The following is a 144,179-nucleotide window of genomic DNA, read 5'->3' as shown; positions in this document are numbered from 1 at the left end:
ATAGTTTTTAAAGTCAAATAAATAGTTCACCCAAAATTTTAATTCTGTCATCATTTACTCACCGTTCTGTTGATCCAAACCCATATGACTTACTTTCTTCCACGAAACACAAAAGGAGATGCGAGGCAGAATGACATCCTCAGTCACCGTTCACTTTCATTGTATGGAAAAAAATAAAAATAAATCCTTTGTAGACCATTCCAGGGATGGAAACAGTAACAAAGGAATTAGAACACAGCTGGCCCTTAAGCATTTCTGGAATCGTTACAGGATCCTTTAAATAAGGCTTTGAGTTAACATGTTTTCTCAAAGAACATCAAACGTTTACCTGAAGTGACTTATCCAGACGTGTTGTTGATATTGAGCGTTAACGCATGAGAGGCGATGAAAGTATATCATAGTTTATTCTCACAATTATTTCCTCAGCGGAAAGATAAGGAAAATTTTATCACTCCTTTTACAATGAAGCCATTCATATAAGCTGTCCTGCATGACCTGCGGACAAGGTAGGGATTTCCTTTTTAGTTATCAAAATACTTTTCTTCTGCATTAGCTTTTATACTACTCCAGCTACTCTGAGAACTTAGCAGTTCTATATTGCAGATATTTTTGACTTTTTTGTGACAAATTGCTTATTATGTTCCTCATTTGTAAGTCATTTTGAAAAAAAAAAAGCATCTGCTAAACGAGTAAATGTAATAGTAAATGACTTGTGCAGATTCAATTATTATAATGGGAGCAATTTATAGTCACTTTTGGAGCTCTACCTATCAAAATTACAATTAGTTGGCATACATTTCGTTCACCTACAAGAGATAAGATGTGTGCTACAGTTGTTAGTACTGTGCATATCCAGCTGTCTCACTTCACTTCTGCATTTCATGCATCCATTTGTGGTTGCTTTATCGGAGATCAAAACACTTTAATTTCTGTTAGTTCCAGGCATCCAGGGAACATCCAGCCACTGAACAACATGATCCACATTTTAATAATGGCATTTTATGACAATCGTGTTAACGTTAGTAACGTTAATCATGATAGAGTCACTATGAATGAAGCGATTCCTATTTTTGTTTTGAATGAGTTTGACAACTAGCTGGAAATGTTCAAGGAACAAAGAAGTCACTTCCTTAAATGGACAAAGAGTCCTTGAAGTGATCTATAAGTGAAAAGTTATGGAGACTAGCATTCTGTCTAACATTTCCATTTGTGTTCCACTGAAGAAAGAAAGTCATATGGGTTTAGAACAAAATAAGGATGAGTATATGATGACAGAATTTAAATTTGTTGGTTGAATTATCCTCTTTAAGGATGGGTTTCAAAGTCAAGAGTTTTATTGGGTTAGTATAGGATAGGGTTAACTTGTAATGTTTAGTGCAAAATTAGGGGTTCTTTGCCTCTAGATAAAGTCACCATAGGAAGATTCAAGAGAATCTGAATAGAGCTGACAGCGCGTGTCTGAGCTAGCAGGCAATTTACAGGACCTCTGTGTGCAAAGATAACTGTATAGACTAAGCTAGCTATTCATGCTCTCCTGGACATTCAGGCTTCATTTTTGGTTGGGCAAGTCCAAGGGCCGCTCCACATTCTCTTGCTGGTACATGAACAGGTCTACTCTGCTGGAGCACTCAATAAATAGAGGGATGTGATTGTTTAAAAATGTCTGGAAAAAAGTATTGATATGAAAAGATTCAAACTTAGCTGTTTCCTGTTTGATCCAACTATAACCAGATCAAAATCCATTACTGAACTGCAACAACCTCTGATTGAATTTTAATTTGTCTTAGTATGGGTATGTCTTAGTGTTAAATCATTTGTTGCTTTTTTTCTCAAGTCCTTTTTGCTATGCTTTAAATGAGAGAAAGATTTTAGACCTCTGTGCTGTAACAATCTTTTCTACTAGCCAAGATTCAATGGATAAGAACAACTAAAAGAGCATTTTGCCCTTCTGTTTGCTTTGTAAAGAAGGCAAAGACTTGTCTTCTTTTTAGAAGGCTCTATAGAAGAAGGGGTTGCTTGGATGGAAGGTAAGAACTTAGAAGAAATCCTCATCTGTCTGTTCTCCATTGCTGTAAACTATTATGGGGCAACAGTCAGCTCTGGAATGTGCCCTTAATTGCCTGTCTTTTGCTGTGCTACAATAAAACTAAATGGGCTCCCAGACAAACTTAAATTTTAAGTAAGTTACGTGACCCTGATCTGACCATAGATGGAGGAAGCAAAGTAAAAATACAAGAATGCAGGTGTCCACACTCGCAAACAACAAAGTATGCATGTTTAGGTATGTAGACTGTTTCATATCAACAAATGTTTTAGATAATGATAATGCAGAAAAATTACTGTTTGCTGAATGTTAGTAAATAAAACAAAGAGAGGAGCCAGGCTTGCCTCTAGACAGTGTGCATTCAACTCAAGCACACTGTCTAGTGGCAAGTTTAAGTTTGTATTAATGCCTGACCGATTTATCGGAAGCTAATGTGTAAACATGTATTCACCAAACCGTTTTGTTCAGGATCCGCAGTTTGGTACCCCCTTCAACTGAGCAATTAAAGTTGTTGCATTTACAAAATGTAATATTTAAAAGTCTGGTTTTCCACCGTTGAAAGTTTCCCCTGAACTTGTATAGCAGAATACGGTGTAACACTGCTGCCGCTGTTTATCTCTTGACTCGGCAGGTGTAAATGCTTCTTGTTTTACAACCTGCCCCTAAATGACTGGCAGTATTAAAATAGTAAGCACTGCTATTAAAGAGTATTACTGATGTTTATTTAGCTATTTATTTTATTTTTATTTATTCTTTATTTAAATGGTCATCAATTGACTGACACTAAAAAGTACTGATGTTTATTTTGCCATTTATCTTATTTTTATTTATTCTTTATTTAAATGATCAGCAACTGACTGATACTAAACAGTACTGATGTTTATTTAGCTATTTATTTATTTTTATTTATTCTTTATTTAAATGGTCAGCAATTGACTGATACTAAACAGTGCTGATGTTTATTTAGCTATTTATTTTATTTTTATTTATTCTTTATTTAAATGATCAGCGATTGACTGATACTAAACAGTTCTGATGTTTATCTATTTATTTTATTTTTATTTATTCTTTATTTAAATGGTCAGCAACTGACTGATACTGAACATACAGAACTGATGTTTATTTAGATATTTATTGTATTTTTATTCTTTATTTTCTCAGTGTTCATTTCTAGAATTTGTTGACAATGTATAATAATAATGTCAAATATTCTTTGATAAAAATATTTGTTTAAGAAAGCAGCCTTCTGAGTACCTTTGCATAGTCATATTGGTGCAAAATCAGTACACAATCCACATAGAAAAGGTCTGTTTTCATTCCAGCTCAAAAATTAACTATATCGGCCACCATATCGGTAACCGGTGAATTTTCCCCCTCTAAAATCAGTATTGGTTTCGGTCTCAAAAATCCCATATCAGTCTAGCTCTAGTTTGTATATGTGCATGGGTAGGCTAAGTAACTGTCAATGTCGGAAAGGATCTTCATAGCAGAGCTAACACGGTGGATATAAAAGCAGTGAGATGAAGCAGGGGACAAATGAATTGGCGCAAATGAAAATGAGTCATCAGCCCATATTCCGGCAGTGTGCGGATAGTTTCTGTGTTAAGCCTATTTTTGCCACGCGGCTCAGGCAGAGCTCAGCGGCTTTGGGAGCAGTACAACACTAAAAAATCAGGAGATTATAGAAAAGACACAAAAGCAAATCAAAATTATTCAGACCGAACCTATAATACACTACAATGCATATGTCTGCATGCAAGTGAACTCAATAAAATAAATAATTAATAAATAAACTACCGAAGCAGCAATAACCTTAGCTTATTACGACCTTATTAAAGAAAAAAATTGGCATAGGACCCCATAGATAACTGTATTTCCTGCGCAGAGGCGCTGCTATTGCTCTGAAGAGACGCGGCCAATGTGAACGTCCAACGCGACCACCACGCTTACGCGCCGCTCACGCCACGCTCATGGAGGATGTGTGAACCCTGTGTAAAGCCTAAAATGTCTTGAAATATTCATACTTGTCTAAATATTAATGAGATGCTCGGAATATCTGCTGGAGTCGAGGCCTATATTTCCTGCATCTCTGCCACTTTGAATATCTAGTATCCTGGGATTTAATGAGAAAATGCTAATAAAAAAATTGTTGGCAACTTAAAAGGCTGTGAGGTAAATTTATATATATATATATAAAAAATTAGTTTGGACCTAGCTGCCACCCATCAGCTAGTATTGGGCATGCTACAGTATGTAAGGAATGAACCCAGAAGGTTGTAGCATGTGTAACACGACGAGTTGAATAATTTATGATAGCTGTTGGCTTGATTGATTTTCTTTGTGTTAATGAGACTCATTACTACCCCTATTACCATCAGGGCTTTGAGTATTTGCTATCTGATCAGTCGGCTTATGTGACCCACTTACTCAGGTTGGCAGGCACCTCTTGGTTGTAGATGCGTATTCATGCTGATCAAAGACCTGTTTTCCATCTAAAATAACTGCAGGTGAAAAACTCACTGGTTAGTCCTTCATTCTAGTTAGTGCACACAGCATGGCATACACTTAGGATGTGTCTAAAAATGTATGGATGCCAATGCTCCCTCTACATAGACGACTGGTTGCAGTATGGCACTGTGTGTGGATGGCTGAAGTTATAGGGTTAAAACATGGTTTTAAAGGAATATTCTGGGTTCAATAAAAGTTAAGCTCAATCGACAGCGTTTGTGGCATAATATTGATTACCACAAACATTTATTTTGACTTGCCCCTCCTTTCCTTTAAAAAAGAAAAAATCTGGGTTACAGTGTGACACATGAAAATACTCACTGTTTAAAAAGTATAGCTACAAGTCTATGTGATTTTAGTGTAATAAAATTGCTTTCTAAATTCAACCTTTCCGTGTTAAGTTATATCCAATTTTGCAACATCGTTGCCATGACGATGTAACACCATAAATAATAAAACAACAATTTAAACAACTTTACAGCTCAAATAATACATGAGTATTAACAGAAGAAGAAATGTACAGTAAGTACATTTATAAAAATTATAAGCTTCACATTTCTGCCTTTCAACCCTCCAAAAATTATCCCCTTTAACTTCCATTGTACATGCCATTGTAATAATTTTTATTACAACATCATGCCATGCTCCAAATCACTGAAATCAAATTTTTACCCCATTCTGATGGTTGATGTGAACATTAACTGAAGCTCTTGACCTGTATCTGCATGATTTTATGCACTGCACTGCTGCCACATGATTGGCTGATTAGATAATCGCATGGATGTTTGTTGGTGCCAGATGGGCTGGTTTGAGTATTTCTGTAACTGCTGATCTCCTGGGATTTTTACGCACAACAGTTTCTAGAATTTACTCCGAATGGTGCCAAAAACAAAAAAAGTCCAGTGAGGGGCAGTTCTGCAGATGGAAATGCCTTGTTGATGAGAGAGGTCAACAGAGAATGGTCAGACAGGTTCGAACTGACAAAGTCTACGGTAACTCAGATAACCGCTCTGTACAATTGTGGTGAGAAGAACGCTTGGCGCTGTTTTGGCGGCACAAGGGGGACCTACACAATATTAGGCAGGTGGTTTTAATGTTGTGGCTCATCGGTGTAGAGTGTTTTTTTTATTTTTTTTACAAAATCCAGGTCATAGTTTACTCGTTAGTATGAACCCTGCCAGTATTTATAATTTAAAATACTGGTTGGGGTTGTAAGGAAGGAGTTCTTGAGATGGGTCAATGTATTTGGTGTCCTCTGGCTGAGCAGTCACTTGCACAAATGTGTTCTCTGAGCCTGTGGTTATGTTCAGATTTAGTGTCTGCATTTTGGCAAAGGTGGAAATAAAAGAAAATGTTCAACAGGAGAGTCTGTTTAAAATGTACCCACAGTCAGCTGGAGCTGCATGGACAGCAGCTGGCATCTGGCCTCCCAGTAACCTGCTCAGATCTGCATAACAGTGACTTTCAGTGTGTTAACAAACAGCCCACCAGTCCATCAGGGCGGTCTGGCATATGAATAGGACTTTAAGAGGAGTCTCCTTTTCAGCCTGTTGGGAGGAGGAGAAAAGGAGAGGGAAACCCTGGTCCTCAGGCACATATAAAAAGGGCAAGAGAGCTTAACAACCACACCTTTTCTAGATTAGTATGGTTATGCAGAGCCACCAAAACACATTCACCTCTAATGGAATGGAATTGCTGTCTCCACTCCCAGTGCCCTTTGAAGTGGTAACCAGACGCATTTGTGTTGCCTACTAGTGTGTATTCCACTGATTAACTAAATTAACTGGGATTTAGTTGTTTACATGATCATTTGAGGTTATTTTGACTAAAGATTGATATTTTTGGGCCTGTGTAAATAGATGGGCTATACTAAAGCCTTATAGTTGAATCATGGGTTGACCATTCAGGTTTAATAAGCACACAGTGCTTTTACTGGTGGAGGGGACTGTGTATGTGTGTGTATGTGGTTGTCTTTGATTGGGTGTAATGATAGGGTCGTTTATTTGCCATTGTGATTATGGAAACAGTGGGGTGGGTCACATGCATGCATTAGACTGAGGCCCACTGGATACACAGCTCACTGATGAATTCTGAAATGTTGGCGAAAGTTAAGGAATCAGAACAGGTATCAAAATGCATTCAAGTTATAATATGTAAAATGAAGCCTGTTTCCAAACTTTTTTCCTGTCATTTATTTTACCCTTATAAATCATTTGAGAAACCGTAGACTATTAAACATAACCCAGTCACCACTTCTTATTTACCCCTACTCTTTTACATAAGTTATTTCCATCAAAATGTTAAAATGGTGAACTTGTAGGTTTTCAACATTTTCATTGTTAATAATTATGGCTGTATGTTGTAAGAGGGCAGCTCTCAACATCAATCAGTATGTTCACATGCACTTTAAAAGTTAGATTTCAGTCTGACCAAAACAATAATTCATCTTTTTTAAATGTCATGTAAATGCTTCAGTCTGACTGAAATTGTTCTTGTCTGAATTTTGCGATGTCTGACTAACAGACCTGCTTTAGATAATGCACACTGAAAAACAAATCATTTTTGGCTACATTTGCCAGAATAAAACTGTTATTCTACAGGGCACCTACTGTAATCTTCAACAACATTTTATTACTGTAAAAAGCATTACAATACTCTACTGTATAGAATAGAACCTTTACAGTATAATACTGTCAGCTGTTTGGTTACCATTATATTGTTATTTTAGTGTTCCTACTGTAATCTCCATAAACTGTTTATTACTGTAAATTGTATTAAAGCACTGTAGAATGTAATCTTTACAGTAAAACAATGCCAGAAGCTAACGATAAAAAAAAAAAAAAAAATTACATTCTAAATTTAAAACCCCTGAAAATTGCTTGCATAGAAATTAAAAAAAGAAGGTATTACAAAGTTAGGTTTTTATTAAAATCAATACAGTACCAAACACATTCAGTAACTGACAACTTTAAAGTAATTACATTTTTGTAACATACAATCCATAAAAGCACCATTCCTCATGCTGAACAGGTTCTCAATCTGCATGTCCATGTACCCTGAATTCAGTTTCCTGTTTTCTTGAACTATGACAAGAGATGGCAATAACATTACATTTTATATATTATTACATTTATACATAAGATCAGTTAATCATGTCAAACAAGTACTTAACCATCTGTTAACAACTTGCATACCATACTTAAAGGAATAGTTCACCCTAAAATGAAAATCTCTTATCACTTACTCACCCTCATGTTATGCCAGATGTGTATGACTTTCTTTCTTTTGCTGATCTCAAAGGAAGATTTTAGAAGATTATCTCAGCTCTGTAGGTACATACAAGGCAAGTGAATGCCAACACTCCAAAAGCTCCAGAAACACACAAAAACAGTTGAAACGTCATCCAAAGGACTCCAAATCTTAATCATGGCTTGATTACACATCCTAGCGCCATTTAGGTTCTGTGCATGCATCAAGCACTAGGATGTGTAATCGAGCCTAAAAACATGATCACCAGGAAAACTGTTGATTTGAAAATTTACATTGAAAAATAGTTATATCTTGGTCCAATTGGATTACTTCAGAATACATTTATTAAAGACATTTTGTATGTTTTTGGAGCTTCTGAAGTGTTGGCACCCTTTCACTTGCATTGTATGGACCTGCAGAGCTGAGATATTCTTCTAAAATCTTCATATGTGTTCAGCAGAGGAAAGAAAGTCATACACATCTGGTATGGCATGAGGGTGAGTAAACGATGAGAGAATTTTCATTATTGGGTGAATTATATGAAATAAATCATGATGGCGCCGTGGATGGCCGCCTCGGTGTGGAGCGCTCCTATTGTTTTGTTGTTTTTATTTGTTTGTCCTGTGTTTAGTAATCTTTTTCCAGTCAGTTTTACCAGAGACGAACTGCTGAACATTCAGCAGCTTATACCAGACAGTCTTTTCCCGGTTTTTGAATATTCAGACATTTTGCTAGACCTTTTAGTTGGAAGCGCGGCTTTGTTGTTCAGGAGACGCAGGCGAGGAAGACGAGCCGGTGCGCTGGTCAAACTCCGTCGGCAGGGCTTTCGAACAACGCTGCCGAGCATTCATCTTGCGAATCTCCACTCTCTTCCTAACAAAACAGACGAACTACATCTCCTCACCCGCACAAACAAGGACTTTTCTACCTCTGCTGCCTTGTGCTTCACAGAAACCTGGCTGAGTGAAGCCATTCTGGACAGCGCGTTACATCTGCCGGGCTTCCAGCTGTCCAGAGCAGATTGCATCGCGAGTTAATAGGGTAAACGAGAGGCGGTGGAACATGCTTTTACATCAAAGTTGGTGTACAGATGTAACAACGTTAAAGAGGATGTGCTGTCCTAATTTGGAAGCGCTCTTTATTAACTGTAAGCCTTTCTACTCGCTGCAGGAGTTTTCCTCGTTTATTCTGGTGAGTGTGTATATCGCACCAAACGCGTGTTTGAATGCGCCGCTGCAACAGCTGGTTGATCAAATCACAGACATGGAACAACATAACCCGGACTCAGTTATTATTGTTCTTGGGGATTTTAACAAATCAAATCTCACACGTGAACTGCCCAAATACAAACAGCACATTACATGCCCCACCAGAGACAGCAACATACTGGATCATTGCTACACAACAATAAAGGATGATTATCGCTCTGTCCCTAGAGCAGCTTTGGGACTCCCTGATCACTGTCTGGTTCATCTTCTTCCAACCGACAGGCAGAAATTTAAATCAACCAAGCCAGTAGTAAGGACTGTAAAGAGATGGACCAATGAAGCAGAGCGGGAACTACAAGCCTGCTTCGATTGCACGGATTGGAGTGTTTTTGAGACTGCAGCCACAGACCTGGACAAGCTCACAGATACTGTTACATCATATATCAGTTTCTGTGAGGATATGTGCATTCCTACTAGGACTTATTTAAAGTTCAACAATGACAAACCGTGGTTTACAGCAGAGCTCAGACAGCTTCATCAGGCCAAAGAGGATGCTTACAGGGGTGGGGATAAAGTCTTGTACAATCAGGCCAGGAACACACTGAACAAGGAAATCAGAGTGGCTAAAAGAAGATACTCTAAGAAGCTGAAAAACAAGTTTTCAGCTAGCGACCCTGCATCAGTTTGGAGTGGCATGAAACAACTCACAAATTACAGGACTCCTACCCCCAACCATGTGGTGGACCAACAACTGGCTGATGACCTGAATGTGTTCTACTGCAGATTTGAAAGGCCCAATCTCACACCCCACACCCACACTGACCTTCACTTCACACAAACACCAACACCTCCTGCAACCCCCCTCCTGCTACTCAACCTGCACTTAAGATTTATATTTACATTTATGAATTTGGCAGATGCTTTTATCCAAAGCAACTTACAGTGCACTTATTACAGGGACAGTTCCCCCAGAGCAACCTGGAGTTAAGTGCCTTGCTCAAAGACACAATGGTGGTGGCTGTGGGGATTGAACCAGCAACCTTCTGATTACCAGTTATGTGCTTTAGCCCACTACGCCATCACCACTCAAGATCTGTGAAGATGATGTGAGCCGCGTCTTTCGGAAACAAAAGATGAGGAAAGCTTCAGGCCCAGATGGCGTCTCACCAGAGGATTATTGGTTGCCCCCTGCCCCCCCCTTTCAAGAACTATACACTTCCAGAGTGAGGAAAAAGGCTGGAAAAATCACTCTGGACCCCACTCACCCTGCCCACTACCTTTTTGAACTGTTGCCTTCTGGCCGACGCTTCAGAGCTCTGAGCACCAGAACCGTCAGGCATAGGAACAGTTTTTTTCCCTCAGGCTATCCATCTCATGAACAGTTAAATTGCCATTGAGCAATAACTATGTGCAATACACAGTTTTATATTTATCCAACACATCCAACCTCTTCTTCCATTTCATTCCTCTGAAAAAAAAAAAAAAAAAAAACATTTGCACTGTACAAAACAGATTTGTATTTGCACTGTACATAACAGATTTGTATTTGCACTGTACATAACAGATAACAGATTTTTATTAGATTGCACTATGTGTATGTGTGTATGTATGTACGTATGTGTATAACTATTTTTTATCATTATCTATGTCTTGCTACTGTTTTTGTATTGTTTTTGTATTGTTGTACACTGGAAGCTCCTGTCACCAAGCCAAATTCCTTGTATGTGTAAGCATACATGGCAATAAATCTGATTCTGATTCTGATTCTGATTATTCCTTTAATGTGCCCTTTCTTCAATATCCGTCTTTCATGAGCAATAGTAAGCAAGTTAATGAACAAACCTGGAACTTCACAATTGAGACAACTGGACTGAACTACACTGAACTGAACAGAATACAATGCTGAGGCTTTTTACCTTAAAATGGCAACATGAACATCTGGTTGCAGTGTTGGCAATTCCTTTGTGAAAGTGAGGTCCTGTGTGGAGATGTGTTGTGGACTACATAAAGCCCCATTCAAAGTCCATGTTTTTTTTTATAAGGGTGGCCACATGGGGATTCATAGTTGCAGCCTTTTTCTGGACGAGCTTCCCCATCTTCTTGGACACCACCTTCACCTGACTGGCCTTTGATCCCCGGGGTTTATACCAATAAAGCGCCTAAAATGTAATAACAGAGAAAGCATATAAGATATTAGGTATGGTAAGTAAAGATTATTTGCACTTAAGACAGAACCTCATCGCATTCACCAAATCAAAATTCTATGATGTTTCTCAATACTAACGCAAATAGAGAAAATGTTGTATTTACCAATATACACCATAGTAGAGAAGTCACAAATAAAGCTTTACTTTTAGTTACTTTAGATAGCTCAAGACGTTTTGTTAGCCTGCATCATCACTATACTGTAGGTGTAGATGTGGGAAGGCATTCAAACACAAGGCAAAGAAAAATTTATAGGTGAAGGAAATGGGTCTGAAGTCCCATCCTTTGAGTCCCATCCTTTAGCATTGGCCCCGAAAGGAGGTGGGTTGTGCTTTGAGGTGCTTCTGTGTTTGATAGAAATAAAGAGGGAGAGAGGTGGGGTGGGTGGTAAAGAGAGAGAATTACTCTCAATTCAAATACATGTAAGGTGAATCTCAGTGTGCATTCTTTTGTGTTCTTCCTTTCTTGTGGACTCTTTTGAAGTCATCATCCACTGGCGAAGTTCGATTCCAGTCCTCAAGAACACAAGTACAGATGACACATGAAAGTATCCGGATGTGTTCTTGAAATCAAGGATGCATTGGATCCATCCTTGAGCGCACTGAACCTGTTTGAAGTCCCAGAAGTCATAGCGTGTGGCTCTACAATAGCTCTCTCAAAGAATAATAAAATTATTATGTAAAAACAGAGGCAGTCAGTTAACTAACTGTTAACTATATAACTTTAGTGCACATTTCAATCAAAATTTTGGCTCTTTTTTGCATCAACTGCATAACATGCAACTTTCCCCTACCTACAAACCCTTATACTTGAAATAGCCCCACAACAAAATAGAGTAAAATGGTAAAATAGAGCCTAGACCCTTACGTAGACTTTAAAACATATCAATGGAGTATCACATCTTATCTCTGACATTTGATTACTTTGCAAATTAACATAAGTTAGATGCGAATGGCCAAGCTAGCTAAATAAATGTTGTTTGTTGGGAGTGTTACTTCTGAAATGTATTCCACTACAGATTACAGAATACATACCGTAAAATGTCATTTGTAACGTATTCCGTTAGATTACTCAAGGTCAGTAACGTATTCTAAATACTTTGGATTACTTCTTCAGCACTGGTAGATTTTTTTCACTTGTTTTGACTATAAAAACTATAAAGACAAAATACACATGTTAAAAATACAATCTCTGAAAAACCTAAATATAATATGCAGTGATGTTTCTAAAACAAGATAAATCAAATTGATCTTGTTTTAAGGATTTTTAGATATTTTTTTACAGGAAAACAATACAAAAATTATCAAGAATAAGATTTTTGCCCTAATATCAAAGGTCTTACTAGAAAAAAAGAAATTATGATCTAACGTGAATTTTCTTGATAAAAAAATATGATCGTGCCTGGTAACATGTGTAGGTAAATAGCATTTTAGCTTAGCGTAAAGCTAACAATTTACACAAGGTTTATTTCTATTTCTTCTGCTCCAAACTTACTTAATAATTACTTATCTGTCTGCTCGTATGAATGTAACACATCATAAGAAAGTATTTCACCACTGCTCAAATGCACTTTGGATCGCATTTATATGTATAAATGTTTTCCATCTGAAAGGACTAAATATTAAATGAAACAAATGACAATAAATTGCAAAGTAATCTCTTCAGTAATCAAAATACTTTTTGAATGTAACTGTATTCTAATTACCAATGATTTAAATTGTAACTGTAGTGGAATACAGTTACTTATATTTTGTATTTTAAATACGTAATCCCATTACATGTATTCCGTTACTCCCCAACCCTGCTTGGCTATGAAAATCAAATAAATCGACACGTTACTGGTAACGTGGTTCAACAGAATGATAAAAAATGTTGTCCACTCAGAAGGGGAGTATGTGATTAACACCAAGTAACGTAAAGCAGTAATTTTGGCTTTGTTAGGCTAGTAATTTTAGACATTTCTCGAAAAGAGTTGGGGTATAACCCGGATCTCCTGGCCAAATTCCCCTCTTCGGCCCTTTTCAATCATAGCCTCCTAATAATCCCCTTCCATTAATTGGCTCTATAACTCTACTCTCTCCTCTTCACCAATAATAATAAAATAATAATACGTTTAATTTATATAGCGCCTTTCCAAAGCTCAAGGACGCTATACAATAGTAACACAATAATACACACAAAGAACAGTCACAAAAACACAGTTCGGATAGTACAGTCATTGAGAGTGAATACATAACACTGAGAAAACAAAAAAGTTTTAAGTTGAGATTTAACTCAGAGATAGAAGAGATGCTGCGAAGAGTCAGGGGGAGTGAATTCCATATATTGGGTGCTACTACGCTGAACGCCACCCATAGTAGAGAGGCGAGATCTAGGGACAGAAAAGAAGTCCAGACCCAGAAGACCTAAGCGAGCAGATCGGGTTGTAGGGGAGAAGCAATTCACTAAGATAGTGAGGTGCCAGACCATGAAGTGATTTAAATGTAAGCAGGATTAGTTTATATTTGATGCGAAAAACTGGTAACCAGTGAAGTTCAAACAGGAATGGAGTAATATGAGCTGAGCACTTGGTATGTGTAAGAATTCTAGCAGCAGAATTTTGAATATATTGCAACCTAGCAATAGAGTTAGCAGGTAAACCAATGAAGTGGGCATTGCAATAGTCAAGATGTGATATAAATGCATGAACCAGTGTTTCGGCATCTTTGAGACGCCAATAGCTGGTATGTGGTGAGCGTACTGGCACACTTTGGCTGCCGTTGCATCATTCAGATGGATGCTGCACACTGGTGGTGGTTGAGGAGAGTCTCCTGTTCACTGTCTAAAGCGCTTTGAGTGTAGTGTCAGAAAAGCGCTATATAAATGTAACGTAACGTAACTGTGTATTTAACACTTCTTCAGCAGACGTCTTTCCTTCAAGTATTCGATTATGTGTTGTGTCATGTGTACTTGGACAGACAGATGATACCGAAAGCCAAACAACATTGTATAGGTCTGGTTGAACATGCTTCCCATTGGAAAGATGCATTTGAACATGCATTTGTGTCACAGGAAAAAAAAACTCTCTATGGTTTGGTTTATCCTAGCTTCGTATTTGACACCTTCAAAGTAGCAGATGCTCAAAGGAGCTATAGTAGGCGTAATAGGAGATTTTTTATCCCTTTGTCTTTGAAGCTTTAGAGCTAATAATTACGGAGTTATTATTGTGCGTGTGCATGTGTGTGTGTGTCTGTGCCAACTCCAGTACATACTCTTTGGGTAGTTCATCCTTATCATAGTGAACTCGGTTTCAGGACCCCATTACAATGTGTGTGAAAGAGAGAGAATAGAGGATGAGAGGAGAGACAGTGCTGTTGAGACCTATTACAGGTGTATCACATTGCCTTCATGATCCGATCAGCTCTTTGTCTGACTGATACACACGGAAATAATTAGGTCTTCATACAAGTCTTTGTTAACTGAATTATATTAATGAATTATCCTGTACTATTTAATCAACATCGTGCAAAGCATTACCTCCATTGCACTTTCTGGTGAACCATTTAGTGTTGTGTTAAAGACCCAGTGAAACTGCTTGTTTACAGTGCATCTGGAAAGTATTCACAGCGCTTCACTTTTTCCACATTTTGTTATGTTACAGCCTTATTCCAAAATGGATTAAATTCATTATTTTCCTCAAAATTCTACAAACAATACCCCATAATGACAATGTGAAAGAAGTTTGTTTGAAATCTTTGCAAATTTATAAAAAAAAATAAATAAATAAAAAAAATCACATGTACATAAGTATTCACAGCCTTTGCTCAATACTTTGTTGAAGCACTTTTGGCACCAATTACCGCCTCAAGTCTTTTTGAGTATGATGCTACAAGCTTGGCACACCTATTTTTGGGCAGTTTCTCTCATTCTTCTTTGCAGGACCTCTCAAGCTCCATCAGGTTGGATGGGGAGCGTCGGTGCACAGCCATTTTCAGATCTCTTCAGAGATGTTCAATCGGGTTCAAGTCTGGGCTCTGGCTGGGCCACTCAAGACATTCACAGAGTTGTCCCGTAGCCACTCCTTTGTTATCTTGGCTGTGTGCTTAGGATCGTTGTCCTGTTGGAAGATGAACCTTCACCCCAGTCTGAGGTCCAGAGTGCTCTGGAGCAGGTTTTCATCAAGGATGTCTCTGTACATTGCTGCATTCATCTTTCCCTCGATCCTGTCTAGTCTCCCAGTTCCTGCTGCTGAAAAACATCCCCACAGCATGATGCTGCCACCACCATGCTTCACTGTAGGGATGGTATTGACCAGGTGATGAGCGGTGCCTGGTTTCCTCCAGACATGACGCTTGCCATTCAGGCCAAAGAGTTCAATCTTTGTTTCATCAGACCAGAGAATTTTGTTTCTCATGGTCTGAGAGTCCTTCAGGCGGGCTGTCATGTGCCTTTTACTGAGGAGTGGCTTCCGTCTGGCCACACTACCATACAGGCCTGATTGGTGGAGTGCTGCAGAGATGGTTGTTCTTCTGGAAGGTTCTCCTCTCTCAACAGAGAAATGCTGGAGCTCTGTCAGAGTGACCATCGTGTTCTTGGTCACCTCCCTGACTAAGGCCCTTCTCCCCCAATCGCTCAGTTTGGCCAGGCGGCCAGCTCTAGGAAGAGTCCTGGTGGTTCCAATCTTCTTCCATTTATGGATGATGGAGGCCACTGTGCTCATTGGGACCTTCAATGCTGCAGACATTTTTCTGTACCCTTCCCCAGATCTGTGCCTCGATACAATCCTGTCTCGGAGGTCTACAGGCAATTCCTTGGTCTTCATGGCTTGGTTTGTGCTCTGACATGCACTGTTGACCTTGGGACCTTATATAGAAAGGTGTGTGCCTTTCCAAATCATGTCCAATCAACTGAATTTACCACAGGTGGACTCCAGTCAAGTTGTAGAAACATCTCAAGGATGATCAGTGGAAACAGGATGCACCTGAGCTCAATTTTGAGTGTCATGGCAAAGGCTGTGAATACTTATTTACGTGATTTTTTTTCCTTTCTTATTTTTAATAAATTTGCAAAGATTTCAAACAAACTTCTTTCACGTTGTCATTATGGGGTATTGTTTGTAGAATTTTTAGGAAAATAATGAATTTAATCAATTTTGGAATAAGGCTATAACATAACAAAATGTGGAAAAAGTGTGAATACTTTCCGGAGGCACTGTAGCTCTGTTTTCTTTCCAGTACTGACATTTCATATTGAAACAGGAAGTTCGGGTGGGACATATCTAAGAGTTTTTTTTTGTTTTTTTTTAAGCAGCCGATAGTCTTTAGTAGGGCTAGCCGATATGACGATATACTGTGTATCGTGGCGATGATATAAAGCAGGGGTTCTCAGTTGAAGTTCCAAGAGGTCCGGTCTCTAAATTTTCTTCCCAGCAAAGGCACGGATAATAGTACGTAGCTTACACGGTGTCATATGGCTTTGAAATTATATAATATATATTTTTGTATAGTTTTTATAACTTGCCACATTGGCAGCAAAAATACTTTGTAAAAAAATGAAAAAATAAATTCTAAGCAGTCAAAATAGTCTCTTCAAAATTGGGCAGGGATGAGGACATTGGGGGTCCAGAGACAGTCAAAGTAGTGGGGTCTGAGGGATATTCTACCAAAAGATTAAAATATTTCATGAAGACTTCATCAGTCAAGGGCACTTGGATATGAATATTAAAAGATAAGATCAACAGTTCGTTTTAAAGCTGAATGACAGCAGTTCAGTTTTTGTGTTTAAATATTTTTACATTCATAATATATATGTATGGGACATAAGAGGCCTTTTGACAGATAAAATAATACTGTGGGTTCAGGGGTGTCCCCTGAAAGAAAATGTATAAAAATGTAAAAACCATTTTTTATTTTCCTTAAAGTGAGAATCTACTAACAACAAACAATTTACTTAACAACAGTGAAGCATTAAAATACTGTCAGCTTAATTGAAGTATAAATAGGCTTTCCTTGACATGATGACATCTCTGATTAATTTTCACAAAATTAGAAGAAAATTCTATTTATTATGAAAGGCTCCGAACATGCTAACTAATGAAGCTAAATTTAGACGTTATTGTCTAAAGGCGCCACGTTAACTTGCCTTGACACAAACCTGGCTGAGTTGAACATATCAGACGTATACAGGTATGCTTACACAATCACTTATCCAGGTGTCAGATAACTAGCACAAAGATTTAGATCTCGGTCGGTCCGGACTGAATTGTTCTTAAAGTGTCAATCGATAGAGATTTTGCTATTTTGCGTATATTGCGATACAAGTATGTACTGTACATATTCATGTGTGCAGCGTGTGCGTATCTGTCAGCGAGCAGGGCTTCACGTGAGACAGAGGAAATTTAAGAGACATGGACAGGGTTTTTTAGGCATTGAAAATTTCAATGAAATTCAGCAAATTCACTGACATTCACCTTGCGTTCAGCGCATCATAAGTGCTAAATTTGCTTCTCATCTGACACGCGTATCTGTGTTTCACGTGAGCATTGCGCATTATCTCTGGAGCATGCAAATTCATGTGAGTGCAGCAGGCTTCCCGATATTTGTGCTTCAGTGATAGGAGAGCGCAGAACAGGATCACTCGTGCAACTCAAAATCGCTGCGAAGACCACAAAAGTTGTAATTGTTTTTACCTTAAAGCTCTATGGAGGAAATCAAACAGCCCAATAGTCTAACCATCACTGGCGAAAATATAGGGTTTTTAAACTGAAAATTATCACCTTTATTAAAATTCGAAGGATAAAAGGATATTAGATATTAGGAACAAACCAGCCATGTTTGCCATATTCTCTATAGAGATAAAACCATTAAGGGTTTATTTTCATTGGATATTTTTTTTTTACGTGTGGCATAATGTGAAATTTACAGTATTTTGGCAAGGTTGATTTAAAACCAAGTTGTGTGTGTGTGAATTGTTTTTATCCATTATCCAAAATAGATATGTAGATATGAATGTATAAACCTATTTTTATTGATTTTCCAGAAAAAAAATACTATATTGTTATATTGGTATATATCATTATTGTAATATAAAATTATTCATATCGTGATAGAAGATGTTGATCATATTTTTGTACAAAATTACTTAAAGAAATGGCACTCGGCAGACACTTGCAAACTCAGCAAAATGCTCTTGAACTTTATGAATCTTGCATTTCTTATGACTGTCATTGTTGGCATAGATGCTTGTAATACAGGTATATCTAAAGGGCATGATGCTTGAAGAAAGTGATGACTCATTTTATTCAGCTTTTTGCAGGACTTTTTATTTTCATTTTATTTTTTTACCAGATAAATTTAAAGATCAACCAAGTGAAAAAAAAAGCCTTGATGACGTGAAATAGCTGTATTGTTTTAAACTCATGACAACTAAAATGGCATAAATGGAAAAATTTCTTACATGCCAGTAGATTTCACAATAGATAAAGGTAAAAATAAAGTACTCATGCAAATATGGTCACATATAGAACTGATGCAAAAGTTAATTTCAGTTTGTCTGTTATAACTCCCTCACTCTATACTTCTTGCTTCATTGAGACGTCATCTTAGATCTCTAATCAGCTTTGCTGGGTCGGTGATATTTTGTTTGCTCTCATCAGTGAAAGACATATTTCAGTCTCACATCATGCTTTAATGTAGAAGAGCTGGGTTCCTTCATAATTGTTCAGATTATTCTTTGAATTCATAGCAGCTTTCTATTAGTTCACTGTCAATATGTTACATCACAGTCCCAGCCACCTGAAAATGCAAATTTTATGATTGGATAAATGAAATAAAACATGTTGTCTTGCATTGTTAAGAAACCACCCAAGACAGAACCCAACCAAACAACTAAAAAAGTAAGTAAAATATATATTTTTTAAATGCCTACATCCTCAGTTTGCTGGCACCTAATGAATACACTCATAAAAATGCAAGAATGCAGAACACTATTTAAATAACATAAACAAAAATTATTACATTATCCTAAACTAGTTTTGATATAGTTTCTCAATTAACATCTTTGCCAATCGAATCAACCAAAGATTATGTAACGTTGTTACTTTTGACCAAAAAGATAGCTATTGAACAAATCAGCCACAAATAGAAATACAGTTTTTAAAAATGTACAGTATACTGTATATCAGTTCACAAAGCCATAGTTGAAAACCCTGTATCAAGATCATTAACTGTGATCCAAATCTGGTCCCTTACATAGCACCCTAAATAGGTTCTTTGCTTATTCCAGTCATTACAGAAGACTGTTCTGATGATGAGATGGAAAATTGGGATGATCAGTGTGGCATGAAATTAAATGGATAAAATGAATTAGTCTACTGCAAAGGCTAGTGATGTGTGCAAACACAGGGCACCAGTGCAGTTGGTGGAAGAGATCAGTGATTAGCTGGCTCAGTTTGTGCATATGTGTGTGACATGAGAGGTAAAGACGTATTCTTTATTCCTGAGCCCAGGGTCAGTTGTCTGCTGAAGTTTGAGCTGCTGTTGAACTGAAACACCAGACTAACTGCAGCTGCTTAACACCCAGATCATGTCGTCATCACCTCTAATTTTCTTACACAAGGCTCGCCTCAAAGTGCCCCTGGAATCCACACCATACCCAGTTACAGTAAGTGATAGAATAAATGCATGGAATGCATGCGTATCAAATGCTACATTATAAATGCATTTAGTCCATATTTATGCCTTTTGTCTACCATCTCTTGCAGCTGGCACTGTCACTGCTCTAAAAGCTTTCTGTAACCTTACTTCCCCCTCAATACCCTTGAACTGAACCAAAGCAGTTCATCTAATAAAGAAAATTTCCTTTCACTTACATGGAGAACTTTAAACATTCTTAATAACAGTGTTTTTTCTAGAGACTGCAAATTAAAACTCTTATTGATCTCAAATTTGATCCCCTCGCTACACCACATCCCATTCCATCCAATCCTTTTTTTTCCCCTCCACACGTTCTGAAATGAATTGTCTCATTGGAATAAATGGCTGTCATTCATTAAAATCTGTATGTGTGTGCAAACTGCTCTGTTGTGAATGAGCTTTAAACGGACACGTGTGATTGCATTCCCACCACATCCTTTACTTGTAGAATTTAACAGATCCTAATCTAACCTAATTTCATAAAGTGCATTTGATCATTTATGAATAAATGGTTGTTGTCCTAAAAATCCTCAAATGCTGCAGCTTTGTATGTCAACAGAGGGCACTATTGTATTTGTTTAGTAGTTGCATGTAATTTTTTTTTTTTCTACATAGAACTTTATTCTAAGTAGAAACACAATTTATCACCTCTTCAGAGTGCATATTTCCAGTTTATTCTTTTATCTAAAATGTAGACTTTAAATCCTTTTGTTAAAGGTTGTCAGGGTGGATATACAGTACTTTGAGTATTGAGCCTACATTAACATTTTAGCAATTACCATCAGCTTCATTTTAAACACAAAAGTTTCTGATAGAGACTACCCCATCATACAAATCTTTAGCTAACACTAGTTATCTATGTGAACATGAATATGGGTTCTACAGTAGGTAAAGAAAGAGAGTAAATGCTAATGGGTTTGATTAAAGTAGATCTCTTTCTGTGCAGTTTGCACGTTGCAGAAACTGTGTTAGTACGTGTCGCTATGTCTATGCATACTTAAGTGTTAGCATGTGCATGTGTATGTGTGTGTCCATGGATAGCAATAGACCTTATACTGCCTTAATGTGCTATTGAAATAGTGCTACTTCCCACTTCTGAAGCGGTAATTACGAGTGCGTTGTGTTTAATTGCTTTGTTTTCGGAAAGAACAGGAAACACGACGTCAGGTTGATTCATACATATTTCTTGAGGAACTTTTATTCTGACACCATAATACATATCACTCAGTTAGCTTGCTGACGATAATGGAAATTTGGTCAAATACAAGCTATTTTCACAGTGTAAAAATGTACAATATGCATAGAATGGTTGCTGATATTCATAAATGAATATGACAAAAACGGAAAGCGCTAACAATTAGCTGTATTTAGAAAAATGAACAAAACCTGTCATTCACTACATAAACTGTACTCTCCTTCACCATGTTGAAAGTTTGGGACTCATCCCATCTCGGAAACTCGGGTATCAAAATCATCTCCGAGTTTCCCAGTCGTGATTACGACTTGAGGGGTCATTCATGTGCAATTTCCGAGTGGGAAACTCCTATTTACGATTATTCCGATAGCACGTGATGGTAGCATTATTCACGATAGCGGCATCTTTGATTTTTAATGGGAATGACAACGAGGCTGTGAGGGATAGACTTACGGTCACTTCAATGGCAAACACGGTATAAAGCTGTATAAAGCTCCTAAATCACATCTGATTTTCTACAACTCATGTTGTCTGGAGTTCTTTGTATACTGAATGTTCTTGGACAGATATTTTATTTAGTTTAGTTTTGTCCATGGAACGATCCAAAACTGCAGTACAGCCCATTGAAGAGACTGTAAAGCCGGGCGTACACGATGCAAGTTCTGACACTCTGGAGGTTGTGAGCCCCTACACACGTTACGAGGCAGTTTATCTGATAATTGTACAGATGCAGTGGTACACGACACGACTTAACGACCTGGCGAATTCCGAAGCAATCGCACAAATTTTTTGCGCTTTTTATCATTATAAGACATAAAGCCAGAGGAGGACATTGCTTTTATTCCTTGTAGCTTGCGATTTAGAAATAAAAAAGAAGACTGGCATGCCCAGGGGCTGCATTAGCTGAAAACTCATCTGCCGATTTAAATATATAGCCTATATATATATTTTGTGCACTTTATTATCACGCAGTACTGGCAGCAACACACTGTTGTTATGATTGATGTATGCCGTTATGAAATCACACAGCCTCCCTTCGAAATCTGAATCTGTCAAATGTCGGACAGCATTTGTAATTATTATACATATAGGCTATGGATAATTATTACAAATGGAATGCTGTCCAGCATTTGACAGATTCAGATTTCAAAGGTAGGCTGTGTAATTTCATAACGGCATACATCAATCATAACGACAGTGTTGCTGCTGCCAGTACTGCATGATAATAAAGCGCACAAAATGAACAAGATTAAAAAGTTCACAAAATTCGCGCTCCTTTTCTAACGGTTATACTTGGATTTAATCTATGTGCAAACATGACGTTTATTGCAGAATTCTGAGTTATTTTAGTGGAGTAGGCTACCTGTAGCCTATTATTCAGCTTTAGATGTTAGCTATGACCTTCTCATCTGTGTCACTGCTTGCATGTTGATAGCAGACATGCTGAAGAAGTCTTGTCCATGTAAATATGCTTTAAAGCCGCACGTAGCAAAGTTTAAAAATCTTGTTTTAGCGCTACGGTTGATTGACAGGTGGAACTTTCAACCTAGAAGTCCTTGGTTTCACCAGACTCACGCTTGGGAAGTTGAAAAATATTTCTCACATATCCACTATAGTTTATATACAATTATAACAGATGCTATTTCCTCCTAAATGAAGCCCTAGTACAGAAAAAAATGCAAGCATGACAAATTAAAATAGACAATAACGGAAATTGTACAACTTTTCCCATTAGAGTGATAAAATATTTTTTTCTAGCGTGACCCGTATGGCAAATTATTTGTTTGAAGGGCAGAGAACAGCACAGCCTTTCTGTAGCATCCTTCCCAGTGATGTGGTCATGAATAAAATACAGTTTTAACACAGCCATTTTCTCCAAATGTGTAAAACCTTCATGAACGTTCATTGATCATGTAAGTTGTAACACCTTCTCCTGACTGGTCAACTTCAAGTAGATCACCAAATCGGCTCGTTCCACCACACACACCTTATGAATTCAAGTTTTAAAAATGATCGGGTGGGGGGCCTGGGTAGCTCAGCGAGTAAAGATGCTGACTACCACCCCTGGAGACGCGAGTTTGAATCCAGGGCATGCTGAGTGACTCCAGCCAGGTCTCCTAAGCAATCAAATTGGCCCAGTTGCTAGGGAGGGTGGAGTCACATAAGGTAACCTCCTCGTGGTCGCTATAATGTGTGGTTCTCGCTCTCAGTGGGGTGCGTGGTGAGTTGTGCGTGGATGCTGCAGAGAATGGTGTGAAGCCTCCAAACGCGCTACGTCTCCACAGTAACATGCTCAACAAGCCACATGATAAGATGCACAGATTGATGGTCTCAGACGCAGAGGCAACTGAGCCTCTGCCACCCAGATTTAGGCGAGTCACTATGCCACCACGAGGACTTAGAGCACATTGGGAATTGGGCATTCCAAATTGGGGAGAAAAGGTGAGGGAAAAAAATTGGGAGGTTATGAGCTGCTCGTAAGCCGCTTGGCTCCATTTGAAATTCCTACTACACGAATACCAACGATTTCCACGCGATCTCTCCCGACTGGAATAAATCAGTCGGGAGCTTGTACGAAAATCGCACCGTGTACGCCCGCCTTAAGTCTATCCCTCACAGCCTCGTTGTCAGTCCCATTAAAAATCAAAGATGTCGCTAGCGTGAATAAGGTCTATGCTCAGTGTTTCATAGATGAGAGAGAAGCAGTTATGGTCTTTGTGCTGCCTATCATTCCATTTAACTGGAGAGCACAGAAAATGATTCTTAATAGGTAAGATGAAACAGTTCCAATTTCCTGTGATCGCAGGCCATGCGCACACTTGTGAGTCTAAACCAGTGGTGTAGTAGTGTCTGAAGAGGTGGGCATACTATGAATTTATGAAGGACCTCCCACCATAAAGAAATTCCCACATGAACTTACAAAATGTATATCAGGGTAAGTTTCTTGCTGGCATGGTGTACAGTACACTACAAAGATGGTAACTTGATGTTAAATATGTATAAATATGTCATTAATGTTCCTTTCATTCGGCTACTATGAACATTTTTAATACTTAATAATTACTCTAATTAATAAATTAATACATACATAATATGCAATAAACAGCTAAGCATTGTATAGCTAATAAGAGTGTAGTAATGTTCACGTTAACACGTTATCTTGTATTACCATATAAAGCATACATAAGAATGAATGGTTATTTGTGTACTATAATGTGTTTTTCTGTGTATAGTGAAATGTGTTTTATTACTTAGAAATATAAATTGAAATTATTTGATAACATGAGAAAAAGGCACCACCGACAGCAGTAAAAGGCACAAAAAAAAGACAATTGATATAATTACGGGACACAGTTGTCCAGTATCTGCGTAGAGCCTCAAAAACTATATATACACGTTTAGCAGGGAAATACATTTACAGTGCAAATTATGGGTACTCCAGGGATGCTTGTGCATTAACATTAGATGCTGGACATGTCCAGCCCCTTACTGAAACTGAAAATATGATTGGTTAGCCAATAACCAATCGCGCCTGAAATGAACGTTCTGATTGGTGGATCAGCTTAGTCGGACTGTCTGTCTTGCCCATGCAAGCAGCAGTCCCACCTCCCGCTGCTCCATGCGCGTTTAGAGAGAATCTCGGTACACTTATTAAAAACACACACACAATTCACTCAATGGTGCTACAGCATGGCGTTAGTAGATTGAAAAAGTTTCTTGTCAAAAGCCTACTCGTTGTTCTGGCGGCCATACCTATCATCACTTATTTTAGGTGGGCATACGCAAAATCCTAAGAAAGATAAGTGGGCATACAGCGTATGCCTGCGTATGCCCTAGACCAGAGGTCCCAAACCCCCTGGATCGCGACCCAGTACCGGGCCATGGAAGAGTTGCTACTGGGTCGCGAGAACGTTCTGGGAAAAATTTCTGTGCAGCACTGATATATGCCCTTTGCCCTTTATGAGGCACTGTCCAAATGTACATAAAAGGCGTGAATTCAGACAACATCGGTTCCACTCTTCCTATAGATGAAGTTATTGTTTACAAACAAACGCTCCTGCCCTTTACTGATTCTTTTGGTTGCCCAGAAAAGAACTGCTGTCTATGGGAACTTCACTCAAATTGTGCTGAAACTGCCCAAAAAGTGCTGTTTTTGGGGTTGTCCACAGATTATTGGAGATTAGGGCTTCTTTAAATTTCCACTAGATCATTGCATCAGGAAAAACATTGGAATGCCCAATTCCCAATCTGCTTTTAAGTCCTCATGGTCGCATAGTGATTCACCTCAGTCCAGGTGGTGGAGTCCACGTCTGAGATCATCAACCTGCACATCTTATCACGTAGCTTGTTGAGCACGTTGGCACGGAGACATAGCACGTGTGGAGGCTTCACACCACGTGTGGAGGCTTCACGCCATCCACTGCAGCAATCACGCGCCCCACCGAGAACCAACCACATTATAGTGATCACGAGGAGGTTAATCCATGTGACTCTACCCAGGCCAATTTGGTTGCTTAGGAGACCTGGCTGGAGTCACTCAGCGTGCCCTGGGATTCGAACTAGCGAATTAGTGAACTAGCAAACTCCAGGGATGGTAGCCAGCGTCTTTACCACTGAGCTACCCAGGCCCCGCTGTTGCTGGATATTAACTTTTTTACAAAGAAATCACACAAACTCTGATCGCAAATGGCTGTTTTTAATTTCCGAAGTGCTGTCACTGTGACAGATATTAGGTCAAATATGATCTAACGATAATATGATCAAGACCACCATATAAGATATAACGAGAGGAACAGATCCCGTCTCCACCGCAGAACATGGACTACTGTTTGTGAAATGATAAGTGAATAAAAATAATGTCATATTTTGAAAATGATGTCTTTTCATTTATTCTGAATGCGGTAAATAATATTGTTCAATCGAAACAGCTCTTCTTAAGTTTTGATTTGGAATATGATCATACTGAAGTAAGAATATTGTTATTTATTGTATGTGGGTTTATAATTTAAGCAGTAAAGACACATAGGATATTGCATGCCTAGTGGTAGTTTTTATTTTTATATATCACATTTCTTAGGCTTTAGAAGTGTTAAACATGTGAGGATGTGTAATCATCAACCTGTTTCATGTCTGATATGATCATACAGGCTCATTGAACCAAGTTTAAACTTATTTTGCCGATATTTCAGAAAAGAGCCCACATACTTTCTTCACTGTAAACCATAGATATTCCTTTATAATAACTTATTATCTTATTATTATTATTAATATTACTTATTATTAGTATTAACATTAAAATACATTTTTACATTCTATTTTGTTTAAAAGTTTATTTAAACTGCAGTGCTGCCTATTTCCACAATTGAAATCTGCTGCTCGTAAGAACCCGGAAACAGAGCTTCCTGCGATGTGACTTTAGAGTAATTTCTTACCTCATATTACCTACTTTAAAATATTTAAAGGTGGAGTGTATCATTTCTGCTTACGAAATGGACCGAGGCTGGATGCCCAAGCAAGGTGTCACAAAGACATTTTTCCATGAAATCAACCCACAAATGGCTTACTTATAGTTGTCACATTTAAACTGGGATAGTAGAAAGTATTTTAACATAGAAAAACATGTATCAAAATGACAGAAAAATATATATCAAGGAATGAAAACAAGACTAAATATACCTGGTGTACACCAGATATTAAGGATGCTCTGATCGATCGGCCACGGATCGGTATCGGCCGATATTCACGTCCTATGACTCGATCGGTGATCGGTAAATTGGCTGTTCGCATAAACCAATCACTCATGTCGAAAAAGGCGCGCAGCTCCTTTAAGACTTCAGCGTCACTCTCATGGCATCACGGAGTGTAGGGAATACTGGCATAATGTTGTAAGACAACAAACTTGATTCATGCAGTGGGAGAGAGGTATTGCGAATATGAAAAGTTTGTGTACTGTACTGTTAATGTGGCGTTTCACACACAACAAGGTAAAGGGAGAACAGCGCGAGCTGTGAAACGGTCCTTATTAACATTCATGGCGGCAGCTTCTCAGTCTCCACCTGACATAGGCATCTCAGTAATAATGTGAGTTACAAGATGTGGTGTAAATTCAAACATCTTTATTAAATATCTACTGATTAAACGGCATTAACAACAGTAGCACCTGTAGAGTCCAGAAACATGCACTCTTTCTCTGCTTTCCTTTCATCTCTTGCCCTCTTGAGAGAGTGCATAGGAAGGAATTTATAAATATAACAATTCTTTAGACAATATTAAGATACCATAATATAATGTATTAAATATAATGCAAAAATAAAATAGAAATAAAATAAGGATGATATAATGACAATTAATCAATAACCGAAAATGTCACATTAAGTTTAACTGGACCTTTGAATTATCAGTTTGCTTAGTTGACACTAAGCAAGCTTTATTTTTTATAGGGCTATCTATCTTAATATAGAGAATATTTTGTTAGAATATATTTGTTTTTAACTTTTTTAACTTTTTTTGGCAGCAAAAACTAGACAAATTGAAATTACTGGGAAGAGGAAAATTTAGTGACAGTGTGCAGAAAGTTTAAATATAGCCAGTTATGACAGAGATCCTGATAAAAGGTGAAATGATCTGGATCGGTATCAGCCAATCAGGTGACAAGAAGATCACTAATTGGTAACGGTGGTAAAAATCCTGACTGGAGCATCCCTACCAGGTAAACAGTAAAACACTTTGTTTGAGCAACATAATTGTAAAATTAGCACACATTAGCTAAAAAGAAGGGAAAAAATCTGAAGGTCAGAAATATGACTAATTGTAAAAGAAGACTTTCATGGAAGATGCTGCCTTTTTCTCAGTGAGTCATAAAGAGAAATGTGTTTCTAGACGCTGGTTTCCAGGGTGATAGCACTATTCACACTCCTTTGGTGCCGTGACAACCACATTAGAAGGCAGACGAATTTGTTGAGGGTGTTCAAAAATTAAACACAGCACCCCCTGAGTGGTACAGGACACACACACACACAAGCTGTGTCAGAAATCATGTTCTGTCAGAGTATGTACTGCATTTAATGAGGGTCGCTTTTCTCAGCTGGTAAAAAGCTACATTCTTTAGATATGCAGTGGAGTAGTATGAATAGATTCCAGACATACTTCATCCAGGAACATGGGCATTTTCTCATAAATATATGATATAATAATGACCACGAAAATAATCTACTCTGGATTTGTTAAACAAGCACCATTTAAGCACAAGGAACAACTTTCTTGGTATACATGGCACTAACAGTTAAAAAAAAGCCATCCAACTTTCCGTTCTCCACCATTCTTTTTTTTAAAATCCAGCGTAAGAACATGACGTCTCCTCAGCTCCTGAGGCATTTGCTAGTGAATAGTACAGTGTCCAGTCGATGTGCACTTTCAGAATCTCTTCGGAAATAGTAGGTCATCCAGGTATTTCTTTTTATGAAAACTGAGGTTTCAGACATACTGGCATACTGTTTTTGGCATACTATATAGTAGAGAAGAAGGATGCATAATCAGCTTAAAGGCCTCGATTTACGAAACTGAAGAACGAACGGTTGTGACGTCATTTAGAACAAAATCTGGCCAAAAAGAAGTTTGAGTTCGGTGGTTTGTAACAGCTCACCGGGGCGAAATTGAGGAAAACTTCTGACAGGCTGCTAAACACCTTCTCACTGTCATTGGTCAACGTCATCGGTGGGTGTGACCTACAGCTCCGCCTACCTTGAGGCCGACAGCTAGTTCTGTTTACGTTCTTCAGTCAGTGAACATGAACACACCGGCGTGCAAAGTTATTAGCGAGTTGTTACAAATTTACCTACATCTGTACGATCGTTCACATAGAGACATTTTACAAGAAAATGTCATGCAAATTTTTTGTTTTGTTTAATAAGTCTACAAAGGGAATCAAATCTATTCAACTACTCTCAAGTGCCCATTCACTCATGTGCTATCTGCAGCGAAAGCCATTCACACATCTACCCAAATCTTTTGTCTTTTTTCCCCCATTAACACTCTTTTATACACCCACTTTGCAGTGGTATCATTATAAATTACAATAACAGAGTGTAATCGGTGCATATTATGGCCACGTATAGCATGTTGTTAGCTCAATAGCTCCATGAATTCAGAATGTAAACATGACAAATAAAACATTTTCTACTGCATATATACTGTATATTACTTTAAATCATCACTGAGTGGTTAAAACAGCTTATTTTACTGACCTCATGTGAATTACTCATAAAATGAGGCTCAAAGTCATTGATTATACATTTTATTGTCACATTAGTTAAGGTTTTACATGTCGTCTCAAGCATCCTCATATTTAAATATACCTATAAACGCTGTCCTACTGCGGTGTGGTGGGTGACTGAATGTTCGCAAACAGTATACCTTTGCTCGGCAGTTTCGAACTTCTTTTTAAGACTTCACAGACTTAGACAAGCACTCTCTCTCTCTCTCTCTCTCTCTCTCTCTCACTCTATAATATATATATATATATACGCACAACAGTTAGTTCCTGTCCTCGAATCTGATTGGACGAAAGACGTTCCATGAGTACTGATGTCTCAGAACATCAGCACTCGGACGCTTCATTGTTTGTATCACTTCGCTTGTGTTCATGCCATTCTAAACTAAAGTGTAAGAGCAGTGCAGATGTGTAAAAAGCTAGATGTGTCTCTTTACATTTATTTTTGTGACATCGCAGATTTTAGCCAGCAGGTGGCAGCAAAAGACAATTTTTGTATGTAAATGATTCAGCTGAGGTAACATGTTTTGACTGTCAATCAGTTTTTTCATTTATCTGCACTCCGTGATTTCTCGGATTAGTACTACACTACTAAAGCTGAGAAATAGATTTAAACAGCTTTAAACTAACAACTTCAGCATTAAGGCTCATCACAGCTGAGAGACACAACAGACTGATTAATTACACAAACTAAAGGCGCTTACCTCTTACAGGAGTTTCCACACTGGGAGGACATACTGTTCAAAATGGCGGAGGAGATTGCGGTTTCTATAGTGAATGACTCTTTCGCACTGACTACCCCCGCTTGGACGGCTATTTTTCCACAGATAAAATAGGATGCATTTGACAAAAATTGAAGACAAAAAACATTATCTTCAGAAAGCTGACTAACACACTACAGCATCTCTGCTTGGGAGTGGCAACAGATGCAGGTGATTGCACATGCTCCATATCTCTCTCTCTCTCTCTCTCTCTCTCTCTCTCTCACACACACACACACACACACTCAACACACAAACTTTTTTCTCCAATAACTTGTTAGAAACAGCCCAAGCTGTGACACTAGTTCTAAAGTGACGTTTTTGAGAGGCGTGAACGCATCATTTGGTTTGAACAAGCAATGGCAGATTCTGATCCACCGTGTAAGAAAGTAGTTCCATGCACAAATGCGTTTTTTATGACTGTACTCAGTTTTTCCTCATTTTTTACATTTACTTGTTACATGAACTGTTGTATATAAGCAATATCACACGAGCACTTGGCCTGCGACCTCATGCCTGCGGCCAAATCACAGCAGTGCTCATTTAGGGCCATATACTGTAGCACGATTGCTTGTGTGATATTGCTTATATACAACAGTATATAAGTATGTACTGTGTATACAGTATATATACTGTATATAGATAGATATATAGAAAGATAGACAGACAGACAGACAGACAGACACACAGACAGACATACACACAGACTACACTTAGTGATCCAATCCAAGGTGAGTCTCAGACTTGGCAGTTTAGTGAACACATGCACCAGAAATATATAACCTGAGTCACCCCATTATGAGGTTGAGCATTTTTCAAAGATAGAAAATGCATTCATCTCTTAATACGATATCCTTGTAGCTCAGGAAAAGTGCTAGTATCCTGTGAATATTCCTGTCCCCGACTTTGAATTTGAAAGTATTCAGATTTGTTTTGACTGGTCATGTGATATTTAAAACCATCCTGCCAATGACATCACAGATAATGTTATAGCAATTAGCAGAGAGAGCCGGTGCAATACAGCGAAATTACCACTGTTAAGGGATATTGTTAGGCACAATGCAAAACGAAGTGACACCACTTGTTCAGGGAAGAGAGATCTACAGGTTTAGTTGTTGTTTTTTTACCTAAAAATGAAAATTCTGTCATTGTTTATGTTTACCCATCCTTGTGTAATTTCAAACCTGTATGACTTTCTTTCTTCCAGAGAGCACAAAAGGAGATGTTAGGCAGAATGTTAGCCTCAGTCACTATTCACTTTCACTGCATAATTTTTCCACACAGCCATATCACCCTGTAGCTCAAGACTCGTTGCCTACTGAAGTTAAGCAGGGCTGAACCTGGTCAGTACCTGGATGGGAGACCTCCTGGGAAAACTAAGGTTGCTGCTGGAAGAGGTATTATGGAGTCCAGCAGGGGGTGCTCACCCTGTGGACTGTGAAGGTCCTAATTCCCCAGTATAGTGATGGAGACACTATACTGTAAAAAGGCACTGTCCTTCAGATGAGATGTTAAGCTGAGGTCCAGACTCTCTGTGGTCATTAAAAATCCCAGGACACTTCTTGAGTAGGGGTGTAACCCTGGTGTCCTGGCCAAATTCCCCCCCATTGGCCTTTATCAATTATGGCTTTCTAATAATCCCAATCCATAAATTGGCTCTATCACTCCACTCTCTCCTCTCCACCAGTAGCTGGTGTGTGGTGAGTGTACTGGTGCACTATGGCTGCTGTTGCATCATCCAGGTGGATGCTGCATACTGGTGGTGGTCAAGGAGAGTCCCCTGTACACTGTGTAAAGTGCTTTGAGTGTAGTGTCAGAAAGCAGACTATCACTTACATTTTACCAACTGAGTGAACTTGACAAGTCAGATCCAGACTGATGTCACAGTGAAATCGGAAACAGAAGGTTGACTTTTCTTTACATAAAATCATTCTGAGCTTACAGAAATGCGAAACATTGCTGCCAGTGGCCAAAGCGGTAAGTGTTGTTGGACGTATGGTCACGTGAGTTCCATTTTCTGGGTGTAATGTCCATGGAGGGTCTTCAAAAGCAAGTTGTGTTGTGAATTTTTTTTCTTTTTTCTAGCTGTACAGAGAGTAATACCATTAAGAGGAAGGCATATTTTATATTTTATAAACTGATCCCCCCAACCCAAACCATCAGTGGAGTAAAAATGTCATGTTAGAGGGAAAAAAGCAACTTCCAAATCATCAATCGTCACTGATTATGTGAATGTGATTACTTCCTGGTTTCAACAGGGGATCTGAACCCAGGTCTCCTATGCTGCTGATGCAACATGCTTCTGGTCGCACCTTAGAGGAAGGTAAACATGCTGGAGCCGATGCAAAAATGTCTGATAGGAGATGGCACTTGTCGGTGATTTGGCATAATGTGGTAGATCCTAGGGTACCGGAAATATCGGAAACAACATGCCGACTTCCTGTGTGATCATGTTGTCAGATCAGTAATGGATAAAACATCATGGTTTATCCATCATACTGCAAAAATGGCATGATACGGCAGATTTAAGATCCATGTGTCTTTTTCAGCCCTTTGTAACAAAAACATTGGCATTTTTTTCCTCTCCTTTGAAGAAAGTACTCAAATATATACACTGTACTCAGGGCAACCATAAGCTGTCCTGTTTCATGTACTCTTTCCCTTAAGACATCCCTATAACATTTGTGTATTATGTGGCGACTGAGTAACTCTTGCTCATTTAGCATCAAGATCAAAGTCACCAAGCATTTATCAGCAATTTGTTTGTCAATTGAATCTAATGAGTGCAGGCCTCAAGTCATATTTATTTACCTAACTGACACTCTTTGATGCAAATTAAGTTACCTTTGATTCACTTAATGTGTCTCTAGATTAAGCCAGTTGTGTACAAGTACCTGGCATCAAAAGTAAATTGTTTAGGAAGACAGACTAAGCTGGTTTATAAAGTCAAGAAAGAGAGAAGAATGAGGGGGATAAAAAAGAGAAACACTATGATTATATCATTCTGGCTTGCCTGTATAGTTTTCCTCACCTATGTTTATTGGATAAGTATGTTGTGTGTGCTTGTGGATTCCAGCCAGTATCTTATTACAATAATCAATCCGTACAATAAAGATGAGCTTATTATTGAGTCATGTAAGTTGTCATGCTCAAAGAGAAAGAGCTCAACTGTGTACAACATGAGATACTCAAATCTCACGCTCATGCTCAAACATGTTGAGTGAGCCTCTTAACAGCCTTGAGATGTTTGGAAAGGTGCTTAATTTTCTTTACCTGGCACTTGAAGAAGATCTATGGCACTTAAAGGTAGGGCTGCTCGATTATGTCAAAAATCATAATCATGATTATTTCGGTCAGTATTGAGATTACGATTATTTAACATTATTACTCACTGACTTTGGAAACATCGTGCGTTTATTGAACTTTAAAAAAAACTTGGCTTTTTAACAGTGGATTTCCTTGAACTTGAAATGTAAGCTGCACTGGGTATGGGAGGAGGCTATTGTCATATGATAATTATTTTATGTCACGTATGGTAGTCAGATAAAGGACAGCCTCCATCGCCACCATTTACAGCTGGGGTGCTCACACTTCTGTGGGATGAGATATACTTTGTCATCATGTTACTGCAGCAAGATCTACCAAGTACAATAAAGGCTATACATTATCACAGTATCAAAATTTCAGTAGTCAGTAGTGAAAATTTACCAAGGTCGCAGAGGCTGCCCTGGCCCCGCTGAGGGAGAAGGGCATTTGCATTTTCAATTATCTCGATGACTGGCTGATCCTAGCTCACTCGCGAGATCTGTTGTGTGCGCACAGGGACCTTGTGCTTCAGCACCTCGACCGACTGGGGCTTCAGGTCAACTGGGAAAAGAGCAAGCTCTTCCCGGTGCAGAGCATCCCTTTTCTCGGTATGGAGTTGGACTCGGTCACCCTGATGGCACGCCTTATGAACGAGCGTGCACAGTCGGTACTGGCCTGCCTGAAAGCCTTCACACAGAAGGTAGCGGTCCCGGTGAAACAATTTCAGAGGCTCCTGGGGCATATAGCATCCTCGGTGGCGGTACTCCCCCTCGGGTTGATGGATAGACCACTCCAGCACTGGCTACAGACTCGATTCCTGAGGTGGGCACGGCGCCACGGCACCCAGCGCATGACTATCATGCCTCGTGCCATCAAACTTTCAGTCCTTGGTCAGACCTGGCATTTCAACGGGCAGGGGTTCCCTTAGAGCAGGTCTCGAGGCGCATCATGGTCACGACAGGTGCCTCGAATTCGGGATGGGGCACTGTGTGCAATGGGCAGGAAGTATCGGGGCTCTGGACAGGGCCCCGCCTGCAATGGCACATCAACTGCCTAGAGTTGCTGGCAGTATCACTGGCCTTGTGGAGGCTTTGGCCGTTGATTCAGGGCAAGCACATGTTGATCTGGATGGACAACACAGCGACTGTGGCATACATAAACCACCAGGGCGGGGTACGCTCACGTCGCATGTCATAACTCGCCCGCCACCTCCTCCTTTGGAGTCAGCAGACATTGAAGTCTCTGCGAGCCACTCACCTCCCGGGCGTCCTCAACCATGCAGCGGACGTGCTCTCACGGCAGGTAACGCTCCTTGGAGAGTGGAGACTCCACCCCCATGCAGTCCAGCTGATTTGGGAGCGATTCGGAGAGGTGCAGGTGGACCTGTTCGCCTCCCAAGAGTCCTCTCACTGCCCCCTTTGGTACTCCCTGTCCGAGGCTCCCCTTGGCACGAATGCCTTGGCACACAGCTGGCCTCGGGGGCTGCGCAAGTACGTGTTTCCCCCAGTGAGCCTCATTGCACAGATGATGTGCAAAGTCAGGAAGGACGGGCAACAAGTCCTGATGGTTGCACCATACTGGCCCAACCGGACTTGGTTTTCAGACCTGATGCCCCTGGCAGTAGCCCCTCCCTGGTGCATTCCCCTGAGGCAGGACCTTCTCACTCAGGAGCAGGGCATGCTCTGGCACCCGCATCAGACTTCTGGAATCTCCACGTCTGGCTCCTGGATGGGACGCAGAGGACCTAGCAGGCCTTCCGCCAGCGGTGGTAGACACGATCACTCAGGCCAGAGCCCCCTCCATGAGGCAGCTGTATGCTCTGAAGTGGCGTCTCTTCGCGAATTGGTGTTATTTCCACATGGAAGATCCACGGAGATGCGCAGTCGGTTCTGTGTTGTCCTTTCTACAAGAGAGATTGGAGAGATGGCTATCTCCCTCTACCCTGAAGGTGTACGTGGCTGCTATTGCAGCATATCACGATACACTGGATGGGAGACCCTCTCGACAGCACAACATGATCACCAGGTTCCTCAAAGGTGCGAGGAGATTGAATCCCCCTAGACCGCACCTGATTCCCTCTTGGGATCTCTCTGTGGTCCTGCCTGCCTTACAGAGAGCCCCCTTTGAGCCTGTGGAGCAGGCCAAGCTCAGCACTTTGTCCCTGAAGATGGCCCTCCTGGTGGCGCTCACTTCTATCAAGAGGGTGGGGGACCTGCAGGCGCTCTTTGTCACCAGCGAATGCCTGGAGTTCGGGCCGGCACACTCTCACGTGATCTTGAGACCCCGGCCCGGTTGCATGCCCAAAGTTCCCACCACTCCCTTCCAGGATCAGGTGGTGAACCTGCAAGCGCTCCCTTCAGATGAGGAAGACCCGGCCTTGTCGTTGCTGTGTCCAGTTCGCGCCCTGCGCATCTATCTGGACCGCACACAGAGCTTTAGAACTCCACCAGAGTTGTTGCATCCTCCTGGGCACTGGCGAGGGGCGCCTCTCTAACAGACATATGCAGAGCAGCGCGTTGGGCTACACCCAATACCTTTGCGAGGTTCTACAACCTGCACATAGAAGCGGTTTCGCCCCGAGTGTTATGGGGTCGGTCGGTCGGGTGTATCGCTTGCATTGTGCCTTTACCCTCTAGAGGTGATAACGTGCACTATCTTGTCCACAACTGTTCCCCGTAACTGGTGAACACTGGATGCCTCTTTAATTCCTTAAGCACTATTCAGTGGCGAACTCGGCGGAGGAGTGACGCTGCCAGGCCCAGTACTCGAGGTATGCCCCTTTTCAGGTGAGCCCGTGTACTTGGGCTCATTGCTCCATACATGGTGATTCCCCCCTCGGTAATCCCGTATGATGCATTTCCACTGTTCGATTTCCCCTCAGGTGAACCCTGTGTCTCCCCTCATCAGAGCTCTGCTCTGCCTCGACCACTGTTGCTGTGTACCCTCTCCGTAGATAGGGTCCTCCCCAGTGGCATCATTCCATATGTGAACTTCCCCGTCGGTAAGTCCATGTGATGTATTCTCCACATGTTAACCTCCCTCCAGTAGGATGTGGTCTCCGTAGTGCTATCCCTCCTGGAGAGGGAAGAGCACTTCCCCAGCGCTATTCTAGCAGGTGCTCGGTGGGAAATTACTTAATACAAAAATCAGGAAAGACCACCACCTGTAGCTTCCTCGGGTAAGTGCCTCCTCCCATCCTTGTAGGGACCCAGGAGACCCTTACCTAACTCGCTGGAAGGTCACGACGTGGTCGAGCGCTCACTGGAGGCACGCAGCAGCCTGCCCATGTCCGCTCCTCCATACCTCCGACACGGTTCAGCGCATGCGGCGTTTTGTATAGCAACCCCTAGTGTCACTACATCAACACAACGTCAAGTGAGTGACAGACAGGGAACGTCTTGGTTACTGGTGTAACCTCTGTTCCCTAATGGAGGGAACGAGACGTTGTGTCCTTCCTGCCGCGGTGCTGAACCAACCACTGACATGGCCGGGACTCTCTCTCAGCTCCTCAGCACAACTCTGAATGAGTGGTGCACGCCATCTCCTTTTATACCCGTATGTCTGGGGCGGAGAGTGGCATGCAAATTCCACTTGCCAATTTTCATTGGCCTTCTCTGAATAAAGCAAAGGTGATTGGGGCTCTCAAGCGCGAACCCCTAGTGTCACTACATCGACACAACATCTCATTCCCTCCATCAGGGAACAGAGGTTACACCAGTAACCAAGACGTTCTCTTCTTAATAGAGCTGCGTATCGCCGTTTGTCTTCATGATGACACATATATTATGATTCACTATGTCGTGAGCCATCACGTTATAATCTAGCTGCAGCAAACGCACGTGAGCGAGGAGCGTCCCTGCACCAGAGTGTGCATCAGCAGGGAAAAGATTCAATCTCTTCCCCGGTCACTTCACGCAACTTATAGACGCGGTGCTGAACACACAGAGAAATGCCAGTTTCTGAGTTTATTTTCATAACCCGCTTATTATATATTCCTTATTATTTGAACTTTAATAAAGGATTCTTTAAAGATATTAGCCGGGATGTTTCATTGAGAAATAGATGCAGCACAATAATAGTTTTATCTCGATTATCTTGTTTTCATAATCATTGGAAACCAAAATCGTAATTGAAAATAAAATTCTATTAAACGCCCAGCCCTACTTAAAGGGATAGTTCACCACAAAATGAAAATTCTCTCATCATTTACTCAGCCTCATGCCATCCCAGATGTGTATGACTTTCTTTCTTCTGCAGAACACAAACGAAGATTTTTAGAAGAATATTTCAGCTCTGTTGGTCCATTCAATGAAAGTGAATTGTGGCCAGAACTCAGAAGGTCCAAAAAGGACATAAAGGCAGCATAAAAGTAATAAATACTTCTCCAATGGTAAAATCCATGTCTTCTTAAGCGATATGATAGGTGAAGGTAAGAAACAGATCAGTATTTAAGTTCTTTTTTACTCCACACCAGAATGTGGAAGTGAAAGTGTAGATTTACAGTAAAAAGGGACTTAAATATTGATCTGTTTCTCACTTATACATATCACATCGCTTCAGAAGACATTAATTTAACCAGTGGAGTCTTATTGATTACATTTATGCTTCTTTTTTGGATCTTCAAAGTTTTGGTCACCATTCACTTGCATTGAATTGACCAGCAGAGCTCAAATATACTTCTACAAATCTTTGTTTGTGTTCAGCAGAAGAAAGTCATACACATCTGGAATGGCATGAGGGTTAGGAAGTGATGAAGGAATTTTCAGCTTTGGGTGAACTATTACTTTAAAATTAGGATGTGAGTTAGACATTAATCATGGGGGGAATTTACACTTGCAGACTTTTTGTAGAGTCTCCTGTAAGGCCGGGTTATTGTCACTGTGTTAGCCACTGGGATCTAGTGCATTTATTAGCCGAAAGCAATGGGCTGTCTGACTTGATTAATGACAATAGACAATTGACTGTAGAGATGATGGGCCTTACTGCGCAGATAAAATAGGGCTGCAGTGAGACACACACACACATTCAGAGTGGCCTGGATTGTCCGCTGGGGTGTCTTTAAAGAGCGCTTGTGAACCAGACAGGAACATTCCATATAGTAAAAGTATCTTTTGGGAGATATAATAAAATAAATTAATATTGTTCCATTTGTAAAGAGGAACTAGACTGTATGTTCTAATGTATTTTCCAGGGCCTGTTACAAGAAAAGTGAGAGCGGAGACCTCCGGCTTTGTCCCTTGACTATTGTGTCATCAAAAAGCATGAATAGTCCTCTCTAGCAGGCGCCATTACGACGCTCATAGTCACAAAGTATCCATAAAAGATAATGTCATACTCCATAACAACATTCTTATGGCGTTTTAATGATGCTATTTCCACCAGTCATTTTTTTTTTTTTGGCATGTGAATTAAATTTTTATACTGACATAATCATCAATATGTCTCGGTTAGATGTTTGCAAAGTTAAGATTATCTTTTGAAAATACAGTATCTTTTCTTGTCAGAATGAGATTTTGTTCTGTTCATCCCTGATCAAAGCAGTTTGTTTGTGTGTGTTGTGTATATGTGAACCTGTTTGTGTTACAAAGGAAATGACAGGCTTTGATTGGACTCAAAGCTTAAAATCCTTCAGATCATACTCAATATCTGACACCAATTCATATCAGGCTATTTTCAGTAACAGAAACAGCTGTCCACAAATCTCTTCAAAGTAAGACCTACTCATTATTAATATCCTGCAAATGATGCTGAGTTATATATTTCCAAAGGAGTAGCTGCCTTAGCACGGATCCCTCATTCAATGTAAGTCTATGGGATTTTTTGCTAATTTTATTGTCTGTCAGGTGAAAATCACATAAGGAAAGATCATTCATGATTATAGCACAAACCTGTAACTTTGTAGTTACACCACAATGTTTAATAATTAGGGTTAGGAGGGAGCCCTGGATAGCTCAGTGGTAAAAGACACTGGCTACCACCCCTGAGTTTGCTAGTTCAAATCCCAGGGCATGCTGAGTGACTCCAGCCAGGTCTCCTAAGCAACCAAATTGGCCCGGTTGCTAGGGAGGGTAGAGTCACATGGGGTAACCTCCTCATGGTCGCTATAATATGGTTCATTCTTGGTGTGGCACGTGGTGAGTTGAGTGTGGATGGTGTGAAGCCTCCACACACACTATGTCTCCGTGGCAACGCGCTCAACAAGCCACGTGATAAGATGCATGGGATGACGGTCTCAGATGTGGAGGCAGCTGGGATTCATCCTCCGCCACCCGGATTGAGGCGAATCATTACACGACCACGAGGACTTAAAAGCGCATTGGGAATTAGGCATTCCAAATTGGGTGAAAAAGGGGAAAAAAGTATGCATAGGGGGACCAAATGTGCCCATAAGAAAAGTAAAACCTAAAATCACCTGCACTGTGAGGGTTATGTTTGGGGGTATAGGGTGTAGAACGTATCATTAGCTTGATATAAAAACTATAGTAGTCATTGGAAAGTCTATGATAGAAAAATAGATGTGCATGTGTGTTTGTGTTGTGAGCTACTCATGAGTGTGCCTTATGAGCATGATGAGCTCTTTGGTGGTAGGGGCTTTGCTTCACTGCTTGACTTCAACATTAACATAGTTCAGTTTAATCCTTAATAACCATCTGTTGTTTGACCTACTCCTGTGCAGTGAGGATAGCAACACATCTGTTGTTTGACCGACTCTTGAGCAGTGAGGAAACCACTAGCAACACACACGGATATCAGCCTAGCTAAGAGTCATGTTTTAGGTTAATACGGTTAGGAACTATGTAACACTTAAATAATGTCCATCGTTATAGCATAAATTCTATCCATGCTTTTAGTCCTGAGATGCATTTCTATCTTATTTCAGTAATTATCTCATCCAAGCATTTTTCATTTTGCTTTGCAAGCTACACAGCACTCTAATTTCTAATGAAGAAACTGATGACTTATCAGTGGTCATAAAAGCGCATGCACACTTACAATCTAGCATATTTCATGCAACTGGTTTATTATAGGTGAAAAAAGCAGTGTAATTTTACCTGCTTTCTCATGTTACCATGGCAGTGCATCCAATCCAGCAGCAAAGGTCACGTCAAACTTCAATTAAGCTGACAGCCTCATGATAGACTTGACATAAAAACTACTGTTTGCTCTACCTAATCATTTCAAAGTGTTTCCCCCTTTATGGCTTAATTTTCTGTATTTTATCAGGTCCCTCTTCTCTCTCTTCCAGCACATGAGTGAGACACAAGCACTTCTCCAAGCAGTCCCTCCAAGAAAATGTAAAATCATTCTTTTGGCATGACTTATATATACACAGATCAGCCACAACATTAAAACCACCTGCCTAATATTGTGTAGATCCTCGTGCTGCCAAAACAGCGCCAACCCGCATCTCAGAATAGCACCTGTCACCATCTGGCACCAACAGTCATCCATGCGATTATCTAATCAGCCCATCATGTGGCAGCAGTGCAGTGCATAAAATCATACAGATACGGGTCAGGAGCTTCAGTTAATGTTCACATCAACCATCAGAATGGGGAAAGAAATGTGATCTCAGTAATTTGGACCGTGGTATGATTGTTGGTGCCAGATGGGCTGGTTTGAGTATTTCTGTAACTGCTGATTTCCTGGGATTTTCACACACAACAGTCTCTAGATTTTACTCAGAATGGTGCCAAAAACAAAAACATCCAGTGAGCGGCAGTTCTGTGGATGGAAATGCCTTGTTGATGAGAGAGGTCAACAGAGAATGGCCAGATTGGTTTGAACTGACAAAGTCTACGGTGACTCAGATAACCGCTCTGTACAATTGTGGTGAGAAGAATAGAATCTCAGAATGCTATTCTGAGATGCGGGTTGGTGCTGTTTTGGCGGCACAAGGGGGACCTACACAATATTAGGCAGGTGGTTTTAATGTTGAGGCTGATCAGTGTTTATATATGAGTATATAGGCCTGTATATATACAGTATATAGAGTTTCATAGTTTTAATTTTACATAATTTCAGTTTTGAAAAGTTTGTGTTATTCACTTTCCTATCTCTGTCCATTTCTCTCACCTCCTACTCTCATGAGGTAACAGCAAGAACCCCCAAATTAGACCATTTAAAAAATAATTTACTCCACTCTCACTTGAGCACAGAGGCCTAGAATTCAAGCTCCCTTTTTCATGGCCATCTTCCCCATGTCCAACGTCCAAATTTGCATAGAAATAATAATGAATTGAAAGCCATCACCAGTCCAGCTAATGTTTTGTCAGTTGAATTAGGTCATGGAGTGCAGTCCCACCAGGGCTGGAAGTCTCCTGTCTTAAACATGAGCATAGTTCAAACCCCTGAATTGTGGAGTATCCAAGAGCTATACTCAAACATTTTGTGATTTGTGTTGAACTTGACACATATCCCATATGGTACTGGAGAACATGCAAAAAACAGTGCTCCTGTGAGAGGTACATATATTGTTCACCTCTGTTGTAGCATGTTTTGCTCAGAACCACAAATGTAAACTGTTTTTGCTGGTAATGACATGCATGCAAGAGTTTTAAGGATGTTGATGTAATGCGTTATAAATGAATTATTATAGGTTTGCTTGTTCTCACTTTCTCACCAGTTCTGCTACTCCACTCCCTCTCATTCTTTCTCACTCTCGTTCTCTCCTTCGTTCCCTCTATAGACTTTTTGTTCTACATTTAAGTGGAGACAGCCTGTTTAAGCTCGTTATACTAGTGAGAGATGTAAATGTTTGGTCTGTGGGTTGTAGGCAGCTGGTGTTAGTCCCGAGCTTGAAGCTTCATGCCAAGCAAACTGTATATGCTTTATTAAACGTCACATATTATTAGACCACTTTGGTGCCCCCTACTCCTTTTTCAGTGCTCCTCTGACAGTTTCTTTGAAGTGAAGAAAACCTGCCCACCCAATTGGGAGCACTTTGATTATATCATGCTGAATCTTTTTAAAGGTTGGTGGTCTGGATATTTGTCCACCTTATCTGAAGTTTGTTTCCTCAAAGACTGAGGAAAACAAAAAATGTTTGTTATCACCATTAACAAAAACTAAAATGAAAACTGAAAATATTTTAGTTAACTCAAAGAAACATAAGCCTAAAAATTGACATAATTGGGAAAACTGAAACTAAACTAATATGCATTTTTATTTCTCCAAAACAAACTAAAATTCATTAAAAGATCACATTGATATAATAAAATTGACAACCTTTAAAACTAGTCTTTATTACACATAAAAATGCCACTAGATATTTTTGGATAGGCAGTCCTAAAATACTAAAACTAAATAATAATAATAATAATACTGAAAAACTCAAACTAAATTGAAATTAGAAAACATTGGCAAAGCAAACTAAACTAAAACAAAATAGGAATAAAAATTAATTAAAATGAAAAATGTAATTTTAATGTAATTTTATTGATTTATTTATTTATTTTAATGCAATGCTGTTCATTGTGTATGGAAAATCAAGTACATGTGTGCATGTGTTTATGTGTGTGCGTCAGCCAGTCCTTGTTCCAAGTGGAATTAGCAGTGTAATTGCTGGCAATGAGGCCAAGTGCCCAGAGAGAGGATTTTGGGATAACCTGTTGCTTAAGCACTGGAGGGAATGATTATCCTCATGCAAACATACATGCAGACTTTGAAGTAACTTCTTTCTTTTAATCTCACTCTTGCATTTATTTGCATCCACATGATTTCAGCCTTTGTAGTGCAAATCAGAATCAAGTTTTACTTCACTTTAATGAGCTCTGATCCAGTGCAGTGAATAGTGTGCACTGAACCAGCCAAAAAGCATTTAACTTGGCTATAATGGTGCCTACATAGATAGTGACATCACATAAATAGACAATTGTGTTGACAGGTGAAGAGAGAAAGACTGAGAGACGCCCTTTAGTTCTGGCATTAACATTTGTTTAATATCCAGATGCTGGATTGCACCTTCGGATTTACACCTTGTATTCCAATGTGTCTCAAGTGCAATAAGTTGGAGGTCTGATTGCATTTACCTGCACAAAATGGAAAAATGGCACACATATTTTGTACATATTACAATATGTGAATTAAAAAAACTCATTTATGCAACGAAAGTGGTTTATTTGAGCCCACATTCACAATCTCAGCTGTGCATTATAATGAAAGATGTTCCCCCTTGAGTTACCTTTGATATGGCTCTCTCCTCTGCAAGGTTCAAATTAGCTGTATATTCTATTTAAATACTGATTGGACAGCACACGCTTCAAATCCATTTCATATTCCTTGGATATGTGCGAGCTCACAAAAGGCTGATAATGATTACGGACTGAAATCTCTCCCTGTGTCTAAGCATGCACATCTGCTTCACACGTTTTATGACTGAGAGTGATTCAGGACAAATTCATGTTAAGTGTTTATTATCTCTGCTTTCAAATTATCTTGTCTCTTTGAGGGAGAACAAATGGGAAAGTCCCATAATCTCATGGCTATGTGTCATTTGTCTTATTTTGAATTGCATATGGTCTTTGATTTTGTTGGGTTTGAGTAAGCCTTTAACTTAAGAGTTAAAAATGTTGAGGTCCAGAACTGCAATGAGCTTTATGTCCTTTTCAGACTGATACTACTGTTTAAGCAGCTATGAACCATTTTTTCCCTTTATGATAGTAGTGATAGTCTGGTTCCTGTAGCTCAACTAACAATGCTAAGGACAAGGTTCTGGTTTTTATTTTTTACTTTTGACCTTCACAGGCCCTGAACATTGACTGTGGCTGATTGTTTGTAATGAGAATTTTCTTTCTTTTATTAAGCTGTCAGGATTGCGGCCTCTGGGGAATCACAGGCTCATCTGTGAAAAAACTAAGAGCTAGTAAAGTGTTAATGTAAAGATAAAGGGGGGTGGACAAAAGGTGGAATTGAGGAAATGAAGGAAAATCACATTGTCACACTAACTCATCCACTGAGGAATCCTGTCTATATATGTAGTCTTAAAAATGCATGCCATGTTCAGCTGTACAGACATTCGTTAAAGATAAAAGGGGATTGAAGAGGAGAGGAGAGGTGTGTGGTAGAGTAAAGAGGAAGGATAAGCTTTAAAGTAATAGTTTACACAAAAATAAAAATTGTGTTATAATTTACTCACCCTCATTTCATTCCAATAATGTATGACTTATTTTCTTTGATGAAACACAAAAGGAGAGATTCTGAAGACTTGGAATATAGCATATAATTTGTATGGACTGTATTTTTGATACTTTGTGTGATACTTTTGTGGTGCTTTTGCATTTTTGAAGCTTGATAGATTAAGTCCCCAATCATTGTAGTCTGTGTTGGGGAGCAGTTCACTAAAAGTAGCGACACTACTAACTTAACTAAATTTTTCTTTTGGACAGTCATGTATTGTAAATAGTTCACATGAATGATTAACTGATTCGCTTGAGCCTTGCACAGCCTTAAAGGGACTTTGCCTTCTTTTTTTTTTTAAGCAAAATATTTAGTGTATTGCTACTGTTTATCACTTTTTTTATTCAGTTATATAAACTATTACCCATGGTTTTACTATAGTAATATTGTAGTAACCATGACTGTAGTACTCATGTTTTGTTTTGTTTGTTTTTGGTGGAAACCATGTTTTTTTATTTTTTTTATAATTAACCATGGTTTTACTACAGTAATACTGTAGCATCCATATAGTAACCATGGTTTTACTGTAGTAATATTGTATTAACCATGGGTAATTTTATAGGTAGTATGGTTTTACTACAAATAGGTTACTGTAGTAAAACCATGGTTAATTTTTGTAAGGGAATGTCACCCTAATTAAAAATATAACTATCAGCTGATACTAAAAATTTTTGTATTTTTTATTTTTTTTAGATGTATAACAATGGATGATATTATTTAATACTGCAACCATAGCAGAATTAAATAATATCATCCTATTTTTATATATACTGTGTATATATAGATATTTACAGTATATAGATATATATGAATGCTGTCAGCGTTAACGCATTTACACATGCAATTAATTTTAAATGTATAACATGTACATTTATTCTTAATCGCAATTAAGGCATGTACCGATTTGACATTAGATTCTGACATTTTATTCAGCTCCGTGTGAGTTCTGAACTCTGGTTTGAGGGCGAAACCCTTGTGAAGCACAGCTTGTTTTCCCATGGAGGGTCTGCTGACGCTCCTCTCAAATTTAGCATAATTTAAACTTTGTACCTGTTGCCGCCGAGCTTCTGAAGCGTCAGCTAATGATTACCAGACAATTTGGATGAATTATATTTCCATCGGCAGTGCCAGCGCTAAAAGCGGAACAAGACACGCTTTTCATACGGAGTTCAACGCAGCGCTTGCTGCCCTGAAACAATGTGCATTCCATATCCAAAGTGAAAAGAAAAAGATAGCCTGATGATGATAAATTTGTGGAGAATGAGGGTTTAAGAGATTTAATGCACTTTGCAATGCATAGTAGTTCTATCAATCAGTCAACATCCCACTTAGACTTGGTAAATGTTTAATGTTACTTGAACTGGTGCTACAGTATTTTAATGAATTTCTTTCTTTGTACTGTGGAGTTTGGAAAATGTTAATAAAGCATTATTGTTGCATATTGTTTTGTTCTATTGTGTTGCTCTTTCCAAAGAAGGAAATAAATGCATTTTGACAAGAAATAAGTATATATAGAGTCAAATTTCAGCACTTTTAAAATCTGAGATTAATCACGATTAACTATGAAAATCATGAGATTAATCGCAATTAAAAAAATTTTATCTACTGACAGCTCTAATATATATACATCTTCTTTAAATAGCTTCAATGTAGTTAGCTACTTTTTGTTAATAGCTTTGAGTTGCTTACTAAGTTTTTGAAAAAGTAGGTTGATTGTTTAACTACTTTAAGTTTTGAGTAGCATATAGGTTGGGAACCTACAGTTTCAAAGTAGCCTCCCCGGTGCTGATTATAATTGCATGGAAAAAGATTTATCAGTATAGTTGTTACACCCTTGGAACAAGTCACTTCTTCTGAATGTCACCAGAGGGCTCCTTCACCCGAATTCTAAAACTGTCACACCTGTTTCTCCTTAGTTTTATCACCTGTGGAATATTTAAGCACTGAACGCTATAGGATTAGTGCGAAGTATTGTTCTGCCCTGGCAAGCATTCTGAGCGTTTATAATATGACTTATATCTTCTGTGTTTGACTCTGCTGTGTTTTGGATTCTGTTTATTTGGCCTTGCAATTTGGATTTGATGTATTGATTGGACTGATCTCTCTGTGCTTTGATCTCTTGCCTTCTTCTGATATTGGATTATTTAACCCTTTGGACTGATTTCCCTGTGTACCGACCTCTGCATGTTTCTACTGTTTTGGGTTATTACCCTGGACAGTTATTAATATATATATCCTCTGTTGTTTACAATAAATCTGCACATGGATCCTAATTCCACTCCTGCTCCATCATTACATAATATTTCACCAGACACGGATCCAGCAGATATACACAAATTACAAGTGGAAGTATCATCACAGGCTGCTTTACTTGCTTCACATCATCAACAACTCTGCAAACTTACCTCTCTCACTGAGGAATTGGTAAAGACATTACGATCTCCAACAAATCCACCATTTTCACCGCCAACAAATCCCGATGTTTCCAGCCTCAATGTTCCAGTTTTACCCAGCGGTAATCCACGACTTGCGTTCCCAGAGAAATATGATGGTTCACCTGCCAAGTGTGATGGATTTCTTATGCAGTGTCAACTATTTATAGCTCAACAACCACATCTTTACCCCACAGAAGAGGCCAAGGTTTCCTTTGTTATGTCTGCTCTAACTGGTCGAGCACTAAACTGGGCTACAACGGTGTGGAAAAGAGAACCTGATCTCCTTTCCTCTTTTGCACATTTTCAAAGATTATTCAGAGAGGTGTTTGAAGATCCCGAGGGAGGAAAAGATGCCAGTGAGATGTTATTAACATTAAAGCAGGGACGAGATTCAGCTGCCGACTATGCCTTGTCATTTTGTGCTCTCGCAGCGCAAACAAACTGGGTGGATGACACGCTGAAACTTCTGTTCCGTCAAGGACTCAGTACTGAATTGCAATCAGAGTTAGCTTTCAGAGATGAAGAATTAAACCTTAATCAATACATCTACCTCGCCATTCGTTTGGATAACCTCATTAAGTCACGTCGTCCTGTCAAGATGCTTCACGCTCTGCCGTCACATTCAGCCTCTGCTAGTTCTCACGAGCCAATGCAAATAGGTCAAACCCGACTATCTCAGGAGGAGAGGTCCCATCGTTACAACATGAGGCTCTGCCTGTATTGTGGACAGTCTGGTCACTTCGTCGCCACCTGTCCTATTCGTCCTGAAAACCCCAGAAAGGAGGCGGTGAGTGTGAACAGTTCTCAACTATTGCAAAACAGTCAAATTATAATTCCCATAACCATTTTTAAGGATGATGTAAAAATACACTTATCTGCTTTGGTTTATTCTGGATCTGCTGGTAATCTTATAGATCATAGTTGGATGAAAGCCCACCATTTACCCACTGTCTTTTGTGATCCCCCCTTACATGTCACAGCATTAGATGGATGCCCTCTAGGAATAGGCAGAGTACAACAAATCACACAACCTCTCATCCTACAAGTTAGATTGCTTCATGTTGCATTCACTCTCCTAAGACACCAGTGATCCTTGGTTTATCTTGTCTATGTTTGCATGATCCTGCAATTTCCTGGAGGGAGGGACAAATTTCAAGTTGGTCTCATTACTGCTTCCAAAACTGTCTAAGAACTGTTGTACCCAGACAAAACAACACCATCGCTGTGACATCCACTTTTGTTGAAGAAGTTCCCGGGCTTCCTGCTGAATACAATGATCTCACTGAGGCATTTAGCAAAATCAAGGCCACTCAACTTCCAGCTCACTGTTCTTGTGACTGTGGTATAGATCTTCTGCTTAGCAATACTCCACCTTGGGGACGCATCTACCCTCTGTCAGAACCAGAATCTAAGGCCATGGAAGAGTACATTGAGGAGTCATTTGCAAAAGGCTTCATCCGTCCATCCACTTCCCCTGTCAGCGCAGTCTTCTTCTTTGTGAAAAAAAGATGGAGGACTTCGACCCTGTATTGATTACCGTGGATTAAATGATGTAGCAGTCAAGTTTCGAAACCCTCTTCCGCTAGTACCCACAGCTCTTGAATTGCTTCATTCAGCAAAGATCTACACCAAATTAGATTTATGTAATGCCTATAACCTCACACTATGAGTACCAGGTCCCAGACCCTTTGGGCTATCCAGCTGTCCTTCAGTATTCCAAGCTTTTGTTAATGCGGTCTTCAGATACATGCTAAATAGGTGAGTCATTGTCTACATTGATGATATTTTGATTTTTCATCAACATTGGAGGAACACATTAAACATGTCCAAGCAGTACTGCAACATCTGATTCAGCATCAGCTCTACACCAGAGCAGAGAAGTGTGAGTTCCACAAGACAACCATCACCTTTCTAGGGTATATTCTTAGTCCAGATGGGGTAGCTATGGAGGAATCTAAAGTCCAAGCCGTTCTTGACTGGCCACTACCAACTACAGTAAAAGAACTTCAAAGATTTCTAGGATTCTCCAACTTTTACAGATGATTTATTAGAAATTTCAGTTCTGTAGCAGCACCTCTCACGTCAGTCCTCCGGAGGTCTACTAAGAAGCTAAAATGGAATGCTTTCGAGGAATTAAAGAAACATTTCACTACAGCTCCCATTCTTCGGCATTCCGATCCATCTCTACCTTTTGTGTTAGAAGTAGATGCTTCAGATACAGGTAAAGGAGTGGTACTTTCTCAACGCCATGTCTCTCCAGCTAAGTTATTTCCATGTGCGTTCTTTTCTCACAAACTCTCATCTGCAGAACGGAACTATGATGTGGGCAATCATGAATTATTGGCCATGAAGGCAGCCTTCGAGGAGTGGCGCCATTGGTTAGAGGGAGCAAGACAACCCTTCCAAGTTCTCACAGACCACCGCAACCTGGAATACATCCGTGCAGCCAAAAGACTGAACCCTCGCCAAGCTAGGTGGGCATTATTATTCACAAGATTTGATTTCAGCATTTCTTACCGTCCTGGGTCCAAGAACATTAAAGCAGATGCACTTTCTAGAATTCATGAGAAGATCAACGAGGATCATACCAGTGAGACGATTATTCCTTCCTCAGTCATGGTTGCTCCTGTTCGATGGGAGATCATGGAGGAGATTTCATGAGTCAATACCGCACACCCACCTCCAAATGATTGTCCTCCTCACAGAATTTATGTACCAGTGGTTTTACGACCTCGTGTGATACACTGGGTCCATTCTTCCCTGTGTACCGGCCATCCCGGCATTCAGGCCACCATCAAACTTCTTCAAAATCAGTTCTGGTGGAACACTCTGGTGCAGGATACAAGTACCTTCGTCTGCAGTTGTGAGATATGTGCTATCTCAAAATCATCTAAGTCCACACCTGCTGGCCTGCTTCAACCCCTACCGATACCTCAACACCCTTGGTCTCATATAGCTTTAGACTTTGTTACAGACCTACCCATGTCTCAAGGAAACACTGTTATACTTACAGTGGTTGATCGTTTTTCCAAGGCCTGCTGCTTGATTCCCCTACCCAAGTTACACACTGCTCTCGAAACTGCTGAATTATTATTCCAATTTGTATTCAGATTGTATGGACTTCCTGAAGACATTGTTTCAGACCGAGATTCACAATTCACATCCCACTTTTTTCAAACAGCTAAATGTCAATGTGAGTCTCACTTCTGGGTATCACCCTCAGTCAAATGGTCAGACGGAATGTCTCAATCAGGAACTAGAAAGATTTCTACGCTCTTACTGTCATCACAATCAGTCTGAATGGATATCTACCTTGGGCAGAGTATGCCCAGAATTCCCTCCACTCACCTTCTACTGGCAAAACTCCCTTTAAATGTATTCTGGGTTTTCAACCTCCATTATTTCCATGGGCTGGTGAACCTTCAGATGTTCCTGCGGTGGATGATTGGATGCGTCGCAGTGAGGCTGTATGGGATTTAGCTCATGTTCACCTTCAAAGGGCTGTATGTCGCCAAAAGTTACAGGCCGATCGCCATCGTCGACCAAACCCCGATTACCAACCTGGACAATGGGTTTGGCTCTCTACTCGAGATCTTCATCTTTGTCTGCCATGTAAGCCATTCAAAATTATAAAACAGATTACTCCAGTTCCCTATCTGTCACTCACTCAACATTGTGTCAATGTAGTGACACTAGGGGTCACTCTTGAGAGCCCAAGACACCTCTGGTCTTTGATAAAAGGCCAATGAAAATTGGCGAGTGGTATTTGCATACCACTCCCCCGGACATATGGGTATAAAAGGAGCTGGTATGCAACCACTCATTCAGATTTTCTCTTCGGAGCCGAACGGTCAATGTTTACTGAGCTGACTGTTCATTCACCTCTGCTGGATCTGATGGCGCATTTCAGTGGCTTCTCCCTCCTCTGCACTGGTGCACAGCAGAGAAGCCCCTGGGCGCTTCAGCAGAAATAAGAGAATATATTTTTCTAAAAGAGTATATTTGTCTAAAAGAGCGGCACACACGGAACGTCTTTTTAAAGATGCCTTTCCGTTTGTGTGTTATTCCTGGTTGCGGTTGTTATCTCTCAAATTCTGATGGTCATGATTGCTGTCTTTCGTGTCTGGGCGCGAAAAAGGCCACCTCAGCGGCTCGTCTTCCCCAATCGAGCTTCCGGATGAGTCTGCCGGCTCGTCTCACGGCGAGTTCGACCTCTTGTTCAGAGCCCGTGAAGCTGTTGAGCTCTCGAGCGCAGCATCAGAGAGCGGGCTCGTCCAGTCGGACGCAGAAGCCTCAGCTGGGCTCCCCCCCTCGGGTATGGTCGCCCAGTCACAGGCTGATGCGGAAATGAGCATGAGCGTTGGGCTAGAATGGAACCCTCCGCTCTCCCCTGAACCCTCGCGGCTCAATGATTGGTTCCTGGGCTCACGGTGCTGCTCACAGCCACGCCCCGCTTCAGTTCCTTTCTTCCCGGAAGTGCACGAGGAGCTGACAAGGTCGTGGGAGGCACCTTTTACTGCCCGGTCCCGATATTTCAGCTCCCCCGCCCTCACTACCCTCGATGGTGGGGCGGCCAGGGGCTATTCAGCGATTCCCCTGGTGGATAAGGTGCTCACGGTGCACCTATGCCCACGGAGCGCCACCACCTGGCGCGGGCCCCCAAAGCTCCTGTCCAAGGCCTGTAGGTTTACGTCGTCCCTGACGGCCAAAGCCTACAGTGCCACTGGACAAGCTGCCTCCGCCCTGCACACCATGGCTCTCCTGCAAGCCAAGGCGCTATTGGAACTGCATGAGGGTAGTTCCGCCCCAGATTTGATGCAGGAGCTGCGCTCGGCGACTGACCTCACTCTCCGGGCGACGAAGGTCACGGCATGGTCTCTTGGGCAGGCGATGTCCACCCTGGTGGTCCAGGAGCGCCACCTTAGTCCCCCTGCGGTGACTGCACCAGCTCCGCCGCAGCCCGCCCCTTCAGCCCGGCCCCGGCATGGAGCCCACCGCAGGAAGCAGACGTCACCCGTCTCACGGTCAGCTGCCAAGAACCCGCAAAAGGCTTCGAAGCGCCCCTGAGATGGGCGACCCAGGGATGACTTGGAGCTGGTAAGCAGACCACTCCATCCCCTGGTGGAGGGCTGGGAGGAAAATCTTTTGTTGCCTTTTCATTTAATTTTGCCGCATGCCCAAGTGGCTGCAGTACCCAACAGTTCAGCAAAAGAGTGGTTTCCTTGTTCCCTGGGTCACATACCCGGTGTGCATGGCAGTCATCATGACCACCGTCCACCATCCCATTTTGGCAGGTTTGCCACTCCAGCGGCGGTCTCCCCGCCCCTGCATGCCCAGCTGTGGCACAAATCCGCCCCCGATGTGACAGTCTACACGGGTCATGAGGACAGGCCTCTTCCTCCCCCATCCCAGGCTGTTCCGGGGGTGGTCACAAGGAACCAGGTAAGTGCTTTGATGTCCCTGAACTCAGCACGACCACAACATGGTGTGGCACCTCAGGCTCCACCCCGCCGTGAGGCCCCACCCACCGGTACGTCCGACGAGATTGTCCCCTTGGTCCCCCTCACCCGGAACTTGGACGCGTGGCTTGCGCTTTCCAATCCGTCGCGATGGCTGATCCGGACCATCCGACTCTGCTACGTGATTCAGTTCGCCAGGCGTCCGCCCAGGTTCAGCGGTATCCACTTCACCTCGGTGAAGGGCGAGAACGCTGCTACCTTGCACGCGGAGATCGCTACCCTCCTACGGAAGGATGCGATAGAGCCTATCCCTCCGGCCGAGATGAAGAAGGGGTTTTACAGCCCCTACTTCATTGTACCGAAAAAAGGTGGTGGGTTGCGGCCAATCTTGGACCTGTGAGTACTGAACCGGGCTTTACACAGACTCCTGTTCAAGATGCTGACGCAAAAACACATTCAAGCGAGCGTCCAGCATAAAGATTGGTTCATGGCGGTAGACCTGAACGACGCGTACTTCCACATCTCGATTCTACCTCGACATAGACCCTTCCTGCGGTTTGCATTCGAGGGTCGGGCGTATAAGTACAAGGTCCTACCTTTCGGCCTGTCCTTGTCCCCTCGTGTCTTCACGAAGGTCGCAGAGGCAGCCCTTGCCCCACTAAGGGAAGTGGGCATTCGTATCCTCAACTATCTTGACAATTGGCTAATCCTAGCTCACTCTCGGGATATGCCCCCTCACACAGCTGGCACCCTGGACTTCGCAAATATGCATTTCCCCCAGTGAGCCTACTTGCAAAGACCCTGTGCAAGGTCAGGGAGGATGAGGAGCAGGTTGTCCTGGTAGCACCCTACTGGCCCACCCAGATGTGGTTCTCGGACCTCACACTCCTTGCGACAGCCCCCCCCCATGGCAAATTCTCCCGAGGAAGGACCTTCTTTCTCAGGGACGGGGCACCATCTGGCACCCGCGACCAGACATCTGGAATCTCCATGTCTGACCCCTGGATGGGACACGGAAGACTTAAGCGGTCTACCACCCACGGTGGTAGACATGATCACTCAGGCTAGGGCCCCCTCTACGAGGCGCCTGTATGCCTTTAAGTGGCGCCTGTTCACTAAGTGGTGTTCTTCCCAACGCAAAGACCCCCAGAGATGCACAGTTGGATCGGTGCTTTCCTTCCTGCAGGAGAGGTTGGAAGGGTGAATGTCCCCCTCCACCTTGAAGGTGTATGTAGCCGCTATAGCAGTACACCGTGACACAGCGGACGGTAAGTCCTTAGGGAAGCACGACCTGATCATCAGGTTCCTAAGAGGCACCAGGAGGTTGAATCCCTTTGGACCACGTCTCGTTCCCTCATGGGACCTCTCTGTAGTTCTTCAGGGTCTACAGAGAGCCCCCTTTGAGCCCTTGCAGTCAGCTGAGCTTAAGGCACTCTCTTTGAAGACTGCCCTCCTGACTGCGCTCACTTCCATCAAGAGGGTAGGAGACCTGCAAGCGTTCTCTGTCAGCGAAATGTGCCTGGAGTTCGGTCCGGGCTACTCTCACGTGATCCTAAGACCCCGACCGGCTATGTGCCCAAGGTTCCCACGACCCCTTTTAGGGACCAGGTGGTGAACCTGCAAGCACTGCCCCAGGAGGAGGCAGACCCAGCCCTGACATTGCTCTGTCTGGTGCGCATTTTACGCATCTATTTGGATTGCATGCAGAGCTTTAGATTCTCTGAGCAGCTCTTTGTCTGCTTTGGTGGACAGCGGAAAGGAAGCGCTGTCTCCAAGCAGAGGATCGCCCACTGGCTCATTGATGCCATAACAATGGCATATCACGCCCAGGACGTGCCGCCCCCAGTAGGGCTACGAGCCCATTCTACCAGGGGTGTAGTGGCCTCCTGGGCCTTGACCAGTGGCACCTCTCTAACAGACATTTGCAGAGCAGCGGGCTTGGCAACACCCAACACCTTTGCTAGGTTCTACAATCTCCGGGTGGAACTGGTTTCGTCCTGTGTAGTGGCACGCACAAGCAGGTAAGTCCGGGACAGCTGGCTGGGTGTATTGCTTGTGCATAGTGCCTTTCACCGCCCCGGAGCTGAAGACGTGCGCTGTTGACTCCCAGTAATGTTCAAAAACTGTGTTCCCTGGTTGATTTCCTCCGAGCCCTGTGGCAGACGAGTTTGCGGAAAAACTTGCTGCCGGCTCAGTATACGTGCTAACTAAGCCCTGTACTGGGGTAGGTGCTCCACATGTGGTGGTTCCCCGTAGGTAACCCCTTGCAACGTATATCTTCTGCTAATTCATTTCCCTGTTGGTAAACTGTGCCCCTCTGCCCCAGTCACCATGCTTGTAGAAACTCCTCCCCCGCAGGGTAGGACCTACCATGGGACTTCACCACATGACATCTGTTACACCCTTGGAACGAGTCACTTCTCCTGAATGTCACCAGAGGGCTCCTTCACCCGAATTCTAAAACTGTCACACCTGTTTCTCCTTACTTTAATCACCTGTGGACTATTTAAGCACTGAACACTATAGGATCAGTGCGAAGTATTGTTCTGCACTGGCAAGCATTCTAAGTGTTTTTTATATGACTTATATCTTCTGTGTTTGACTCTGCTGTGTTTTGGATTCTGTTTATTTGGCCTTGCGATTTGGATTTGATTGGACTGATATCTCTGTGCTTTGATCTCTCACCTGTCTTCCGATATTGGATTATTTAACCCTTTGGACTGATTTCCCTGTGTACCGACCTCTGCATGTTTCTACTGTTTTGGATTATTACCCCGGACTGTTATTAATATATATATATATATATATATATATCATCTGTTTACAATAAATCTGCACACGGATCTTAATACCACTCCTGCTCCATCATTACAATAGTCTTCAGAATCTCTCCTTTTGTGATCCCTTAAATAAGAAAAGTCCAGGTTTGGAATGACATGAAGGTGAGTAAATGTTAACAGAATTTTTATTTTTTTGGTGAACTATTCCTTTAATCTTAATTTTTATTTATTTATTTATTTATTTATTTATTTTGTAATCCCAAATTTGCAGTTAACTTATTGCACTTGTTGTTTTATGTCACCAAAATATTCATTCTGCCGTCATTGCCAGGATGCAGCTCATTAGCTAACATGAATGTCAACCCCCATATAGAAACCTCTAAGAAGAGAAAAGCTGGAAAGTTTTATTCTTCGATTGTTTCAAATAATAATATGTTTCACTGTATAATCTGCAAGAGTGCCTCATTTGAAGCCAATAAAAGCACCATGTTTGACAGGCTGGCATTGTGCACCCATATAAATTGCTCAAAAGTGAAGGAGACAGTTTTAATAGACTTTCAATGAAGAAATTATTGCATTCATGGCAAATTACACTTCTCCATTGTTTTTCATCAGGCTGGGGAGGGAGAAAGACAGATAGGGAGGGGCTGCAGGCTGGTCAACGTTTAAGGGGAGACGTCTGAAAGGAGTCGCATTTCACTGTTCCTGCTGTCCTTTATGATTAAATCATTCCCAAGCTTTCTAACATGGACGCATGCACATACACTCAACACATGCAGCTCGAGGGAGCAAGGGATGCAATCCACACTTCAGAAAAGAAAAGAAAACAAAAGAGAAAAGTGTGTCTGTCTACCAGACCAGGCTGCTGATGAGTCTTTGTTCTCAAGACAGACGGAAGACCGGTTGGCTCTTATTGCAAGCTTGTTCTCTCTTTAATTCCCTCTTGTCCCTCTGTCTCTCTCTCTTACTCGCTTACTCTCTCACTCTCTCTGATATATGACATCTGTTTGTGTGAAATTGGATTTCAGTGGGTCCCAAGTGGCAGGCAGTCATACATCTCAGATATTTTATATTTGCCTTGTTCTTGTTGTACAAGAGTAGGACAGGAGAAGGTGAAGCAGACAACGAGGAGGGGTGGGACGATATGATATTATATCGATATCTGGCTCACAATACAATAATTTTGCAATTCTTTATATTTATTGTATTGCTATTCAAAACTGTGATATATCGTTTATTGTTTCTCATTTTTCTTTATTGGACTTTGCCACTTTCTGCAACAAGTGCTGAACTTTCAGCATTACTTCATCATTCAGCCATAGAAGTAGCATTGAGCACAGGAACATCAATGTCAGTAAAAGAAAAAAGAAAAAGTGCAAAGGACTAGCATACCTTGGCTCCAGAGAATTTATTATTATGTACGAGAATGTGTACGGACATCATTACAAATGAAAGATATTACAGAGTGTCCATTGAGCTGATACTGCAGGACAGTATGTGTCGTCTTCTCACACACTTGTTCTGAGTGATGGTCTTTTTTCCCCGAAAATATAAATGTGAAAAATGTAACTAAAAATATAAATTTTCATCAGCATTAGAATGTTAATACAGTATATTGAAATTTTGATTCCCCCACATCCATGAACATGGGAAGTAGAATGGGAAAAGTGGCAGAATGAAAGAGAGAGACAAGAACAGGAATAAAGACAGAGCAGACATTAAGAAGGTGGTCTCTGTGGTCTCATCTTGAATTCTCTGATGCGTAACTGGCAGACTGGCTGACAAAAACATTGTGAACTTTACACTTTGCTGTCAGCATGTGGATTTCTGATTTCCACATACAGTAGCAGTAAGACTCCATAAAAGTTCTGAACAGCTCAGTTGTTATTTCAGCATGGACGTTGGTGTGAACTGATCCTAGATCAGTTCTTACACCTTCACAAATACTTATAGGAATAGTTCACCCAAAAATGAAAATTATCTCATCATTTACTCACCCTCATGCCATCTCAGATGTGTAACACTTTCTTTTTTCTGCAGATCCCAAATTAAGATTTTTAGAAAACTATCTACCTCTGTAGGTTCATACAATGCAAGTAAATGGTGACCAAAACTATGAAGCTCAAAAAAGCACATAAAGGCAGCATAAAAGTAATCCATACGACTCCAGTGGTTCAAACCATGTCTTCTGAAGCGATCAATCGGTTTTGGGTGAGAACAGACTAAAATGTAACTTCTTTTTACTGTACATGTTGCCATTGCAGTCTCTTGGTGCGATCATGATTTCAAGCTCAATTATTCTTCCTAGTGCTTGACGTATGCGCAGAGTGATAGAAGGCACTAGGAAGTGTAATTGAGCTAGAAATCATGATCACTAAGGAGACTGCAGATGTCAAGAATCATTGTGAAAAAGGAGTTTGTGACAAGTTCTTTAACTTTTTGAAGGAGGAAGTGGGAGTTGGATAAACAATCAACATAAGCTTTTCTTTTCCACACTTTTCAGTCTACACACAAAGGGTTTTGCTTTTCAGCAACACTGCACACACAATCACTCTGCTGCGTGCATCTCTCTCTCTCTCTCTCTCTCTCTCTCTGGCAGTTTGGACTGCCCTTTTAACCCCCTCCAGCTCTCACTGCAACACAAAACAGCTGTTAGAGGTGATTTTCCACAGATGTCCATCCTTACCACTCTTCCTCTCCCGGCCTCTCTCTCCACAGACGTCGCTCGGCCACGCCCACATCACCACAGAGTTACATTTTGGTCTATTCTCACCCAGGGATTATATCGCTTCTGATATCTAAGTTTCAGGAACCACAAAAGTTAGACAAGTCAGATTACACTAAATAGATGCTCACAAACAGAAGTCATGTTCATGTGAGGATTAGCCAAGCTGCTTGAGAAGTACTGTCATTATTTATCACTTTATTATATAATAGTACGATTGAAAATGTATTCACCATGAAACTCTAAACTGACCCTGGGACAGCATTCCCACTCATTTACAGATATTCTTTAAGGGTCTAAATGAGTATTATATGAGTAGAAATGCTGTTCCCAGGTCAGTTTTGGGTTTCATGGTGTCTTAAGAGTTCACAGCCTGATCCTGATATTCCTACCCAGAGACTCATGAATACAGACAGCTGTCTAATTCATTCCACAAAAAAGAGATTAGATCATACCAAATTATTTCCCAAATAGCCTTTTCTCCTTTAGTGTTACTGTATAAATCATAAGATGCAATATCACTAAATAAAATATTCATAAAGGCAGCCCATTTTTTCCCCAGAGGGAGAAAAAGTTGTTTATGCTGCATTTGGTCAGTAAAGATCAGTGGTATTTGTCCATGTACAGAATGTGTCATCCAACAGACTATGGCCAATACTGGCACTTGTCAATAAAGGTAATACTTACTGATTGATTTTTGTCACTGCAGCACAGGATGAGGTAACTCTGAGTGGATACTGTTTGTGTGTGTGTTTGTATGAGCATCTTATGTCATATTTGAGAGGTACGTAGCAGGGAGCCCTCTCAGCCACAGTAGATTGTGAAAAGAATTTACCACACCCACTTAATTCTGTGCTCAGTATTACTTGACTTGTCTATTGTCCGGGCTGCTTTCAAGGCAATAGGTCTTTAATTACAGCAGGGCACCTTTTTTGTATCATTGGAGATGGTTTAATAGACTATTGTTCAGCTGTGCTACAAATGGCATTGCTGATAAGAAAAACAAGCTTTCTGTATGTTTACACCTACATACAAAAGAATGGTTTAAAAGGGAGTAGAAAAGCCAAAGCAAACTTGTGTGGCATAATTTCCAATTATAAACCATTCAAGATCTAGGTTTTTTTATTCAGATCTCTTCTTCAAACATTTGATGGTACTGATGTGGTTTTTGATTAATTGTTTATTTGTCTGTTTAAAGGCTCCCTGCAAAACCCACATCATTAGCCTTAATAAAGCAGTATGTTAGTACTTCATGTATGGGACAACTATTAAAATGCCCCCACATGGTCGAAAGTCTATACGCACAACATTGAAAGCATCGAGTCACGTATGCAAGTGACAAAATGCTCGAGGAGGACCAGGTCGAATGGCGAAACGCTTTAGGGAACCCCCTCTGTCTGATGGCAAAATGTACTGTATTGAAGCGCTCATAATGCTCAAGCATCCTGTACTCACACTGGCAACCCTATTTCAGAGACAGCCTGTTCTTATTCAGTGGTACATTCTTCTGTGCTGAATATGGTCAGTTAGAGGAAGCTTTCTCGTAGCATGCTGATGCTGTACTTTCCGGGAGAAGGCTTGAGTCACATCTCCACTGACCTTTGTCCGATATCTCTCTAGGTTTAGGTAGCATTCACTTTGAAACCTAAATTTATATGTGCAGTGTTCTGTGAAAGAATAAAAGAGACAGTAAGAGCTGGGTTTGAATTTTAATCCTGCTAATTCGTTTTATTTTATCTATACATGCAAGTACAATCGGGGGTTACATTGTAATTTTGGAGGTGGGGAACCCTAAAATTGGCTGGTGATTCTGGGTAAGAAAATAAATAAATAGCTTTTATAAATTTTTTTCTGAATTTTTATGTTTTTCAACCATTTATAATTGTTATACTGATAATGCAATTTGAATGAAAATATTTGTATAAAATTATAAAAGAGTGCAAAGTAGAAGCATTTTAACTAGTCAACTCCACTGTATATTTGCTAGAAAAAAAAAAAACTTTCAGTAAAATAAAATAAAATAATAATAAAATAAAATAAAAATACATGTGTGCACATATGGATAAATATACAAATTTATGCAGTGAAACCTTTTCAGTGTATTGGTCCAGTGGTGTGATCTTTAGAGTCCTGTATTCAAAACACTGATTTATAATATAGAACTGGATTGCTGATGACGTCAAAACAGTAAAGCCAATGCGCCACCATATTGTTATGCCCAAATATTCCAGTATGCCTATTGCAGTGGTGAATTCTCAGGGACAGCAAAGCCTTCTCTGCTGGTCTAACATGCCAAATAAATAAATATTTTTCATCTCAGTCACCTTTTTGCCTATGTATTTTTAATCGCTTTCCACTCTTAATTAATTTACAAACAAATAGAGAAAAACTAAAAGTTTATCCAGTCAGAATTTATTCCCTGATGCTTACAAGCAAAGTGTGACAAATTGCATGCCCGAAGCAGCGCGTGAGTTTGAGCTCCACCCCCTCAGGCCTTCAGAATTTCTTCAGAATCCCTCAACAGTGCAAATGAATGGGCAACTAAAGTCAGATTGTCAGATTCATCAGCCAATCAGATTGATTCATTTGTTCTTGGTGGGTGTGATCTTTAGGATATGTCCCAGTCGAGGCCTTCTAGCTGGCCTTGAGTGACGCAATCACGCTTTAAGTGATGTACATAATTTGAAAGCGAAGATCTTGCTGAAGAGTCGGCTGTCACTGCTGGTATTGCTGTTGAGAAAGAGATCCTTATGGATTTAAAAACACGAGATGTTCTGCATGACGTCATGTGATTGCTTAATTTATTAAACAGGAAAGGAGGACTGATTTTCACTTCAAGTAAATTGGTAAGTGCTTTTTGCATTGTTATAGCAACATCAGGAGTTTTCTAAGTGTAAATTAGGCTGCTGGAGCATTCAGTGTCATATCAAGTTTTGAAAAGTAGTGCTGCGTTCCATTCAACTTGGAAAGTCAGACAACCTCTTAATAGGAAAAGTGCAATGGAATGCATCTTGAAGTCAGAATTACAGCTTGTAGGCTTGTGCAGAAATTCTCAACACAGATTTCGCCGAGATGCAGGGGCATGATGTCACACAAACATGTAGACACTCAGGGAGATATACAAAGTAAGTGATAAACATTCACATTATTAAGAAATATTGATAAATGAGTTTGTTTCCACATTACATGATATTAAAGCTTGTTTAACAAATTCCTGCAGAAACAGGTGTATAAAACATTCTCTTTTGATAATCATACACCTGTAGCACAAATGCTAGCGCTGCAGCATTGTTTATCAGTTGGGTTGATGAGGAGTCACATCTCTAATGAGAATCAAATCCCTGCTAAGCTAACGGGAGCGTTGCAGTTCCGAATATCGGGTAATGGAATGCATTTATGGTCAGAGATATCAAACAGGAATATCCCACATCCAACTTGAATGGAACGCAGCATAACCGTGTACCCAGACAAAATGAAATTTATTGCAAGCAACATTTAAATTGCAAATATTATTAGATAGATTTTTATAGACCTCCTTGGTAGATTCATATGAAAAAGGGCGTTTTTGCTTGTCAGTCATTGAGGCTCTATGGCAGTTGGAGAATACCAAGATGGCTGCTCGAACACTTCCGGTAGCTTCACCTCCTGCTGGCAATATAATATATATATATATATATATATATATATCAGTGATTCAAAACCCCTATGCAGTTTATATGTATACAGCTTTTTAATAATTCAAGCACAATTGCAACTGAATATGAGTGGCTGCTTTAGAGAACGGTGCCGCTCTCGAATATGCCGCCTCTACCTGATGTTTCAGCAACCAAAAGTGTTAGACAATAGGTTAGCCAGAGTATCCTATATAGACACTCAAGAACACAAGTCTCTTTCATCAGTGAAGTAATCATAGCAATAAGCTCTGTAAGTAATGTCATTATTTAATTAAACAATTTTTTACATCACAAATACTGTATGTCTCTCTAAACTTGCTGCAAATGTTTGTATCACTCAAAAATTTGTCACTCTAAATTGTTATTTTAAAAATGTCTTTAAGATAGTTGAAGGTTAGCTAAATGTGTTAGTGGTGTCATAAAACATTGTGTTACGCGAGAAGAACCTTAGTTGATTGCGCGGTTTGCGCCCTTTAAAGGGGTCATGAAACGCTCTTTATTTATAGTTTTATTATCTTCCCTGAGGTCCACTGATAATGTTGGTGAAGTTTTTTTTTTTTTTTTTTGCATTAAAACAGTCATAATTTAGTAATATATGATCATTTTCCACCCTGTCTCAGTCCCTGTGACTGAAATGCTCAGTTTTGACCTCAGCTCCTCCTTTAAACATAAACGCTCACTGTTCTGATTGGCTAACATCATGCAGCCCCTCAAATTCTGCCATATTTGAAACTAAATCGGAAGAGAATGAACAAACTCAACAAGACCACAACATTTATAAAACAAAATTTCAGGGTTTACAGATAACGTGCATCCAACAAATTGCATCTGAATATATTAAACTGTTCATCTCAATCAAAACTGTTAACACTCACACCCTGTCTACACCGGACACGAGAGTTGCCTCAAAAGCAATAGAACCCATTATAATCAATGATGCTGTCTACTATGGACGTGTCCATTGTGGCACGTCACGTCTTGCCAACAGTAGACAGATGCCCCGTTCGATTTTGCGCTGCACACGCTGGCGCTACTACTGCCAACAACACAAATAAATGGTTTAGATACTTTGTGTCGACATGCCTGGTGTAGACAGCCTCAAGCTGTTGTGTTGCATCACATCAATGGACGCACCCAGTGTAAACAGTGTGTCAGCACCATAAACTATCAAACAGTCATGACATTTGAAATATTCATGAATGGAACTGTTTACTTAAGTTTTTGATCTGGTCCAAGTGTTTTAACTTCTCCATCCTTCAATAACAATTACTTAGCAATGCTTGAATCGTTTTTTGACTGGTTCACAAGTAATCACACTGATACGAGTTGACAAAACATGCAATCCACGCTGAAATACACTGAAGACACATCCACATGATGCACACACATAGTCCAATGCAAAATGTAGATGCACACATTCAGTTTCCAGTATCATCCTGCAATGAAATGCACATAGCTGGAAATGCATAAAAACTGTCAAAGACGTCCATCTAGTGCATGTTTACATACAACAACAATTAAAAATAGAGCAGATGGCCATTAGTTAGGCCACACTAGGCCTGTTTGTCCTGCTCTTTCTCTCTCTGAGTATGAACTGAGCCCCAGTGGGAGGGGCCAAGGGTGCGATGATGTAAAGTAGGCGTTGATGTTGTTGCTGTAGAGGTGTTCATGAATTAATGAGTACCCTTTGTGACATTACAATATTACAGAAGTAGAGAACGAGACGTTTTGGCAGCTTTGTTTCAATAAATTCTTTTACTGCGTTGGGGATTATGTTTCGAGTTCTGAAATTCACAGTATGTTTTTATAGTAGAAATACCTCTAGTAAGTAGACCTCTTATTTGTCAAAATATCAAGAAAATTTGATTCCTCATGACATGACCCCTTTAAATTACTGAATTTGCACACTGAGTAAGAGGGAGAGAAAAACATTGGGAAGAATCCCTTTTTAGAGACTGAAAATATAAAGGTTACGACCTGTAACTGTCTCTCATTGTCTCATTCTGTCTTTCTGTCTAATCAAAACCTTAAGTCTGCTCCCATCTTCTCCAGTACATCTGTCACCCCAGGCTGACTGGTGACACTAACATTCACATTGCGTCTTCACTGCTTAAACATTCTGCTCAGTTGATTTGATTGGCACCTGAAGTAGATAACCAAATAAACCTTGCCAATTTTTGTGTGTTGTGATGTGCCTTTTGGGACCTAAAGTGAGGTTCTGTGATGGATAAGTTAAATACACAGAAATGACTGTCCCTGCATTGGCTGCTCTTTTTGGAATTCTTGAAGGTTACAATCATGTCTTGGAGAAAGCCACAGAATGGAAAATGTAAACCAAAATAAAATAGTTAATGACAGTGAAAACTAATTAAAGTTTTGTTGGGCTTATTTGAATTTCTACAAAAAAGATTAATTGAATTTCTAGCATGGATTAACTCAATGCCCGAGTCTATTAAGAAATTAGTTAATTTTTAGATGGTGCAATGGAATCTTAATGACTTCTGTCCATGTGTGGCTTATAGTCTCAGAGTCACAGCAACATAGTCTCCAAAAGTTATTGCAAGAGCAAATATATAGTGCTGATGCAGTGCAATGTGCCACTAGCATCACCAAATGGAATTACAAGAATGTGGACTGTATTCAAACAGGTTTCCTGAACACTTCAACCATCTGCTATAGTGCGCAACAGTCTGGTTCTGAAAGTAAAAATCCTATAAAATTTTCCCATAGACTAATTTATTTTCAACAGTAAACATTTCAAGACGGACCTGCCTTGAGTTCCGAGGTTGTTGATCGATGGTATATACTTCTGTTGAAGTCACCGTCTGCATTATTTCAACTTCATTGATTAAATAGCGGAATATGTTTGATAGCGGAATTCCTGGTAAACAACTACATTACCCATGGTAGAGCAGAGAATGGTTCACCAATCAGAGAACCGCAGTCAACAAAGTCGCAAAATTTCCTCGGAGAGACCGCCCACTCCCGTGATGCACTGTGAGTGACTCCCTTTACCCTTAAACAACTTATCTTTTTGTTCATTGTACACATAAAAAATGAATGGGAAAAATACTTCTGGGACGCAGACGCTAAAAAAGTGGGTGGTGCACTGTTGCACTGCATAGGTAAGCCTAACAGATAGTCCCACCCCAATCTCACAACATTGGTTAAACCAACGCTGCTGTGACGGGCTGGTCAGGATGGTCAAGTAAAGAGAGCAATGTTTTGATATTCCGCAGTTTTGACACTCATCGGGGACATCAACTGACATATTAAGCTGAGATAGAAGAAAGTATTGTTTTTAACACTGAAATAAATCACACACATCACCTTTAAATGCCAACAGATAGATGTGTCTTAAAGTGCTAGTTTAGTCTGTAGCAGTAAACAACTGAGTCACTCAGATTTCTCTCTTACAGTCTCAGAATGGAGGCAGTGAAGTGTTTATTGTATAGTGAGAAAAAAATGAAAATTTAAAGTGGAATTTTAGTGGTTGCAGAACAGTGGATTTGATGAATTGGGGCAGTGAAAATTTAAAGCTGGATTACACCAAGGTGCTGAGGCAGTTGAGGCAGTGCTGAGGTTGGAGAAATGAGAAGAAATATATCAGAAACAGATGTCATTTGCTCTCAATTGCATTTTTTATCAACATCGTCCTAACCCTAACATTATTATAATCATTATATTGTCATTGGCATCATCGTCAAATTGTTTTTTATCATTAAATCTGTGTGTTTGTGAATGTACGTGTATGTTTATTGTTTGTGAGCATTCTATTTCTTCTTGGTTGTGGTTTTAAAGCTTAAAGTTTCTCTCTCTCTCTCTCTCTCTCTCTCTCTCTCTCTCTATCTCTCTCTCTACTTTGTAAGAGGGAACTCTGTTCTGCAATAAGGCCCTGAAATGAAACCAAACCCCTACTATAAATCCTCCATTTCACCCTGCACTGAAAGATGTCTCTCCCAGACACCAGTATGTACTGACACCAGGTATTTCTCATCATTTCTCAAAAGATGGTCTTATAATCACAGAAGAACAGAAAGAGGCAAAGCAAAACCCTGCTGAAAAAATGCGTAGACCAACCTATATGATTTGCTCTTTAGATTATTAACTGCAACATGATTTAGCTGGTCTCCCAGCCTGACCAGCGGAAAGTGCCTAAAACCAGCCTAACCAGCTTTGTGGTCAGCTAAGACCAACAAACCAGCTGGTTTAAGCTGTTTACAGTAAGGAAGAGATTGCAAAAAGAAAAGAAAAAAAATGCACACTTTTACCATCAACACATCATCAAACCAGTGCCCATATTAATATGTGGGCTATTTTTCCAGATCCACCAGGCTGTTGTTACTGTGAAGAATTTGTTTTTGCCAGAAAACAAATCCTTAAACTCTCACTCACGTGTTCTGATTATGATATTGAGGTTTTATTACGTGTGTATAAAGTCGGAGCCCATTGACACAAAAACTCTGCAGAAAAGAGATGACTTTAACATGTGATGGAGCCATTTTCGTATCAACCTCTATTTCCTTCCCCTGTTTTTCTCTCTTCATCTCTTGCTCTCTCCTAAATGAGAGTGAGTGTATTGATTTAAGAGGTGGACCGATTTTGATACATGAGTGTCTAACCATCATGTACCCCTCCACCATCCAAAAAGGTTTTGCTGGTGATTACTTTTCCTTCCCGCTCTCAGATTTCATTATCCATTTTGTAAAGTGTTTTATGCATGTTGCATTCTCTTTCTCTTTTCCCCCTTTAGAAAATTTGGGAGTTGTGGTTTTTTGCACCCTATGCTTAGCCAAAGATGTCTGTATGTCAGTGACCGATAGTTTTCCCTCTTAAACCAGAATAGAGTGCATTTGTTCAGTGCTGGGTCAAGCTGTTTCATTCATTAAGTGTGGAAACAGCTCTCTCTCTGTTTTTCTCTCCCTTTCTCTCAAATCCTCAGATTTCTTGTCTCTTGGGACGCACCTATTGATTGATATCTCCAATTAGTAATAATGTGGGATGGAACATTTTACGTGTCCACACGAATTCGAAGGGAAAGACTTTCTCCTTTTCTCTCTTTCCCCATTTTTCTTTACTTTCCTCATAAATGTATTTAAGCAGCAATAGTTTTGACTAATACAAGGCATCACTACAGACTGCTATAGGAAATCTCTGCTGGAAGTACAGACAACAACAATAAAAAAAATAACAGCTGGATGCATAATTTCAACCAAACAGCCTTTGTTGCCAAGTAGATTCAAAAAGTTTAATGTAAGAAACTAAAAATCTTGTTAAAAATAATCAAGGCATGTTTTCTGTACTGTTTTAAATTACATGAACACAGGGAAGAAGCACAATTAAATATCAATACATGGATATAGTTAATAAACAGCAATATTTACCTAAATATATTTATTAAAAAAATGTATTTAATGAAAAACTGCCACACACTGTGACCATTTTGAGTGATGATGTAAATGAATCAGTGAATCAGAATATTGAATCAGTTATTTGAAATGGACAGTTTGAACTATTTTATGGAAATGAATCCAACTTACCAAGCGTTATGCCGTTTTTGCTTCTAGTATAAATCAGAAACACTTTAAACATGTGTGAACAATCTTATGAGAAATAATTGCAAAAGTCTAATCATGGTCCTTTACAAAATGCCTCAAAATCATTGCATTGTGCACAATATTGCTTATATTTGATATCACCAGCAAAATCATCACAAAAATATTGTGAATATCTAATTTGTATTGCCCAGCTCTACTGTGAGCATACAAAAATCACCTAATAATAAGCTAAATGCAATTAGTGGAAATATGTAACCATCAGAATGAACGTTGGAAGGAAACAACTGATTATTTATGTGTTCCATCTCACATCATCTGACCAGACACATTTTATATACACATAAAAAGCTTAGTTTCATGGAGGCATTCAGAGCAGGTTGCCTGGTGCCGAGCTAACATATAATTACATTAAAGAGTCATGCAGGCAGCTGTGGAATTTTAACCGCTCCAAATCTTGGCATAGTATCTAACTTTTTTAACATTTAGAGATAATGTTGAACAAGAATGCTGCTCGGAGAGTCAAATATGTGTGCCTGTGGAATTTGTGTTATGTTAACAGGTTTGTGGTGACAGGAGCAGGCTTTATTAAATGGGGCACAAAAATGGTGATTAAATTGATGTTTCCTCCAAAAAAAAATATTTGTCCTGCATGAGTAAAATGTGAAGATTCAATAATATTGCTTTTAAATAGACCTCTGCAATGTTCTGAAGAGTTGGTGTACAGAGCAAACAAAGGGACATGGGCCTATAAGAATCATGAATACAATATATATATATATATATATATATATATATATATATATATATATATATATATATATATACACACACTACTGGTCAAAAGTTTTGAAACACTTACTCATTCTTTATTATAATTTTTTTCACATTGTAGAATAATAGTAAAGTCATCAAAACTATGGAATAACATAAATGGAACTATGGGAATTATGTTGTGACTAAACAAAATCCAAAATAAATCAAAACTTTTTTATATTTTAGCATCTTCAAAGTAGTCACCCTTTGCCTAGAATTTGCAGACATGTACTCTTGACATTTTCTCAACCAACTTCTTGAGGTATCACCCTGGGATGCTTTTTAAACAGTATTGAAGGAGTTCCCATCTATGCTTGGCACTTATTGGCTGCTTTTCTTTATAATTTGGTCCAAGTCATCAATTTCAAAAAAAAATTTATTTTTTTTTTAATTAAATTTTAGTTTTAGAATGAAATAAATTAATATGGTGGCACAATTATATTTTTGTCTACAAAACTAATTTCAAACATTTAAGCATACGCCTTCAGATCAGAAGATCTTTAAGATCATGAGAAACATTTCAGTTAAGTGTTTCAAAACTTTTGACTGGTAGTGTATATATATATACAATTTTCTTTAATTTTTCGTTATTTTTAATTTCGCCATGTTTTTCAGTAAATATATCTAAAGCTCCTTTAAACAAGATAAATTTACTTGAAAAGCAAAATTGTATAGGATAACAAGTAATAATAGTATATCAGAGAATATGTCTTGAATTTAGTGTATTTTTCTTATTTTAGGCATAAATGTAATTTAAATTTTGTTAGATTTATGCTTTAAATAAGAAAAACAATTTGTCTATTGGGTAAGAAAAATAAACATTAAGAAATATTTTGAGTTCAGTTAGGCTCAATCAACAGCTTTTAATGATTACAACAAAAAATTATTTCAACTCATCCCTCATATTCTTCAAAAAAAAAAAAAAAAAAAAAGCAAAAATTGAGGTTATTGGGGTACTTACAATGGAAGTGAATCGGGCCAATTTTTGGAGGGTTTAAAGGTACAAATATGAAGCTTATAATTTTATGAGAGCACACACATTAATTCTTCTGTTAAAACTTGTGTATTATTTGAGTTGTAAAGTTAAAACATCATCTTTACAGTCATATTAGGGTTTATTGCATTATGTCGTCATGGCAACAAAGTTGTAAATTTGTATATAACTTTACACAGAAAAAAGTTAGTAAGCGATTTTATCTCACTAAAAAGATGTATTTTATATTGTTTACATCTTGTGACTATACTTTTTAAACAGTGAGTATTTTAAATGTACAGATTGGCCCCATTCACTTCCATTGTAAGTGCCTCACTGTTACAAAGATTTTTGCTTTAGAACAGGAGGGACAAGTCAATGTTAATTTTTGTGATGATCAAATCAACTTTATATATTGCCACAAATGCTGTTGATTGAGCCTAAGTTGTCCTGAACCCGGAATATTCCTATAATTCAAGATGTATTCTCTGAAAACAAGTCTTAATATATTAAATAATTCAACCAAAAATGAAAACTCTGTCATCATTTATTCACCCTCATGTCATTTCAAACCCATATGACTTTTGTTCTTCTGTAAAACACTAAAGGAGATATTAGGCAGCATGTTTGCCTCAGTTACCATTCAATTTCACTGCATCTTTATTTTCATACAATGAAAGTGAATGGTGACTGGGGCTAACATTCTGCCTAACATCTCCTTTTGTGTTCCACCTAAGAAAAAAAAAATATGGTTTTGGAACCACATGAGGGTAAAGAAAAAAGAGAGTAAATGATGAAAGAATTTTCTTTTTTGGGGTGAACTACTTTTAATAACAACAATTTGCTTTTAAGGATGTTTAGATATTTTACTGAAAAAATACTGATTAAGGACATTATTTTCAAAGTGGATAATTTGAACACCAAAAGGCTGTGCATAAGACATTCGAAAATGCATTACACCTGGTAGTGGTCAAATTGGCTTTTGGTTAAATTCCTTCCCTTTCTTTCAGCTGAGAGGTGATTTTAATCAGTTGGACTGCTGAGCTGTGATTGGCAGAGAGATTGATGACTCACGATGGGGGACGGTGGGAGAGAGTTTAGTGGGTGGAGGGTGCTGGGAGGCAATTCTAGTCTGAGGAAGTCAACTTGCCATCTTATGGCATTATCAGCACTGATCTACATGTACAGTATTTGTTAAAATCTCTCTCTTCTTCCATGCCCTTATTCTTCTATTCTATCAGCTCTTGTTTTTAATGGCTCTGCCAGAGCTTGTGGAGTGAAGAGTACAGTTACTCTCTCTGGCACCATGATTAACTTCACTCCTTAGTCTTTTACTTGCTTTTCCCATTTCGGCTGTGCTTCCTCTCGTATGTGTCACTCATTTTCCAGGTAAAGAGGCAATGAGAGGTTTTATTCAGGCATGTCATTCTGAAGCAATTATCCCAGGAAGGTGTGTGACATTTAAACTCTCCGCAGAAACTTAGAGCCACAAAGGAAGGGGTGAGTACCTTTTACACACTCTATGGTTTGTGTTTTGTGTCTTTCATGTGCGTTTCTGACACATTCTTTTGTCTACCACTTCATTTCTCTGACAACGCCTGTCAACGAAGCTGACCTGTAAGACTTTTGCAAAAAAAGAAAAAAAAATTGTTGTTGGTCCAAGCTCTATTCATTTTCAGTTGCTTTTCATCTTTCTAATTACCAGATAACATCTTGGTTTGGTGAGAATGTCTTTGTGTTATGGTTATTGCAAGCAAATGTTTCTTGAAAGCAACCCATATGATTAACAGACTGATTTTGTTCAGATAAGAAGAGCAAAGAGACAAAAGGCAAGAGCTAAAGAAATCCACAGCCCTCCTGTCATATCAGCTGTTGAGATTTAAGCAGACTGACAGCACACAAATCTTAAAGTATCTCACAGCTGTGCGACATGCCGCTTGCTTTATTTTTAACCTCTACTGTTTATTACTGGTCTACAGTAGAGGTCAGCCAAACCAGCATGTAGTCGGCATATAGGATTTTTTATTGCTACGCACATATTTATGTATATTGTCTTTGTTGCAAGATCTCTGAAGTTCAGGGCCACTGTCCATTTTGACTGTAATTTTATGTGTGGAGACAGGATAAGGCCGTATATTTTGCTATAGTCTAGTGTTGAGACAGTTTATCTCTGTTGTGCATCTGGATAGGACTGTAAATCATGATGGTGCATTCCGCAAGGACATACTGTTGTCTTTGTTTATGACGCTCTCGTGTGAAGGATCGTGACACTGCCTGAATTGGGGACAGATTTTACGTGACACCCTGTATGGCATTCTGCAAACCCCCTGTGTGGTTTTTCCTGTCATATATGAACACACAAACCAAAGCATATATGCACTCCAAGCATAGACATATACATTCTGACTGTACCACCCACAACATTCCTATCTACAGTATTTCTATTTTACAGAGAATATAAAGCTTTGTATGGTGTAATTGTTCATGTTTACGATATTGCTAGTAAAGTATAGTACACTTTATGGTACAGAAATCAAGAAATAAGAAAATAAAAAAGGTGAAAGTGAAGTAAATTGAGAAATAAGTGAAGGGGAAAATAAGTGACAAGTTAGAAATAGGAGAAAACAGACATAAAACACAATACAAAGGAAATTAAAGTGAAAACTTTATATTAAAGTTAATGTAAAGTAAATTGGTAACTACCACAAAACAAATCATTTAGACCCTCACTTACAATGTAAGTGAATTTTTGGAGGGTTTAAAGGCAGAAATGTGAAGCTGATGATTTTATAAAAGTAGTTGCATTTTTTCTTCTGTTAAAACTTGCAAATTATTTGAGCTTTAAAGTTGTTTATATTGTCTTTTTTACAGTCATTTTATGATTTGCTTTTTTTAATGAAAAGGGGGGACAAGTCGAAATAAATTTTTGTGGAAATCGACATTATGCTGCAAATGCTGTCGATTGAGCTTAACTTGTATTGAACCCGGAATTATCCTTTAATTAGATTTAAAATAGACAAGATGTACATACTGTATACATAATATTATGAATTACCCATCAGAATAATCTCAACTTAACTTACTGTGTCTTGCACTCACTTATCTTTATCCTCCTTAGATATATATATATATTTTAGACTTATATATATATAAACGTTTTTTTTATTGTTTTTTTTTTTTTTTTTTTTTTTGAGAAAATAGTCCTAAAAATCTATGTCCTTATATGAGGACAGCGGGACTAAGTTGTGAAATTTAAAGTGTTGGTTATTTATGCTTTTGAGACGTTACAGACATTACAGCTGATTTTCTGTAAAGTTGCTTTGGAACAATGTGTATTGGGAAAAGCACAAATAGAAAACTCTACAAAAAAATTATTTGACTTGATTTGACTTTTAATTTACAATGAGATTTTGTTGCCAAAGTAGAAAAAAACAATGTTCTCTCTTTGCACAGTCAAACAAACAAGTGATAGCCAGTGCCGAAACATTTTACCAATCAGAAATAGGCATAATTAATTCTGATTTAAAGTAACTGCCAGCATCATCCAATCACTGCCAACCATGTTCAAATAAAGTTTAGCATCATACATTTTTAATCTATGTATGTACTGATTACCATTGTCCCATGTCTGCCAACCATGGTGAGTGGTGCAAACATCATTGGCAGCCTAAAACTGAACTTTTGACCAGAGGTTTTGGAGTGTATACATTTAGCTGCATAGGAAAGCTATAGAATGCTCCCTTGCTCTCTATTTAGTGAATGACTAAACCTCCAGTGTGCTGTCTGTCAGCACTGGTCTCCGAACAGTTTGAAATTCACCTTATTTTCATACTAACTCCATATAAAGCCTCTGAAAGAAACATTTCCAGCTTTTGGATGAACCCATTGATTCTCAGTGTGATAATAAAGGATTTCTAAGAGAAAAATAGGTTCTCTCTTTATCTCTATTCTTTCCCTCTATCTCTTTTTCCATCTCTGTCCTTGATGATCACGGTGCTAACATTATTAGTAAACACACTGTGGACTGAAGTGAAATATTGAGACAAGAATGTAGATAAGAAAAAAGGCATATTTAGAGGTGGAGAGTCAGGGACAAAACTCAAGCTCTCAGTCCAACTTTGTGGAGTCTACATGGAAGGTTGTGAATGCCGCCATTGATTTTTGCAGGCCAGTGGGTGCCCCCTAAACATCACACCACAGTCTTTCCCCTCTCCTGCTGCTCTCTTTATTTCCTGCTCTCGAAGTCACAGCCAATCAAAGCTCAGCATGCAAGGCTCCAGGAGATATGAGTTTGCCACCCAGACAGCATTCATTCCAGCCATGGACCAATGACTCATACTGTCCCTCTTTAATACCTCATGCATACATAAACACACACTTTATTAAAGCATCGTTAAACTAAGAGTCATGAACCTGGCTCGTCTGTCTATCTAAAAGCTTACCAGCCAATGACTAATCACAGACATTTGTAGTCGCATAGCACAAAATTTGGTCGAATATGTGAGTGATTTACTTGCATTGCAGAGTTGTGCATACAGTAAAAAGGAAAATCAATTGTTTTTGATTGCCATGTCAGCAATTTTTTACAAAGCCTAGGACTGTCATAGAGACAGGTATGATTTCCCTGGACACATTTTTTAGTGATGTCTCTCAGGGAGCAGTGGCATGTTAGTTGAAATTAATACAATTGCTTAAAGCACCTTTAAAGGTGATGCATTTAATTTCTGTGCCAGTAGAGGCACCAAACAAAATCGCAAAAGAATTGTTTCTACCTTGTTTCATCGTAAAAACATAACTGTAACAAAATGTTTGCAAAATCACTTTTACATGCCTCGTTCTACATATTGCTGCCATTTTCTGATTAAACACTATAGGCGCTACGACAACAATAACTTTTATTCACTTTCACACAAATCATGAGTATCACAAGTCGATTATCAGTTCATAAACAAAAAATGTTTGCTCTACTACCCACACAATACTATTTTATTACATCAAAACACTTTCACTATAACGTGTGATTTGAAATACAATATATTTTATGGAGTGACTTTTTTACACTCACATTTGCTTTTTATGAAACTAATGGTAAGCTTTCTTTTAAAGGTATAGTCTAGAGAGGGAGGTTTTATTCATTTAAAACTCCATGGAGCATTAACCTTAAAAACCTCATATTTTTGGGAGAACATTAAACTCACTTTTAGTTCCCCTCAGTGGACATTTCACCTTGAAACTGCAACGATATATGTAATGAACCATGTAATATCATTGTGCAAAAATGTTGCCACAGTCATGAAATTTTCATGAGATCAGGCTGGATTGTTTCCAAACAGGTTTCCTAAGAAGGCAAACCCTGCACATTTCCTGTATTGTACTTTTGTACTTGATTGTTTAGCATGAATCAGTGTCTATACAGTTTGTTTACAGTGGATCAATTTATACTAAGAAAAATTGCAGTACAATTGCTTATTTCTTTCTTTACAGTGATGTAAGAGCACAACATGCTTCTTCAGGCAAGATAGTGGTGTTGTATATAAAAGGGACAATTTTGAATTGCAGTGCCTTCTATTGGTAAGGTGTCAGTGATATCTGATTATGGAATGTTGCTGCACCCCTTCACCCATCCTGTAAGACAGAGGCAGGGTGCCAAACAAACCGGACTGCTACTCAGCACTCCCACTAATGTCTCCTTGCCAGGGAGCTGCTATTCTGAGGAGCTGTCAGTCAAACACAAGTGCTTTTGTCCATCGACCACGAGTGAGGGGAAGATAGAGGGGAAATGCCAAAGAAAAAGGCTGAGAGGCAGACACACCACACACACACAGAGAAGGTCACTAAGATTAAGAGGTAGAATATTAGAAGATGACAGTAAGAAAGACCAGGAGAGAATAATAGAGAGTGCTTATGTGAGCGACAGCTTCCTTTGATTTTTCAGCCATCTACAATCCCTTTTAGTCAAGCAATTTAGTTGCCAGTCATTGCATCACTGATCATCTTTGTTCCACACATTGGATTTAAATCGCCATACTGCTGTGCTTAAAACACACACACAAATACACAACATAATATTGGATAACATGCTAATCTTCATTCTTACATTTCACTTTGGCCATTGTTTGAGCTGACACATGCTTTGTTTTTTCTATACAGTGCCCACAATTAAAGTGTGTAATTTCTGCTCCACTAATGTCGCCAAACTGAATTGCAAATATAATGATAATATATACTTTAATAAGCACTTTTTAAAAGCAAGTCGTCATCAAAGTGGAACTGCACATCACCAAACCAGGACAGGGCATCTGGGAAGGCTTGTTTTCCTGTATCACAGATTCATGTACCATGAGAAGCTTTTTGTTGGGTTTAACTAATTGAGCTTGAATCTGAGCTGTTTGACTTAATTAAATGTTGTCATGCTAAAATGAGTTATAGGATTAACTCGGTTAATGTGCTTTTACTGTAGTCTTTTATTGGCCCACTGTCTTTGATATTAAAATGGAACAAAATGTCAGGGATTTGGGGAAAACACACCCACAAATACATGCACATGTGTTACCAGGCCATATTAAACAGAGTTTGGAGAGTTTTGCCCCATGTAAACTTGAAAGCCGCTCCTGGCAGAGCATATATGGTTAAAGCAAGGCCTCTGGTAGCCATTGCGGTTGTAATCACTTAGCATGGAGCCATCTGTGATTATTGATGGCACAGACTAACTGGGATCATAGACCATCTCCCAGACACTGACATGACCACTGAAGTCAAATGCTTGGAAGACAAAGGTCACGTGTTAATTGTAAAAGACCTAATGGCTTTAATTAATTCCATAATTTGTTAGCAATTGTTTTATGCATATTTTTATATATTTTTGAGTGTTTATTGTCAGATACTGCCTGCATTATATCTAGTACAATAGCGGGACTTTTATTTTGAAGCGCCTCCCCCGTATTTGCGTGAGGAGCCATGTTAATTTCATTAGTGAAATGGAGAGAAAATGCACCACCACGTTGATTAAATCTCTTCAAAGATTTCAAGATTTAAGAGCTTTCTAAGCACCCCCCGAAAAGGCATCATTCTGCACATTTAAAACAACTGTTAATTAAAATGAGAATCTTTGTGAAATGTTGTTGCACTTTTTGCAAGAAATGTCATGTGTTATACAAGGTTAAGATTATAAAACAGAGAGATAATTCATAATTGCTTTAAAATGGATTATATTTGTATTGTTTCATGCATCTAACATAAAAATTTATGTTTTTTGGTAAAGTAAAATGTATGGTGTATGTTAATAGCAAAGTAACGTTTCAGCCTTACTATTTGATAGAAAAGAGTTTTAATGTGTACATTTTTGTGTTTTGTCTATGTTATTTTGATCTTACGGTGATTTGCTGGAGTTATACGGTGAATTGAAGGAGTTTAAGGTGATTTTTTAAAAGTAAAAGGAGTTTTCAAGGACCTTTAAACTCAATAAATCCTCTTAAAATCATCAGTCAACTCTTGGCCATCATTTGGACGGGGTCTGCTACAGTAAGAGCTTCACCTTCGCTGCTTCAACCCCTGCTGCACACGCCTGTTCAAGGTTTTCATGGAATTATGGTATACAGTCAACAGCAAGTTGGAATTGGTGTGCTGGTCAATGGAGCTGTTGAGGCATAAAACAGAGCTCAGTATGGAAAATGAGACTGAAAATCAAGTAGGTGAAGGCCTATCTCAAACAGAAACCCACAGTACCAAGGAAAGGAACATAACAGAGACTGTTAAATGTAAAGACCAAGATGTGTCTGAAATACAGTGTCATGTAAAGAGCAGTGCAGAACTCTCTCAACATTCAGAACATTCACATGTCCCCACAGAAAGAATGCTTGCTTACCAGAAAGAGGAACGCAGTAAGAAAGAAAAAAGATTAATTACTCTGTATGAACAATGGAAAATACAGGCTTGAAAAGCAAGAGAGGACTTAAAGTCAGACATATCAGAAAAGCAGCTGACAGAAATTGCAGACTGTCTTGAAAACAAAAAGGATTGCATTCTGAAAGTCTATGGAGAAATAAGGCAGCATGTTGCACCAGTTGATGAGTTAAAATGCAGAATTGACGCATGTGGAGCTGTGACCGATGACATCATCAAAATTGTGTTTGAAAGATTAACAGCAGTAGATGGTGAGTTTAATGCAGAACGTGAAAAGGGCTGTCTACTTGAACTGTTACAACATAAATATGCTCACTCCATATATGGTTCCACTGCTTCAAAATCCAGTGTCAACAATCAGGCTGAGTTCTCTTGTTTAGCAACCAAACGAGCAGACGTAGCCACAGAACTAGCTGTGAAGGAAGCTGAATTCAAAATAATGCAAGAGGAAAGAAAGCAAAAGGAAAAGATAAGAGCTTTGGAGGAACAGCTCAGAAAAGAGCTAGAAACTCAAAAGGTATGAGTTAGAACAGCTACAGGCTGAAAAGGATTGAGAGGTTGCTCACGCCAGAGTCTATGATGAAGGAATAAAACAAGAGACCAATAGCCAGCAGACACAAAATGAACATGAAAGTCAAAGAAACGTGCTCTCCTCTGTGATACATCAACAGTCCAATGTCGTCCAGTCATCACCACTTAGTGACGAGTGACGTGTGTCTCTTATAGATAGAAAAGGCATCTCTGCAGCTGATAAGCTGTATTATCTAAAGAAATACATTAGTGGCCCAGTACAGAAATGTCTTAAGGGCACTTTTTATCAAAATGACGAAGAGGCTTACAAAGATGCTTGGATCAAGCTCAAAGGCCTGCCTTTTCCATTCAAAGAGCATACAGGGAGAAGTTGTCAGAGTGGCCTAAAATACAGTCCAAGGATGCTGAAGGACTGAGAACCTTTTCAGACTTCCTAAATGCCTTCCTACAAGCCATATCTCATGTTAAGGGCTTGGAAATACTAAACGATTGTGAAGAGAACCAAAAGCTGGTACAGAAACTTCCAGACTGGGCAGCTTCTAGGTGGAACCGGCAAGTTACAATATCCCTTATGGAAGGCAAAGAGTCTCCCAGCTTTCAGGACTTTGCAAAGTTTATGTCAACAGAAGCAGAAATTGTATGCAATCCCGTCACTCCCTTACACACTCTTCATTCACACGATTCATCTCTTGAGAAAAGAAACCCAAAGGAAATTAAAAGAAACAAAGGCATTGTGTTCAATACTCAGACCACAGTGAATTGTGACATACAAATGACAGCCAAAAGAAAGTTCAGAGTTCTGTGCATGCTTTGTCATGATGAGAAGCATCAACTCTGTAAATGCCCTAATTTTATGGAAATGTCACTAGAAGACCGAAGGGCATATGTCAAGGAAAATAAACTGTGCTATGGATGTACAAAACCAGGTCATTGTGCAAAGGAATGTCGTTATCACCACACCTGTCTTAACAGACTTAGGATGGAGTATCATAGGCTGCTCCACACCAGGCCTTGATGCCTCAGTAGCAGCTAGTCTTTGTCACAGAATAGCCACAAAAGAGCTGCCATCTTTGACACCTGTGGATACAATCTGCATACTTGAATCAGTCTTCAAGGATACAACCACAAAAGACAAGGTAGTCTCTCAAGATGATCTTATGTTCTTAGACAAACTCAAGGAAGGCATAAAGAAAAATGAACAAGGACATTACGAAATGCCCCTTCCTTTTAAACAACGACCATACTTACCTGACAACAGAGAGCTTGCTATAGTCAGACTCAGTCATTTAAGCAGGAAATTCTGTAGAAACGAGAAATATAAAGCAGATTACATTACATACATGAATGACATCATTGACAGAAGTGATGTAGAAACAGTGAATGATGATGGAGCTCATGGTGAAAAATGGTACATACCTCATCATGACATCTACCACCCAAAAAAGCCAGACAAGCTGCGCGATGTGTTTGACTGTTCGGCAAAGTACAAAGGCACAAGTCTTAATAAACATCTGCTAACCGGACCAGATATGATCAACAATCGGGTAGGTGTCCTTATAAGGTTCAGAAGAAATCCCATAGCTATTATGTGTGACATAGAAAATTTTTTTCCACCAGTTCCATGTCCAAGAGAATGACCATGACTACCTGTGCTTGTTATGGTGGAAAAATGGAGATGTAAATTCACTGCCTCAGGACTATCGGATGAAAGTGCATCTTTTTGGGGCAGCATCTTCGCCTGGTTGCGCAAACTATGGAATAAAACATCTGGCCAATGGGCACAGTCACTCACTTCCATTAGGTGCTCAGTTCATCAGCAGAGATTTTTATGTTGATGTTGTCACAAGTACAGAAACAGAGGAAAAGACCATTCAGCTGGCAAACAAAGCACGTGAGCTGTGTGCAAAAGGTGGTCTTCGACTTCATACATTTTTATCAAATGACAACACTGTACTGCAAAGCATACCAACATCAGTGTGTGCTGTAAATCTTGAGACAAAGGATCTTACCTTCAAAGACATGCCACTTGAGAGGGCATTAGGAATTCACTGGACCATAGAGAGTGATAGCTTCAGATTCAACATCCCACTGAAAGGTCAGTCCATGACACGTCGTGGCATTCTATCAACTGTTGCCTCCATATATGACCCTTTGGGATTCGTAGCTCCATATGTTCTCAACAGCAAGAGAATCCTGCAAGAAATGTGTCATGAAAGCACAGGATGGGATGATCTGCTCTCCCCAGAACTAAGCCCATGGTGGGAGAAATGGCATAATGATTTGGTCAATCTGGGAAAGATGGAGATAGCTGGATGTTGCCTACCTGCAGAGTTTGGTAGAATTGTGAAAGCAGAAATACATCATTTCTCTGATGCAATTACCTGCGGTTATGGGCAATGTTCCTACCTGAGAATGATGAATGAGAAAAAAGAGATTCATTGAACTTAACAGTCTGTTACCCCTTCAAAGGTGACTACAATACCAAGATTAGAATTAACTGCAGCTGTCGTGTCAGTCACAGTAAGTAGTGTGCTCAGAGAGGATCTTGACTTCACCACCGTGGATGAGTTTTTCTGGACAGATTCAAAGGTAGTCTTAGGGTACATAAATAATGATGCCCAACGTTTTCACACATTTGTAGCCAGTAGGGTCCAGAAAATCCGCTAAAGCACAACTCTCAAACAATGGCTGTATGTTCCAACAGATGAAAACCTGGCAGACAATGCCTCCAGAGGAAGAACAGTAAATGAGTTGCTCTCATCTAACTGGTTCTCTGGTCCCTCATTCTTGACGGACAAAGAAATACTGACCTCATCAGATGTGATGCAACTTACTTTAGGAGACCCAGAAGTCAGAAAAGCCCAAACGCTGCAAACAAAGACCACAGAAAGTAAAGATCTTGTAGACCGGTTGTTCAAGTTCTTTTCTTGGTCCAGGGCATTCAAAGCCATTGCACGCCATCTAAGATTGAGTAAGAAAGACAAAACAACCTCACCCTCAACTGTAAGTGAACAGGAGGATGCAAAACATTTAATCATCAAAGAATTGCATAAGCAAGTCTATCAGAAAGAGATTGACATCTTGATTCAGGGAAGACAACTCCCAGGTCATAATAAGCGACATCATCTTGATGCTTTCATAGACACCGATGGTATAGTCAAGATGGGAGGAAGATTAAGTCTCTCATCATACACTCACTAAAAGAGCACCATGTAACACAGTTAATAATTACACACTGCCATGAAAGAGTGAAACATCAAGGAAAAGGCTTTACAATCAATGAAATCAGATCTTGTGGTTATTGAATACCTGGAGTAAGAAGAGCTGTCACAGCGTACATTCGCCAGTGTGTAACTTGTAGAAAGCTAAGGCCAAAGGATGAGTGATCTTCCCACAGAACATGTAGAGCCTTCCCCACCATTCACATATTGCTGTATGGATTGCTTTGGTCCTTTCATGACGAAAGAAGGAAGAAAACAGCACAAAAAGTATGGTCTATTTCTTACCTGCTTTTGTTCAAGGGCCATTTATATTGAAATGTTAGAAGACATGTCAACGGATGCATTCATCAATGGCCTACGGTGCTTTATTGCAATATGAGGTACAGTACGGCAAATCAGATGTGACCAAGGTACCAACTTTGCGGGTGAAAAAAATGAACTGAAATCAGCATTGCATGAACTCAAATCAGAAAGGATCGCAACTTTTCTTGCTGAAAAGCAATGTGATTTTATCATGAATGCCCCCCATTCCAGTCATGCAGGTTGCGTATGAGAGCGCCAAATCAAAACTGTATGGAGTGTTGTTAATTCTACAGTCTCACTCTCATCTGGAAGACTTAGTGATGCTTCATTGCACACTTTGTTTTATGAAGCCACTGTAACTGGTCCTACTCAACCTGCTCTGAGTGGGATTTGAACCTGTGTCTCTGGCATGGGAGGTGGGTGTGCTAACAAGGAGGCTAAAGCCCCAGTGAGGTTTATACACTCCACAGCTACCTACCAGCTGGCTACCTTTACACCATGGCAATAGTCAACAGTCGCCCCATTACAATTGACAACCTGAACGATCCCAAGATCTTAGAACCGCTCACACCGAACCACCTGATAACCATTAAACCTACTACAGCACTGCCGACACCAGGAAAATTCATAAGAGAGGATGTGTATGGAAAAAAAAGATGGAGGCAGGTGCAGTAACTTACTGAACAGTTGGAGTAGATGGAGGAAAGAGTATCTCCACAACATTGTTGGAGATGTGGTGATGGATAGAGATGAAACACTACCAAGAAGTGAGTGGAGACTAGGAAGGATTATAGAAACTGTTAAAGGCCCATATGGACTGGTAAGGAGAGCTACAATAGCTGAATATATTTAATTAATTATAATTTTATTTAACCACAACTTGGAGACAGAAAACTAAACAAGAAAGGAGATCTGGTAAACAAAGTCTCAGTAGTAGAGCGACCAGCACAGAAGCTGGTCTTGTTATTAGAAGCTGATTGAACAAAGGTCTTTATTGTGCATTAAATACACATACAGTTAATATTAAGTGGAAATTATTCATGTTTGAGAAATATTAATAATTGGTGGGAGTGTATTGGCCAATGGCATAAGCCTAATGGCTTTAATTATTTCCATAATTTGTTAGCAATTGTTTTATGCATATTTGTATATATTTTTGAGTGTTTATGGTCAGATACTGCCTGCATTATATCTAGTACAATAGCAGGACTTTTATTTTGAAGCGCCTCCCCCGTCTTTGTGTGAGGAGCCATGTTAATTTCATAAGTGAAACAGAGAGAAAACGCACCACCACGTTGATTAAATCTCTTCCAACATTACAAGGTTTAAGAGCTTTATAAGCACCCCCCGAAAAGGCATAAGGTTTGTACATTTAAAACAACTGTTAATTAAAATGAGCATCTTTGTGAAATGTTGTTGCACTTTTTTGCAAGTAATGCCATGTGGTATACAAGGTTAAGATTATAAAACAGATATAATACATAATTACTTTAAAATGGATCATATTTGTATTGTTTCATGCATCAAACATAAAAATGTATGTTTTTTGGTAAAGTAAAATGTATGGTGTACCCAGCAAAGTAATGATTCAGCCTTACTATTTGATAGAAAAGAGTTTTAATGTGTACATTTTTGTGTTTTTTTCTATGTTATTTACCTCTTACAGTGATGTGCTGGAGTTAAACAGTGAATTGTAGGAGTTTAAGGTGATTTTACATAAGTAAAAGGAGTTTTCAAGGATCCTTTAAACTCAAATAAATCCTCTTAAAATCATCAGCGAAGTCTTGGCCATCGGTCAGGCAGGGTCTGCTACATTAATGCCTGCATGTCATGTGTCAAGTTAAAGTGAAACAACCCTAAAGGCATTTCTAATATCTGCTGTGTTCGTGCATATGTGGTGGCTGATAAACTACAGCAATGTCCTGGGATTAGTCTTACATAGTCAGACCTTTGATTAAACGGCAAAATGTCTGGTCCACATTGTAGCATTTTGGCCAAGAACCACCCACTTAGACAGGAAGAGATCGTCTGACTGACATGTAAAGTGATCACTTACAATTTTTGTTTTTTACATGGTTTTTAGGGGCAGGTTTATATTCTACTTGGAGAAATAAATACATTTACATAATGGCGCGGCAGTCTCCTCAAATGATTGTACGGACAAAAACGGAAAATACAATATAGTTCAGAAAATAAGTACAGACTATTTCACAGAAAACAAAGCAGAACATACAGTTTTGGATATCTAGGTAACGTGCTACTAAATGCTGCAAACAAATTTTTGAATATCTTTTAAAGATTTGATGTCACTAACCTGGCAAACTTGTGGTTATTTTACCTTCAAACCACTTGTATCATCCCAGTACCTTGTAGACACGACTTTGTTTCAAGACGGATTGTTAAAAGCCCTTGTGTTCCCTTACTCCAGGAAGTTCCGTAAAGTTAGCCACTCACATTAGAGCTTTTAAGATTGAGAAAGTTCTGTCCAGCCTATCACTATGTATCAGATGATTAGTGAACGAGACAGATGTGTCTACATTGACAACTGAATTCTAAAGGCTAATATTACCATTTAAGATCTGCTATCTCACTGTTTGTCTTCTCTTTCTTCTGGATGCTTTGTGAACCTGACGCTCTTGGTGCTTGGAAAACCATTTTCCTGCTGTCACTGATTTCAGACAGTAAATTTCATAGCCGCTAGCGATCATATAAATGTCTGGCATGGCATGTGATACCACTGAGACTGGCGGACCATGAGAGGCTAAGTGGAAAAGATTGGCCTAGATGAAGAACAAGAGCCTTAACCCAGGGGAGGCTTGTGGTTTGAATATAGTGCATTTAATAGTTGCAGTGATTTTTATTCAAAAGCTTAAAGGTTGCTGACTTACATGGAGCCAAATGGCACTTTTTGTTACTGATGGCAAGGAACTGAATGTGGTAACTCATGAAGCCTCACTGTATGAGATTTTGTAAAGACAGATTTTGTCTCAGAAAGCTTTGGCATGATTGCCAAAGCTATGACTCAGCTGACATAAAGCCAAATACTTTTTCCTCCTCTAGGAAGTACAGGCTCTATATGTATTCATTTCTGTAGTGAACTATTTGTTTATGATGAAATTACCCTAATATTAATCCTTGCTGCAGCTAGACAGCAATATGTCAGAGGTTGAAGCCTTTGTTGGTTCATTTACTGATGATATGAACTAGAGATTCACCTTTCTGTATTCACCTGTTGGGGAATACAGCTTGACCTAGTAGTGAGACCAAATTCAGCAAAGACCTGTAGGCAAAGTTGCCATCAATTGAGAGAGAGAGATACTGCAAATAAATGATTTTCTATTCTACAGAATTCCAATGGCAAAAGTCAGCAAGACAGGTCACAAATGATTTCAAAGTATTAAGTGAATAAAATAAGGAAAAATGTACATGTTCATTTGGCAAACTCTTCCCTGGGATTCAAACCCACAATCTTGGCATTGATACCGCCATGTTATACCAGCTAAGCTACAGGAGAATCACCATCTGATGAAATCCTGACACTGGGGGGAAAAAAAAAAAAAAAAAAAAAAAAAAGTCTTAAAGGGATAGTTCACCCAAAAATGAAAATTCTCTCATGATTTACTCACCCTCCTGACATCCCAGATGTGTATGATTTTCTTTCTTCTGTAGAATACAAATTAAGATTTTTAGAAGAATATTTCAGCTCTTTCCTTACAATGCAAGTGAATGGGTGCCAAAATTTTGAAGCTCCATAATCCACATAAAGGGAGCATAAAAGTAATCCATGACTCCAGTGGTTGAATCCATATCTTCAAACATGATATGATCGGTGTGGGAGAGAAAAAGTTAAATTAAGTCTCTTTTTTTTTTGTCATAAAATCTCCTCCATGCCAGTAGGGGGCGATATACACAAAGAATGTGAATCACCAAAAACAGAAGGAGGAGAAAGTAAAAGTGAAGGAAAAGGACTTAAATATTGATCTGTTTCTCACCCACACCTATCATATAGCTTCAGAAGATATGGATTTAATTACCGGAGTAGTCTGGAGTACTTTTATGTTGCCTTTATGTGGATTTTGGAGCTTCAAAATTTTGGCACCCATTCACTTCCGTTACATGGACCTACAGAGCTGAAATATTCTTCTAAAACTCTTCGTTTGTGTTCTGAAGATGAAAGAAAGTCATATACATCTGGGATGGCTTGAGGGTGGGTAAATGATGAGAGAATTTCCATTTTTGGATGAACCAACCCTTTAAGTGTTTTGATGACTTAATGACTTATATTCCTGTAAAAAATATCTATACTATCTTTAAAACAAGGAAAAATTACTTGAGATGCAGAATTACTTTAGATATTAAGTCAAGTCTAGTCAAGTCATATTTATTTGTAAAGCGCTTTTCACAATATAATCGTTTTAAAGCAGCTTTATAGAAAAATTAATTCAAACAAAATTTGGTGGGTTTTATGCTTAAAGACCAAACTAATTGCCTGTGAGGTATGAAAAATAAACTTGTTTTCCCTTTGAATCAAGTTTATTTTCTTACCCCACTGACAAATAGTTTTTTATTGTTACAGGCATAAATGTTACTTAATTTTGTTAGATTTCTCAGAACACAAGACACAATATCGTTTGAAATTTTGCTTTTCAAGTAAATTTATCTTGTTCAAGAAATGAACATTTGTACTGGAAAACACGCTGTCCAAATTGCTGCCCTACACAGAGCTCTGTGATCGTTTCAACTTGCAACATTAATTCGGAGTCGGCCTGGAAACAGGATATGGTTAGTAAGAAAACGTGAAGATGACACATGGATGGAATTTAAAAACATATTATGATTGAGAGTTGGAGTCAGCAGGTTTCTGGAAGAGAAAGAGGAACACATAAAAAGAATGAGGGCATAAAGGGAAGGTGCAGCCACAGTCCCCAGGATGACAAATGGGTCTACAATGAAGAATCCCTCCCCTTCTCCTGTTTTCCTTTATCTCACTCTCGTTCATTCTCTCTTTCTTCCTTTCTCTTTCTTGCTGGCTGTTCAAAACCGCAGCCTTGGCAGCTAACATCCTACTACTCCATCACATCTCGCCATGCAAGATCAGCGAACTTCATCTACACACACACACTGCTCGAGTTTTGTAGCACAAAATAGCAAACAGGCCCTCGAGGATGACTTGCAATAAGTCATGCTTATGTCAGGCAGGTGTGAACTTTACAGTGCGTTCTTTGATATGATAATACGAACGGATGTCAGATGAAAAAAATTATGTACTATGTGAAAGGGCAGGCTATGACAGCGTCATAGGCCACATATCAGTCAAACCTTCACTGCACAAAAAGCGACTACATTTTATCCAGCATACGTGCTTTTTGAGTCACAAATATAAAGAAATGTGAATTACTTTGAATATAGAATATCAATAATATTCCCCCAAATCTTTATCCCAATAATCTAAATAGTGTGCATCTGAACAAGCAGTTTCATATTGAACAATGTTGAGGTTTTGCAATCTCTCAGCATGCATTGCAGCACTGATTTATTATAAAGTTAGTGTAATAGGCTTATTGGTTTACTGTTCACTGACTTTTTTTATTTATGCAATTGTTATTTTTATCATTACTGTTAGTTGTGATGTTAAGAGTCCATCTTTTTACTTAACTATTCTTAGTAATGTTTTTGTCTTGCATACGTTTTACTCCTAAAGAAATTAATAATAATTTTGAAACATACAGGTGCTGGTCATATAATTAGAATATCATCAAAAAGTTGATTTATTTCACTAATTCCATTCAAAAAGTGAAACTTGTATATTATATTCATTCATTACACACAGACTGATATATTTCAAATGTTTATTTCTTTTAATTTTGATGATTATAACTGACAACTAAGGAAAATCCCAAATTCAGTATCTCAGAAAATTAGAATATTGTGAAAAGGTTCAATATTGAAGACACCTGGTGCCACACTCTAATCAGCTAATTAACTCAAAACACCTGCAAAGGCCTTTAAATGGTCTCTCAGTCTAGTTCTGTATGCTACACAATCATGGGGAAGACTGCTGACTTGACAGTTGTCCAAAAGACAACCATTGACACGTTGCACAAGGAGGGCAAGACACAAAAGGTCATTGCAAAAGAGGCTGGCTGTTCACAGAGCTCTGTGTCCAAGCACATTAATAGAGAGGCGAAGGGAAGGAAAAGATGTGGTAGAAAAAAGTGTACAAGCAATAGGGATAACCGCACCCTGGAGAGGATTGTGAAACAAAACCCATTCAAAAATGTGGGGAAGATTCACAAAGAGTGGACTGCAGCTGGAGTCAGTGCTTCAAGAACCACTACGCACAGACGTATGCAAGACATGGGTTTCAGCGTCTCGCCTGGGCTAAAGACAAAAAGGACTGGACTGCTGCTGAGTGGTCCAAAGTTATGTTCTCTGATGAAAGTAAATTTTGCATTTCCTTTGGAAATCAGGGTCCCAGAGTCTGGAGGAAGAGAGGAGAGGCACACAATCCACGTTGCTTGAGGTCCAGTGTAAAGTTTCCACAGTCAGTGATGGTTTGGGGTGCCATGTCATCTGCTGGTGTTGGTCCACTGTGTTTTCTGAGGTCCAAGGTCAACGCAGCCGTATACCAGGAAGTTTTAGAGCACTTCATGCTTCCTGCTGCTGACCAACTTTATGGAGATGCAGATTTCATTTTCCAACAGGACTTGGCATCTGTACACAGTTCCAAAGCAACCAGTATCTGGTTTAAGGACCATGGTATCCCTGTTCTTAATTGGCCAGCAAACTCGCCTGACCTTAACCCCATAGAAAATCAATGGGGTATTGTGAAGAGGAAGATGCGATATGCCAGACCCAACAATGCAGGAGAGCTGAAGGCCACTACCAGAGCAACCTGGGCTCTCATAACACCTGAGCAGTGCCACAGACTGATCGACTCCATGCCACGCTGCAGTAATTCAGGCAAAAGGAGCCCCAACTATGTATTGAGTGCTGTACATGCTCATACTTCTCATGTTCATACTTTTCAGTTGGCCAAGATTTCTAAAAATCCTTTCTTTGTATTGGTCTTAAGTAATATTCTAATTTTCTTAGATACTAAATTTGGGATTTTCCTTAGTTGTCCGTTATAATCATCAAAATTAAAAGAAATAAACATTTGAAATATATCAGTCTGTGTGTAATGAATGAATATAATATACAAGTTTCACTTTTTGAATGGAATTTGTGAAATCAACTTTTTGATGATATTCTAATTATATGACCAGCACCTGTATGTATAAAATCATCATCAGTCATATCAGTAACCTTATAAAAGCTGTTTTATTCTACATGAACAGAGTCCCCTCATAGGGGCTGCCATGTTAGAATCACATGACCAGCCAAATACTACTCGCGTAATCTCAGTAACTGCCTTTTTTGGACACTTTAACTGATAAATTAATTTAAACATGGCTCACTGTGAACTGTGTATTCCAACAATGTGACCTTTAACTGAAAACTATTGAGTTTGAATGATGCTGCATCCATTCCCTTAGGTATCAGTGTAAGTCCAAGATGACATGAACGAAAAATACCTCTATTAATGCTTGTTGATCATCATCATTATTGAGGTTTGTGTGTTGTGTTGAGGTCTGTATAAAACTGCATGTAAAGTTTCACAATATGTTCTCTTCGATTGAGTGAAGATTTCAGAATTTTGCTTTGTGTCATATGAAACCATATGTAAGAATGTAATTATGTATTAAATTTGCTAATTGATAATTTGCTGAACAAGAAATGCAGCTGAAAGTAAAATAAATAAATCCCCTTTGTGACAATACCCATTATATGTATTTTTATGTATTCTTTTTTTTTAACTCAAGGGGTTCATTGCAACTGGGCCCTATAGTTGCTTTGAAAATAATTTATTGGCTGAACAAGACATTTTGCATTTAATGACCAAACAAATCCAAATGAGTGTTACTGAGAATAATTATGAAACAAGCTGTTGAGAGAACTTGAAAATCTCAATGCATCATGTTGCCTTGATTTTGTTAAATGTTTTTCAGCAATTCCTTTTACAGTGTTTGGCAAAGGCACAGAGAAAGAGAGAAAGAGAAGAGCAAGGGAAAATTTCCCAACTGAAGCATATTCTTACTTTGTAGCCAGCACTGCTCTTTGTGTACCTCTGGAACTTTCCAAATGGCCTACAGTGTGTATGTGTGTGAAAGAGGATACAACTGCTGGACATGCTTGAGATAGCGCTGTGTGTTTTGCCAGACAACAAGAGAGATACCCACAACAGTGTTCCATATGTCTGCTGAGTGACATAAGGGGACGTTTTCCACCAATTTGCTGTGCATGATGTCTTCATATTCCTGTCAAAACTGGAGGCTTTTGTCCAAGGAATTATGAGAAATTATAGGTTTGTGTGTGTAAACGTATGAGGATAGCAGCCTGCTTCGAAGAAGGAAAATGAAAAACATAACAGAAAACAATTAAACAAAAAAGGAAAAGGACAAGAAACAAAGAGAGAGTGACAGACTGACAGAGAATAAGTATATATGACTGTTACCTGCCTACTTAGGTCAAATTTTTAGGCATCATAGGTGTGCTCTCGACTTTGAAGTCTGTTCCAAAAAGCAGGCATGCAGCAAAATGATGTTGCCTTATAAGATTTATCTTCCTTTTGGCCAAAATCTAAAGCAGCATTGCATGGATCCTTCATGGATTGGGCAATAACAGAATATATTGTGACAAGCTTAATGAAAAGTTTTTTTTTTTTTTTCAAGGTGGCAAACAGAGTTTAGTTCACTTCCATTGTATGGAAAAAGAATGAAAGTGAATGGTGACTGACCAGCAGCCATATCACCCAGAAGTTCTAGACTGGTTGCCGACTGAAGCTAAGCAGGTTTGAGCCTGGTCAGTAGTACCTGGATGAGAGACCTCCTGGGGAAAACCACGGTTGCTGCTGGAAGAGGTATTAGTGTGGCCAGCAGGGGGATCTCACCCTGCAGTCTTTGTGGGTCCTAATACCCCAGTACAGTGCTGGGGACACTATGCTGTAAAAAGGCACTGTCTTTCGAACGAGATGTTAAACCAAGGTCCTGACTCTCTGTGGTCATTAAAAATCCCAGGGCACTTCTCGTAAAAGAGTAGGGGTGTAACCCCAGTGTCCTGGCCAATCCCCCCCATTGGCCCTTATCAGTCATGGCCTCCTAATAATCTCCATCCATGAATTTGCTCTATCACTCTACTATCTCCTCTCCACCAATACCTGGTGTGTGGTGAGCATACTGGCGCACTATGGCTGCCATCGCATTATCCAGGTGGCTGTCCAGGCATTGAGAGTATTGTCAGAAAAGTGCTATGTAAGTGTAACATTCATTCATAACATTCTCTGAGGCTGTCAGTCTCTTAAGATGCTCCCCAACATTTATTTTTGTATTCCACGGAAGATAAACATTTGGAACAACATGAGGGAGAGAAAATGATGGCAGAAATTTAATTTTTGGGGGATATACACAACTACTGATGTGTCAAGATGAAAAAGCATGAGTAACATCCATGTCAGTTTAAAATGTTTATTTATAGCAATCAAACTAATAAGAAGACTTATCAGAAAGATCATCAGAGTCCGACTGTAACTCAAGCCATGTATTTGGCAGTATACACTGTTATATTGCGGAACAGAATATACTTAATACATTTCTTAAACCAGATTACAGACTTTTACCATATCCAAATCCCAAACCCTAATGTTTCTTTCCTCTTCGTTTATATCCATTAATTTAAATACTGTTCTGCCAAGCTCAAGTCCTGATCATGTTTCAAATGAAAAATTCAAACCTAAGATTTGTGATTGTGTGTGTACGTGCGTAATGACTGTAGATCTGCAGCTGTGTATTCGGTATAGATTAAATTCACAGTGCTGGCCTTCATGCTGACAAAGCTCTACCAGCAAAGGTATCACTGGCCCATTACTCTATTTCATCTGATCTCCGATAAGGCAATAAGCAGATACCTGTACAAGTCAAAGTTTGGTACACTCTCAGTCATTCCCCCAGCCTGACAATCTTCCAAAAAATCAAGCTCCGTGTATTTGCCTCCCCCGTTTTAACTCTTTCTACACCTCAGGGACACAAGAGTCTTTTCTAAACAAGTAAAAATACACTGTTGCCCATAATTGATTTCCCAAATTCAGGAGAGGAGAAATCTAGAGTGGCCAGAGAAAAGTTGAAAGAGAGAAGAACAGAAAGGCCAGAAGAGATGGGTAATGTGAATTTGGGAGATTGCTTTTAAATGTAATTGCATCATTACACAGAATTTGGAGGCCACCATTGCCTTTTTAATTTATTTGATCATGGGCCTAGTGAATTCAACCCTGATAAGAGAAGTTTAATCTCCTCTTTTAATCAAGATGATATGGCACAAATGTTGTTTATCCTGCAAATCAGAAAGGTCTACACTTGAATTAGAACTGTAGAGCTAAACGCACCGCACGCAAACCAATATGCATAAATAAAACAATTACACATCTGTTAGTAATCCCTGCCTTGTAGCAATCTTCCCATGCAGCATCCTCTGATAGATATCAACATTATCTCTCATTCACTCACATTTACATTTATTTATTTAACATTTTTATTCAAAGCGACTTACAAAATGAGGATTGATACAACATAAGCGATTCATCTTTAGGATACAATAACACGAAAAGTGCTGCATTACAAAGTTTCAATTGTATTAGAAAAGTATTAGCCAAGACATAGATTAGAGTGCAACAGGTGTAGGGTGTAGGTTTCAAGTGCTCATGAAAAACTTGTGTATTTAGCTGTTTTTTGAGGACAGAGAGGGAGTCTGCTTCACGGAAGAAGTTGGGAAGGTCGTTCCACCACTGAGGTACAGTGAAGCCAAAAGTCCAGGAGCCTCTTTGTATTGGTACCTCAACCACTCCTGTTCAAAATGCATTTACAAATATCTATATTAAATTAATTATTTGTTGAAATTCCAGTTTTGTCAGGAATGCACTCCTTACAAGTAAAAATGATATTTTTTTATATCAATAATTACACTGTTACTAGTAAAAATATCCATCTCTGATGTCAACAATTGAATTACAACAAGTAAAAATGCAATTTTTTTTAATCTGGAATTAGGTTTTCACTAGTGAAAATGTTAATTTAAAATATCTGGAAATGGATTTCAGATCAACAAATTGGAGAGTAATTAAAGATATCTTAAAAAGGCTTTCTGAATAATTACAATCACATTACAGATATCTGAAATTAACATCTGTAAAACAAATTACAAATATGAAAAATTAGCATTTTTACTAGTTGCAATTCATTTTTTGTTATCCGGAATTGACATTTGCACTACTACTAACAAGCAATTATTGATATACAGTCATTTTGTTTTATTATTATTATTTTTACTAGAAGTGCAATGCTGATATGTGAAATTTTAGAAATATGTAATTGTATTTTGTATAGTAGTCAATGACCAAATTATGAAAATAGTGAAAATGCAGTTACAGAAATAAACAATTACACCGTTGACTAGTTGAAATTCCATTTTTGAATTCCAGAATGTGTATTAACACGATGTAATTTTTTTATATCAAGAATTTAAGTTTTCACTAGTGCAAATTTAATTACTGATATCAAAATTTTGCACTTCCACTAGTAATAATTCCATTCCTGATATCAAGAATTGCCATTTTAACTTGTAAAGAATTGAATTGTTATCGATAATTCATGTCCTGCACGTGATTAAACATTGAAATGGCTTGAAGTAGACAGGCATTGTGTTTATATTGGTAAAGTTGATAATAAATACTACAGACTTACCCAAACCCTAACCCTAAACCAAAAGTAAAGTTCTTGCATTATTAGAATTTAAAAAACCAACATGATTTATTTCCTTTATAATAATTTTTCTAATAGAGGACATACCAGTATGTCTCCAAAGGTAGTTTTTGCCAGATTTAGCTAACTTCTGGTATTTTTTGTCCTCAAACTAAAGCTATCAATAGCCACACAAGTGACAACATCCAGTGCTTGAGTGCAATATGGTATTAGTTGTAGGAATAATGCTGAGGGTGCAGTTTTTAGAAGCGGTGTAAGGTAATGTTTGTGTGTGTGTGTGTGTGCACATGGCCTCATCTGGTGGTATTATTTTACAGATCTTGTTAAGCAGGTCTTCGCTCATTAAGCTGTTGAAAGCTGTGCTGAGTATGATAAGGCTTGTAGTGATGTTATTAATGTAACACACTCCTCTACGACTTTCACTGAGACTGATGGGCTGTGTAGTCATAATTAGGCGAACGGGGTCTGCAAATGAGCACTGGCCGTGCGTTTTAGTGCTTAAATATTGCTGAGATGTGGACTGTGTAGTTTGTTTGTGTCACAATTTAAGTGTGTGTGTGTGTAACTCCAGAAGGTGAACCACAGTATTACTTTCCTCCCAGTTGAGTATTCCTGGCACAGGTTCTAGTTTTCAACCCTTGCATTTAAAAGTACACAGACCACCTCTTTAGCTTCCCTCGGGCTTTACACCTCCCTTCCGCTGAGCCTTTAATGCCTGCACATGCAAGACTAGAAGAAAATCCAGTGGTTGTGAAGATATATTGTATTGAGGCTAGATGGGTATTGATAGGTATTATCAAAAAGAGATGGTGGGGTATGAAGTCATTTAAATTGCAAAAATAATTGTTTTCAAACAGGTTTCTTGAACATTCCCCCTATCTTCGATTGGTCATACAAGCAGACAGTCCCGCCCTAAACTCACGCCATTGGCTGAGCCAGTATTGCTATGTTGGGCTGGTTGGAATGCTCAAACAAACAGAGCAATATTTTGATAGCTTGTTTACACTTTTTGAGGAAAGCATGTGGGATGGGATAAGATAAATTATAACTTATTATAAATTACAACTAATAAACAATATTTTTTTTATCAGCATTTATTAATCTTCATTAATTAATACAAATACAATTGTTTATTGTTAGTTTGTGTTAGTTCACAATGCATTTACTAATGTTAACATATACAACTATGTCAAAAATGTATTAGTAAATATTAAAATTAACAATAACCAAGATTAATAAGTGCTGTAAAAGTGTTGTTCATTGTTAGTTAATGTTAGCAAATGTAGTTTGCTATTGTGTTACCGTATAATTACTGTTACCGTTTTTTGCCTTTATAAAATGTAACACAAGCTTTGTTATGATTGTGTAAGCATTTTACATTAAAACAATTTAAACTTTTGATTTGAGCGTATTCCCGAAGACTCCTGTTTGAAAGTGTTTGTTTTGACACTCAGCTCTATTGAAAAATATAAGCTTGTGAAAGGGTTTTGTGAAAAGGAAAAGGAAAGACTCCTGTGTACTCTGTCAATGCAAGCGTGAGAGGGCAAACTTTGTCTTTTCTCTTTTTCTTCCCTCACTCTTCTCCTTTCCTTTATTCTTCATTTTTCAACAGTGACTTGTAAAACCGCTAGAAACCTTTTTGTCTCTCTGTCTGATGGCTGAGTCCAATAAATGCTGTCAAACAAAACCAGCTTCTCTTTATAGATTGACAATGACCTCCAACTTTTCTGCTTTCTGGATCCTTTTCATTTTGGTCATTAAATGCAAAATGTCTTGTTCAGCCAATACATTCTTTTCAAAAACACATTGTGTTTTAAAATGCTGGGTGCTTTTTTAAATGTTTGGTGGAAAATTAAGAAAATATAGTTTTGCTGTTCCTTTAAGGTAATCTGATAATTTGAACATTATATCTCAAAATCTTTCAGCCTTTTGACAAAATTAAATATATCACAATGTTCATATATTTGCCTTGAAATGGCTCAAAAATAAACTCTGAAATCTGAAAAAGGATTTTTTTTTTTTTTTTTTTCAATCAAAGGAACCATAATTTTAGAAATTGCCATTGTAGCCAATTGGATTTAAGATGTTTTAATACATAAAATACTGTAAAACAAAACAACGTGTTACGTGGTTCATATATGCGAGAAACGGCAGCCGGTGGAGTTTCTGGTGCCGACCTAATATGGTGCCCCCGTAAGGAGTGGGTGCACTACGCAGACAGCGTGAGCGGCAGTACCAGTTAGTAATACTACATTGAAGATGAATAATATCAAGAAATTGACAATGTATTCAGATGGTCCCTTACCACATCCTTCACAGTTTTAGCAATAAATGCTTTTTAAATTATTAAAAAGTACATATCCTTTCTTATATGCTGAGAACTTTCCTGAACCATGACTTATAAAAAATATCCTTCTTTTTATTTCTTTGATTATTTATCTTTATTTTATTTATGTATACATCTGTGATCTGCATTGGTTTATATATATTTTTACTTCATTTTTTTTTTTTTTCATTTTCTTCACCTGTACTTCTTGTATTTATAACTCAGTGATAGTATTCATACATTGTTGGATCTGTGTAATTTTGTACATCTTATTGAACTTTTATATCAACGTTAAATTAACAATCTGGAAAGATTTCTCCGTGACGCCATCTGACCAGCTTTTGGGACAAATCTTTTCCCGTATTGATTAGATACGGGACGCATCATTTCATACTTAAATATGGGGCCGATCCCAAATGCAAAGTGTGGATGCGGAAAATTGTGAGTTTATCGGAAGAAATTGTAAAACGGGAGTACAGTGGAAGGAGGGGTGGAAAAACGGGAGAAACCTGGTAAAATCAGAAATGTTGGCAATGAATAAAATCATAACAGTATTCACAGTGTTGCATAGTTTTATATTAAATATACTGTGAATTTTCTGTATATAATTGCATGACCTGTCCTACCCATAGCCAGTTGCTCTTTGTCTTTTGGTTTACTTTTAACCATATGTTTTGTGGAAGTAAGTCTAGATCCAATGACATCAACACAGAGGCAAGCAAGAAATTTAACCATTAACACCCTAACCCTCCCTCAGTAATGCCGCTTCCCCCAAGACACACACACTTTACAACCCCACAAAGTCTTAAAGGAATAATTTACCCAAAAATGAAAATTCTCTTATCATTTACTCACCCTCATGCCATCCCAGATGTGTATTACTTCTTTCTTCAGCAGAACACAAACAAAGATTTTTATAAAAACATTTCAGCTCCGTATGTCCACACAATGCAAGTGAATGGTGATCAGACCTTTCTAGCTCCAAAAATCACATAAAGGAATCATAAAAGTAATCCATATGACTCCAGTGTTTAAATCCATATCTTCAGAAGCAATATACTGTAATAGGTGTGGATGAGAAACAGAACAATATTTAAGTAATTTTTTACTCTAAATCTCCACTTTAACTTTCACTTTCAGATGTGAAAGTGAAACTAAACAGGCACCACTTGTGACTTTCGGATGTAAAAGTGAAAGGGAAAGTGGAGATTTAGAGTTTAAAAAGGACTTTTTTATCGGTTTCTCACCCACACTTATCATATAGCTTCAGAAGATATGGATCTAAACACTGGAGTCTTATGGATTACTTCATTCCTTTATGTGATTTTTGGAGCTACAAAGGTCTGATCACCATTCACTTGCATTGTATGGACCTACAGAGCTGAAATATTCTTCTAAAAATCTTAGAAAGTCATACACATCTGGGATTGCATGAAGGTGAGTAAATGATGAGAGAATTTTCATTTTTGGGTGAACTATCCCTTTAAATCCACCACTTAATAAATGGTTGGCACAACAACCTCCTAAACCCTAGCAAGAGGAGAACTGTGATGGATCCCTCCCATTGAATGGTCATGCTTCAGTAAATTAACTGGATGGCTGATGTATCTCAGTCTCTCCCCTCTTGCCCCGTCTGTGTTTGGTTTCTTGTCTGCATGTTATATGTTGAACATTTACTCATATGAAGACATTTAGCCCCATAGCATTATTTTTTCTTTTTTTATCTTTGCTTGACTAAACTGTTTGCAAACAATTACTGTATGTTTCTCCTAAAGCCCATTGTCACACACACACACACATAGACACTCCCTGAGGGCTTGATGAGTGGTTGTTTCTGAATGGCCACATTGACAGTTTTCTGCAATTGATGTACCAGCCTTCGTCATTCTAATCATTTCTTAATTTGTACACTCACACACAAACTCTTTAATATTGAGACACATACATACACAAACACATCCCTATAGCACTGAACCTAAATCTGTCACATATTCTCATTAAAGAGATAGTTAATCCAAAAATGTCATGACGTTCCAAAATTGAATGACCTTCTTTCTTGCATGGATCACCAAAGGTTAACACAAAAGGAGATGCTCTATTGAACTCCAAATGAGATATTTAGCAGAGTGCTCAAATTGCTTTTTGCTATCCAATGAAAGTGGATGGTGACCAGGTACAATTGACTTTCGTTATATGGAAAAGATCAGCTTGCCTTGGGCATTCTGCTAAATATCTAATTTTGTGTTTAACAGTAACAGAGTTCAAGTTTACCAGAGTAAATGATGACAGAATTTTTATTTGCGGGTGCAATATCCCTTTAAATTGCATTACATCCAGTCTTTTAAATGCATTACCAATGTAACCAACCCTATGCTCTCCTTACATAAAATAAGATTGAAAGCTTTGCTCATCATGGTGATGTCTGTCATTAGTGGGCTGCTGTCATTTCCATCTCTGTAATTTAATGGATGACAAAGAGGCAGTAGACTTGGTCATAGGATGTTGGCACAGTTACACATTTAAACAAATCTAATATAGTACATTTATGATCCCTTGCAAAAACCAAAAAAGGGAATTGTCTGCTGCTACCAGATCCACAGAGAGAGGAAGTTGAACCCAAAGTGAGTCATCTCTTTAGCATTACTGTCATCTCTAGACAATTAGAGGCAGCTCTCTGCAAAACTGTAAAGAAAATGTAAAGGACATTAAAATGAATCATTCTGTGATCGGTTCCTCTGTTATGCAGGTGTCAGGCTTTGATACAACTGATTTCCATTTGGTCTTTTTTATGTCTGACTAATGCGGAAATCTGTATCCGCTGTACTGGAACAGCTTCAGAAATTTTGTTATGAAGTATAAATATGTGATTTCTGCACCAGTAATATCACCAAATGGAATAGCAAAAATAAAGATTGTTCAAATAGTTTTCCCGAACACTCTCCCCATCTGTAATTGGTCTGACAAAAAGATAGTTCCGTCTCAAACGTACGTCATTAGTTAAGACAATGTTGCTTTGTCGGGCTGGTTGGGATGCTCAAACAAGCAGTGCAATGTTTTGAAAGTGCCACATTGTTACACCTTTTAAGGGACTCAATCTAAGAAAGACTTACTTAGTTGTGTCTGCATATTAAGCTGGGACAGGAGAAAGTATTTTAACATTGGAAAAAAATGACATGCTTCACCTTTAAATTTTTTAAGGATAGCTATGGGACATTTAAATGAGACTGTTACTCTTGATCAAGTCATAAGCTAAAATAATTTACATATTTGTTTAGATCTGGAACAGCGTAAATATAATTTTCTTAATCAGTATTTTTGAGTTGGGTTTCAGTAAAACGATCTAAACCTTAAAAGAATATAACGGGTTTTTTTTATATTACTTGAATACTGTGACATTTAGTCTTGTTTTCAGAAAGAAAGAAAAAAAGCCAATTAAGAAAGATAAACTTAATTCAAGATGTAATCTCTACAAGCAATTAAGTCTTACACACGTTTGCTTCTCAAGTAAATGTATTTTGAATAAAGGATGTTTAAGGAATGTTCCTGGTTTAATACAAAAAAAAAATGTTTTGAAAAAAAACTATACCAACTTGTCCTATCTTTTCTTTAACAAAAAGGCAAAAAAAAAAAAAAAAGAAAAAAAACTAGGTTACATACAAACACTTATAATGGAAGTGAATGGGCCAATTTTTGGAGGGTTTCAAGGAAGAAATGTGAAGCTTATATTTTTATAAAAGCAATTACATTAATTCTTCTGTTAAAACTTGTGTATTAATTAAGCTTTAAAGTTGTTTAAAGGTTGTTTTGGTCATTTTAGGAGTTATCGCGTTACGTCATCATGTGTCATACAAAATTGGATATATCTTTTCACAGAAAAGGTTAGTAAGCCATTATATTACAAAAAACAAAATAATAATAATAATGTTAACACGCATATTGTTTACGTTTTGTGGTTGTACCTTTAAAACAGTATTTCATTATTTATAGATTGGCCCCATTCACTTCCATTGTAAGTGCTTGATTGTATCCCAGATTTTTATATTTTGATTAAGAAAAGAAGGGACGTGTCAAATAAAAAAAAATTTGGTAGTCAACATTGTGCCACAAATGCCGTCAGCTGAGCTTAACTTGTATCAAACCTGGAATATTTCTTTAAAGCAGGGGTTCTCAATGGGGGCGTTCAAAGGATGCCAGGGGTCGCAGAGAGCAAATTAGCAGAGAGGGGGCGGTAGGTAACAAATGGGGGGCATTAATCAGTCATAATAATCAAATCTATCGTCAAGTTCCTCTTTGCATTAAAACGTTTATCTAGACTTGGAATATATCAGTTGGTTCTCAATTATTCGGGTTGGTACGCATTTGTACCGTGGTTCTTCTGATTTTGAAGTCTAACGATGTTTCTGAAGTATCTGGTTTATCAGCGTCAAATACACAGGCGGAGGCACAACCTTGGCTAATACACCTGTATGGCTCTGTAGATGGATACGGCTCAATGGACAGAGCAGCGCGAGAGCAAAGAAGGTGTGTTTTTACTCACAGACTGGTCTTGTCCTAAACTCCTAAACATACTCCAATCATTTGGTTTATAAAAAAAAAAGAAAAGAAAAAAGACCTCATGATTGGTTGATTTGACAAGCTCCAATCTTTGATTTGGTTAATTGAGACTGAAAATCAAAACTTGCAACATGCCTCAACTACACTAAAAACAGCACAGCATTGTTCTTGGGGACACTATACTGTATGTTTGTGTGTTTCTTCAGTGGTTTTGAAGCTTAGATTATGCGCTGCATGTTTGTTGGGTTACCGGCTCTCCATAGAGGAGGTCATTGGAGAATCTTCGCAAAGACTTTCGGGGCCTGGGTAGCTCAGCGAGTATTGACGCTGACTACCACCCCTGGAGTTGCGAGTTCGAATCCAGGATGTACTGAGTGACTCCAGCCAGGTCTCCTAAGCAACCAAATTGGCCCAGTTGCTAGGGAGGATAGAGTCACATGGGGTAACCTCCTCGTGGTCACGATTAGGGGTTCTCGCTCTCAATGGGGCTACTTATGGTAAGTTGTGCATGGATCGCGGAGATTAGCATGAGCCTCCCATGCTGTGAGTCTCCATGGTGTCATGCACAACGAGCCACATGATAAGATGCACAGATTGACTGTCTCAGAAGCAGAGGCAACTGAGACTTGTCCTCTGCCACCCGGATTGAGGTGAGTAACCACGCCTCCACAAGGACCTACTAAGTAGTGGGAATTGGGCATTCCAAATTGGGAGAAAAGGGGATAAAATAAATAAATAAATAAAAAGACTGTAGTATTTTATGTTATACTACAGTATATTAGCAGACCATATCTGTATTACAAGGACTCTATTGTAAAATGTGCTAATTGTGTCTTGATGTATGTCAAGGTATAGAACACACAAACACTCACTCACTCGCATGCTAGCTGCTGCACTACTGACCTCTGTATCTGTCCTGGGGCTGGTGAATGGACAGTTAGCATGATTCAGCCAGATACAGTGCCCTTTTCTCTAGCACTTTTCCTCACACATTCTCTTCAGGAACCATCAAAAAATATGTCATTCAAGCCTTGTATTTTTAACACTTAATAAAAATTATAAATATATAAAAGAAATGTATAATAATAATAATATAAAAAATTAAAAAAATGTTGTGTGTGGGTTAATTTCTAGCTAGTGCATAACACAGACATTGTAATGTCTGTATTGCAATGTAATTGAAATGGGATAATTATGTCATATGATAGGACAGAAATGTTAGTACAATTGCTGTAAGGGTCGACAGATGTAGAGCTTGGCTGATTGGTCTCTCGGCGCCAGCCGTGAATGATAATGTGGAACGATTACATATTTCAGCCATGAGCTAAACGGTTTTAACATTTTAATCAGTAATTAACATCAAGTCAGGAGCCATTGGGAGGCAGACAAACTGGATTGAGTATTTCATAATGGTAAACGGGACTGTTATGCATTTAGGTTACATGATTTAAAAAAAAAAAAAAAACTAAATTCTGCACATAAACACAGACACTTTCAACATTTTAATGATACTCTAACTCATTTATTTACCATCATGTGTTTTAAAAGCTGTATGACTTACTTTCATCCATGGAATACAAAAGGGGCCCTATTTTAAGAGCGCTAGCACTAAGCGCAGTGCTATGCCATAATTCATATAGTAAATGGCCATGAAGTTTTGGTATTTTCGTGCAAGTACAAATGGGTTTGGCGAAATTGTGTGTGCTAATGGGCTGGGTCAAGTAAAATTTTATTCTGAGGTTCTTCTCCTGTTATTTCACTGTCTGCGTTCTATGAATTAGAAGAATATAAATATGGACTTTTCATTTTGAAATTTGGACGTTCTTTTGTGCATTAAAGGAATAGTTCACACAAAAATGAAAATTTGCTGATAATTTACTCACCCTCAGCCTATCCAAGATGTATCTGAGTTTCTTCCTCAAAACAGAATTTAAGATTTTTAGGATTTCATTTCAGGCCTCCTCCTTTAAACAATAGTGAATGTACTGTATTTTTTTGACGGTCCAAAATGCATATTTAGGGTGCATCAAAATAATCCACACGACTCCAGTCGACAAATAAAGTTCTTCTAAACCCAAACGATTGATTATTTTTAGAAACAAAACAATACTTATATACTTTTTAACTACAAATGTTCGCTTCCAAACATCTCTGTGACGCATGCTCATGAGAGGGATGACGTAAGCTCGTTGGTAAGTTCACGCGTCACGTGGAGGAGGAGGCAGGAAGCGCGTCATTGTTTACAAGAGAAACTTGCAGAGACCATAGACCAAGCACTGTTCACAAACCAAAACAGTCAAAAACAATATAAAATAAAAATAATAATTTCCAAATAATAAAAACAATTACTGCAGTAAATAACCATAATTTATTTCGGAGCAATGCCGTTGCGTTATCTACTTGTGCTTTTTCTTTGGCAGAAATATATAGGCTATATGACTCTCAGGAATTCAAGCCACACGATTTGTAGTTAGTGAAACCAAGTGTGAGACCATTTTCTGAGATTCACAGGATTTACACAGTTAGATCAATGGTACAGGTGATATCACACAAAAGAGAAGCTTCACAAACTGAAGAAGAGGTAACAGGCGAAACAGCAGGGTAAGCACTAATCAGATATTGATGAAGATCAAGTGCAAATACAAACAGGTAATAAAACACTGCGTGAGAGCAGCGCAGTCAAACTAGAGTCCTTTGTGTGAGACTTGACAGTGAAGTGGTGTGAAGGTGAGTTATTTATGCAGGCAGTGATGAGTGAGTGAATTGAGTGCAGGTGTGGTGAATTAGAAATTGGGTGATGAGGAGCGGAGCGCTGAGGGAGGTGTGACAGTGACAAAGTTTTCACACATCCCTGAGTTCGCTGGAAAAACAGCACGGGCACAAACAATGAATTCAGATATCGACCCTTTGTTTCTTTCGATGGTCTGAAATCCTCAGGGGTAAAATGTTCACTGCACACCCTCCAATATTTGAGAGAATGTAGGGGTGTACTGATATCCAGGTTCAGCGCAATAAGCGGAGCTACAATCGCTCATGTACAGGCAATCGATGAAAAGTTAATATTTTTCCCAGCGTGCATTTACTTTGGGGTTTCTGAAGGTTTAAGCATCCAGGATACACATGCAAAACGACCATTTTGAACAATACACTTATACAAATACAAATCTACAGCAAAGACAATTAAACTTTTGGACAGAGCTCCTTCTCTTGTAAACAATGACGCGCTTCCTGCCTCCTCCTCCACGTGACCTTACCAACGAGCTTATGTCATCCCTCTCATGATGTATACAAAAAGTATATAAGTATTGCTTTGTTTCTAAAAATAATCATCGTTTGGGTTCAGAAGAACTTTATTTGTCGACTGGAGTCGTGTGGATTATTTTGATGCACCCTAAATATGCAATTTGGACCGTAAAAAAATGGAGTACATTCACTTGTATTGTTTAAAGGAGGAGGCCTGAAATGAAATCCTAAAAATCTTAAATTCTGTTTTGATGAAGAAAGAAACTCAGATACATCTTGGATGGGCTGAGAGTGAGTAAATTATAAGCAAATTTAAATTTTTGGGTGAACTATTACTTTAACTGCATCCTTTTTGAATGTCAGGCATATTTCTAGTGACACGCTCCTTTTATACGCATGGAAAATGTGGTTCTCACCAGGATTTGGATTTATGCTCTGTTACATTATAGGGAAAGTAAGTATTATTAATCATTTTCATCTGACACACAAATCATGGCTAGTATTAACAGTGATTGTATCAGAACGCACTTCGATCGATTTTGAAAAATGTAATTCATTTATTGAAACATGAAAAAATTTAACTAAAAATATGTCTAAATTCAAATTACACTTCAAACGAACAAAAATATAATCAAAATAGCGAAGTGGTCAAATAAATCATACCAAATCCAAGCATTTTACTCTCTCCAACTTCTTCCACCAGCCCCTTTTGTAGTGACTTAAAAATCACACTACAACATGTTGTAAAATACCAATACAAATTATATGATAAATACAATTGTAAATATAAACATAATAATAATTGAAAAACAAACAATGATGACCTATAGATAGTTTAACACAAATCGTATAAAATTTTGTTCCATAAAACGGCTACAGCAGTGATCATCAGGGACTAAATTTGATGTTCCACTATATTTTCAGAGTTTGGATATGAACTTTATTAACGCATATCGTTTTATGTTGGAGCGCCAGTATTTGTTGTGGTCAATGCACGCGCGTGCACGTGATCTCCGGCAGGTAGCACTGTTGGGGGTGTTGATCTATCTCTCTTGGGCCCCCCTCGGTGGCTGGGCCCCTGAAACCCCCCCCCCCCCTTATGGGCCTGGGTGTACCACATCAGAGAGTGTATGTTTGTGTGCAACTATGAGGTTGAGCAAGTTCACTGTGCTCCCTGCATTAACTAATGAGTCAATATCCTACTGTCTTTCAGTGCCTGTGCATAGCTGCCCTGGATCTTACAGTCTTCCCAGAATAATCTCCATATTTAATTACTGGCATCCTGCTAAAAGTGAACAACTGTGGAGATTTGGAACAGGTCCAGTCAATGCAGTTGGGTGGCAGACAGGCTGTTTTCCATATGTGGATCAGATCTGGGCTGACATTTGTCTTATTTCCTTACCTAGTAAATAAGCAAAATTAATGAGAATGAGGGATTTAGTGTGTGTGTGTGTGTGTGTGTGTGTGTGTGTGTGTGTACTCCCCTCTAGCCCTGATCCATTTCCAGGACGTCCCATACAGAGGAGCATCTGTGTATGAAGCAGAGGGAGTCCACGAGAGACAAGAGCACTGTGAAAACTCTAAGAGTGCAGATATGTGTGAAATAGACAAAGACCTGCAGTTTAACACCAAACCGTTACCATATCCAGTGTCCCACACACACACACACACACACACACACACACATGTTGGTGCGGCTATCCTTATGAGGACTCTCCATAGACATAATGATTTTTATACTGTACAAACTATAGATTCTATCCCCTAACCCTAACCCTACCCCTAAACCTAACCCTCACAAAAAACTTTTACATTTTTGCATTTTCAAAAACACATCGCTTAGTATGTTTTTTTTAAGTGATTTAAATTATGGGGACACTAGAAATGTCCTCATAAACCACATTTATAGCACAATACCCTTGTAAATACCAGTTTGTAAGCTAAAAAAATGTCCTCGTAAACCACCCACCCACACACACACACACACACAAACACTCCATCCCCCATCATTTGCAGTTCAAATAACTTCCCTTTCCACTTGATGCCTGCCTGGGCTATTAATGCCTTGTAGGGTGTAACGTTCTTCTAGAATTCATATGAGGCGAATGTAAATAAGCAAAGACCACAGGGTGAGATTTAGAGAGATGAAAACTGTTAAAGTGCAAAGAACATTTATGGAACTAAAATGGGAAAATAAATCCTTTTCCCCTCTCTGTTTCTGTCTAGATTTATCACACACTCTTGTTTTTACTTGCATGTTTTTGTGATTTAACTTTAACTTTTTGTAAAAATGTCAGTCCCGCTAATGAACATTATGAATAAACTTCAGGCACCAGACACAGCGGCCCTTAGAATGCCCTCTTACGGACTTGCCCATTTATCTTTGAGCCTCTGGCTTTTTTGGCATAGCTTAATATCTGGTTGAACTTTAATCCACTTTTTCATACATTAAATGCTTTCAATTTGTATCTTTATACAAAATTAAGATCTCAGAGTGAGGCACTGTTCAATATCCTATTTCCTTTATTCTCTATCTTTTAGCATCTATAATTTAATTAAAAAAGCATTGTCTTCTATTTTATGCTTTAAAACTCCCTGATTTCTGCCTTGTAGCAATAACACAAATGAATTCCATTCTGCACTTCACCATATGCTATTTAAGCTCTTAATAGATAAACAGTCATAATAAACAGCTTAAGTCCTCTTTAATATGTTTCCTGCTTATTGAGATGATCGTGTAGCTCTGCATACTACTAACTTGATACGTGTGTTGTCAAACTAGATTTTCTTAAAAGTTAAGATTTCTCATTTTTAGCATTGCAGACAACCTTATTTGTGAAAGACCCACATTTATTCCTGCTGTGGTCTTTTGGACTTTTATTTTATCTTCCGTTCCATGGCATCCTCCTCGTCTAATAGATTATTGCCCATTTCTGGGTGAATTCCAACTATAAAGGATACTAGTTCTCTTGTCTTATTTTTCACTGTTAGCCTTTGGAAATCTTAGAGGTCTCACAAGGCTAGTCCAAAGGTAATATACCTCTTCAAAGATGAATGACTGAACGTGTGTCCTGACAGGGTTTGTCTGTAAGAAGGAAGTGTATGTAGAGCTTTTTGGGCTTTTTGGGCTGGGGTCACACCCTCTCTGATAATACATTTACCAGACGGTTGATGAGCCAGTCTGATCTCATAGTGAAAACAAGGGCTGAGTTCGGAATGGCATTCTTCCAATACTACTCTTACTACTTCTGCCATTTGTGCCTACGGCAGAATGTTTATGAGTAGTATAGTAGTATCCAAATCCGAACTCAGCCAGGTTGACTTTTCTTTAGCTAAAATCGGTCTGTGCTTACTGAAATTCGAAACACTGCCCCCAGTGGCCAAAGCGGTAAGTGTCAGCCTGATCTCATGAACATTACATAACCATGGCAACAAAATGACGTGCTTCTTACATGTTTCGCTGCTGTTTCCCAGTGAAATGTCCAGTGGGGGGCACCAAAAGTGTGTGAATATGCAAACGTGAATACTTCCTGGTTTCAGCTCGAGATCCAAACCTGGGTCCTATTTATGCAATGTGCCACAAGGAAAGGTAAACATGCCAGAGCTGTTGCAAAAATGTCTGATAAGAGATGCCGCTTGTTAGTGAGTCGACATAATGTGGCCGATCCTAGGGTACTGAAATCCTCAGAAACCTGTTGCATCAGCAAAGAGCGGATTGTTGCTTTTAAATAGAGAGTCTATGCTGTACTCTATTTGGCTGTCAAACATACATCATATAGTGGTCCCAAAATGTTTTCAAACTCACTTGAAAATGTCTGAATTTCATTGCATTAAATAACAAAATATCAACCCAAGTGGCATCTGTGCACAAATGATGCTAGAGTTTTTCTCAGAACTAATTTCACTTGTTGTAGCCATTTTGTTTTTCAATTACTTTAATCCAGTTGGTCCCAAGGTCATTTTTAGTGGATGTATGAAGTCATTTCCCCTCAAGTTCACACAGATGCCCTAGCAGTTTGATATTTAGTTGTTTTTCTAATGTAATAAGATTCATACACTGTAAAAATGTTTTAGTAATTTTAACATTAGAAGACTGTAAAAATACTACAGTAAAAATACTTTAATTGTTTAACGGGTAGTTACCTTATAATATACAGTAATTATTTTTTTATATATATATATTTAAAAAGACAATACATATAGTTTTATGGGAAAATGTTTTAAAAATATATATTTTTTATGTAAAAAGCATGCTTTCTGTATAATTAACAGTAAATGTTATATTATGTTTATCAAGAGAGTACATTTACATACTTTTTACAGTAAATTATTGTTAAAATTACGGTAAAAACAATAATCAGGCATTCCTAGAATTCCCTGTGTGACCCAGTTAATTTCATTATATTTTATGGGAATAGTTATGTTTCTTCTTATTTTTAATATCAGTTATGTACATTGGGGTATTCTGTGTTATATTTAATGTAGTTTAGTTAATGTTTATTACATTATTTTTATTTCACATGTGTTACCCTGATGGTGTTTAATGTTTGTGTGAGTGACACTGAGCACTGTCTCTATATGTTTATTGGTCATTGGTCCAGGAAGGGCCTCAATTGATGAACTTCATATCATCATGTGCCCTTTTGTAATTACTACGGTGATTAACAATACATTATCAAGTGAAAAGCAGATTTTTACAGTTTCAGAAGGTTAATATATCAAGTTTATTCATTAATAATATAAATGATGTTAATGCACCGTAAAATATACAGGCATCAAAATTACATCCCATAAAGCCTGAAACGTGGTTACCGTATTTCTGGCAACCACAGCTGCCAGTCTTTTACCGTAAATTTAACAGGATTTTTTTTTTTTTACAGTGTACATCTTAAAGTGTGCCTTAAGAGTCAGAATACTTTTTGGGGCCAAAAGCATGTAGACCTAATCTAATGTGACCAGAGCTGCAAGTTTCTGAAATGTGGGATGGGATAGGATAGGAGCGACATATAATCGCCCAGCTAGTTATCATTGCTCAACTAGCTGTGTGGATCATTATGTGTCAAATGTGTTGGTCAGGGCAATGGTGCAACATTGTAATGATATGAAATCAGTGATCATGAAGTGGGGCATAAGTCCAACTTCTGTTTCTGCCAGAAGAGATGCAAAAAAAAACTTGTCATGTACATTTATCTTTCAGTTTCACTCCATCTTTCTCTCTGCCTCTTACAATCTTTTTGACAAGTCAGACCTATCTCAGTCCCTTCTCCGTGTAAATGTTCACTGGCTGCTGCAGCCTCCCCAAACTAAATATTTAAACAGGGCATACTTGTGTACCCATTTATTTAACTTAAAGTTTAACTTGCTGCTTTAAAACCACTGCAAATCACGAAGAAGCTAAAGCACATTTGTGATTTCCTTGATTGGAATTTCCTTGCTGAAAGGATTAATTATTAAACATATACTTTCATTCTATTTTACAATTTGTGTGTGTGTGTATTTTCATGTTAATAAAAAAGTATCAATAGCAACAAAACCCAGAACATTCTGCTGCAGTTTATCTAAACAACATAAATTCTTCTCATTTAATCAAAACATTTTAGCAATTTTCTAGCACCATTATGCCAATTTGAAGGAAAACAGTTTTCATACAACTTTTCATCTTTGTAAAATGACAAGACCCTTTCCTGTGTATTTGTGAGAATGACATACTGTGCTGTGGGTTGTGACACCTACAGCCATCTCTGAGTGGATCTACTGTGAATGTTTAATGAATGGATTTTCGTTTGTAAAACTGGTCCTGGAATGGTAATGGAAGGCCTTCTGAGAGTCACTGGACCAGCCCACTCTCATTGTTCTGACTGAAAGCACAGGCTTATATTTGTGCATATGATAGCTATGTAAAAGAGAGAGAGAGAGAGAGAGAGAGAGAGAGAGAAAGAGAGAAAGAGAGAAATATTTTGAGTAGATGACTCATCAGAGCTGTCCAAGAGAAAGCTTTGTGTATTTTTGGAGACACTTTATTGTTCTATCTTAAAACAGGCCAAGTGCTCCATTAAGTGTACAATATAATAGTACACGTGTCATGTTTTATCTCAAGCTCTTCACTGCGGTCAAAACTTCCTGACAATACTGTCAAAGCAAATGTGCCCCACTTCTGCTTGTAGGTCTGGATGGTACCTCCTCAGAGCTCAGAATACTTCCCTCATGCTCTGCAGCACTTCAATGTAGTGGAGAAGCCTTTCAAAAGGGAAGAAGTGGGGCAGAAATAGCAAGTCAATCCACAAGGCCATGGAGGAGGAGCTCAGGGTCCCAGTGCAGCTCACAGAGGCTCAGGATAGCTTACAGTAATGTATTACACAGCCTGTCTTTCCCCCTCTCTCTCTCTTTGTCTATACAGGCTGTGAATAGTTAACCAAACTGAATTTCAAGCAAATCTCTGCTGCCACCCTGCTAAGCAAAAATAGATAGGCAGAGTATAGCGGATTGGAATAGAGTGCAGGCATATCAAGACAGATTTTTAAAAGTTGAAAACGCAACACTCATGGCACGAGACACTGAAAAACATCAGTACGTGACATTACAGTCAAAGACAAGGTGTCCCTAAAAAATGCTGCGCTCATGACGCAAGATGCTGAAAAAACAGTGAGACATGACACAACAAAGACGTTTGTCTATAAACACCAACAATTAAAAAAATTGCAATACAACACATCCTGTGTGAATGGCTCCTAAGGAGGGCATTTGCATAGAAAGGGGAGGAGGTGGTTTGCTTTACTTTGATTCCTTAAAGCCCATTCCCCAGAAGGAATTTGGTTATCTCATCCTGAGGTCATACCAGAAAAAGACTACGCATTCCTCAGCAATCAGCTGTTGAGGTTAGATACAGCTGCCCGAGTGTTGACTAAGAATGATAGTCATCAGCATTTTTCCCAAGAAAGAGGAGGTGTGGTACTTTCGAGAAGCACGAAGAAATTAAATGATGCAATTTTAAGTGTGCCTTTCCATTTTTCATTCAAACAAAAAAAGATTTCTGCTGATTGTCAATTGTCTCAACCAAATTGGAGAAATTTACTTTGTTATTTCCCTCTTATGAAAATCATGTGTGATTTGAGATTGCCCGGGAGGCTAAATGTTCTGTAAATTGCTGTGCTTTCAAACATATCATAACTGCACGGCGATGACAGAGAGTCAGTATATAGCAATTTTACACGTCCATAAATGTTATCATAAAAGAAGCCAATCAGCCACAGGATTTGGAGACCAGTGGTTTCACTGGATTTCTATTGCTGCATAGACGTGTGGCCAGGCATGTCAGTGAGTTTGTGGCTATGGGGAATGAAGTGGCTGTCAGAGTGTGTTATTCAGTAAAGCCTAAAGCACTGGGACAGTAGTAATTGATCCTACTGTGTGTGTGTAGGGATTTGGCTCAGACAGGACTGGTAAATGAGGAGCACAGTCCAATAAGAGATACCCTCTTTTCAGACGATTGCACATCCACACAAGCGTTAAAGAGCCAGCTGCATTCAAATAGATTTATGGATTGTTTTATAAAGTAATTTAACCACTGTTGTTTTCTTTCTTCTTTCCTTTTGTTGTGACCTGGTGTTGTGAGAACAACTGAGCGAAACCTTTTGATATGAGTTCAGCCTAGTATTGATTTACTCAAGCTAGCTGCGCTCACAATGTTAATCTCAGCATCATCTATGAATCTGGGTTACAGCGAGACACACTCACTGTTTTAAATGTATAACCACAAGACATTAACAATGTGTGTGTGTGTGTGTGTTAACATGATTTTAGTGTTATATAATTGTTTACTTACCTTTTCTGTGAAAAGTTATATCAAAGTCTCTTCAAGGCAAGTCAGTCCACTCAAGCACCATCTTTGGAATGCTCCCAGGCAGCTATTTCCATGGATACAAGCGGCATAAAAGTACAGCTCCTATCTACTTGAATGGGAAAAGACCAAAATCTTCAAAACAGATGTCCAAGAAACATTATGATAAAAGAACATATTTCAAATCAGCAGTAAAATCTGACAACAATGGTATCATAAATTGAGCTTCTTTAGCTCAGGTCATGCTCTTAAACGCTATTTTATAGGTAGGAGTTTGCATTTTAACCCTGTCATACGTACCGTCACACATATGTGACGGTTAATAACTGGGCCCCGCAGATTAGCGTCACACATATGTGTTTCTGCAACAGCCATTACAGAACAAGCTGCAAGATTCAAATAGGCTTTCGTGCCGACACAGGCTGCGCTGGTCAAGCGTCTGTAGTTTATATTCGCTCAAACAGTTTCTCATACAGTCTTTTAAACCACAGAATACGTTTATTCCATTTATCATACATCCAACTCGTCATCAAAGAAGTACAATAAAAAATTGACAGCTCTTATTCACAGAGTCAATACATCAAACGCGATCTTCCTCCGATGCATGCTGCCATTTGTTTACATAGTAGCAGTTGTCATTCGTCAAACAAACAGCTACTCAAAGAGTCTTTTCAAGCACATAATATGTTTATTTTATATAAAAAACTGCCAAATTGTCACCAAAGTACCACTTGTATATGCACTGCCATCATATCTAAACATGATCTTCCCATGCACGCAGACATGTCTGCTTATTATTAGGTGCAGATGCAGTTTTCATTCACACAAACAGCAACTCAAACTGTCTTTTCAGGCATATAATATGTTTGTTTTCTGAAAAGACAGCCAAACTATCACAAAAGCACCACGATAACAGTTTAAAACTCATATACTCACAGTGAAAACATGCTGATTGAGAGCGATATCCGATGCACGCAGCCAAGTTTGTTTACATTAGCACCTGTCACACACACACACAAAATGTCTGAGATGTCAAACAGTGCATAGGTAAACTGGACTGCTGATATTTTTTGTTAATTAGTTTTTTACAGCTATAAAAATGAAATAAAACAAAAACAGTACAGCAGACATAACCTATTTGTTCACGTTTACTATATTATATACAGTATATTTATTTTTATTTTATGACAAGAAAACAAAAATTTTAATAAAAACACTCTGCCCCCCTCTACCGGCTGTGCAGTGTCACATGCAAAAATAACTCACTCCAGGGGGCAATGCAGAGGAATTTAGACCCTACTCATGAAAAGGTTAAAGGTGATTGGCTCTTTCAACTGTGAGGTGGGACTTCCTTTTCTACATCAGCTGGCTGATGGGCTTTCCAATATCTCTCATTTATTTTAATACCAGTGTTCCGTCTCTGCTAAACTGTCTCTAGATATAACCAGAACACTTCAACTAAGGTGAGCCTACATGCTAACATAAGAAAGCATAACTCAGCGGTCCCATAGACATTCTGTGAGTGGTACACTGGCGAGGAGACAAGAAGCCATTCTTTTTGAACGGATGTCTTTGGAGGAAATGCTTCAGTGTGCTGAATAAAATGCTTTTGTGTGTAAACAGCTCATCACTTATTGAATTGACCGCCTGTGCCCTAATCTTCAACATGCTTTACACTAAACAATCATTTTGGAATAAACTGTGTGAAGTTCACTACGATAAAATTGCTGTTTTATAGTAAAAGACGAGGACAATTTTGCGATAGCTAGGTATCGGTTTACGGCACTCCCCATTAATTTGTATGGTGTCCGCAAACAGTGACTTACTGTCGTAACGCTAGTTGACTGTTACGTTCTCCCCTATGATAGAGCCATGGAGGTTGTTATCTCAGTAAATAAAATAATCTCTGATATATCTAATTTACCACTTTGTTGCCAATGACGACGTAATGCCGTAAACCACAACACCCTAAAACGGCTGCAAAAAACTACTGTTTTAACAACTTTACAGCTCAAATAATACATGTTTTCACAGAAGAATAAATGTAAGTGCTTTTATAAAATTATAATTATTATGGATTATCAAATTGGCCCATTCACTTCCTATGAAAATGCCTCACTTTAAACCTTTTTTTTTTTTTTTTTTTTTTTACGAAAATGAGACGAATCGAAATTATTTTTTGTGGTCATCAACATAAAGCCACAAATGCTGTCGATTGAGCTCAATTTGTGTTGAACCTGGAATATTAAAGGAATAATTCACCAAAAAATGAAAATTCTCTCATCATTTGCTCACCCTTATGCCATTCCAGATGTGTATGACTTTCATTCATTTGCTGAATTCAAATGAAGATTTTTAGTAAATTTCTCAGCTCTTTTGGCCATACAATGCATGTGAATGGGTGCCAAATTTTTGAAGCTCCGAAAATCACATAAGTCATTATAAAAGTAATCCATAAGACTCCAGTGGTTAAATCAATATCTTCAAAAGCTATATGATAGGTGTGGGTGAGAAACAGATCACTTTTACATTCTTCTTCTTGTGTTTTTGTTGATTCACCTTCTTCATGCATACCACCCCCTACTGGGCAGGGAGAAGAATTTCAAGCAAAAGGGGACTTAAATATTGATCTGTTTCTCACCCACACCTATCATATCACTTCTGAAAATATGGATTAAAACACTGGAGTCATATGGATTACTTTTATGATGCCTTTATGTGCTTTTTGGAGCATCACAATTTTGGCACCCATTTACTTGCATTGTGAGGACCAGAGCTGAAATATTCTTCTAAAAATCATAATTTGTGTTCTGCAGAAGAAAAAAAGTCATACACATCTGGGATGGCATGAGGGTGAGTAAATGATGAGAGAATTATCATTTTTGGGTGAACTATTTCTTTAAGACTCAAAACACAACACTAGCTGAGTGTCCTGTAAATTTAATGATCTCAAAACAGCGCAAAGATGGCACTAAACTAATTGTATGCTACATAAGTCAGTTTTGCATGCTAGTGCATAACATATAGCCTACAGTTTATAAATATTACAAAACCTCTAAACGTTTCTTTTCCCTGCTCAGTTACTTTTAGCATAGTAAATTTCATGTATTGCCTGGAGTCTACAATTGGAGGGAAAGAGACAGTTTTGCATGTAAATGATTCCAACAACACCAGCTATTGACGTCGCTAATTAAACTAATGTAGGTACGCTGACTTGCTGACATCGTGGACGCTCATTACCATTAACAAGCTCGAATGGGCAGTGCGAACAGCGAGCCAGTCTGGTCCAAGCCATGGTTCACTGAGTCTGTTATTGACGCCAGGCGCAGGCTGTTAATAGCTTTACGCCTTATAATGTCCTGATCCTGCTGGTGGAACTAACGCGGAGAATTGGGCTGGATGTGCGGGGACGCTTCGTGTTTTTCCCATTATTACAGAGCCACCAGAGCTTGAGGCATGTCTTTTTTGGATACACTTGCATGAACTAAGGCTGGTTGGCAGATTTGTTTGCAGCAGTTACTTGACAAAGACGTGCGGGACAGCGGATTGAATCGCGTCGAGCTGAGCGTTTGTTTGTTAAAAAAAACAAACAAACAAAAAAAAAAAAAAGTGAAAATGCGCTAACTGTTCGTTTTTTCTCCCACGGAAACGCTGGAGATGTGTGAAGCGTGCTTAGAGATTGATATTGTCCGATGCGAAACGATCTCTCATCTTCGTGCAGGGTAAAAGGTAAGTATTTGTGGCTCTCTGTTACTTTAATGGGGTCAGTAGTTTGTATTTTGCCTATCGAGCCTTCGCTCCTTGGCTGCATGATGTGGTCGAGGTATTCTGAGGAAGTAAATCCATTGAGATCAAACAACTTCATTTTATAAATCAAAAATAGGCTGCATACATACGATTTTCCACTGGGAACTGTTATGCATCCATGAGTCTACTTGCAGACTTAAATTAAACATACGGTGTTATTGGAGAGCAGTCTTTCGGGGTCTTACCTTTTATAATACGTTTTATGTCGTTTTTGGTTTTCTTACTATGACTGCGAAAGCCCGAGCTGCATACAGCTTGCGTATGCCGTCTTTCTATTTGAGTCATATCTAGTTGACCTGACCCTGTTAGCCGGATTAAGTCTTTGTTTAGCTTTGTTTTGTTGGATTAACATACGAAGGGACAAAGTGGAGAATTAAAGCTCAAGAGAGAACGAGACACCCCCAGCAGCTGGCTTTGAATCCGAGTATGTACACTCGCGTTTGCGGGAGCGTTCTTGTTTTGACGCGTCGCGCGCTTGCTTGCAGTACAGAAGAGGTGTTGCACCGTGTTGGAAAAATCTGTCTTTTACAGCACTATTTGGATTAAATCAATATCGTTTCCTCCTGCACCCCCTGTTCATTTGAAGCGACCTCCATGAAACTGATTTATTTTCTTTGAGTAATTGATTTAGGGGCCGTTCATACCGAACGCGTTCTTACGCTATTAAAAGTTAGACGCAGCGCAACGAATAGGACAGAACGCTGGTGTCTCGAGACATGTTTTTAAAAGTGGAAGTCCCTTTAACGTGACACGGCGTCTAAAAAACGCGGCGCTCCAGCGCGAGGCAGTCAAAGGCGTCCGTCTAGCGCATGACTAAACAGAAGAACAATTAAAAACAGCGCGATGTGAACAGCCATTTATTCATCCGTCAAAGTTCATATAGTTCTCATTAGCACAAAGGGTTGGCTTGTTTGAATTACTCGTGTCAGTGTTCATATAAAATACAGTAGTCACTAGTAATGTCTTCCTGTTAAATTTAGTCAGTGCCAAATAAAGCAGAACTATGTAGACAGCTATTAATATCACTTCATAACATTCCAGCCGAAAAGCAGATTTTGTTACGAGTTATTTTATAAATGGACAGATTTAAATAGCTCTCTATCTTACACAAACACACTATTAGCATGTTTCCTTTCCTAGCCTGTACAGTTTTGATGTTATTCCTTTTTTAATGTGGGAAAATCCTACTCATTTCATGTGCACACAAGATAAGTGAGAGTAAATGGAGGAGAACTGGCTCTCACTAGCACTCAGCTGTGACCAGCTTCTCTGCTGTGTGTTGCCCTTTAAAGAGGTTGCTTAATTGTCTGGAGTGATGCCATGGAAAAGCTTGGGAGTCTCATCCAAGAGATGCTGGATTTTATTATTATTTTTCATTTTTTGGAAAAGCCATGTTAGACCTGGTTCCTCGCTTTTGGTAAATATGGCAATTGTATTCAAGATGACAATGCAGCCCCTATGTCTAGGCCGTTGGCTATTGTTAACACGTATTAGATGAGATTGTCTGGATTTTAAGGGGATAAGTGTCCCTCAACCTAACAATAAGTCCACATCTGTTGTTGTCTGAACAATTAAAAAATCCAATGATTAACCCACAATGAGCAATTGTCCGATCAGGTCATAAATCACATGAACCATTTTCCACTTCAACAAGGCCGTAACCAAGCCTTGAACATTGGGGGGCACCAAACCATTTTGGGGGTGGGGGGGGGTCGCGGGTGTTGGTCACAAATATAATTGTCCTCTTTGGTCCTTTAAAGTAGTAAAGGCTCTGAATGCAATACATTTCTTTAAATGTGATAAAGGCCCAAAATTGTATCATTTTTGGTTTTAAAAGATTTTTTTTTTTCACACAGAAGTTTACACAATACAAGACTACCACTGTGTTTACATTGCTAGCAATTTGACTGTTTTAGTCATCTTTTCTTTTATGTGCTGTATCAAAGAAAATATGAATATAATTAGATTTTCTTTTCATCACCGATATATCTGATTTTCTCCCCTTTTCTCCCCAATTTGGAATGCCCAATTCCCAATGCGCTCTAAGTCCTTGTGGTGGCGAAGTGACTCTCCTCAATCTGGGTGGTGGAGGATGAATTTCAGTTGCCTCCGCATCTGAGACAGTCAATCTGCACATTTTATCACGTGGCTTGTTGAGCGTGTTACCTTGGAGACCTAGTGCGTGGAGGCTTCACGCTATTCTCCGCAGCATCCATGCACAACTCGCCACGTGCCCCACTGAGAGCGAGAACCATATTATAGCGACCACGAAGAGGTTAACCCAACGTGACTCTACCCACCCTAGCAACCGGGCCAATTGGTTGCTTAGGAAGCCTGACTGGAGTCACGCCCTGGATTCAAACTTGTGACTCCAGGTGTGGAAGTCAGCGTCTTTACTTGCGGAGCTACCCAGGCCCTGAAAAACATCATTATTAATATGCCATAAAAGTTGTCCTTACAACAAAGCTGTTGTGTGGCCCCTGAAAGCTTTGAATATAATGCACTTGTCATATGGACTACTGTTATGATGTCTTTAGACTGAAACTTTAATAGTGCTTTTATAGTATTTGTCCTTTTTGAAGCTCGACCGGCTCACTATAAACTGTTAAAATATCTATTTATGTTCCAAGAAAAAGTAACAGCATGTGGGTTTTGAACAACATAAGGGTGAGTAAAAGTACATTTTCCATTTAGGTGAACAACTACTTTAACTGGTGGCACATCCTCAAAATAGTCTCTTTTAAAACAAGACTCTTAGGAGATGCTGTACAAAATTCAGAAGTAAAGACATAAAATCTTTAATTTTAAATTATTACCTAATAATATTTGCATTACAAATATGACACTGTCCTTGCCACAACCTAAAAACTTAATTGAAGCCACAAGTCACAGGTCTTAAATGTTCTAGTTCTAATCTGAGGGTGAAAACGCTCTACTTTGTGTTATAGATCATTTTCTAAGGCAATATCAAGTGAATTTTCTAAAAAGCTACTTCAGAATTTCACCAGATAACCACATTCATTCAATTCCTTTACAAAATACACACATTCACTCTGTCTTAAGCCTGATATGCTGAAAATGGCTCTGTTAATGTTTTCACATTCAAAATTATGAATGACATACAAATCACATACTGTACGTGACATATTTTTAATTAAAAACGGCTAATTTCGCCAAATGGTGAATGGTTTGCACCATTGGAAATGACTGTTGGTCTGTACAACATTTCAATCATAAAATAGTGGGCAAATATTGCATGTTTAGTTTTAACACTTTTAACCTGAACTGCTGACACTATGTGCTGTGCGGCGCTGGAATAATCCGCAAGGTTCCCACTCAGCTTCTTAAATTTGAGTCCCGCCTTCATCTATTTGATCGGCTATCTCATATGACATTGATGAGCATGTTAGACTACTGTGCATGCTAAAAGGTAAACTTTTTTTAAACCATTATGTTATTCCTGCAACAACTTATTGACAATTAAACAGTGGTGCATAATGAACTGCAGCAGAACAGCAACAAGGATATCAATTATTGTGGGGGACAATCTGGCCATATCTGATTACTGGGGGGGACTTGTCCCCCTCAGTGTATATTGTGGTTACGGCCCTGCGCTTAGATGTCTCAGGGGCATAACAACCTTCCTCCTAGATTACATTCCCAGTCTTCCATATTTGCTGTGTTGGACATCCTTTCTAAATGCTATCAGTGGAGAAGTCTTGTAGATCACATTGACTGGGTCTTAGCATGACATTTGTAATGAAATCAGTATGCATAGCAGCAATCCCTTTTAATTCAGATCACATTTAGATGGTTATGGATGAACATTATCGATGGACCGTGGAGTGGTGTTGAGCCTGGAATTTTCAATCATGTGCGAAGCATAGTAGAACATGGAAGGAAGCCTTTGGAATCGCATTCAATTTGTCCTGTGTGGTTTAGAGGGATAAAGGCCAGATTTCCTGTGAACTCATTTTTGTCCAGTTCATTTATCTGGATCAGACCAGCATCTCTGTGGGTTCCTTTTCAAAGTCATCTTAAAAACTTTATGCAGCTAAATAGGTTCATCCTTTCCAGACATTCATGCATGCATTAGTAATTTTGACCAGTTAGAGTGTATTGATGAAAGACTACAGTTCCCAAAGGTGTACAAGATTGCAGTACTGATTCTTTTTTTGTTTTCCGCACTTATTTTCATGCTGATTTGCTCTGCAGAGAGAGCAGGTAACTTTTTCCTATGAGTTGTGAAGTGGCCACCCTTAACGTAGGTGAATTACCCTTGCTCATGGGTGTTGGAACTGCCGAGAGACCAGCTGCATGGCCTATATATAAGTCTGCTCACCAGTTACCACCCACTGAAACATTACAGAGACTCTGGCTCTGGCTTTGAGACTTTTTTGATTTAAGGTGCTGCTTTTAAACTACTTGGGGTTCATGCAGGTTTTAAAGCACTTCAGCCATTTATTGGTTGTTTTTGTTTCCTATGTCTTAAATATTTATAAATTAACTATTGTGTTCTATGCAAGACAATCGCAAACTTGTAGAAGAAATACCACGACTCACTCTTCATATTCACAAGCCAATAAAGCCATTAGACCGTATTGCTGATAGCTTAAACTGAACCAAGAGAATCATGTGCCTGTTGAGTTTTTGAAATATTTTTCATGGTTTGGTTTTAAGGACATTTTGAGTTGGGTAAATAATTTTAGTTCTTTGTTGGTTTGCCACTCGATGCCCGACGTATAATATGGGTCCTGAAGAAAAATCACTGATGTAGATGATTCTATAGATTAAATATGTTCATAAGTTAGCCATCTGGCCATTTTGGCCAATGTGAAAAGTCAGTCAATTAGTGTGTTAGTCACCAGTTTGTGTCTTTGACACCTTGCAGCCTGTCAGGTCTCTGCTAATGGGATTGGCCCTAAGTGGGTGGCTTTTTTTCTCTTCCTCTGGTCTAAGAGGTTAGTTAATCTGACCAACTGGCAGGCATGCTCAAAGTGTGGTTTTGGCAGATCTTGGGGCCTCTGTCTGCTTGCCTGGATACTAACCAGATGCAGCGTGTTTGACTGGTGGAGTGTTTCATCATAACATGAATCATTGGATGTGTTGAGGGTTTTTGTTGGAATCTAAGGTTGCTGCGGGTTGTAACCAAATGTGGCCATGTTGATTGACAAAGTGGAAAAATCAAGAGAGAAAGTTGAAGAATAAAGAGAGAAAAGCTAGAAGAGTAGAAGTGTTGACTAAGAGGTTGAACTTGAGGTGTACGGGCTCACCTGTAAGAGCATAGTGATTTTAGTTGTATGGCGCTCAGTTTTATCATAATTTTAGTAAATTAATATAAGAGAGTCTGTCTTCACTATCTGAGCAAATGTTTGGTTGGAATAGTGTGTCACCTTGTGTGTAACATTAATAAATTTGTCCTATTTGAAACCTTAAAATTATTACAGAAGATGGATGGAACTGTCTATTCAAGGGTCTAATAATCTCTACTAAACTAATCAAACCACACAAAACACCACTGTTAACAGGAAAAATGTATACATACAATACAAAGTATCCAGACTTGAGTGTTTGTGTCTTTTTAGTGTGTAATCTTTTTGATGTTAAACTATATTCCAATTATTTAAAATTCTTTCTTTTATCTGATGCGGTGTGACTTTCTTAGTTCATTATGAAAAATATAAATTTTTTGGTAATGTACTAGGGTTGCTCCAATACCAAAACTTTGGCTTTGCTACGATACCAGCCCTGGTACCTCGGTATCGAAACTAGGCCTAAATCGATACTTCAGCAACAAATAAAAAGCCTCAGATTACTGATAAAATCACACAGAATATAACTTGATTAAAAGAACTGCATAAAGTCTTCCAGTTATAAATTCTGCATTTTCCAGTTGAATTTTACTGGATTCCATGTTTTATGTTTTAATGTAATAATCAAAACAGTGTTTAATCAATTCATATTTAAAAAAATAAATAAAATAAAAATATCAAATAAAACAAAGCACAACAGAGCTTCACAGTATAAATGAAAACATTAATGAAAAGAAATCTAATTACCTGTGGTGCAAGACTGCTACGGCTGAATTACAGTGTGCAGTACACTTTCAGTACACTTGTTGTAATTTTGCATACTTGTAATAATAATAATTACAAACAATAATAATAATAAACCATTTATTATTAAGGCTATGTCCACATTCTCCCGCTGATTGGGACAACTCCGTGCCAGGCGTGCATCCTCACGGCCCGGCCACACCCTCCTCATCACATACCCCCAAAGCCCGATTCAGGTCGGGGAACCAAACGGCTTGACCTACAACATTTATTTGTGCAGACGCGATAACAATGACGATGAATTTGAAGTTCAAGACTTTTTCTATGTCCAAAACATCCAAAACAAACTGACTTCAAAATAAGCTACTTAATAGCTTGATTAATACATCAATACAACTGTTATTCTTTATTTATTTATTTATTTTTTTATATATAAAGTTGTACACAAAAAATCGAGCAACGCAACAAAAATTCAAACCCTCCCATTCTAATGACTGAAGCTGTCACTCACTGTTTGAGCCCTGCAGTTTGGTGTGAGCTCACTGACAGATTTCTGCACCCACAAATGCACTCGTAATAAATATAGCTGTTTAAACAACACAAAATCATTTATTTAGACCCTGTCTGTACCTTGATTAGTTTTGTCGCATTGCTTGTTTGCGGTTTGTTTACCTGCGATAAATAAAACGGCGCGACATTTAACGAATTGAAAATAATTCAAAATTGCTCCCCTTTGTTCTACAGCTTCTTTTCGAGTGTCAGGTGATGTTTCTTTAGCAATAATTTTCGTGTGCCATCACAAACCGAGATAAATTATACTGTAAAGCAAGTATCTGGATGTCAGACTATTCACAGCTTGAGCATTTGGATTGGTTGTCATTACTGATAGGACTGTACTGTAGACTCACTGTGTATCTAATTGGCCATTGCCATTTCATTGCTCAACGCACACCTCTGGGATTGGTAAGAAACTTAAACGCTGCAAAAACACGTTCTAAATAGAAACCATTAACGCAACAGGAGTAGTCTTAAATTTAATGCTGTAATCGTCAGTTTTCACAATTACATAACCGTGGCAGCCATAATCGTAATTGTGATTCGTTTTTTGATGAAATGTGCTGCCCTAGCTATTTCCATTTTCCATGTCCATATTACAACAGAAAGACAGCGTTTTGAATTTCATCCACTTGGGAGAGCGATTTTGAAAAGCTCAGTTTTCGCTGTCAAAAACGCCATCTCAGTGTGGGTGGAAGGCCAAAACATAGAGGAAAAAGATGCTTTTTCAAATGAAAATGTATTAGTGTGGACATAGCCTAAATAATTTTTATTAATAGTATTATTGTTATTACTTTGAATATTATACTTTTCTATACAATAGTAAAAAAAATTTTCCTGTCGGAATTTCTTCAATTTTACGCATCCAGTTAAACATAGCTCTTATTTTGGCAGAACTTTTTATTTTGACTGACTGTACAGCGCGTTGACTGCATATTATTTATTAAATGACGTATTTCTACTGTATAATGATCACACTTGGCCATATCAAAATTTTAATTTGAGGGCCCTGGGTAGCTCAGTGAGTAAAGACGCTGACTACCACCCTTGGAGTCGCAAGTTTGAATCCAGGGCGTGCTGAGTGACTCCAGCCGGGTCTCATAAACAACCAAATTGGTCAATTTTAATGTGGTTCTCGCTCTTGGTGGGCCACGTGGTGAGTTGTGCGTGGATGCCGCAGAGAATAACGTGAAGCCTCCGCGGTAACGCGCTCAACAAGCCAAGTGATAAGATGCGTGTATTGACGGTCTCAGATGCAGAGGCAACTGAGATTCGTCCTCCGCCACCCGGATTGAGGTGAGCCACTACACCACCGCGAGGACTTGGAGCGCATTGGGAATTGGGCATTCCAAATCGTCATTGATTTCATCTAAAAAATGTCACATCCCGTAAAATATTCCACTCTGGTATGGTACAGAAATTAGTAACAAGATGATATTGTACCGTTTTAAATTTTGGTGTCACAATATTTCATTAGTATACCACGCAACCCTATAATGTACCAAGTTAGAAAGTTTCCTGTATATTAATATTAAAGAACTTCAAGGCCAAAAGACTGCAAATAATAGACATTATTCACGCTAGCGCCATCTTTTAATTTTAATGGGAATGACAACATGGCTGTGAGGGATAGACCTACAGTCTCTTCAATGGACTATACTGCAGTTTAAAGTGGTTTTTAGATCATTACGCTGATAAAACATTGATAAAATATCTGTCCAGGAGCATTCAGTATACAAAGAACTCCAGACAACATGAGTTGTATAAAATCAGATGTGATGTAGGAGCTTTATACAGCTTTATACCGTTCGTGCCATTGAAGAGACTGCAAGTCTATCCCTCACAGCCTCATTGTCATTCCCTTTAAAAATCAAAGATGTAGCTAGCGTGAATAAGGTCTGCTGCTATATATTTAACAGCTATAATAATCAACAACCATACTGATGTAGACTAAACTTTAAATGTAAAAGATCGATCTTGGCATTTTCAAGAATCAATACTGGGATCGTCTAAATGAAAACGTGATTAGTTGGAAAATCAATATTTTTAACCAGCCGTTGTCGATTTCCTTAAAGTGTCAACTCTGTGGCTCTGTTTCGCTATCAAAACATTGTTCTGTTTGTTTGAGCATCCCATCCAGATCGACGTAGCAACATTGACTCAACCAATGACGTGAGTTTGGTGTGGGACTATCTGGTTGTGTAACCAATTAAAATATGGCGGCGTGTTCGGAAAACCTTGATTATTTTTGCAGTTCTTTCTAGTGTCGCTAGTGGTGCAAAACATACACACTTCACCTTTTTTAGTACAACAGACTGTTTTAATAAGGTTTTCTTTTATTTATTTATTTTTTGGTAATTTAGGAAGATCTGTCTTCACTGTAAGTGCCCTCGTGAGGAGCATGTTGTGGCAGCCATGCCTCTAGAGATGGAGAAGACAGTGACCAAGCTGATGTACGACTTCCAGAGGAACTCGACATCTGACGATGACTCGGGCTGTGCTCTGGAAGAGTATGCCTGGGTGCCACCTGGACTCAAACCTGAGCAGGTAATACATATTCACTGCTATATGCTCAAATCAGACCCATGATTCATTGGATTAGATGGATGTATGGAAAGATCCTAAAACCAGCAGCCAGTCCAGCCTGACTATGCTGGAAAACTAGTGAAAAATCTTAAAGGAAAAGTTCCCCCAAAAATGAAAATTCTCTCAAAATACTCACCCTCATGCCATCCCAGATGTGTATGACTTTCTTTCTTATGCAGAACACAAACACAGATTTTTAGAAGACTATTTTAGCTCTGTTGGTCCTCACAATGCAAGTGAATGGTGACCAAAAATTTAAATCCATATGACTCGTGGTTAAATCTATATCTTCAGAAGCTATATGTTACCTGTGGGTGAGAAACGGATCAATATTTAATTTTATATTTTTCTCACACCTATCATATCACTTATAATGATTAACCACTGGAGTCTTATGGATTTTTATGCTGCCTTTATGTGCTTTATTGAGCTTCAAAATGTTGGTACCCATTCACTTGATTTGTGAGGACCAAACCACATCTGGGATAGCGTGAACTATCCCTTTAAGCTGGTTCAATGTGTTGTGTGTGTGTGTGTGTGTGTGTGTGTGTGTGTTTTAGATATTCTATGTTATAAGAAGCATTGAGGCTTTCTGCATGAAATTTAAACAAGGTTTCAAATGTTCTGAATTCAAAAACTCTTAAGAATGTGTCTTTATGATGCCTCATTCCTGCTGTAACTATTTTTGTTACTATAGCAATGCTTGGCTTCAGAGGGTTTATGTATCAGGTTTATAAGGCACTGGTGTGTATAGAGCTCTTTATGGGCCAGTGAAATCATTTATAGATGTGAGTTTCATTTTCTTGATGAACTGAAAGTCACTATAGCAAAACGGGTCAATAAGCAATAAACCCCCTCCACCATCTGCATTGGCTGTTGGCCATATTGGGTCTCTGGAGCTCATGCAATGTGTGTGATCAGTTACTCTTTATTAATTCACATTTAACTACCCAAATTAGACTAAAACATATCTAGGAAAGATGACAAAATGTATGACTTTGGACTGAGCCTATTTATCATCACTTGTTTAATATAAATAAATACAGTATAGACCTTGCCATGATAGAAACGATGGTAGCCTATATATTGTAGAATTGTATCTCAGATATTTCACATTATACTGATCAATTATTCTCCAGACTACTTTCCAAAAGTCCTCAGTTTGTAGACGCTCTGGTTAAGTCAATATGAACACATTTTTGCAGTGTTTAGGCAGATGGATGGGAGGAAGTTGCTGGGATACAAGAACTGTGTCCATGCATGTTATTAGCAATCCATTAATTATCCTCTCTCTGTGCTTTGAAAGCTGGTGTCTGCAGTTTCACCCAGAGACAGTGATTACCTCAAGCCATGACAAATTAGCTTTGCTTACACATAGTGGAAATTTGGGTATTCGCATTCATAATATGAAAAGATATCTGCACTGATCAACATTTCAGTCTTGAAGACACCAACCTTGTTTGAATTTCTTTGACACTCACATGCTCTCCCAAAAACTCACATGTGTAGAATTAGTTGAGTGATCCAATTAGTCTGCTTTAGAAATCTGATGCCATGTCATTTTGAGTCATCTTAGTAACTGTATTTGCCACAATACAATCTTTTTTTCCCCCTTTAATAAATTGATGTTTTACCAGCTGAGAAAGAGGAGCACATGTATTGTTTATTGGTGGAAAGTCAGATGCATTGAGAGACCATAATAAGGTTTGTATTCATGGCTAAATTCGCAACAGCATACTAACATACTACTCTTTATGTACTATTCATGTTGTATCTACTGTATATACTGCAGAAATATTAATAGTATGGTAGTGTACTATTCCAAACAGAGCATTTGGGATGTATTTTTTTTTTATGTGTATCCTCCCTACACACAAAATACAATTACATTGTGATGAAAGAATTACAAGTAGCCACAGTTTGAATGAGTGTGTGATACAGTGTACTGCTTGTGGTTATAAACTCAGCAAAAAAAGAAATATCCTCTGAAACTGCTTTCATTTTCAGCAAACTTAACGTGTAAATATTTGTATGAACATAAAAAGATTTAACAACTAAGACATAAACTGAACAAGTTTCTCAGACATGTGACTAACAGAAATTGAATAATGTGTCCATGAACAAAGTGGGGGTCAAAATCAAAAGTAACAGTCAGTATCTGGTGTGGCCACCTAATGCAGCGCATCTCCTCCTCATGGACTGCACCAGATTTGCCCGTTCTTGCTGTGAGATGTTACCCCACTCTTCCACCAAGGCACTTGCAAGTTCCCGGACATTTCTGGGCGGAATGGCCCTAGCCCTCACCCTCTGATCCAACAGGTCCCAGGCATGCTCAATGGGATTGAGATCCGGGCTCTTCGCCGGCCATGGCAGAACACTGGCATTCCTGTCTTGCAGGAAATCATGCACAGAATGAGCAGTGTGGCTGGTGGCATTGTCATACTGGAGGGTCATGTCAGGATGAGCCTGCAGGATGGGTACCACATGAGGGAGGAGGATGTCTTCCTTGTAACGCACAGCGTTGAGATTGCCTGCAATGACAACAAGCTCAGTCCGATGATGCTGTGACACCGCCCCAGACCATGACGGACCCTCCACCTCCTAATCGATCCCGCTCTAGTGTACAGGCCTCTGTGTAATGCTTATTCCTTCAACGATAAACGCGAGTCCGACCATCACCCCTGGGCAGTTGATGTTGCCATCCTGTACCTGTCCCGCAGGTGTGATATTCGGATGTACCGATCCTGTGCAGGTGTTGTTACACGTAGTCTGCCACTGCGAGGACGATCAGCTGTCCTTCCTGTCTCCCTGTAGCGCTGTCTTAGGTGTCTCACAATACGGACATTGCAATTTATTGCCCTGGCCACATCTGCAGTCCTCATGCCTCCATGCAGCATGCCTAAAGCACGTTCACGCAGATGAGCAGGGACACTGGGCATCTTTCTTTTGGTGTTTTTCAGAGTCAGTAGAAAGGTCTCTTTAGTGTCCTAAGTTTTTATAACTGTGACCTTAAGTGCCTACCGTCTGTAAGCTGTTAGTGTCTTAATGACCGTTCCACAGGTGCATGTTCATTAATTGTTTATGGTTCATTGAACAAGCATGGAAAACATTGTTTAAACCCTTTACAATAAAGATCTGTAAAGTTATTTGGATTTTTACAAAATTATTTTAAAATACAGTGTCCTGAAAAAGGGATGTTTTTTTTTTTTTTTTGCTGTTTATATTTAGTTAAATTAAAACTTCATTATTGTTCAAAAGTTTTTATTTTCTTTTTTCATCAATGTGTTATGGTGCTCTGTGGATTTACTGTGTCATATACTAGGTTTCCTTTCTCTAAAACATTACCTTTTGATTTATTCAGTGGAAAATGGCTTTTTGGACTCTGGTTATTTTGCCCCAAATAAAGAGCTCTTGCATTTTCCTCACCCTCTCTCTGTTTGACACAAAATGCAGTTGCCAGATCCCTTGACACCGGGCGGTTTGCCAGATCCCTTCCTGCTGATTATAGTTATTTCCACAAGCTGTTGTGTTGTGAGCTCTGTGCAAATGCTTTGGGCTTCAGGTCCATGTCCTTCTGATCACTGCATCACAGCAGTTTGTGCTGGCCCCGAGAGTGTGTTATTGAGGAGAGAGTGTTGTTATTGGATATCTGCACTGTAATTTACCATGACCAGACCACAGTTGGTGTTTCGTGAAATTTTCAGCTATCCCTCAAGAACCTCTGTGCTGGTCCTTCACAAACCCCTCACTAACACTGTACTGGCCAACACAAGCAACGGAAGAGCCATCAGCTCATATTTAAAGACACAGCTTCTTATTAGGGGGATACATTTAACGGCGGACATGGATAGAGGTTCTGGAAAGTCTCCCATACCTCACTGAAGAAGCGCCTCAAGTACTTCCCAGCACTCGTGAAAACAAGGGCTGGTGAATTAAAGCATTAATTCAGTAAAAACAACGCGTTAATCATGTCCCCGGTCCATAATATTGAATTTCCCTAGCATCGGAGCAATTCAAGCTTGAAGTACAACCTTTGTTCAGCAGGGGGCAATAAGCGAAACTCAAGCTGTGTAGGCATTGCACAGCTGTACAGAGAACAAGCCACACTCAGGTTTGATTAACATCAGCGGAGTAGAAGTTGAGGATGCATTGTTGGATAGAGCGCAATTCCGAACTGATCTCACAGTGAAATTGGAAACAGTAGGTTGACTTTTCTTTGGCTGAAATCGGTCTGTGCTTACTGAAATTCAAAACACTGCCCCCAGTGGCTAAAGTAGTAAGTGTGTAGGGCGTATGGGCATGTGTGAGCTCCATTTTTCAGTGTAATGTCCAAGGGGGGGGCGGGCCGGGCGCCAACAAAAGAGAGCTGTGAAGCAAGTAATTTTCAGCTGTACAGGCTGTAATACTGTGAAGAGGAATGCATATTTAAAAACTGTACCCCCCAACCCAAATCCCAAAACTAAAGCTAACAATCAGTGGAGAAAAAAATGTAACATGCAACTTCTGAATCATGCAAATCTCTGATTATGCGAACGCGATTACTTCATGGTTTCAATGCATGTTCCGAAAACCCAGGTCTCCCACACTTCTGACGCAATGCACTTCCAGTTGTGCAACTGTGGAAGTTAAACAATGCAAAAATGTGTGATAAGAGATGGCATTTTTTTGGTGAGTCTGCATAATGTGGCCAATTCTAGGGTACCGGAACTCTCGGAAACATGCTGACTTGCCATATGATCATGTTGATTATGAATGCAGGGATCTCGAGACGTGTATTTCAAAATTTCAAACTACGTTTAACGACACAACGACCTAAAAACGCTGTGTTTATGACGTGATGCTACCTAAGTGAGATGCTCTAAAAGTGTCCGTCTGACGCATGTGTACATTGCCGCATCTTTAGAAAAGCCCTTATAATAAATCTGATAGACAGATTGACAAATTCAGTGAAAATGTAAATCCAGTTCACCCTTTTAAGAGCCATCTACAATAATATAATGAAATGCAATTTATGTTCTGTGCAAAATTAATGATACTATAATAAATTACTTTTGAATGACCATCAGTAGAGAGATGATTTCTCACACAATGATGTAGTTGTGGCTTCTACTGGCAGAGGCTAATTGCTAATGTCAGTCAGCCAAACCCTGTGCAGAAATTACACAATTCACCTTTAAAGTGAACAATGCTGCTTTCATGGATTTTTTTTTCATTAGCTGTAACAGTTCGTGTCTCAGCTACTCATCACTGTTTTGTAGCATATCCATTTATTCCTTACTGTTTATATGGTATGGAGACAGAGGCAGATGGGTCCCCCGTATTTCAGATTAAGCCATTATCACATCAAATCTGTGTAATAGGTTAGGATAAGTGGTCTGAGGCTGCAGGACCTTATTATGACTCTTGCTAAGCTGGTGTGATTGCTTCCTAAATACTTAAGCCACTATTTCGCCAAAATACAATTATAGTATGATCATAGTTTAGTTTAGATTAATTTTTTTTTTCATAATTTCCCCAATTATGAAATGAAAGGTGTGTTGTAATAAAATGTTATAATGTTGATTAGACAACTATGATAATGTCTTAATTCATTTAACTTAAAGCATTTTTTAAACCTCATATGGTTAATTAAGTTGGAGTGAGCTCTGGACATACATCACATTATCTTGAAATAAAGGATCCCCAATATAAGCACGTCAGTAGGGTTTGGAAGGGCAGATTCCATTGGTCATCCATAAATCACCCTGACTGTTATAGCTGTGTGTGTATGTGAAAGGCAAGGACATTGGGAGAAATGGGGGGAAGGGTTTAGCAACAACAGGGTTATAGAAATTCCACCTCGTGTTTGTGACATTGTCACCCAAGTGCCAAAATCAGTCTAGTGTTTGGTTAATCAACAAACCTTTTGAACACAAGTCATCTTAGGTCCCCCCCAAAAACCTCCTCTTACAAACCTGGTGTTTTTGAAAGCTCAGCTGTGGTAGCATGAATCATGTCGACGCTTTGAAAAATCTCTTTCTGTAAAAATATCACTCTTCATTGGACGCTCTAAATATGTCATTTTGGGTCCCGCCTGGACACTGGGCTTCACTAGAAGTCATGAGAGCATGACTCCTATGAGAGCTTCATGAGTACTACTTGTATTGGAAAATGTATCTTGATTGTTTACTGGACATTGGGCCTTTTCAATCAGTGTATTTTTGTCCCACCTGGAAGCCTGGCTTCACTATCTGATGATTGGACGAGCTCTCAAATTAGCAGGACTTTTCAACAAAAGCTAGTTATTGAAACTGTAATATGTGATCTGTGTTTGAAATGTAAAAACAATGCCATACTCTGAGTACTCAGAGATGGAGAAGCAGTTAAAATCTGTTGTAATAGTGTTAGTTTAATAATTTAGTTCGGCTTTCACAATCTTGTTTCTTTCTTATCGCCATTTGTAAATATTGTACATATAGTAATTTAACTTTTTAGTAGTAGTTTGAAAAGCCTTTTTTAAGAGAAGCACCAAAATAAAAAAATGAGTATTCTTTTGCTATTGTCAAGGGACATCTTTGCTTAACCTCTATTGAGAAGCACCACCCAACACTACTGTATATGTATGTATATTCATATATGTAATGCTCTCCAATGTCATTCCAGGTTCATCAGTATTACAGTTCTTTGCCGGAGGAGAAGGTACCATACGTGAACAGTCCTGGGGAGAAACATCGCATCAAACAGCTTCTGCATCAGCTGCCCCCACATGACAACGAAGTAAGATCTCCATGGGGTCTTTGCATGATAAGGTCAACAGTCAAGGAATGCATGTGCATTTGTGCAAGCCATCATAGACCCCGGTTACACCTGATATTAAGATGCGTCTTGGGTGATCTGATCCCATGTGGTCAGGCTTGTTGACATCAGACACACTGTAGAAGATCCTTGAAGTTCTCGTGTATCCGCTTTTTCAAATGTTCAGATCGGACGGTTATTTCCTTTTAAAGCCCCTCTTAACTTCGACAGTTTAAACTCTTGTTTTTGCACAGCAGTTGATTGACAGGCGAGAGGTGGAGCTTCAATGCTGTCCAGGATGCATTCAGGACAGATTAGTGTTTACACCTCAAATTCATTGTGGTCATATGCGTTTTTGACCACATTCATATGTAGTTTTGGTGATCCGGTCACAAAACGTTTTAGCCCCTTTTTAGACCTGTATTTAGCGCTGACCACATGTGATCGGATCACCTGAAATGCATCTTAAAACCTGGTGTAAACTGGGTCTTGCAGGCATATAAACATGTTTGAGACACCACTTACCTGAGCTCTTGTTTTGCAGGTGCGATACTGTAACGGCTTGGATGATGAGGAAAAGAGAGAGCTGAAGCACTTCAGTAACCAGAGAAAGAGAGAGAATCTGGGCCGTGGTAATGTCAGGCCCTTCCCTGTGACTATGACCGGAGCAATATGTGAACAGGTGTGTGTGCAATTGTTCATATTTGTGTGTGGATGGGCTTAAGTGAAATTGATCTGAATGGTGGTTTGTTTCTGTTTTTGCTTGAAATATGAATGTGAAAATGTACGTAAAATATTGATTCTTGGCTATAGAATATTGATATGGTACTGTGATGTTAAATATTGCGATATGTTGGAATCTATTTTTCGCTCAACCTCTTGTGTGATTTAAGGCTTTCTTTAGAGTTGTGTGTGTGTGTGTGTGTGTGTGTGTGTTTTAACCCACCTGGGATGTCGTGTAAGTGCCAGTAAGTGAATTAGAGCTGAGTCTAAGCTGGATATGCATGTGTGTGACCACCTGCCTTGCTGCTTTCTCCTTCTGTTAGCTCTCAGGAACAGATGTCACACTGTCACAGTTTTATTTTTTTTTTAGCATGTTTTACATTTATCCCCAGCTTTGCCACAGTTAAAGATATAAATTTCACATTTAGCCTCCAGTGCTGTCTAAAGGAAGCAGTATTTTCAATAAATGTGGGCCTTGAAGGTAACTGACAAAAATGTGTGTGTGGGGGTGGGGTGGGTAGGTGCACACATCTGTCTATCCCATTAAAAATTTGCTCACACTACAAATGGTGTAAGATACTGGAAAATAAAGAAAGGGATTTTTAATGAAGTTCCAACACTGCGATCAGTTAATGTCAGCTAAGCATTTTGTTCTCATAGAAAGATATGATATAGTGGCCACTGATTGTCCATTTTAAAGGGGCAGTTCACCCAAAAAAAAAGAGTTCTCTCATCATTTACTCACCCTGATTCTGTCTCAAACACGTATTTTTTCTTCTGCAGAACACAAAGATATTTTGAAGGATGTATGATGTGTTTTTGTCCATACAATGTTAGTCAATGGGGTCCAACACTTTCAAGCTCAAAAAAGCACATGCAGGCAGCATAAAAGTAATCCATACGACTCGAGTTTGCTTTTAATCCATATCTTCTGAAGTGATACAATTGCTTTGAGTGAGAAACAGACCTAAATTGAAGTCCTTACTAAGGGTGAGTAGAAGATGAGAATAATCATTTTTGGGTTAGACTATCACTTTAAAAAAACAAGCTCCGAGAGGCCTTGTGTTACAGTGATTTTTTTTTCCATGGATAAGGGGTGTTCTTAGGCATGTTGCAAAGTGGAATCCCCCTTACTTGTGGGAAATCACTGTAACGCACAGAATCGAGCAGCTTATTGCTTTTATTAAACGGTGGTAACAGCACTATAAGACACCATTGTTTAATAAAGAGTTAAATTTAATATAAATAATGATCAGAATAAAGCATTCTTCCAACATGTAATATGGTACATTATCTTAGCAGTATTAGATATAAAATAGATATATACACTATATGACCTATGTATACAGATCAGCCACAACATTAAAACCACCTGCCTAATATTGTGTAGGTCCCCCTCGTGCCACCAAAACAGCGCCAACCCGTATCTCAGAATAGCATTCTGAGATGCTATTCTTCTCACCACAGTTGTACAGAGTGTGGCATGATTGTTGGTGCCAGATGGGCTGGTTTGAGTATTTCTGTAACTGCTGATCTCCTGGGATTTTCACACACAACAGTCTCTAGAATGTACTCCGAATGGTGCCAAAAACATCTAGTGAGCGGAAGTTCTGTGGACGGGAATGCCTTGTTGATGAGAGAGGTCAACAGAGAGTGGTCAGACTGGTTCGAACTGATAGTCTACGGTAACTCAGAAAATCGTTCTGTACAATTGTGGTGAGAAGAACATCATCTCAGAATGCTATTCTGAGATGTTGGTTAGCGCTGTTTTGGCAGCACGAGGGGGACCTACACAATATTAGGCAGGTGGTTTTAATGTTGTGGCTGATTGGTGTATGCCACTGAGACTTGGTGCTTATACTGCACTCTCTTTAACTCTTACTTACCCATTAATACTCTCCATCTGTTTCACTTTTTGTTTAATTTTTAGTGTGGAGGACAGATAAATGGTGGTGACATTGCTGTCTTTGCATCACGAGCGGGTCATGGGGTGTGCTGGCACCCACAGTGCTTTGTGTGCAGCATGTGTGATGAGCTGCTGGTGGATCTTATCTACTTCTACCAGGATGGGAAGATCTTCTGTGGCCGCCACCACGCCGGGAGACTCAAACCGCGTTGTTCTGCCTGTGATGAGGTTAGACACTGTCACCCTGCTGTTAAAGGACATAAACCTCTTAGCATAAGTAAATACTCTTATTGGTATGCATTATCACCCAATTTAATATAAAGACAAAAAAAAAAAAAGACTTATCACAGTTTGAAAACAGTAGAACAGTTTAATAACCAAAGTTACCAAACCTCAGTGTTAACTAGTAAAGCCTCGTACACACATGCAGCGACTTCCAGCAACAAAGCGACACAATCCCATTCATTTTCAATGAGAGCTGGCGACTTCTGGCAACACGAGCGACAGCGACCTCTGGCGACTAGATGTGGGCATGGTGAGCGACATGACAAAGTTGAGAAATATTTAACTTCATGCAAATGAGGAGCGACTTTCGGGAGCACAACAATAGGAGCGAAGACAGTGTTCACTAGAGCTCACATCGCCCGTATCCTTTGTGGTAATGGAGTCGAGTGCAGCCAAGTCAGAGGAGAAAGGTTTCTGGGAGCGATTTCACTGTTCTATATGATTTGTCTGTAACCACATACATGGATATAATAATAAATTATGTGTGGAAAGGAAAATGTTGGCAGTCTTAGTGAATTTGATTCGTATAGTTATAGTTTGTTCATCTTGTTAATGATCTGATGCCATGTGCACTGCTGTAGTTCATATTAAAACACTCTCACCTGCAGAATGTTCATTTTAAGGGACAAGATAACTGTTTAGCCTATTTGTCAAATTAGAATGACATTTTTAGAAATTATTGTCAGTCTGAATGGGTTTGAGTCAGATTTTGTACAATGATAGATCACTAATCAGGTTAATGATTAAAAGCATTGAGCACTGCTGTAGTTTATGTAACAACATTCTCCACAGCAGAATGGAAATTTTTTTGTGACAAGAAAACAAATTCCTTGTCAAATTAGAATTATATCTTGGTTTTACTGGCAATATATCTTATCTGTGATCACGATTTGTAAAGATATGGCCAGACATGCAGTCCACCAATAACGTTGGAACGCCCAGGAGTGACTTCACAGTAAAGAGACTAGCGACATCAAGCGATAAAGTCACTACATGTGTGTACGGGGCTTAAGAGATAGAATGCTCTGCAAGAACACACACATTCCCTCCTCTGAACATAGTGGCACATTACTGTAATCACATTAATTTGAATTTTTTTTTTTTTTTTTTTTTTTTTTAAGATCATTTTTGCAGATGAGTGCACAGAAGCAGAGGGCAGACATTGGCACATGAAACACTTCTGCTGTTTCGAGTGTGATACGGTTCTGGGTGGCCAGCGTTACATCATGAAAGAGGGCCGTCCTTACTGTTGCACCTGCTTTGAGTCGCTGTACGCAGAATACTGTGACTCCTGTGGGGAACACATTGGTAAGAGCCCATCTATTAGAGCCGACCTGCCATTCTCAGTGTTTACGCAATCCCTGCTGAAAAAAATCCTCTTAAACCAGCCTAAACTGGTTTGCTGGTCTCCAAGCTTGGTTAGGCTGATTTTATTGGTTAGTTTTTAAGGGGTTTTGAGCATTTTTAGGCCAACCAGCTGAGCACCAGCTCTACCATCTAAAACCAGCCAAGACCAGCAAACCAGCTTAGGCTGGTTTAAGATGATTTTTTTTTTTTTTTTTTTTTATCCCTTATCCCAACAGAGCAAAACAAAAGTTTTTACCCTCATCTTTTCTCATGCAGAAATTGCACTTCTGCAACTGCCAAGGGATGACTTACCTGCTTTTTGTCTATCATTAATAATGGATATTATTCACATATTAAGCAATAATACAAAGTATAGCTCAAGAGCTGCAATACGGGTTTAAAGAATTTAGCCTTAGAACTCTGGCTTTCACATTGAGCCGAGTTTTGGCAGCTTGTTTCATAGAAATACAAATCTGGAATTACTTTCCACACAGGACCACAGAAAGTAATTTTGTAAAACTGATTATAAACAGGAACCATTAGTGAAGGTTTTGAAAACAGATGTTGTCCATTAGGGCCTTTTTAAAAGAGCTGTGATTCAAATATAATGTATTTCTGCAGTATGCGGCATGCTGTATAATCAGTTTTCTGTAAACAAGTCTACACCTCATGGGAAGGAGGCAATTTTTCTCTATCTTTTTTCCGTTTATGTTCACTTGCATTAATCCGGCTATAAAGGTAAAGTAGCTCATGGAAAATTATTGTAATTTACAAAGGCCTTCACCATTGTGTAAAGTATCCATTTGTGTGGATTGTAAACTTATGTAACTACAATATGTATTTGAACTTTTCACAGAATACAAAAGTGTTTAGTGCAATGCAATCTTTTTATGCCATGCCTAAAAGATTACCCTCTTGTACATTTGCTGTAATGCAGTGTGGTTTATGAATGCAGCATTTTTCCCTGTGTCATATGTACATGTGACCTGTGTGTAATGCAAGTCCTCTGATTTTTTTAATTCCCTTTATTCCAGGGATTGACCAAGGCCAGATGACATATGACGGCCAACACTGGCATGCCACCGAAGCCTGTTTTAGCTGTGCCCGCTGTAAGAAGTCCCTGCTTGGCTGCCCATTTCTACCCAAGCAGGGTCAGATCTTCTGCTCTCGGGCGTGTAGCATTGGCGATGACCAAAATGGCTCAGATTCCTCGGATTCTGCTTTCCAGAGTGCTCGTTCCCGCGGGGCCCGGCGCAGCAGCTCCAAATCCAACAAGAGCACCAATAACAGTGGTAGTGGAGAAGGGAGCCAAGGGAGGAATGGTTCTGCAGGGCATTATTCTGCTGACGTTGACCCACTTTCTCTTCAAATGGATTTGCTTAGTCTTTCCAGTCAAACGCCCAGTCTGACCCGCGAACCTCCATCCTGGAAGACGCAGACAGAAATGTATGGGTATAAGGGTCGTAATGAACTCTCTTCGAACCCTCTTCATATGCTCAGTCAATGCAACATCCGACCTTCTTGTCCCTCAATTCCATCTCCTGGTCACCCAGCAGATCCCTGGCCTAAAGAACCTGTGACCTCCAAGAGACCCCCCATTTCTTCTCTGAAAGGACAGTCTTTGAATGAGAACTGGTTTCAACAAGGACCAGAGGACTATTTCTCACCCAAACTGAGGTCACAGACTAGCTTTAAAGAGGTTCCACAGAACAGCTTCATGGATAAACGTTCCATAAGCTTGCATGTATTCCAGAGGGAGAAAGAGATGGAAGTTGGGCCACAGATGGGCCGCAGCAGGAACCCCATCAGTGCACTTAGCTTTAGCGAGCAGCTCACACCACTTGAGCAAACTCCACATGGCTCTATGGAGTCGCTGGCTCTGTCTAATGCTACAGGTACCTTGCACTAGACTGATATATTGGCCAAGTCGAATAATCGGGCGATATTTAGCCATTTTTTTATTATCGGCATTGGACGATGACCATGTTCGCTTGGCTGATTAACAGAAGTGTTATCGTTCCCTTGTGTCAGTTCCAAAATATACCAATAGATTTGTCAATGGATAGTCAACACTTTTTATATTCTTCTTTTCAATTTTTTGCAAATTTGAGTAAATATTGAAGAAAATAATTTTGTTTCACTTTAGAAATTTTGTGTACATCAGATTTGTTTTTGTTAAATTGTATTATCGGCATTTCAGCTATATCGGCTTTTGGCCATCCTGCTCTTTAGATATTGGTAATGGCATTGTAAAAATCAATATTGGTCGACCACTAAACTAAATTTTGTATCAACTGGATTGAACAGTGAAACTGTTAAAGCCCCATTAAATCAAAAGTTTTGTGCCTTTTAGTCCAGGTATTTTAGTGTTAAGACCATCTATATGCTAGTGCACTCCTAAAAGTTGACAAAACAAACCTTTAGTATATAAACACATTTAAAATTTTGCAGACCAAATATTGATGACTTGACATGCTCTACAAATTTTCATCCTTTCTGGAATTTTTGGAGAGCTCCTTTCTCCAATACCACCTGCCTCTGACTAGCAACAGCAAGTAGCAAATCATGGTTTGTGGCTCTGACGTAAACGAATGGCTATTGGCTATTTAAAAAAACAAGGGGATGAACCCTTCAATATATCCCACCCAGTTTCAATAAGAAATACTTCTAGGCAGCAAAAAAAAAATGTGCTCAACAAGCGATTTTTACTGTTTTACAGTGCTGCTGTTAGTCCAGCGTTTTTATATATTGTTACACTTAGTTTATGGTCTGGTAATGATGTTATAGAACTTAACAGCTAACTTGCATTTGTTTCTTGTCTGCAGGCACCTCTGCAGATGGTGGCAGTAAGCGGCAAGAACACTTGTCTCGCTTCTCAATGCCAGATTTGAGCAAAGATTCTGGCATGAATGTGTCTGAAAAGAGTAACATGGGCACACTCAACTCTTCAGTACAGTTCCACAGCTCAGAATCACTCCGCAGCCTGAACTCCGCACAGCCCTACCTGGAGCTCGAAGCCCCAGTGCAAGTCAAATTCCCTGGGCAATACACCCGTGAACCTCCTGGAATTAATGCTTTGCCACCTGGATTTGCCTATCAGCAGGAAGATCGAGCAAGTTTGGTGAGCAATGCCAACAACGCCCGTCTACCACCCATGAGCGAACGGACATGCCGCCGCAGCATCGACCAGGAAGAGCCACGCCAACGACACCATCACCGCTCTCGCCGTTCCAGACGTTCACGTTCAGAAAACGCACTTAATCTTGCTGCGGAGCGCCACCCAGCCCCAAAGCGTTCTCAGCTTCATGTTCGTGAGGATTACGACCAGTTTCCTCCTCGTGGACCACGTGATCTGCACAGTAGTGGAAGCGGCAGGTTGAGGCAGCAGCCATTTAGACCTTGCCCTCGAACAACCTCTGACTTGACGCTTCAAAACCCTGCACCGCACAGACACCAAAGCCTCTATTCGTGGGACCAGTACGATTATGATGACGACTGGTGCTCAACATGTTCCTCATCATCTGAGTCAGAGGATGAAGGGTATTTTCTGGGTGAGCCCATTCCCAGACCGGTCCAGCTGAGGTATATGACCAGTGAAGAGTTACTACGCAAATATAACAATTCAGGACTAGGCGCATCCAGTCAGTTGGGGAGCCGTGGACAATTACACAAACGCAAACGTAGGAAAAGCAAAAACTGCATTATCTCCTAAAAGTTATGCCTGCTGCATCCTGCACAATCTTGCACAACAAGATTTCATCCGTCCCTAGACCTAAGTCAGGGTAGGTGTCATCTTTAATTTGACGCAAATCTTGTTTTCATTCGCGTCAAAGTAAAGGTGCACTCAGTATGTATTTTGCTGATTTATAAACTTAGTATTTATAGTATTATAATAGTATTTTTTAAAACGTTTAGTACATTCACATGATATGAAGGCTCGTCATATGAGAGAAAAAGCTGCTTTATTCTACATATGGTGCTGGGCACACATTCATGAGTGCCACCATGTTGAGATCATGTGACTAGCTGAATGGTACGCACTATTTTTTCAGTAATCCCCTGTAATCGGTTGCTTTCACTCGTAGAATATATTAATCATTGCTGACAGTGAATAGTGCATTTATACAATGGCATTGGTAACTGAAAATGTCTGTATTTGCATGATGCTGCATCTACGCCACTAGGTTACAGCGCAACATGAACATTTTAACTGAGTGCACAGTTAAATGTGCCATTTACCCTGACTAAGGTCCTTTGCAAATAACTGTTAAAAAAGGCTTATCAGTTAATAATACGCAGTTATTTAATTTTTAACCATATGATATTTCTAAATTATTCTGGATGTTACATTTTTTTGGACTTCACCTTCATTCTGCAGCACTGTTGCCACGATTGTTACAGCTAATGTGCAATTTGTTATGTGAAGCATTCAGGCACAGTGCCTTTTTTTTTCCTGAAAAGTTTAGAGAAATGTTGCTTTGGGCTGAAAATCCCATTTTAGTCAGCAGTGAAATGTATATACACATTTGAATGAAGAAAATTCACTAAGTTAAGGATGTAATGTAAATTAGTTGTAAATTATGTACCACATATTTTTATATTTTGTATCAATAGAATCATTTATGTACTAAGCATTATGTAGAGAAAATAGTTAAGGCATGCACATTAATTTGCTGATTTTTGTCCTGTATTGGAAATTAAAAAGTATTTCTGTGAGATTTGATTGACGGCTCTTGGTTCCTCCTCATCAGAGCGTTCTGTGTTCTCCGTCTTGGATAAATCACAAACACGCTCACCATCTGCTCAATGCATAAATGCAAAAGACCACAGCGCAATGAAGGATCCAGATGTCTGGCCTCAGTTTTACTGATACACCTCATTGCTAATTACAGTGCTTATGGAAATTCAGTGTTTTAATTTTGAACTACCATCTTCAGATGTTTAGAAGCTCATCAGAATTTACACGTTAAGATTCCCAACCATTATGCTGTCAAAAATGCTAGTTTAAAGGAATAGACTAAATTAAAATTTGGTCATTTAGTGGTCCTCACGTTATTCAAAGCCCATATAAAAAAACCTTTATTTCTTGAAACTGTAAAGGAGATCTTTTTCATTTTTATAAATCTAATTTGCATTTGTGTACATTCAAATGCTGTATATGATTTCAAGACACATCAGACCAGGTTTGACTTAAGAGATGGTCACTATATGCTTGCTTTAATTGTATGAAAAGAACAGTATGAACATTCTGCAAAGCATCTCCTTTTTAAATTTTTTTTTTAATTGATCTGAATGCAACGTCACGTGAAGTCAGCATGTTTTTTCAGAGAGTTCCAGCACCCTAGGATCGCCCACATTGTGCCGACTCACCGACAAGCTCAATCAGACATTTTTGCATCGGTTCCAGCGTGTTCACTTTCCTTTGTGGCATGACCGGAAGTGAATTTTTCCCTCTTAACATTACATTTTTACTCTACTGATGGTTAGGTTTAGGTTTGGGTTGGGGCATACAGTTTATAAAATATGCATTCCTTCACTGTATTACAGCCAACAACTTGCTTTTGGCGCCCCTCTGTGGACATCACATCTGGAAAATGGAGCACACACATGCCCATACACCCAACAACACTTATTGCTTTGGCTACTGGGGCAGTGTTTAGATTTTCGGTAAGCACAGACCGATTTTAGCTAAAGAAGTCAACCTCCTTTTTCCGATTTCACTGCGAGATCAGTTTGCTGAATTTTAAACTTTTTTAAATCCTTTTCCAGTAATCATAAATGACTGACAGGTCATGGAAAAGTCATGGAAATACATTGGTCAAAAAGTGTCGGAGCTCTGAAGTTAGCCTTGAACAGTCATGTCATTATCAGTTTCGCCCAAGCTAAAAGCGTTGCACAAAGGAAACGCCTTTGGATATTTGGACTGTATGTCAGTACATTCCAGTCCATAAAGGCAAAGTGGAGCTGAAACTTTCAGCTATCATATTACACCCAGACCATGAATGCTGTTTTAACTGCTAACTAATACATTTGTGGTTTTCATATATTTACAAGCCATTACCACACTCCCATGCACTTTTAAGTCTGAAAAATATATCTGAACTGTAGTTTAAAAGTGCCAAAGTACTAATGCCCCTGATAGACCTGAAACATTAGAGACTTTGCGCTACTCTCTGAGGAATGTTTGTCCTCATATGTACTTAGAAGTGGTCAGAAGAGTCTTGAAAGAGAGCTTGATTTGGCAGTGTTATGGAAGAACCAGCTGCATAAACACTTGATCTACATTAGAGCTTTGGCCAGGTGACAGGGAGGAAATCTTTCTGTATTTCTCTCCGTCCATTTTAAATATGTTATAAAATAAATGCTTATTTGATCTTTATTAGAACTTGTGAAGGAAGACTTTAAGGCCAACACAAAAAGTGTTTTTTTTGCACACCAGGCAGGCTACAAACCTTAAGTTAATTCTCTCATTGACTGCATAATTGATTCAAACAGTACAGTGAACTCGGAGAAGGGCAGTTTGATTGTTGTTGCTTCTGCCCTGTTGATCAATATTGCCACTTTAGCACATGAAACACATTTCTGTTTGCTGGTCACTTGATCACACTTTTTCAAGTGTGCGTTTTGCTGGGTAGAGCAGAAAGAGCTACTTCTATCATGCATTTTGACAGTAAAGCGATATGACTTGAAAATGGCACAGACTGCATGATACAGTGTTGTAATAATAGCTCCCAGGGGACCACTGAGGTATGATACTGTAGACAAAGCAAAAGCATGAAATTGTGAGACAACTCAAGCTTGACTTACAGTACAGTCATAATGAAAATTGTGAAACCTGTCTTTGCTGTTAAGGGCAGTGTCTCATGTCTGCTTTTCCCTGAAGATTTCAGATCATTTGCAAATGGAAGTCTGTGCTATGCCATGTGGCCACCAATTAGCCAATGTTCTTGCATTCCTCTTGGCTGGAATGATCATGAGATCATGTGGCAGAGTTAAGCAAAGAGAACTGTGGCTCAAATAAGCACAAGCTCACACCAACGCTCCTGTCTGTGCTTATTTAGGACATTTTAGGTGGTCATGTGACTTGGTCTCTGAGTAATTTTACTTATTAAGGGGTAGTTCACCCCAAAAATGAAATTCTGTAATTTACTCACCCTCATGTTGTTCCAAACCCATATAGTACACTTTCTATCATGGAACACAAAAGAAGATTTTGAACGGGTTTGGAAAAAAACGATCCCTTTAATACTAACTTGCATTTACCTACAGAGAGATGGGCTGTATCATAATTTTATCTTTGGTAAGATGAGAAATAACATGTTTTCTTCCACAAATATTAATATTTTTAAGCATTTCCTTTGGCATTTTTATAATTTTTATAAAAAGAGTTCTCTTGCACTGCTAAGCAATAACTTAAGGGATAGTTCACCCAAAAATTATAATTCTATTTTCATTTACTCACCTTCATGTCATCCCAGATGTGTATGACTTTTTTTCTTTTGCAGAACACAAATGAAGATTTTTAGAAGAATATTTCAGCTCTGTAGGTCCATACAATGCAAGTAATGGTAGCCAGAATTCTGAATGTCCAAAAAGCGCATAAAGACATCATAAAAGTAATCCATATGGATTACTTTTGATTATTTTTATGATGCCTTTATGTGCTTTTGGGATCTGACTTCAGTGGTTTAATCAATGCCATCTGAAGCAACCCAATCAGTTTTGAGTGAAAGCAGACCAAAATATAACTCCATTTTCACTGTCATCTTGCCATCTCAGTCTCTAGGCATTATCATGATTTCAAGATGGATTACACTTTCTAGTGCTTGATGCATGCCAGAGCACAAGATGGTGCTATAGGAAGTGTAATCGAGCTTAAAATCATAATCCCCAAGGAGACTGCTCTCAAGATTCATTCTGAAAAAGGAATTATATTTTGGTCTGTTTTCGCCCATAACTGACTGGATCGCTTCAGACGATATGGATTACTTTTATGATGCCTTTATTTGATATTTGGAGCTTCAGAGTTCTGGCCACCATTCACTTGCATTGAGAGGACGTACAAAGGAGAAATATTCTTCTAAAAAATCTTCATTTGTGTTATGCTGAAGAAAGAAAGTCAGACAAGTCTGGAATGGCATAAGGGTGAGTAAATGATAAAAGAATTTTAATTTCTGGGTGAACAATCCCTTTAAAAACTCTGCTGTATTTAGTTGATGGAATACTTCATAAAACCAGAATGAGACTTACTTTTAATGACCTTGTATTAATCTAAGGGCCAGAGTTGAGAAGGCATTTTTCATAAAACCATTATAATTAATATATATATAAATTATGCGAGCTTATAGTCTGTCCATCTATTGTGGAGGTGATATGTCAGTTCAGCAATTTGTGGTTTAATTTTATGCTTTTAGAGTATTTATGTCAGAGGTAACTGATGTAGAAAGCACTTGTAGTGATAAATGAAATAACCATTGCGTATTTTTTTTTTTTGTTTTTTTTTTGAGACAGCCAACTGCAGTTATTCCTATTTAAATATTATTCTCTTTTATCCAGTGCTACTATATTTTGATGCTAATTTATCTCAGGAGCTATAATAATGTAACTGTTTATTTAGTTTTTTTTAAACACTAAATACTTTGTGTCAAAGAAAAAAAAAATACTATGAAAGTCATCCATCAAATTGTAATTGTACTGTGTGTGTATATATATATATATATATACACACACACTGTGTTGGGGAGTAATGGAATACAAGTAACGGGATTATGTATTTAAAATACAAAATATAAGTAACTGTATTCCACTACAGTTACAATTTAAATCATTGGTAATTAGAATACAGTTACATTCTAAAAGTATTTTGATTACTGAAGAGATTACTTTGCAATTTATTGTCATTTGTTTCATTTAATATTTAGTCCTTTCAGATGGAAAACATTTATACATATAAATGATGCGATCCAAAGTGCATTTGAACAGCGGTGAAACACTTTCTTATGATGTGTTACATTCATACGAGCAGACAGAGAAGTACGTTTGAAGTACGTTTGGAGCAGAATAAATAAAAATAAACCTTGTGTAAATTGTCATCTTTACGCTAAGCTAAAATGCTATTTCTAGCCATTTTACATGCACGTTACCAGACACGATCATATTTTTTTTATCAAGAAAATTCACATTGGATCCTAATTTCTTTTTTTCTAGTAAGACCTTTGATATTAGGGCAAAAATCATATTCTTGATAATTTTTGTGTTGTTTTCCTGTAAAAATCTGTAAAAATCCTTAAAACAAGATCAGTTAGATTTAGTTGTTTTAGAAACAACACTGCATAAAATATTTAGGTTTTTCAGAGAAT

General features: G+C 39.0%; 1 protein-coding gene across 4 annotated transcripts; it reads left to right on the top strand.

Annotated features, from left to right (window-relative positions):
* Window positions 1-70,186: 70,186 nt before the first annotated feature.
* LOC127427701 (prickle-like protein 2) lies at window positions 70,187-139,543 on the top strand. 4 transcript variants are annotated; one of them, XM_051675451.1, is made up of 8 exons: window positions 70,187-70,512; window positions 123,563-123,746; window positions 130,428-130,541; window positions 131,104-131,241; window positions 133,213-133,416; window positions 134,595-134,781; window positions 135,855-136,715; window positions 137,646-139,543. In XM_051675451.1, the coding sequence occupies exons 2-8, from the start codon at window positions 123,615-123,617 to the stop codon at window positions 138,530-138,532; spliced, it is 2,523 nt and encodes an 840-aa protein (XP_051531411.1). In that variant the 5' UTR covers window positions 70,187-70,512; window positions 123,563-123,614; the 3' UTR covers window positions 138,533-139,543. The 4 variants fall into 4 exon arrangements, with proteins under 4 accessions (XP_051531411.1, XP_051531412.1, XP_051531410.1 ...); XM_051675452.1 differs by lacking the exon at window positions 70,187-70,512 and adding an exon at window positions 114,040-114,235; XM_051675450.1 differs by lacking the exon at window positions 70,187-70,512 and adding an exon at window positions 114,040-114,510.
* The last annotated feature ends 4,636 nt before the right edge of the window (window positions 139,544-144,179 follow it).

Source organism: Myxocyprinus asiaticus, chromosome 37, assembly GCF_019703515.2.
Source record: "Myxocyprinus asiaticus isolate MX2 ecotype Aquarium Trade chromosome 37, UBuf_Myxa_2, whole genome shotgun sequence".
Classification (NCBI taxonomy): Eukaryota; Metazoa; Chordata; class Actinopteri; order Cypriniformes; family Catostomidae; genus Myxocyprinus; species Myxocyprinus asiaticus.
This window is presented reverse-complemented; position numbering and strand designations above follow the sequence as displayed.

Excerpts from the sequence above, each read along its gene's own strand:
- LOC127427701 (XM_051675449.1), top strand. Across the intron at positions 130,542-131,103 it reads TGCCCCCACATGACAACGAA|GTGCGATACTGTAACGGCTT; the intron begins GTAAGATCTCCA and ends CTTGTTTTGCAG. Across the intron at positions 136,716-137,645 it reads GGCTCTGTCTAATGCTACAG|GCACCTCTGCAGATGGTGGC; the intron begins GTACCTTGCACT and ends TCTTGTCTGCAG.